The 118,298-nt window shown below is 35.1% G+C and overlaps 8 protein-coding genes across 13 annotated transcripts; 4 read left to right on the top strand and 4 right to left on the bottom strand.

The window, feature by feature from the left end:
• Nucleotides 1–1,550: 1,550 nt before the first annotated feature.
• Nucleotides 1,551–18,532, bottom strand: LOC109085667 (SAP30 binding protein). Its single transcript, XM_042729449.1, has 11 exons — nucleotides 18,376–18,532; nucleotides 17,696–17,814; nucleotides 16,887–16,931; nucleotides 14,805–14,847; nucleotides 10,552–10,640; nucleotides 4,037–4,128; nucleotides 3,862–3,922; nucleotides 3,709–3,760; nucleotides 3,546–3,604; nucleotides 3,292–3,373; nucleotides 1,551–2,510 (listed from the first exon to the last, which is right to left on the bottom strand). The coding sequence occupies exons 1-11, from the start codon at nucleotides 18,467–18,469 to the stop codon at nucleotides 2,332–2,334; spliced, it is 915 nt and encodes a 304-aa protein (XP_042585383.1). The 5' UTR covers nucleotides 18,470–18,532; the 3' UTR covers nucleotides 1,551–2,331.
• Nucleotides 18,533–19,236: 704 nt separating this feature from the next.
• spag17 (sperm associated antigen 17) lies at nucleotides 19,237–30,451 on the top strand. Its single transcript, XM_042730404.1, is given in 31 exon segments — nucleotides 19,237–19,273; nucleotides 19,412–19,497; nucleotides 19,623–19,682; nucleotides 19,905–20,036; nucleotides 20,188–20,320; nucleotides 20,431–20,625; nucleotides 20,782–20,972; nucleotides 21,136–21,297; nucleotides 21,759–21,818; nucleotides 22,081–22,197; nucleotides 22,452–22,577; nucleotides 22,684–22,836; nucleotides 23,436–23,534; nucleotides 23,720–24,055; nucleotides 24,186–24,300; nucleotides 24,497–24,630; nucleotides 24,754–24,883; nucleotides 25,153–25,355; nucleotides 25,426–25,558; nucleotides 25,637–25,764; nucleotides 25,850–26,020; nucleotides 26,510–26,602; nucleotides 27,232–27,246; nucleotides 27,327–27,438; nucleotides 27,562–27,712; nucleotides 27,898–28,081; nucleotides 28,939–29,052; nucleotides 29,182–29,236; nucleotides 29,742–29,832; nucleotides 30,037–30,090; nucleotides 30,174–30,451. Coding segments are annotated over 31 exon segments (3,894 nt in total). The 3' UTR covers nucleotides 30,298–30,451.
• A 1,153-nt stretch (nucleotides 30,452–31,604) lies between these two features.
• On the top strand, nucleotides 31,605–48,549 carry dennd2da (DENN/MADD domain containing 2Da). 3 transcript variants are annotated; one of them, XM_042729446.1, is made up of 16 exons: nucleotides 31,605–31,957; nucleotides 37,333–37,389; nucleotides 37,553–37,624; nucleotides 37,750–37,824; nucleotides 39,465–39,560; nucleotides 40,405–40,580; nucleotides 42,238–42,350; nucleotides 42,441–42,510; nucleotides 42,813–42,890; nucleotides 43,268–43,408; nucleotides 44,868–45,016; nucleotides 45,116–45,287; nucleotides 45,382–45,432; nucleotides 45,539–45,620; nucleotides 46,974–47,222; nucleotides 48,057–48,549. In XM_042729446.1, exons 2-16 carry the CDS (start codon nucleotides 37,341–37,343, stop codon nucleotides 48,119–48,121), a joined length of 1,638 nt encoding a protein of 545 aa, XP_042585380.1. In that variant the 5' UTR covers nucleotides 31,605–31,957; nucleotides 37,333–37,340; the 3' UTR covers nucleotides 48,122–48,549. The 3 variants fall into 3 exon arrangements, with proteins under 3 accessions (XP_042585380.1, XP_042585381.1, XP_042585382.1); XM_042729447.1 differs by lacking the exon at nucleotides 31,605–31,957 and adding an exon at nucleotides 37,125–37,222; XM_042729448.1 differs by lacking the exons at nucleotides 31,605–31,957; nucleotides 37,333–37,389; nucleotides 37,553–37,624; nucleotides 37,750–37,824 and adding an exon at nucleotides 38,713–38,919.
• Nucleotides 48,550–48,686: 137 nt separating this feature from the next.
• LOC109059028 (DNA damage-regulated autophagy modulator protein 2) lies at nucleotides 48,687–52,485 on the bottom strand. The gene is made up of 7 exons (XM_042729450.1): nucleotides 51,759–52,485; nucleotides 51,409–51,476; nucleotides 50,598–50,740; nucleotides 50,345–50,522; nucleotides 50,142–50,224; nucleotides 49,022–49,114; nucleotides 48,687–48,871 (listed from the first exon to the last, which is right to left on the bottom strand). Exons 1-7 carry the CDS (start codon nucleotides 51,887–51,889, stop codon nucleotides 48,749–48,751), a joined length of 819 nt encoding a protein of 272 aa, XP_042585384.1. The 5' UTR covers nucleotides 51,890–52,485; the 3' UTR covers nucleotides 48,687–48,748.
• A 1,371-nt stretch (nucleotides 52,486–53,856) lies between these two features.
• Nucleotides 53,857–63,716, bottom strand: cept1a (choline/ethanolamine phosphotransferase 1a). 2 transcript variants are annotated; one of them, XM_042729444.1, is made up of 10 exons: nucleotides 63,451–63,716; nucleotides 63,233–63,335; nucleotides 61,744–62,151; nucleotides 60,201–60,348; nucleotides 58,553–58,694; nucleotides 58,242–58,326; nucleotides 57,902–58,033; nucleotides 57,298–57,456; nucleotides 56,866–56,991; nucleotides 53,857–55,646 (listed from the first exon to the last, which is right to left on the bottom strand). In XM_042729444.1, the coding sequence occupies exons 3-10, from the start codon at nucleotides 62,092–62,094 to the stop codon at nucleotides 55,509–55,511; spliced, it is 1,281 nt and encodes a 426-aa protein (XP_042585378.1). In that variant the 5' UTR covers nucleotides 62,095–62,151; nucleotides 63,233–63,335; nucleotides 63,451–63,716; the 3' UTR covers nucleotides 53,857–55,508. The 2 variants fall into 2 exon arrangements, with proteins under 2 accessions (XP_042585378.1, XP_042585379.1); XM_042729445.1 differs by having other exon boundaries at nucleotides 61,744–62,100.
• Nucleotides 63,717–65,333: 1,617 nt separating this feature from the next.
• LOC109059015 (kinesin-like protein KIF2A) lies at nucleotides 65,334–81,538 on the bottom strand. 2 transcript variants are annotated; one of them, XM_042729442.1, is made up of 21 exons: nucleotides 81,311–81,538; nucleotides 79,503–79,597; nucleotides 79,133–79,255; nucleotides 78,991–79,045; nucleotides 77,477–77,605; nucleotides 75,427–75,527; nucleotides 75,206–75,301; nucleotides 74,821–74,875; nucleotides 74,574–74,736; nucleotides 74,390–74,480; nucleotides 74,195–74,258; nucleotides 74,020–74,111; nucleotides 73,782–73,924; nucleotides 72,772–72,976; nucleotides 72,547–72,657; nucleotides 72,382–72,449; nucleotides 72,092–72,175; nucleotides 67,603–67,753; nucleotides 66,166–66,267; nucleotides 65,848–65,983; nucleotides 65,334–65,760 (listed from the first exon to the last, which is right to left on the bottom strand). In XM_042729442.1, the coding sequence occupies exons 1-21, from the start codon at nucleotides 81,369–81,371 to the stop codon at nucleotides 65,675–65,677; spliced, it is 2,211 nt and encodes a 736-aa protein (XP_042585376.1). In that variant the 5' UTR covers nucleotides 81,372–81,538; the 3' UTR covers nucleotides 65,334–65,674. The 2 variants fall into 2 exon arrangements, with proteins under 2 accessions (XP_042585376.1, XP_042585377.1); XM_042729443.1 differs by lacking the exon at nucleotides 72,092–72,175 and having other exon boundaries at nucleotides 65,356–65,760.
• Nucleotides 81,539–82,281: 743 nt separating this feature from the next.
• slc2a6 (solute carrier family 2 member 6) lies at nucleotides 82,282–87,032 on the top strand. The gene is made up of 10 exons (XM_042729441.1): nucleotides 82,282–82,436; nucleotides 82,543–82,696; nucleotides 82,796–83,002; nucleotides 84,505–84,604; nucleotides 84,724–84,935; nucleotides 85,235–85,381; nucleotides 85,472–85,580; nucleotides 85,671–85,847; nucleotides 86,096–86,241; nucleotides 86,530–87,032. Exons 1-10 carry the CDS (start codon nucleotides 82,378–82,380, stop codon nucleotides 86,689–86,691), a joined length of 1,473 nt encoding a protein of 490 aa, XP_042585375.1. The 5' UTR covers nucleotides 82,282–82,377; the 3' UTR covers nucleotides 86,692–87,032.
• Nucleotides 87,033–88,362: 1,330 nt separating this feature from the next.
• On the top strand, nucleotides 88,363–92,378 carry LOC109107026. 2 transcript variants are annotated; one of them, XM_042729439.1, is made up of 6 exons: nucleotides 88,363–88,754; nucleotides 89,258–89,404; nucleotides 90,058–90,120; nucleotides 90,287–90,496; nucleotides 91,124–91,258; nucleotides 91,891–92,378. In XM_042729439.1, the coding sequence occupies exons 1-6, from the start codon at nucleotides 88,638–88,640 to the stop codon at nucleotides 92,104–92,106; spliced, it is 888 nt and encodes a 295-aa protein (XP_042585373.1). In that variant the 5' UTR covers nucleotides 88,363–88,637; the 3' UTR covers nucleotides 92,107–92,378. The 2 variants fall into 2 exon arrangements, with proteins under 2 accessions (XP_042585373.1, XP_042585374.1); XM_042729440.1 differs by lacking the exon at nucleotides 89,258–89,404.
• Nucleotides 92,379–118,298: the final 25,920 nt, after the last annotated feature.

Genomic DNA, 118,298 nt, shown 5'->3' with positions numbered 1-118,298 from the left:
GTGCCAAACAGGTTAAAAACTACTTTTTTCCAAAATTTAATGCCCTGCCCAGAGAAAAATTCCTCATAAAAAAAAACCTCATGAGGAAAAAACCTCAACAAAAAAAATCACAAAAAACAAAGACTCATTAAAAAAAAAAAAAAAAAAAAAAAAAAAAAAATGCTGTGGAACATCCAGGTAACAGCATTAGAATGGGGTCATTTTTATAAATGCAACTATTATTTTCTCTTGTGTACTATATGTAAATATCTTTTATGTGAAATATCTTATTCAAGTCCTAAATAAAGTCCTAAATAAAAAATAACATGCATTTTGTATGAGCCCTTTTATTTTGGTAATATAATTAACATTTTGCAGATACTGCAAAGTGTATGTAAAATTTTGACAATTGTAAATGTCTACAGACCAGATGGCACGAGGTAAAGCTGTATTTGATGTAACTTCAATCATGAATATATAAGATTGTTATTTAATGAACTGGAACAGCCTACTGACACCAGTTTTCTTCCTACAGAATCCCATTAGGTGCTCTTGTCACATCCTAAGAAGTTTACTAAATGTTTTTGAGTATTTTATGATTGTAAAAAACTTGCCATTGAATTAAAAATACGGTATATGAACTATTCTTGTACTATATATACACACAAATCCAATTTTAGAGTGCATTTTTTGTTTTTTAAAATGAAAAACATTAAATAGGTTGACTGTCCCTAAAAGGGTTGATTTTAACCCAGCATTTTTAGAGTGTATATATATTTAAATATTATATGTAAAAAAAATATATAATCATACATCATATTACAGGTGAGCTGAGCCATTTAAAGTGGTAAATTGGGGAAATTCAACATTCAGCACCCGAATGAACGAGTACAATTATATTAAAGAATAAATAGAATAATCAAATGTCAGAATAATAATAATTAGAAATAGTCATCTAAATTCGAGGTCATATTAAAATGGAGTCAGATTAGAATTGAACTTAAATTGAATACCTTTGCGTGCTGAAAAGACCGAACACACAAGAAACCTTCAGCCACAAATACCTACCTTGGGCCAAGTGCGTGGACCTTACATACCATTTCAAATACAAGCCGTTATTTTGAACTTTCTATTAAAGTTTTTTAATCCTGAAAAAATCCACAAAAATAACCAGTAGAACTGTTTTTAACTGATAATAATTATATTTAACTATAATAATTTTATTTTAAATTGTAATATTTCAAAATACTACTGTTATTAGTACTGTATTTTGATTAAATAAACAAGGCACTTAAGTTCAACAAAAGACGAAAATGCCTTTCTTAGCTTGAATGAAAGTTTGGATGGCTCAAGTTCAAAATTTAAAAAAAAAAGCAGTATCTGGTGAATATAAATATAAATCAGTGATCCATCTAGTAAACACACACCATCTTCCAAATTTAGAACCTGAAACACATTCCTCAACACTACCTGACATCATATTCTACTGCTTCTTCATCCTAGAGGTATATTCTTTCAGATTTAAATTAAACAAAGAAAGCAGAGTGATTAATGAAACAAACTTCAACAGATTTGCAATTTTACAAAAAAACATTTATTTTTACACTGCTGAGCTATTGAGATGCCAGAGTCATTTTAATATATACATGTCTAAAAAAATATACTTGCATCGCTAAAATGAAATAAAAAGATAGAAAGGACAGAAAAAAAAAACCCTGTAAAAATGACCTTGCACCAAAATATAAGACCCTTTGTGTCTTATAATAAATGCAATTATACAGTCAGCTATTGTTATAAGAAGATACTGAATGAATCCTCTGGTGATGTTTAATTGGTGTTCTGTGTGACATGACCTATCCAAAACATGAAAATGGAAACACAGAAAGTAGACTGACCAGACTGAGCATCTATCAAACATTGAATGATTATTAAAAGGAAAATCTAATTTACTGATAAGCAATAAATTATTGCAGGTTTCAGTTTTCATATGTTTGACATGAAGTTCAGATGACTTCACTGCAACAGACACGTATGATCGTTTTTACATACAAGAATCATGACTTCAATGGAAACCATCTGAGCAAAGACAACAAAGAAGTTTAAATCAAAAAATCAGCCATCACATGAATGTATTTGAAACAGCTAGTCAAAACCAAAAACAGGATGTCTAATACAAGCTATATCCAGAATTTTCCACTTTCTAAAAAAGAGAAAACACCATCTATTCCAGTTGCCAGACTGTTAAAACCAACTGTTGCTCAAGCAAAAACAGCAGAACTTATTACATTTACATGTGCAACGGCCATTAACTTCATCTGGCAAACTGAAGTGAAATCCCCCTGCCTTTTTGTGTCATTGCTTAGCTTTTTTGAGAATGGTTCCCACTGCAGAGATGACTGTGGTCTTGGTGCCGCTGGCTGTTGTGGTCACAGAGACGACTCCAGGGAGGGTGGCAGTGGTGGTGAGGAGGGCGGGTTGTGCCAGAGTCACTGGTACTGCTGAGTCCCACTTGCTCTTCCTCTTCTGAGCATCTGTTAGGTCATCAAACTCAAAATTAATTCAACTAGCACTAACAGTAAATTTGTTATTATAAGCATGCATAAATGTCACATCCTTCTGAATTTCCTGCCAAAAATTTCCTGAGACCTACATAAAAATAAGTCTACAGGATTTAAATTACAAACTGGGAAGTTGGGGAATGTCTTTTTTTTTTTAAGTTTCATTACTAGCTATTCACACATGGGCAATACAAAAGTGATTAATACATGAACATTTACAAATATAAAAATTACATATAGCCTCTTTAAGTTCTTTATAAAAGATCACTTTGTCAACCATATGAAATATAAATAAAGTAAGATTTAAACAAGAAAATGTGATAGATCTAATTTGGTCCAGTTTAGTACTTGATTTTGTAGATTTAGTTGATTTGATAGGTTGTCAGTATAATTTTTACTTACACCACTGCTTTTAGGGATTGGCACCATCTAAATATTGTCTTTCATATAATTACATTTCATATTTAATTATTTACTTCTAAAAGAGACTAAATAATTTGCATAGACAATTTACATACATTATTAAAATATATTTTACATTTTTTCATAATAATATTTATATATAATAATAATAATAATAATAATATTTAATAATTAAAACTACAATAATAGTAATAATAATAATAATTATTTTGTATTATTATTGAAGGCTATTATCATAAGAGAGTTATTTATCGTGTTATAATTTTCTTGTTTTAAAGCAGCATTAAACCCTCAAGTCCTCATTTATGCGTCAAACACACTTGTAGTGTACCTGTGGAAGAGGTAGTTGTGTTCGTGGCCAAAGCTGCTGCATTAGCAGTGGTACCTTTTTTGGTGCCCGTCACAAATTCAATCTAAAGACACATTGGTAAAAAAAAAAAAAAAAAAGAAAAAAAAGAAAGAAAGAAAAAAAGAACACACATTACCAATCAGTGATGATGTGGCCCAGACAGAACAAACAAATGTTAATACTTTTGTAATATTATTTTTATTTCTTTTTAATGTGGAGTGCCTCAGGGCTCTAACCTTGGTCTTTTCCTTTTTAGCTTTTTCCAGCTTGTCCATCTCCACTTTCTGAGCTTTGGCTGTGGAGAGGAGAGCACACAAATAGTTAACAGATGAAGTCAATTCATTCCATATTCTCAACCTTAGAGTTTAAATGTCAAACATAATTTAGAGCTAAACTTACCTAGTGCCTCATAATACGAATCCTCTGACCAGCCATGGGGATCAAACATGTCCTGTGGAGAAGTAAACACAAAAATATCATTTTTGGAACAAAATAATAAACAACATTTTATGTTATATTATGTAGTATTAACAGGTAAGCATTACCACCTACTTTTGGATAATTGGTTCCAAGTTCGTCAATACCACAGAACTGGATAAGCTTCTCATAAATACTATGAACATAAACACAAGGTAAGGTTGCAAACAAATAAAACAATATCAAAAGTTAATTTACTTCAGGTTATGTCTGGTGAATTGTGGGTCATAAACTCTTCTTATCTCCAGACCTTGGATTGCGAAACTCTTTCTTCTTTTGAATATGGCTGTTTGTATCAAAGTCTCCGTGAAGCTTCCGCTCGTAAAGTTTAAAGATCTTTTCCTACAAACAGAAAAGGGAATCATTATTTTTCTCTATCATTACATATATTAAATACATGTATGATATTGCTAAATGAACAAACTCAATGTTAAACCCACTTGGGTCCATTTTAAATGCAAAATGTGCAGTACAAAACAAGACAAAAACTGCCTCTTTGCTCCAAGTGTTGTGAGACACTAAGAATGAATAAAGTCTTTGTGCGAGTGTGAGTTTCTAGAACTAAAGGGTGATTTTTGACAACCAGACTCCAAGAAGCACTTGGAGATGTGCCATTTTCAGCTCCTCGATCTGTTTTCCTTCACATTCCAAGTAGTCAAATAAACTGAAAACTCCTATGTTGATGGTTAAGACACTGATATTAGTTAATTTGTACAAAATGTGCAACAAGAAAGTTAGCAAGACCAACTCAGATGTATAAGGGAATGTGGATCATGTCTGAGCAGTGATTACAGCATAGCCACAGGGACAGGATATTCATCATAACATGGAAAAAGAACCCAGCCCATCTATCAGTACTATGCTGTACTGTACTGGAGTGTGAAAACCACACCCGTGTTCACCTGTCCCAACAGCTCACGACTCACGAGAGAGAGAGAGCTACAACAGGAAGTGGTAGGATTATTTGGAATTTGATAAAATACATGAATAAATATTGCTGCAATTAAACAAACCAAATAATTATAACAAAAATACATTCATATATGACCTTGGCATCCACACGGTCTGACATCACTGAACTCAAAAGTTTGCACCTCTGGACATGTACTGACAACATGATGCAAGTTGGATGATTTAGGGCGAACTGCCAGTCCTTACCTCCGGGTGGGGCAAAACACCTGAAAGCCTGACACCTACAACCTTCCACCCCCTCAAGCCCTCCAGTGCCACACCCTGAGATAAAACATGCCAGCCAGGATCTGAACATGTGCTTTAAACAGCTTGCCAAGAACTGAAACAATGAACCCATAAGAAATCTCCTTTTATTACTGTTGACAAGGAGCAGCAGTCCAACCAAAACAAAGCAGCTGAGAGAATGTTTTTCGGCTGGCATATGGGGAAAAAAAACAGGAGGAAACTGATACTGTTGATAAAGACGTGTTTGCATTAAACTGTGCCAATTTTTAAAACAATAAAAACATAAAAATATCAATATTCTACTAAAAATTCAGATAAGGATATTCACCAACAATTCAACCATTGTTTTCCATTCACGTTTCTATTTACGTCTATTATCGTTTTCTTTTCTCTCTCGTTCTGTTTATTCTCTCTCTCACTCCATTTTTCACGAGTTCACCAAAATACAGTGGTAAGTCAGAATCATTCAACAAACACGGTGAGTAATGTCTTCTCCTGCTATTGTTATTTGCACTGCTTGCCACGTTTAGTTTATCTCTCTCTGTCGGTGACAAGAGATTCACGTGATAAATGCAGAGAAATAGTTAGACTGACAGAACATTTCAGAACTAGAGACATGCATCCAAACTTTAATTGAGAACAGTAAGAATGTGAGGGCTGTAGATATGGCTTTTGATGCGACTAGCTCAGGGAGTCCTGTACATTGTTCGGTTCTGGTTACAGAGTCTCCGCAGCATGGCAACTGGGTGACTGTGAGGCGGCATAGCCGCGGGTCAAAATACCGCACTTCCGTTCTGATCAAAACATCAAACACGTACACCCCACTCAGTGTGACGCACCCACTGAGAAACCTAATAAGGTGCTTTAGTTACTGGCGATTCTATTGTATGGAACGTGAAAATAGAGACACCAGCCACCATATTTCAATGTTTACTGGGAGCCAGAGCGCCTGACATCTTGGCACATTTAAAAGTTCTGGCTAATGCTAAATGTAAATTCAGTAAGATTGTTATCCATGCCGGCACTAATACCCCTATAATATTTGTACTGGCTACTGTATACAGGCCACCAGGGGACTATACAGACTTTATTTAAGAATTTGCTGATTTTCTATCTGAGTTGGCGCTGGCTGCAGATAAAGTTTTAACTGTTGGTGATTTTAATATCCATGTTGATATTGAAAAAGATGCATTGGGATCAGCATTCATAGACATTCTGCACTCTATTGGGGTTAGACAACACATGCCAGGACCTACTCATTGTCGAAATCATACTCTAGATTTAATACAGTCACATGGAATTGATGTTAATGGTGTTGAAATACTGCAGCAAAGCGATGATATCTCAGACCATTATCTAGTCTTGTGCAAACTCCACATAGCTAAAACTGTAAATTCTACCCCTTGTTACAAAAGACTGCTTTGTAAGTAATCTTCCTGATCTATCTCAATCCCTCACCATATCCAATAGCTCAGAACAACTTGATGGACTCTCTCTTTTCTAGCATTTTAGATCCAGTTGCTCCTTTATGCTTAAGGAAGATTAACAGTCTGACACAATGAGCACACTCGCACCCTAAAGAGAGCAGCCCGGAAAATGGAGCACAGCTGGAGGAAAACAAAACTAGAGGTATTTCGTACTGCATGGCGGTTAAGTACCCTATCCTACAGAAAAGCATTAAAAACTGCTAGATCTGATTACTTTTCGTCTCTTTTAGAAGAAAACAAACATAACCCCAGGTATTTATTCAATATAGTGGCTAAATTAACGAAAAATAAAGCATCAACAGGTGTTGACATTTCCCAACAGCACAGCAGTAATGACTTCATGAAATACTTTATTTCCAAGATCAATACTATTAGAGATAAAATTGTAACCATGCAGCCTTCAGCTACAGTATCGCATCAGATAATACGCAATAGATCCCCTGAGGAACAATTCCACTCATTCTTTACTAAAGGAGAGGAGGAATTGTATTAACTTGTTAAACCACCTAAATCAACAAAATGTATGTTAGACCCTATTCCATCTAAGCTCCTAAAAGAGGTGCTTCCAGAAGTCATTGATCCTCTTCTGACTATTATTAATTTGTCATTGTCATTAGGATGTGTTCCAAAATCCTTCAAACTGGCTGTTATTAAGCCTCTCATTAAAAAAAACACAACTTGACCACAAAGAACTAGTTTATTATAGACCAATCTCGAATATCCCTTTTCTGTCAAAAAAAACTAAGGCAGTATCATCACAATTACATTCCATCTTAGAGAAAAATGGTATCTGTGAGGATTTCCAGTCAGGATTTAGGCCATATCATAGTACTGATACTGCTCTCCTTAGAGTTACAAATAACCTGCTCTTCTCTCCAGATCATGGTTGTATCTCTTTATTAGTGATACTGGATCTTAGCACTGCGTTCAACACTATCGACCACAACATTCTTTTGAATAGACTAGAAAACTTTTTGGCATTACGGAAGTGCATTAGCATGGTTCAAATCTTACCTATCTGACTGCCATCAATTCGTAGCAGTGAATGAAGAGGTATCATATCGATCACAAGTGTAGTATGGAGCACCTAAAGGCTCAGTACTTGGGCCATTACTTTTCACACTTTACATGTTACCCCTTGGGAGATATCATTAGGAAACATGGTGTTAGCTTTCACTGTTATGCTGATGATACTCAGCTCCATATTCCTTTGCGGCCCGGCTAAACATACCAATTTGAACAGAATGCTTTAACTGGATAAGGAGTAATTTCTTACTGCTAAATTCTGAAAAGACAGAGGTGTTAATTATTGGACCTAAAACCTCTGCATGTAATCAGGGTGCGATTTGCCGGGGGGGATGGGGGGATTTCCCCCCCTCTGGTCTATGCATCCCTGCCTCTGCTGAATAACTTTTATCCCCGGTGGGGATAAAAACATCAGGCAAACCCGCTCTGACGTCCCGATCTGATTAAAATGATTCGCGATACACGCTCTGACGTCCCGATCTGAATCAAATGATTCGCGATACGCGATCCGATTGGAGCGCTTCGAAACAATGAATCATTTTGCAACGCAATGGTTTAACTGATTCGGAGTTTCAAAAAGCTCTGTTCTGTTCTTTGCTCGCTTTCTCTATATAATTTGTTGTTTGAATAACCGTGGACATTAAATCATTACAATTAATAGGCCTAACGTAGGCTTACAATGTTTTTAAGATCATTGTAAGATTTAGTGAGATCACACTAAATACAATTTCCGTTGTATTAAAAACATTTCATAAAAATTTTCAAAAGCATCCCCCCCTCTGTTTTTTTCACAAATCGCACCCTGCATGTAATGACCAAGAACACTAACACTTGATGGCTGCTCTGTCAATTCTTCGTCATCAGTTAGGAACCTAGGTGTGCTATTTGATAGCAATCTTTCCTTTGAAAGCCACATTTCTAGCATTTGTAAAACTGCATTTTTCCATCTAAAAAATATATCTAAATTACGACCTATACTCTCAATGTCAAAAGCAGAAATGTTAATTCATCAAACCTTTCCCATAACACCAGATGTACTTGTTACATTGATAGAAGAACGGCATCTATGCTAATATTAGTCTGTTTCTCAAACAAACAAAGATCAACATAGCCACCAGATCCAGTCTGTATCCAGATCAGATGGTCACAGCAGTCACCCGGATCCAGTACATATCCAGCCCAAATGGTGGATCAGGACCTAGAGATGACCTCAACAGCCCTGAATATTCAGCGGAGACCAGAACAACTAGATGAACCCAAGAAATAGATCCCCAGTGAAGACCTTGTCTCCTAGACAGCCATCGGGACAAGACCACAGGAACCAGATGAGTCCTCCGCACAATCTGACTTTGCTGGAACAACCTGCTGGTTCATCTTGCCAGAGGAGAACTGCCCCCCCCCAACTGAGCCTAGTTTCTCCCAAGGTTTTTTTCTTCACACCGATGGAGTTTTGGTTCCTTACCACTGTCACCTCTGGCTTGCTTAGTTGGGGACACTAATTTTAATTAATAACTGCCTTTATCTGAAAATTGAGTATTTACTATTGTCCTTTTGCATTATTGACCAACTTTTTTCCTATTTAATACTGTAAAGTTGCTTTGACACAATCTCTATTGTTTTTGTATTTATTAATTTTTGTTAATAAAAATAAAATTGTTCATGTCAGTTCACAGTAGAGCTGCATGATAAATTGCATGCGGTATTTAATGCACATCTTGTCAGTAAAGCTGTGATGGAGATTTACCGCTGATTACAGAACTGGCTTTAAAGACAAAATGCGCATTAAATATCGCATGCGATTTATTGTGCAGCTCTAGTTCACAGTGCATTAACTAATGTTAATGGACAACCTGTCATTTTAAATAAGTATTAATATGTTAAAATTAATATAACCTTAAATTAATAAATAGCTTATTGTTCGATCATATTGTTATCTAACAAATGTGAAATTATTTTAAATTGTGAGAAATAGACCAACCACTGTTTGTTTTTTTTACGTGATGTTTATGGGAAAATTTGAAATTTCATGGCAGTCTATTATCAAAGTCAATAACCACTCATTTAAATAATCATGCAATAGTTTAAACAAAAAGATGTAGTACTACAAACAATCAATCAAATTCAGTCCATCCAAAAACTACTGATTTAGATTTTTTTTAATAAATGTAAGTGTGCTTAAAATACATTTATTACCAAATGCCTAAAAAAAACATTATCTTTTTTTTATATAAATAACTAAATAATAATAATAATAAAATAAATAATAATAATAAAATACAAAAAATATAGAAAAACCTTTATATGTACTCATACATACATTTATATACACCTAAACCTACACAGTAATAATTAAAGATACCAATGTAAGTTGCTAGTGCTAATCATTAACTGTACAAAGTAAATATCAAACAATTGCTGCCCACTCCTCAGACATCAAAGCAAGTTATCTGCTGTTATCTGTTATGTTGGAGTGTCTCAGGGTGAACAGATCAAAAGCGGGGGGCTATCTGCCGCTGGCGGACCGGAACAGAAGGAATAGTACCTATATAACCATATAGTGGGACTCTACAAAGAGACTTCCTGAGCTGGCAGCTTATCTAGATAGTTAAGTAGTGGTCTCCACTGAGTATAGAACCTGCCAGTTGACCCCCTAAGTGAGAATTTGATTTTCTCCAGTTTCAAAAGACCCAAAAAATCACATATACAAAAACTTATAAAAAAACAATATCTAAAAAATAAAAAAAAAAACCACACAAAAAACCACCACCCCCCCTGCAGCAGTCTTTAACACCTTTGTGGGTACAAATGTGACTCCCTGGCATAGCACATCAGCCAACCAATCAGATTAGAAATGATTTTGGCCCACTCTTGTCATTTGTTTGTGCAATATGCACAATGCAGGCCTGTGAATGGTCAGCCGACAAGCTATTTGATAGCAGAGACTAGCATCTATCAGAAGACAAGCACAGTGAACAAGTGCCCTCAAGATCTCTCTCATTGGAGCCCATGGCAGCAAGTCAAGAACATCTCAAACAGAATACAGCAACCATCTCACCTGCAGATGACTGGCACAACGCCCGGAAGGTTCAGGAGGAATTCTGATCTCATCTGGAGACATATTCCGAACCTTCTCCGAAAACTGTGCTGTGAAGAAGGAAAAAAACAATACTCAAAGACAGCAAATACATGCAATTTACTTAAAACATAAAATGCTGCAGTGGAGTAATGACAGTGAGTCACGCAGCGTGCTCGTAAAACTAGATTTTTAGATTTTCTCAAGAAAACCTAGTAGTGCTCGCCCATGCAAACTTGCTATAGGTTTCTGAGTATTTTTCTCATGTTGTTAAAATGCAAGCTTATTTTAATAATAATAATAAAATATAAGCTTATTTGTTATTTTTTCCCATCAAAATATATAAATTACCTACATTTTATTTTTTAAACATAATATATATTGCAAGCTTATATGTTACATAAAATCATTATATAAATAAAAAAAAATTATATAATCCAATATCATTAAAAATCATTATATATATATTTACATTTATGTAAGCCAAGTGGTGCAGTTACATCAGTTTTCTCTGATATATACTTTTACATATTTCATACAGACAGAAATAAGCTAATATCAATTAAAAAAAAATAAGAAAAGAAATAAAAAAAGCACATGAAGCACATTTTATAAACAAATAAACAAAGAAATCAACCAGGAAAAAAAAAAAAAAAAATACTCCCATCAGTGGTATGAAGTTTCCAAACATTCTGGATTCTGTATGCAACTTTAACCTCAAGCTATATTTCTTTTTTTATTTTTTACTTCTTAAATTCCGTAAGCATTTGCAATAATTATTGTTTTTTTTATTCCCTCAAACTAGAAGCGTCCATCAGCAGTCTGCATCAGACGTCTCTGGAGCGAATTACCAAGAAATGGAATTTGTGGTTGCGTACACATGCAGCAGTGAACACTATTCAAACCATACTGGTTGGAACAGGCCACTGCCGACTTCTCTTTCACCTCACCTCCTCTCTTCTCGATCCCACACACCCTTCTACCCCCATCTGCCTCTCTCACACCCCCTGGCTGCTGTTCTGGGCAAGTCTGAGGCAGTGACTGTGAAGCCAAAACATGCCTCCTTTTGTCAAAACACATGCCAGACACACGCACGCACACAGAAGCAGGGAAGGGCTGGGTGGGGCCCTCTAGATGTGGCATGCTTCCCTAAGCAACGCAGAGTATCACACAGACATAAACATGTAAAAACAGGCCCTCTAGCGATGGAAACTTGCCGAGGTACTTCGGAAAGGTAAAAGCATTTTTCAGCCAGAGCAGGCTTACATAAACCGTACTTACGAGAAAAACCCTATGGCAAAACAGATCATGCACACTTGTACTGTACTTACGGTTAGAGATTTTATACTCTGTATTAAACTTTAACGTATATCTTGTCTATAAATGACACCTCAAATTGTGATTTTAAGTGATCAGAATTATTTTTCACCTGATGGATGTTATAGTTACACTGAAGGAGGAACCTGTGTCGTATAGAGTGCAACAGTCCCCATCCACTGTTTTAGTGGCCTTGGTTTTGGAAAGTATTTTTCCTATTAATTTTTTCCATAGGGATTTTCAAGTAGTCTTTGATAAAGCAATGAACCAAACCAACCAGCTACGAGGTGACTGACAACATACATTTCAGACAAAAAAAGTACATTTACATTTATTATTTTAGCAGACACTTTTATACGAAGCAACTTAAAATAAGGAATAAAACTGATTTATCATAAAGTGGCAAATAAACACAAGAAGCACTTTTAATACAAAGTTCAGAGTATTGAAAAATTTGCCAATAATAAGATTGTGTATTTAAGCTTTAATGAGGTTAAGAAATACAATCCCATGCATAACAATCAAAATAAAAAAGAGAAATATTAAACTACTGATTTAAAGATTTTATTTATATAGAAACAAACAAAAAAATATATATTTATTGCAAAATACAAACAAATATTTTCGTCTTTTGAGAACATATAAAACTGCATTCGAGTGGGCATTCAAGAGCTCTTTTGGCTCAATTAGCTTGTTTTGATTTTCTGATTGGTGGAGTATTTTTGCAGAATCATGGGTAATGTAGTTTTCACCCAGAATTCTACTGTTAAACAATTAGTAAAAAAATAAGCTGAAATAAAGGGGATTGATGACATCAATAAAAGCATACACCATCGATAGAAAACCTCATAGCTCACAGTAGGTCTATATTTAACAGTTTAAACTATCTTTCAAAATAAATTTCCCTCTGGATAAAATAAATGGGATTTTTACCTCCAAAAGTTGCCCACTGCATTGACCAGAACATTAAACAGAGTCATGTGGGCTCTTTTGACTGCAAGTGACCACCTAGAAACCACCCAGAACACCCTAGCAACAAAACCAGAACAACAAAGACAAACACAGCTCAAATGTTCTTAGAAAATATAAAAATCTTCAATATAAAACGGTCATTTTACGAGACTTAGGAGTGTGTAATTATATTTGTAGCTGTCAAGGATTCAGGTTCATGTAGTTGGTCTGAAAGCTGTGTTTTATTAAGCATTCAAGCATATCCTAATTATTACACTGTGATTAGAGTAAATGTGGTAGCAGCAGGCAGAAAGTGTGCACAGGAATGCTGGGAAGATGAGGGTCTTCTAAAAAAAAAAAAAAAAAATCTAACCCCCCCCCCCCCCGCTTTCAGATTTCTTATCCCTGACCTGATTTATACTGTGATCTTAGAACAGTAGATCTCTCTCCATCGGTTGGTTTTTGTCATTTCCTCTCCATCAGAGTAATCATGCACTGACTGTAAGTGACTCATTTCTCCGGCATCTTCAGAGTTCAGTGTCCACCCAATCAAGTGGCACAATCACACACAAAGCCCATACACCAACTCCCATCTCAGAAAGACTCCAAAAACCAGAAGGAGGGAAAATTAGAGACGAATCTAAAGAACTTCTGTCTTGCAACCACAAAGAAAATCTTTGAGTCTCCGACAAGACCTTCCTGTCTGTGTCTATTCTGATTTGCACATTTTAACGAGAAGAAAAACAAGACAAAGTGGAACGTTCAGTTACTCGCCCAAGTGTCTTGTTTACTGTAACTCCCTACAACCGTAAAAAAAAAAGAATATTCAGTCTCTGACTGCATCGGAAAGATATGTGGCGTTATAAATACCATTTTTACACATAAACACAAAGGGAAAGTTAAGGGCCCCACATCATAAACTTCTAGTGCAGCCTCCATGTGTTATGTTTGTTAATAATGTTGCATATCATAAAGTTTTTTTTCACTCTTTCTCTTTATCAGGCTGAAGTAACAATACCAAAAAGATATTAATGTTGACGTATAGTATATTAAAACAATTTCCTCTTTCAGCTTCATTTACAGAGACAAAGTAATTCATAAGCAAGACTGGTGTGAGACTACCTCTTTCATTCAGAGCTGCTAGTGGCACAGATACTTGCACATGACAGCTTTCAGTACAATACAATAACTTTGAAAAAATTTGAGTATCAAAAAAAAAAAAAGTAAAAAAATTATTGATAAAATAAATAAATAAAAATACAATCTTTGACTACTTTTTGAATTGGAAAGAAGGAGACCAATCACAAAGGCCTATTCACACCAAGGATGATAACTATAAAGTTTTAATAACTATTCTAAAGGTAAGAAAACAGTGAAGCCTACGGCACAATTATAACGATAATAACAGAGGAACAATATCAGGATTCCACCTGATTTTAAAGTGCTTGAGCATTTAAAGCAGCAGATTACAGAACTGCATGTTGAGCTTATTATAAACGGGACATTATGAAGCATTTTTGCATCCTTGAAATGCTGCCATTTTTGTTATTGTCAGGACTTGATTTATCTGCAAAATACTCAGCAGATTACATGATTACTAATATAATAACAGTCCTAAATCAGAAATCATTGTTGCCAGAATCAACCAGGATTATACTTATTAGGTTTAATAGAAAAGTGATGATCCTGAGGTCTCACTATTACGTAATCAAACTAATCACACAGAATTTCCATAGAACAGTATTGAAGCAATCCAACCTGAATTACTCATTTCCTGGGCACAGTCAATACACACACACACACACACACACACTTCAGCCACTTTCTGACAAATTGATTACACAATGTCACCTGGAGCACATATACACATCTGTGCTCTCTACCATATCAAAGCTAAAAAATGTAAAAAAAAAAAAAAAAATATTTGAAGATGATTTATGAGTATAGTTTATTAATTTTATATTTACCAACAAGCTCATTGGGGTCTTTAACCTCCACTTCTGTGACATCCTACAAAAGAAGAAAAGGACAAACATGCATAATTGAAAATCAATAACACATTCAGTGTTAGCAATGTACGTGTACATGAGATGAATTACGACAGACCAAGTAAAATATTGTTAGAAAGGATTCATATTTGGCCTTTTTGATATTATCAGCATGGGCTAATAACAATGTATGTTTGTTCATTTAACAAGTGTTAGTGCCCCCTTGTGCCAACTCCAAGTCCAACAACATTTCAATCAATCTACATTTTCAATATTTTTTTTATTATATTTTTTGTAAAGAAATAAATTTAAAAAAATAAAAAAGACCCTAATACACAACTAGCTATTCAGATGAGAAAAATAGGTTTAATCCTGTGCTGTAAAAACAACACTTTTAAAACACAAAATATCTCTCTTGGGAAAATTAAAACTGTGCATAAAAATACACTGGCCCTCTATTCAGTGTCCTCCTTTACACAATCTCACACATACAGTCACTCAGCAACAGGATGTGCAGATGGAAGAATGGTCTCGTAAAAGCGCCCAAGTAGAAAATCTGTCTAGGACAGCACAGAGAAAGACAGATATGACTCACTAAGGGATGAATCTCTTGTAGCCAAAAGCACAAATCCTAACAACAGTCCATTCACTTGAAAACCCTGTATGGCAAAACAATGTGAGACAAAAAAGGACCCATCTATCTCCACTGAGGTGGGGGGCCTACCCTAAAACAGGTCTTTTACATTTAGATGAGCCCAAAAATGGGACCACGGGGTTAATGGATCTACTTTTTGCCATTTCATTGGCATGCACCTGCATGCACTTTTACAACAGCAAAGACAAAAAAAAAGTCTGAATCATAAAATTATAAGACACTTACTAAGTGAAGATTACAGCCTGCATTTAAAGGAATAGTTACTTTCATGCCATTCCAAACCCACATGCTGTTGTTTTTATGCAATATGTGCATAAAGATTCTTCAGAATTCCCCCTTTTAGGTTACAATGAAATATTCAAAACACCATATCGACTTGTTTTAAACAACGAGAGAGTGAGTAAATGTGAATTGTAGTTTTTGGATGAATAACAGTCAAAAGGATAAAAATGAACTGAACCCACATAAGAACAAAAAGCACCATAACTCTTACATTTGGAAAAGTCATTATTAAGCAATCAATTTAATTAAATTATTTTATTACAAAACATGCTTTGATGCTCTTATTTAGTTAGCACGACGAACAGTGTTCTGTCTTTGGGGTGTGGCTTCTATTATCAAAAAGTAATGCTAGTGCATGAAATAACTTGCCACTGCAGTGCTTTGCACATCTGAAATCCTTTTAGATGGAATTTAGATTCTTGCTCTTGGAACTTATAATCAGAAAATGTATTCATAAAATAACAACATAAATGTGCTTCTCGACACTATCATGATAGTGCCATGTGAATTCCATATACACTACTGTTCAAACGATTGGGGTCAGTAAGTAATGACATAAATTAAATCTTTTATTCAGCAAGGATGTATTAAATTGATAAAAAGTGACAGTCAAGACTTTTGCATTGTTGTTCTTTTGATCTATTTCTCAAAGAATCCTGGAATAAAATGTTTGATTTTTACAAAATACTAAGCAGTACATATAAGAAATATTTCTTGAGAACCAAATCAATCAATCACTGGCTGCTGAATAATTTTTTATATAATTTTGACTGTAGTTTTGATCAAATAACTTTTAAAAACATCTAATACATTCAACTGTCCCCAACATTTTGAACACTTTTTGTTCATTTTAAATAAATGTATAACAAAAGTAACTGTGCATAACCCTAATTTTCAGTAAATATGCATGAAAACATTAAGGACATGCTGTATTACTCTCATATGACCCTTCTCTGCAAGTTCAAACACGCATGTTGTTCCTCAGTTGGAGAGATGCTGTGTGTTATGTTCTCTTGGTTTGAGACCAATCATAACACTGCGATAAGCTGAGGAAGGGTGTGTCTTGGGTTTGATACCCTGAACCCCACAGCAGTCAGATAGGGAATTTAGGTGGGGTCGCATACCTTCAGATCATCTTGGGTCTGCCCTGAGTCTGACTCCTCCTCTTCCTATGAAAACAAAAATGAACAAGGATCACCACAGCAACATTAAACCCAAAACCACACTCAAGAGCTCCCCCTTCAGGTGTACAAAGTTTCAACCATGGTGCTTCGGAGAATGACTGTGAATTGTGTTCTGAATGTGGCCTTTTTCTGATGAATCTAATAATAGTTGATATCATATCAGTTATATAGGTGATATCATATCAATTATAGCACATGCCATAAAACAGTCTTGACACAGACGGTGGGAAATGCAATCAATCAAAGTTGAAATAAAAAAAGAGGGGCAATTGTAATCTTTTAACATTTGATTTAAAAAGAATATTTGTACCAAATATCAGAACTACCAAATCAGAACCTTTATTCAACAAATCATCAAGATTTTTTACTTTTATATGGCACTAATCTTATTAGCGGTCAAGAATAATGTGCATTAAAAGCAGATGGAAATTTGTATATACTTTATAATTATGTGAAACTATTTAAATTCTTTTTATTTAAATGTTTCATTCGTTTTTCCTAATGACACTTAAAAATATATATATATATATATTTCAAATCAAGTGACATGATCACAATTATTTTTCACGTAATTGTTCGTTGTTGCAAAAAATGTAGTGTTACTTCCTTTTATAACAACTGGCTTTGATCTTCTCTAATTGATGGAGGGTCCATTAAAAATGTGAATTTTGTGAATTACGTTCCATGTGAATGTGATGGTCTGACACTTCTAGAATACCCCTAAACTGAAAGTTGTGGTTAAGACTGACCGAATTTCTAGTGCTGTCATCATCACTGTCCTCATTCTCCGAGGGCTTCTCATCTGCCTCCTCCACACGACTCACATCATCCTCTCCGTAACCAGCCCACACCAATCCACCATGAGATTCTGACAGACAAGCACAAAAAAAGGCTCTTTAAATTCCACTGAGGCCACAGTTACAACTCTATATACCATAGTTAACGTTAGTTACTAGTTATTGTTGCTACTGTAAATCCATAAAACACTAATATGAGATCTTTTGCTATAACAGTTGAGGCTAACTGTCGTGTCAATGAATGTTACAAGCATAAAGTTACATAAAGCAGAAGAAGAAAAGACATTAAAAAAAAACTTCAACATTAAGTAAATAAAGCAGGAGACAAACCAATTTTACATGCACTGCCCTTTACAAAACTCACTGGTCAACTATTCATCATAACAGCATCCGCAATACTACCCAGCAATTAATAAAATACCCGATTAAACCTATAACAGTAATATATTATATATATAAAAAAGTCATATTTTGTCTATTCCACAACATTGTGTCATTCTCTGTCATTTATAGCGACGCGTAACGTTACGTAAACTCCAAGTTAACGTTACCCCTACATCGACAACAAAGCCGCCAGTGTTGCAAAGTCCCAGTATTTACATGCTTAACCTAACACTAATTAGAGTTTATACCTTGATCATCTATGTCTGGATCTGAATCCTGCTCTGAATCATCTCCATAAGCCGCTAGTGAAGTGAGAATAGCATTCTTTTTACCGCTCGCCATGTTTAGCGCTGGCGCACAATAATGACGTAATGCTATAGTCAGTGTGCGGCTTTGCGCATGCTCGTTTTGAAACGCGCGTCACGTGGAATACGCAGAGCTGTTTGGTTGCCATAGGTTACCACGACGCGTTTGGAGACTTTGTTTAGACATTTAAACTTTTATTAGAGTTACCACTTTAAAGTAAAAGAACAACAACTAAAAAATAACTTCATGGTCGTATTTATTACAACCGACGTTATACTGACAGTGAAATTAGTGAGTTTAATGAAGTTAGAGTGAATGTGCCCCCCAAACGGAATAACAGTGCTAACGTTACTCCATCTGGGCCAGCTGCTGCTGCTAATAAAAACTGCGAAACAGCGCTTAATTCTGCTGTATTTGAAGAGGTAACATATAAATGATCCTCAGGAAACCGTTGTTTTGTTTCTTCCTCCTCCTCATCTTCTACTTCATGTTGTTAAACATTTTGACCGAATGTGCGACAGAATGTCAGTCTTAGTCACTATTCACTTTCACTGTGTGTGAATATATCAATATGCAATGAAAGTGAATTGTGACTAGATGACCAGTCCCCTAACATTCATCACTTTTTGTGTCCTGGATGAATTAAAGTCATACAGGTTTGGAACCACGTGAGTAAATGGTGCCTGATTATCATTTTGGGGTGAATTATGCTTTTAAATAAGGAAACACAAACGTTCATTGAGTTCATTGCAACCAGGAGTGTCATACTCTTTTAGTTCTAACCCTGCTCCAACACACCTAGCATGTTTTCAAATAAGTCTGAAGGACTAGCTGGATCAGGTGCATTTAATTAGGGTTAAATCTAAACACTTGCATGGCTGTGGCCCTCCAGGACATACGCCATACAGAATGTTTTTTTTTATTATTATTATTTAACAAAAAATTATGTTTTTTCTCCTCTGAATCAACTATGGCTAGATTTCATCAGCGCCCTCCTTCAGGCAGTCCAGCAGCCCCTGCGCAAACTCTTCTGTGTGCTGTCCTGGGAGGACACTCTGGAAAAGGTGTGAAATACGGTTTCTGTTCTGTGAGAATTCACATTAGATCATTAGGAAGTATTATTAATGAAATGTAGATGTGTGTGATGGAAAGGAATGGCATTTAATTGTGTTTATCTTCTGTGACACAGATCAATGAACTGGGAAACCCAAAGACCAGAAAGACCAAAGATGTTCCTATGTTTTGTGAGGTGGGAATTGTTATTCATCATAAAAAAAAAAAAAAAAAAAAAACAGAAATGTTAGTATAGTGTTACAGTTACAAAAATGTATTGATCAAGTTCCAGTCATCCTATGATGGGTGTATAGTTTTGGAGCAAAAAAACAGTAAGTTTGAAATTTAAAATTAATAAATAACCTAAATTATGTTGTCACTTCACGGTTTCAGTTAAATGTCTTTTATTCTTCTGTAGGTGACTGAAGTTGCAAAGTCTATAATGGAGGTTGGAGAGGAAATTACTGTGGATCTGATGGCAAAATTAATAAAGTTTCAGCTTCTGACCATCAAAAATAATGACATTGCAAGGAGGGCTGCTGAACAGAAGGTGTGGGCTTTTAACAAATAGCTCATGTCATGTCATAATTATTCTATTCAAGTTTACACTGTATATGTGACAAATTCTAATTAAATATACAATGCATACATTTTTTTAGCATGTCTCCGATGAACAGTAACACAGACTATGTGTATTAAAGGCTATAGAGGACAATGCCCATGCTAAAGGCTAAGGAGCAGCAAAGGGGAAGAAAGCTGCCGAGCTTCCAGTTCCAACCAAAGACACCAATCTCAAACGCAGAAGGGAAGAGGAAAATATAATCAAATACATAGGTGTCCATTTCTGTTTTGTTTCCTGTCAAATATCTGCATATATCAGAATACAACAGTAAAATGGGTTTGCGAACAGTGTTTTAATTTTCACTTTGAATATATGTGTTCAGATGATGAGCCTGATGACGGGCCGCAGCACTACATCCTGATTGTGGGGTTCTGCCAGCCTCATTTAATCTCTGCATTGGACGGTCTGGGTATCCACATGTCCAATATCATTAAACTGGGCTTAGACAGAGAAGAAGAATTAGAGGCTCCAGAGGAAACAGTGGCAGATGAGAATCACCACTCAACTGAAGATCAAGGCAAACTGCTAAGAATTTTATTATGTTTATACCTTTCAAATTATATTACACAGTGCATGCAGAATGTGCAGGCTAGCTCAAACTGACTATGATATATTTGTATGCATGCAAAATCAAAATGGAAAATCATCCAGTATTAACACGTATTGTGTTCAGAAGTAGAGACACTTAAACAAAAGAGGCAGTGGGAGCTAGATGTGTTCTGGAAGCAGCTGGATCAAGTCTTGAAGAGTGGGAATATGGGATCCAGGCTCAGTGATGTTGCCAGGTTGAACTATAAATTGAAGATTAATTTGCTGCCCCAGGACAAAGGCAACACTGAAGCAATGGTGAATGGAGAACAAGAAGTACATTTTCTTCTACCTGTGATTCAGTTTTTGTTTCTGTTTTTGTTTAATATGTGTTATGTGTTGATTGTCATAATATATCTTAAACCCTAGTAAAAAAAAAAAAAAAAAAAAAAAAAGGTTCTACATATTACATTACTTTATCTACCACTACTGTCTATAGCTGACATTTGGAGCTGCTATATTTGAGGGGGTGGCATGTCTTGTATATGACAGCGTGGACTGGAGGAGACAGTACAGCCATTATCTCAGCTGTATAAGGTTTATCCAGGTTCCAGAGGCCTGCAGATCCATCCAGCAGTCCCGACCGCAGAGCTCCACTGAGGTGCACGTCAGCCTTTATTAGTGTTGTTAATATGATGAGGCCTTTTCACAATTTATGGTCTTAAATTGATAAAGTCATGGCATTAAATGTTGCATGCATTGCAAAAAATGAATACCTTCATCAGTATTTTGTTATAAATATCTTAAATTAAGATACAGTACATTCAAAAAGTAATGGAGATTGGTTGGAAGTTGCTTTTAAACTTTGACATTTCACATACAACTCATTACTAGACCTTTACATTTTGAAAACATATTGTTCCCTTCAGTTTATTCCTTAAACTGTCTTGGTCTTAAAAATGTCTTAAATTTACAACCAAAAAAACAGCAGAAACCCTGAATGTAGCAAGTGCAGTTGTTTTCTCAAATGCAGTAGCTTTAAGTAGAGACTTCTTGTGGCAGGATGTACATGTTGTTGTTTTTTTTTTTTGGTGATGATATTTTTTGTGGTTTTTGTTTTAGGTTGTACAAACGCCAAGGAAGAAAGTAGCGTCAGAGGAAGACCCTGGTACAAGACATGATGCACTATTAATGAGCTTTGGTTTTATATTTAAAATAAGAGCACAATATAAAATATACATAGAAATTTAAGATTTAAGTTACACAATCTCCCTTGGACGTTCATGCAAAATGTAATCAACAACAATAACATTTATTAAAGTTGTAATTTAAATAATGTTGTGTAATTTAAAGTAAAAGCACAAAATCCTGTGCACCCTCACGCATAATTTTTGCATAGCGTCAAAATATCCCTAAATTGAACCTTTGGGTTTCCTCAGCAGAGCCAGTGTCTCCTGTTCTGAGCACAGAGGTGGATATGAGATTCTACTGTGACCTACTGGACAGGATTCCTACTGAAATCACATCTGTACCTTTTATACTGCATTGCATGCTAGAGCAGGTAAGGGCACTTTGTAGAATTCAATATATTCTTCAATTCGAAATTATAAAAGACTGTTGAACGTATCACTGTATGAGAATACAGACACAAATATAAAAATAATCAAAAATTTGCACCTTTTTTGATTAACATTTGCACACAGGTTTTACAATCAAATGGGTACACATGACCTACTGAACGAGGCACATCTGCTGCAAGATGTTTATTTCTTTGAAGATTTGGCTGCTAAATTTGACTTCCTGTGAGATTTTTAGGTGGTGGCTTCAGAACAGGAAGGATCTGTTGATTCCGAAGAGAGTTGTGATAAAACAGATCAAGATCTAATCAGTTACATGCTCTCATCTGTGCTGAGCCTGCCACAGGATGAAGAAGACGATAAGGTAAAATGTGGATCACACCAATGCTACAACAGCAAAAAGTCACTGGGTTTCAAAATCAAAATCTAACTATAGATTTTTTTAATTATCTCTGCTTGTGTAATGGCAGGATCTTGAGATGCAGAACAGCCCAAAGAATACTGATCAGAAACACCCGCTCCTGCTCAATCACCATGATGAGAGAGCGAGAAGACTCCATCAGCTTCCTGTGAGCATGTGAACATACATTCACAAGGCTCAAAATGAAAAAACACAAAAATGTTTGAAAGCACACACACAAATGTTTTATTCTGTGCATTAGCCCTCTTGGATACACTGATAATGCTTTAACCCTAAAGTCTACTGTATCATATTTAGGCTAATTTCTAAGGCCTCTAAAATTATAAACCAAAAGTCAGAGTCAATGAGCTGGTCTGAGCTACAGAGGCTTCTCCAGCTGTTTGTGTTTGAGAGCATGCCGCTGACTACAGTGGATGAGAACGGCTGTATTAAAGGATGTTGAATTCACCAAACACCTGTTCTTGAGCAGGACAACCCTGTTGAATTCACCAAACACCTGTTCTTGAGCAACAGAAGGATACCAGGTGTGATGAGAGCACAAGAGCAGCCATTACAATTTATTTCAAGTGATACAAATACATTTAAAATCCAAACAAATATTTTTAAAGCGATGTCTTTTGTTGTACACATCAAGTCTTTTATTTTTTAAGGATCAACAAAAAGCAGTGCTGGGACTGATGAACAAATGGCATGACTGAAGTTTTAGGGGAAAAAGCTAAAATTTAAGATTATATAATTTCATTAAACATATCATGAGTAAGTGATTGTTCTTCAATATAATGAAACATTTAATCAAAGCAGGGTCATGAAGCAACTGTACCAGATCTCCAGAAGTCATTGATTCGTCAGCTGGAACACTGGAACTATGAAGAGAAGCACAGTGCTTATTTTTTCCCACAGGTACCCACCTTCGAATCTCATGTTGTATCCTTATGTTTGATTTTTTTTTTTTTTTTGCAATATAATTTTGAAAATCTGTTAGAAATTGCAATAAAAGATGACAACAAATGAGGAATCTTTCTGCATATTCAGGTCCTCCAGTATGCGTCTGAGACTTATAAATGTGTGGACACATTTTACTGTAGCAGAGACAATGCAATATATGTCATCTGCCAAAATCCCATGAGCCCTCAGAGGAGTTGCAAAGAATTCTGGGACACATCACTCCACACAGATATAGGCTTCAGGTACTGTGTCTCATCGTCAAAATTTTACATAGTCTTCTCATTGTTTTGCCCAATCCAGCTGCTAATGGAGTCAAACCAGATTGTGAGACCGTGAAATTTGGCTCTTTTCATGCTGTACTGGCCAATGGCATTCAGCTCTCCTGCAGTCAGAGCAAACTGAATAAAACAAGAGGTCAAACTCTCCAACCCCCTGTGCCCAATGCCATCTGTACATACCAGCAACTACAGGAACAGGTAATTGGACAAAGTATAATAATGGAAAAATATGGGTTAGGTTTTAAATTAGTTATGCATTGTTTAGCTTGCCATTCAATCCATCATAACTAAATAGCCAATATCTGCTTCACAAATGTGTGTTTCTGAGGTGCCTGAGGTATATTGTGAGCCCAGAGATGATTCCTCTCTTTCACTGTTCCTCAATCTGTATGTATCTCTTCCCAATGGACTCATCCTGCACTTTGATTGTGAGGACTCAGCAGGTGAGATGCTTTTTTGTGTACATAAAATTCATGAACTGTAAGGTTTATTCATTTCTGCTCTGTATTAATCATGATAAAACATAAGTAAAAACACACTGAGCTGTCATGACTTTTACTGGGCTTGACATACTGCATAACTAGCATTTGATATTGAAGAATAGGCCTATCCTGTTATATTTATTCTCTCTTTTTCAAGACACAGAGAACATTTTTTATAATGCAGGGTCTAGATCAGATCTAACCCCAGACGTCAGCATACACACTGAAGTCTCCAGGGTCATCACCGGCAGAGGGACTGTCATCAAACATAAGAGAGATGGATCTACTGAGGTATTCACATATACATACGATTGCTTGTGCACTTTTTATGCCACATAATACAGCACAAAAAGCAAATTTCTAATGAAATAATGACCTAATGGAGGAAGTATACAATATATGTGTGTGTTTCAGGTCCTATTTGCAGATGGTACAGTCAGTACGAGTCCAGACTCTGGACCAGTGTGTGTGCTGGTTCCACACACACTCATAAAGGAGGAAGATCCTATTAAAGAGATGACAGTGGACACCAAAGACAAGAAAGGTAGCGAATACCACATCTGTGCAAACAAATTGAAAACCATTACTGAAAAAGTGTTAAGATTTATTTATTCACACACTATACACTGAAAAAAAAAACTGGTGTGGTAATCTTTCGTAACATTTGTGTTATATCAGTTTCATGCATCCGTGCTGAAATATATTTCTTTAAAATAAATTATACTGACCTCTCACTTTTGATGAATAAGTATATGAATGAGAGAGACTGTAATGTCCACTTTAAGTATATTCAACATTTTTTTTCTTTCATAGGCAAGGCTGATTCTAAGGTAAATACAGAGGATGAGCAACAAAAGTCCACAGAAAATGAAAAAACAAAATACTATCCCGAGATTAACGGGGGCTCTTGGACCACCACAACCCCGTTTGGCTTCAGAGTCGCCTCTGTGGCTAGAAAGGAAGTTAAAGTGCAGCCGATACTGGCCTATCATGCTACAGACCCCTTCAGTGGGACAGTAAGTGTCTTATGATTCATCTCATTTGTGTCAATAGTTGATTGTTGTAATACAAATGATACATGTTTAGGCTGTGGTCACAACAGAGGACAAAGTGCTGTCCGTGCTGAAGAAAGATGGAATGGTGTTAGTGGATCACGCTGATGGGACGCGTATTACCACCTTCTACCAGCAGGGGGAGCTGCAACGACATCTGAGCTCAGGTGCAAGAGTGTTTTAATGTAGTAACAATATGAAAGGTTCTTACAGTGTTGACAGAAAGTGATTAAATCTGATTTCAGGAGAGAAACTGGTTCGGGTGGAAAAAGCTGAATTTGCAACGGTGATAATGGACTATGAGGGAGGAGCATGTGATGTTAATTTTGTGGTTGGCACCTCTATCAGTGCAACTGCGCATAGATCATATAAAGTAAGAGGATGGATGGAAGAATATGTGAGATGTATGTGTCAACATCATGTGTAAACCCTCTCTCCTCTCTTCAAATTAATTGTAGATTAATCCTCATGGTGCAGGTGTTCTTCTTATTGATGAGGATGGTGGGGCGGTGTACACATCTAACCAGTCTCAAGAACGACATGAGAGGAACCCACTAGGCCAATATGTGATGAACCACAGAGCAGATGTCCTATGTCATGTGACAGACCCCGAGGGGAACCACTTACAAGTACTTTCCATGAAATGTCTATTGTAAATGCGTATTTTACTAGTTATGGTCACTTTTAAAATAAATGAGTATAACTGTTTTTGTAAGTGCAAACTTCAATTTAATTTAATATTTATTTTTTTAAACACAGGATTCTGTGTGGCTGTTGCAAAGTGACAGCAAGTATCATTATTTATTCATATTTGAATTATCTTCATATTTTTATTCGAATTTGCATTTTTAATTTTAAATTATAATTTTTTAATTATTTTATTATTTTTGTAATATTATTTCATGATGTTATTTACGTACTTGCCAGGGCAATATTTCAAATTTTTATTTAAGTTTAAGTTTTTCATTGAGTATTATATATAATTATATTTTATTTCAGCTTCATTTCAATTACTGGAAAAAATTCTTAGTTTTAGTTAACAATAACAACACTGAAGTGACAACAGACTCTTCTATCCAAGTCATCGTGAATGAAAATCCAGAACATATTGTATGCAGGTTAATGCAGATGGTCAGATCACTATCACGGCTAATGGAACAGAAACAGAGCTTCACCAGAATGCTGGCTTTAAAACACACCCACCCAGGTAAGTCCCTTCAGAATACACACCCAAGGTCACTTAAAGTAGATTTTTTTTTTTAGAGATTATGGAAAGTTTAATGGAAAGTTAAAAGACTACTAGACATGAAACTAGCATAGCTATGTAGGATATCAGGAACAGGGTCATTATAAAAAATATTGACTGCAGAAATGAGTATTACAAAGACGTGTAATCCATTTAGTTATTTTTATCTGCTATTGTTTTTAAGCAGTTATTTAATATAATGCTAGTGTTCCCACACACACGCCTGTTGTGCAGTCATTGGCCTTTCTCTCTGTGTCTAAATACAGTACTGTACAAATATATTCAAAGCAGTTAGATTTGTTTTGGAACATAATTAATACTTTTAATAAGCAAGTATGAAATAAGGTCAGCAGTGAGAGTAAAGACATTTATAATGTTACAAAAGATTTGTATTTCCATTAAATGCTGTTCTTTTGAACTTTCTCCTCATCAAAGAATCCTGAAAAAATAGATCACAGTATGCTTAAAAATATTAAGCAGCACAACTGTTTTCATCATTTCAACATAAGAAATGTTTCTTGAACAGCAAATCAGCATATTAGAATGACCTCTGAATGACATTGAAGATTGGAATAATGGCTGCTGAAAAATCAGTTTTGCATAACAGAAGTAAATTATATGTTAAAATAGAAAACAGTTGTTTTCCATTGTAATTATATTTCATAATTTTGTTTTACTGTGTGCATGAGGACTGTTCAGCTTTAGAGCTGCTGAGAGCTCAAGATGTGGAAGATCTCCTACAGAAGGCTTACAGTGACTCTTCTATTGCCATCCTCACTGACCCACTACCAGACTCACAGCGTCAGGACACTTTCCATTCATCCTGTGCATTATGTTACTGACCATCCTTTTGAAATGCAAGTCTGCATAAATGCAGCAAGTAAAATACTTCAAGTATTGTTCTCCTGATTGATTTCTCTTCAGAATCATTTGGCATAACTCTGCTAAGGCCCTGCCCAGACATCAACTCTCATTGGCTTTCATCCAAGCAAGAGGGTGACATCATGCCTACACACCTCAAATCCAGGAAATGGGAGTCATTCCCTGCATCTGAGGTAATTCATAATCATTGTAGGTTTAAACTTCCTTTTTTGTATTAACTTTAGACCTGCTGTGGCACAAAGAACTCATTTGCTTTATATTCTCAAAACAAACCCATATTAAATATCCAATCATGTTTGGAAATGTTTTAAGCATGCAGTTTAATTTGGATTATTACCTGTAATGCCCTCATGGTTTGTTTCCATGTCTGGTGCTAAGAAAGACCCCAGCCCCCTCTTTTGGGACTACCCTTGGTTGTAGTCTTGAGTTGAAGGAAAAACCGCCAAAGTCTAGTTCCATCCATCCGGTTTTGGAGTGCCCTGATGTGCTGCTGGTGCGTCAGATTACCCAGAATCCACCTGTTACTGAAGCACTGCGCAGAAACCTGCAAGACAAAGTCAAGGTGTTATTTAGGCTTTTTAGTGCCCTAATTCCTATAACACATACTAATTTAAAATAAGTTTTTTAGGTTAACTTTTTATATCTTTTCTGTGATAGTATAGTGTGACAGTAAAACCCACAATATTTTCACTTCCCTTAAACATACATCGTTTTGCAACTGACCAGCTACTGAATGTGATTTTGAAAAGGGTGTTTTTTTACCTAGTGGTTTGAATATACATATTTATATCTATGCATATTTATATATAATTATATTCCCATATGGTATTTTTTCATGGCCAGAATATATTTTAAATATATGTGAAATATATATTATAAACACCATGGCTTAATAAAAGCCAAAATATACTACAAAATATATTTCAAGGGGCAAGAAAATACATGTCCAATCTTAAAATACATTTTGTGTACATGCAAAATGTTTTTGATATATATTTTGGACAATATACATATATTTAGATTGACGATATATAAAATGGCCCAAAATATATGAGGAAATACAAGTAACTAAAAAGTATTAAAACATACGCTTTTATCCAAAGCGACTTACAAATGAGAATTCTATCCAAAGAATCCTACAAAAGAAAACAATATAAGCAATCAGACCAACGAGAGAACAACAACAGTATACAAGTGCCATGACAAGTCTCAGTTAGTCTAGTACAGAACACGTAGCCAGGTTTACATATATATATATATATATATATATATATATATATATATATATATATATATATATATATATATATATATATATATATATATATATATATGAGCAATATAATTTTTTGCATATTTTAAAATATACTAGAACTATACCTGAAATTATATTTTTGCTTCATGGGTTTTATCAAACAGGCGTATTTGGAGCAGCTGCTGCAGAGAGAGAATCAGTGGGAGAAGATGGAGCTGAAGGACCCACGTTTAGCAAAGGAGAAAGTTCATCAGAATGATCTACTGCAGCTTGTACTGGTCAGACAGTATCTAAAATCATTTTAATTTATTAATGATTCAGTATTCAGATGTCTATAGGTCATATTTATATATATAGTATATGCTGGCTTGGCTTTAAATACATTTAAAACTTAAGGTCTGTTTTAGTCCCTGCCTGATGCTGTAGATCCTCCAGTTGCAATGGAGATAAGGCTTCTGTCAGGTGAGAAAATTTAAGAAATTTAAGAAATATTAATAAATTATTTCTAAATATTTAATTGTAATAAATGACATTTATTTTAACTCTTAATTTATAGTTATTTAATCCTCTGATGTACAGATTAAAAAGGAAAAAAAGTGATAATTTTATTAAAAAACTAATAATCATCAAAATATAATCATCCTCAGTGTTGTTTAAATTATGAGAAACATGTTCACTGCAATATTAGATACACTCTCTGAAAAAAAGGTACAAAAGCTGTCACTGGAGTGGTACCCTTTCAAAAGGTTCTAATATGTACCTTTAAGGTACTAATAATTTAGGGGTAAATTAAGGTACAAAGACCCAGTGACAGCCTAGCTAGTGTAGTAAATAGCAGTACAAAAAAAAAAAAAGTAAGTAAGATTTTTAGTGATGGCATTTAACTACTAGATGATTTTTAGCTCTGTTAAACTCTGCCATTCGTAGTGAAGTTGTCACTGTTTGCCTGTTTTTGTTCTTGTCTCAGCTGATGTGGCGTCTCTCTATACTCAAGCAGTGCGAGCAGCTCAACATCCCCACAAGCTACAGGAAAATAGAGAAGAGAAAGTTACCAAGTGGTAATTTCCTGTCTTATATATAATATGTAAAATATACACCAGAATAACTCATTACTAATATGCTTATTGTGGATTAATTTGCTCAGCCAATGGACTGGTATTTGTAGATAAAAAAACAGACCACAGATTATGTTACAGAAGGTGTGAGAGAGCATAGTGACTAACTGCTCTTACATGGTTTGCTTCCAACTTCTGCTTTTGCAGTGTCAATAAAAAGAAGCAAAAGTCACTGTGGGAAAACAAGATTAACCAGCACAGGTAAACAGTTATTCTGTTCCAATGGTTTCGTTTTCAGAAAGAAAGAGGGCGATGCATAGATGTTTTGTTTGCCCTACCTTCAGGCTAGAACTCCAGGATCAGAGAAGACACAGAAAGGCACTCAGACACCATATCATTACTCCATACTTTCACTCTGAACTGAAGGAAATGTCACTCTTTACAGATGAGGCTAGTACAACCATCTGAGTATTTCTTAAGAGCTTAATAGCAACCAGTTTGTCTGCATTGTTTATTTATATCAAAGATTCCTAAATATTTTTATCAGTCAAACCCTAAAATATTTGCTTTAATATTTACCTTAATATTTCAAAAATGTACCACATTTGCATTTTCATGATTCTTTTATGTTGGTAAATGGTCACATGACATGCAGGTAAACAAATAAAATAAATATATTTTATTTAGGCTATTTTTATTTGTTTATTATTTATTTACTTTAATCTTACATTTAGTTATTAGCTGTTCATTAACTCACAAAACCCCTCTATACCAGAAACCCTTGTATATAAATGGCCATATTGACATCTATAACATTTATGTATCAGGGGGACTTGTTATATCACCATTCTTGTCTTCTGTTAGGATCTAGACTTGAGCTCACTCTCCCTGGATCTTCCACCCTTCCCCAGAGCGCAGCGCTTCTCCACGGACTCCTCATCAGGCAGAAGTAGTTCCTGTGAGGTTTAAAGAATAACAATGATATTTAAGTATTATTTTTAATGGAAAGTTTTCAGAATTAAACTCTGGGGTAACTTAGCCAATTCTACAAATATAGATGCATTAAAAAACTTGTGAAAGCTTTGCCAAGGCATCTGTTATTATTCAGCATTTTCTGGAAATGTCTCACTCCAAAAATAGTCTCACTCCATCAAAATGCCATATCAACTTTGTATAATATGTAGATATTTTTAAATATCACACCAATAGACAAATACCCCCCCCCCCAAATATGCAACTGCAATTGCTTAATGTCAAAGGCAACATAATAAACTACTACTAAAATTAGTTCACCAATATAATAGCTGTTCTCAGGCATTCACAGTATTTATTGCAATAATGGAAGCAGGTCTGCCAAGATTAGAATAATTACAGCATCTTAAAGAAAAACCCTAGGGGAGAATTAATAATGAAAGTAAAAACCTTCGCTTTGAAAAATTCTTGAGAGAGAAAAAAAAACATTAAATGGGTGTGAACGGAAATGCTTATTAAGCTACAAGTGTTAAGGAATGATTCAGCAGATGGAAAAAAAAAAAAAACTGCACTTGCTGTTCTTCGTTTACCAGTTTGTGTGCTCACAAAGATGTGCTGAATTTAAAAATGCAAATAAACCCACAAATTGTTTAAATCACCTTTCAGTGATGGTAATATTTTATTTTTTTATCATCTCAATGAGTAAACTTTGTATAGTACAGCTTTGTTTATTTCCGCAGATACACCTGTAAGGGAAGGCCTGACAGACACCAGAGTTTGAAATAAGGAAATCCCCTCACTGCTGTTTGACAGTTCACTTCGGTTCTTCAGCTATGAACACTTCCTCTAAATGAAAGCAGAAGCGGCAAAGTGATTCAAGACACCAAAGCAAACATACACACACCCACACACACAAGACACAAGTTGTATAGTGACAAAAGACCGTGAAAAGAATCACATGGTAGTGAGAGCTCGCCTAGTTCCAGGTGGGTGAGGAGAAAGTAAATAGACGAAACTGGTTCAGCAGGTAAACTGGCATGAAACGGCTGTTGTGGACTGCTAGCACGCTCGTGATGTGGTAAATATTTAATCAAACCCAAGATTTCCAACCTTCTCAAGCTACAAACCGGAGACACAAGAGAAAGTTTGCACTGTGATAAGTCACCTTGAACATGTTGTGTTTCTATACTACAAACCACGAGTGTGATGTCATTTCATGTCTATAATGCTGCTTGCTTTCATTCTGTTGAAACACCTGTTAGCTGTTGGTACACCGCCTGAAAGTTAATGTCAATTAACAAGGTGTGTTTATAACTGAAAAACAGGAAACATTACTTCTTAATGTTTATAAGAACAGGTGCACAGCAAGACTTTTGAAATGCCAACAAATGTAGAAGCAGAAATTGTGTTCACATTTACCTGAAACAACATATGTGCAACAATATGTGCATTTTTATATAAGAATAAACATTTATAGACAATGTTTTATATATATTAAATATATATATCCATAGGCTAAACATATAGAGAGAAAGACAAATTTGCACAAAAATTTTACATGCAAAATTAAATATTTGCCTATTTTACGAGTTGCTGTATTTATGGAGAAACAATCTGTTTAAAGACTCGAGTTTCTTGAGTTTCAGACCTGGTAAAGTCAAACTAGCTAAAATAACTGATGCAACGCATGATAAAAAAAAACAAAATACATATGATAAAAATAAATAAATTCCATTATTTATTTTCAAATTAAAAGTTTTAAGTTTTTAAAAAGTTTTACATATGGGTGACTCTCACTATGTGGCTTTTTTATTTCCTGTGGTGAGAACTGCGCAAATGTAACTTCCTCATTGGATAAAACCGGATAAAACGTATTAATGTTTAAGCTAAGCTCACTGTACACTGCTGTGGACTTGATAAAATAATTCATATAACATGCAGGATCTCAGAAGACATTTTCCATCAATATCCCTACTAGCTCCTTCATATATAAAAGCTTGTTACCTGACAAAACTCAAAATAATAAAAATAAAAGAACAATAAGAACATAAAGTAGCTTGAGTCATATGCTATACTGTGCTTTATTGCCCTCTAGAGGTCGGGGCAAGCTGATTCTGTGTTTCTTTAGTGTTTAGGGAAGAAGTCTAAATAAAAAAATAACTAATTTCAGCCCTCTTTCTAGACCTGTAAGGTAAGAGAGCTTATTGTAAAGGTATGTACTGGTCTAGCCGGTTTTTTTTTTTTTTTTTTTTTTTTGACTCCTGACGAAATGACACTGGGGTGAAATGCAAGAAAAATGTCCTATTACGAGCAGGATCTTTACATACAAGTGCATAAAACACTAACTAACGTTACACATATGACCTGCTTTAGTCTGTGCCGTGTTGAACAACAGCCCTCCTGTACAGAAAGGAGAAACTGTCATTAAATAATGACCCCTTTTTAAGGTTAGGGCGTGTACCGCGCACGTGTTGATGCTTGTCTGCTGGCTGTCGTTAACCGCTGCACTGCACTCAGTCCAGAGCAGATCTCAAACTCCAGTTTAGTTTGTCTCGGTTCTGTGACTGAGTACAAATCTGTGTGCATTTACCTGTACTTTAAAAGCTTAATGCCAGTCAGCAATGATTTAGTCAGACCTAAATCGTACCAGTACTGTTTTTATAAACATAACTAGATATTACGCTCGTAACTCAATTTCGTTGTGCGCATGCTCTCTGAAAGAGCCCGAGGTAACGTGTGACGTGGATTTAATTATTTAAATATTCGATAAAACATTTATACATAGACAAACTGATTTTTATTTTATTTATTTATTTATTTTGATTTATTTATTATTTATTATTATTTATTTATTTAAAAAAACTATTGTGAATGAAAATACATAATCTCATAATCACCTTGAAAAATTTGGGTAAGCAATCCCTTTAACTGCTAAATTTCAAACTAATCCTAAAAACAACTGGTTAAAGTGCTTCTAAATGAACATGTTGTTCCAGTAAATGTCTTTTTTAGGGTCAGAGTGTGTTTTTGTTGTATATGAGACATGCAGGAACATCTGTTTCCTAACCCTTCTTCAAAAGAGAATTGCACTCCTCTGAGGTATTCTTTCTTGAGTCAGCCTTACCTTTCACAAGACTGATCATGGGTCAGATCTAGTCATCAAATTTTCAGTCACTGATGCAGTGCAATCTGATTTGTATTTCGATAAGAGACAAACAACTGGTCAAAAAGGAATAAAAGTAGTTTGAGAACAATGTTGAGGAGCTGTTTAAAACAGCTGTGCAGTGCAAAAAGATGTCAGCTACTGTCCCACCACATTCATCACATGATGAATAGCCTTTAATTTTGAATAATGAGAGCGAAAGAGAGAGAGAGAGAGAGAGAGAGAGAGAGAGAGAGAGAGAGAGAGAGAGAATGAGTGGGTGAATGAATGGAAGAGTTAATGACTGATTGATGTGAAGGAGGAGTCAAGGAGGAGGATTTTCTCCTTTTCCCAGCAGCCGGCACAGCCTCTTGTCTGTTTATTCAGTTCTGAGCAATAAAGGACACCAGGAAAAAACAGGATTCCCGGACACCTTTATTTGTCGAATATTGTTATTTTTAAAGATTCAACAGAGTTCTGTTATGGTGGAAAACTCTATCCAACTTCTGATCTACACTGAAATTAAGGCTCTGAACAGCATTTATGTCACTATCTGCATCTGAAAGAACATAAATGAGCTCTTTAAGGCCCAAATCTACAATAGGTTGGAACAACCACTACATACAAAAGTCATGCAGTGCATCCTCATAATATTCCCACATAACTGCTGAGACAGAGTCACTGGGGCAACAGGAAGACCTAATGCTGACCTGAGGTCGTCCAGTGGGGAATACAGTCAGCTATAAAAAGACCCAGAGTATACTAACGACCACGTCTTTCACGAAAACATGGCAATAAACCTATGGGAGAGGATAGAGATTCTTGTTTGAAGGACTGAGAATAAACATGAGTTTTACCAGGACAGAATTCTTGACAAAGCAAAATTAACTGTATATTAATAGATGACACAACTTTGAATTATTATTAAATTATTTAAATAATTAATAACAATAATAGAGTGACAATGTTTCAGGTATTTTTGAAAATGTTTATTTTTATTGAACTATAGTTTATAGTAAATTACTAGTTGCATATAACAAGTCTCAGTTAGCTTAAAGGGTTAGTTCACCCGAAAATGAAAATTACCCCATGATTTAATTACCCTCAAACCATCCTAGATGTATATGACTTTCTTCTTTCAGACGAATACAATCAGAGTTTTATTAAATAATGTTCAGGCTAATCCATGCTTTATAATGGGAGTGGATGGTCGCCCAAAATGTAAAGTCTAAAAAATTGCACCCATCCATTATAAAAGAAGTCCACACGGCTCCGGGGGGTTAATGAAGGCCTTCCGAAGCGAAGTGATGCATTTGTGTAAGAAAAATATCCATATTTACATCTTTATATATCTTAATCTGCGGATGACGTGGCGTAGCGTAAACTACGATGAGAATATAGTCTCGCGAGAAACAAGTTTTGTTTACAACAAAGGAAAACCAGTGTCCTCTTGGCTTATATTGAAATCCCCTGATTTTTCTTTGCAAATCCTCATTTTGTACTATTAATTCATGGACAGTGTTTTGCTCTCTCCTCTGCGTTTCCATGTTCATCACTTCTGCGTTCGTCGCCGCGTTTGTCTACGTCCTACGTCAATCGCTGGATGCCACTCTCTCGTGAATGCATGTACGACAGTTAGCAGAAGCTAGAGATTAAGATTCATTAAGTTGTAAATATGGATATATTTCTTACACAAATGCATTGCATCACGTCGCTTCAGAAGGCCTTTATTAACTCCCTGGAGCCATGTGGACTTCTTTTATTATGGACTGCTTAAATTTTTTTGGACTTCAAATTTTGGGCTACCATCCACTGCCATTATAAAGCTTGGAAGAGCCAGGATGTTTTTTTAATAGAACTCCAATTGTATTAGTCTGAAAGAAGAATGCCATTAACACCTAGGATGGCTTGAGGGTGAGTACATCATAGGCTAATTCATTTTTGGGTGAACTATCCCTTTAACGCAGTACAAGTAGCAAGGTTTTTTTTTTAATTATATAATAAATAAAAAGAAAACAGATAGAATAGAAAAAGAAAAGAGCAAGCTAGTGTTAGAGGCCTTTTTTGCTTTTGTTAATTGTATTATAAATAAAAAGAAAACAAATAGAATACAGAAAGATTAGAAAAGTTAGTGTTAGTTCTTTTGTAAGAAAACAAGCAGTTAGTAAATGAATAGAGTGCAAGTCTAAAAGGGACAAGTTTTTTTTTTAAAAAAAAGAATAGAATTAGAATAGAGAGTGCTAGAGTAAGAGGGTCAAATTATTATTATTATTATTATCATCAATGTTGAAAACAGTTCTGCTGCTTAATATTTTTGTGGAAAGCCTGATACATTTACATAAATATGTTTACTTTAATTCCAAACTTTAGAATATTTATCAAAACTTTACTTAATAGTCACTTTTGATTAGTTTAATATGTCCTTCCTAAATAAAATCATTTGTTTCTTATAAAAAAAAAAAAAAATCTTTAATTCCAAACTTTAGAATATTTATCAAAACTTTACTTAATAGTTAATATTGTAATGTAATTATTGGAATTATTTTTACTGTTTTTTTTTACATTGAAAATTTTTACTGATGTATTTTTTTATTCTTTTTCCATTAAAATTATTACATTACTAGATTATAACTAGATTATTCACACACAAACACAGATAAAACTGCTATTTTATGCAGATTGTTTTAACAAGTACGTGTTGCTTCATGGCATTGTACTGTATATATCATGTTAAAGATGACCATGTGAATAGGACTTCTGGCATAGATTATTTGCGCAAATCTCATGTGATGCTACGGTTTGACCCCTCTACAACAAAACAACCGCAATTCTGATACTTCCTGTGGTAGTGTGGCTGTCACAGGAAGTATCTTTGAAAAGTGCAAGTGCTGCAGTTTGTATGAGGAAAAGCATTTTTGTTATTTCATTTCAATAATCCTTCTCCACAACAACTGCAAAAAAAATACTCATAAAAAATTATTTTTTAGAAGCACAAAATTATTTAGTTATAAGCTTTTCATAAAAATAAAATGTCTTAATGCGGGAGTAAATGCGTAAAAGTAGACTTGCTGTTTATTGGCGTGGGGAACAATGGAGTAGGTATGAGGTCTGTGATCTCTGGACACACATGCAGTCAAGGGAGTGTCAAAACATTTTCCATTAATGACAAGGAGACAGCAAGTTAATATTTACTTAAGGACCCAGAGGACTATAACCTTGGTCCTTGGGAAAAAACCTCGGAAGTTTCTCACATTTAAGGAGCAACGAATTTGACAAAAGGTTCTCTTTTGTTCCATTGCAATGAATGTCTTTCTAATTGTGACTGAGATTATAAAATATGGAAGAAACTTGTGAAACTCGATGATTAAGTGTGTATATGTTTTTTGTAGGTGACACAATGACATCACCGAGGAAAACCTGGGGGTTCTCCTCTATGCGTTCAAGGAGTAAGTAGTTTATGAATTTAAATTAATTGTAAAAAGAATATATGTATTCTTATTTTTTATTAATATATGTATGATTAAAACAGTAAAAGATGTTTAAAATCTCAACATATTTGCATTCTGGAAAGATTCCTGATCATTTTAATTGTATTTTTGGCTACTATAGCTAGACCGCCACTGGATGAAGGGGAAAATTATTTCAGAAGAAGATTGTTTTCTTCTTTTAGAAGTGATCGACGTGAGTCACTCACACACCTAGCCATCCATATTTGATCTGCTTTGTAAATACACTGCAAGTGTACAGACGATTTAACACTTCTAGGTAGTAGCACAAAGTTCACTTGTCTCTCTCTTGGCCTACAGAACGATCTCAAGGAGAGGAAGATGACGCAGATAAGAGAAGAACTTTCTCAGATACAGAGATTGAGACCAACAAAGGTAAGACTTCTTGAGCCTACCTAACTTTTCCACCAATGCATTTTTTTTTTTTAATCATTTGATATGTGCACTAAATACTGTTTTCAGTATGTTTGCACTGGCAGATCTGTGAGCCAGTTTATTCAGAAATAAAGCTCTTGTATTCAATACATTGGCTATAGAAAATGAGGCTGTAACTCTGAGAATTTACTTGTGGATTTCTACCAAAATGAAAGCCAGCAGATGCGTTATTAGCAAGTGTTATTCATTGAGATTAAAATCTCTTTTACAATAGTCACTTGGTAATGAAAGCATCAAAAGACAAACAAACGCGGACATGCAAAGTATACAGTGTCATATAAATTATGTCGTTTACTATATATATATATATATATATATATATATATATATAATATATATATATATATATATATATATATTATATATATATATATATATATATATAATATGTCACACCAGTGTCATCAAAGTACCTGCGGTTCAGATAAATTCTGGACTAGCTGCACTGAAGAGCCGAGAAAAGAAGGAACATTACAAAGACATTTTACATCGTTTGAAGTGTCTTCCGACCTGCTTTTCACTTTTTTTCACAGATTCGGTTTGTTCGGGCATTTTATTTCAATAAATCATATGGTTTTATTAACTGTACCCAAACGCCCCGCACTGTTTTCTTTTTTTTTTTTTTTTTGCAGTTAAATTTTTTTTTTTTTTTGCAGTGAAACGCGATTTGGCTGTATAATGCTATTTATCACTATATTTTCGATTTCGTTTTAGAAATTATGCTGTTCGACACTCCCTTACAGTCAATTGATTCATGAACGGTTTGCGACTCGGTTCGAATGAACTGCCGTTTTAAAAAGAACCATTGATTCGTGAATCGAAACATCAGCAGCGCGCGCACACATGTTGGGTCGCACACGCTCATTCGCGACAGAACAGAGATCTTGCGCGTCCATGGGAAAGATTTCTGTGAGATCACGACATAAATATCACTTTAACTGACAAACTTTACGCAAAGAGATTCGAACATGAACGGAATTACTCCCTCTAATGTCAAAAGAAGAGAAAAGAAGGCAAACTCACGTAAACACCGGAGTAAGTAAAAAAATAAATAAATAAAAAAACTGCTTTTGTGATTCTGTATAAATTGTTCATATATTAATATTCTTATTTAATGGAGCTGACATTGCCACTTTTCCCTATATATTTTTAATGTGCAATTACGTACAGTCTATCTATCTGCATGCATGTCTAAGACTTTAAGTTAACAGTTTTTTTAGTTCGATTTATCATGCTGTTGAACTTGTTAAATAGTTGCTGTCACAATATTGTATTGGGGATATTGATTCTTTACAGTTAACTGTCTGGCATGTGGCATTGAAATGACAAACAAAGCAGGTTAAGCAAGAGTCTTTGTGGTTTCTTGTAATGAATTCCTGAAAATATAGTCATGTGGGAAAGAATAAATTACATTAGTTGAATTCACAATTTACATTTCAGCTGTCAAAACTAACTTCTTTGGCTAAGGAAGTGAATAACCAAACATGAGTTAGCAATGGTAACATTTCTGAGCTTTCTTGAGCAATTCTGTTTTGTTGCATGTTGATTAATTGTTCTGTTTTGTGCATTTTATTGCTCAGGTGTCTTTCTTTCAAGTGAAGATCAACCAGAGGTGGGAGCCATGAAGAGGTTCAGTACCTTGTTTTCATCCTTCCGGGGAAAAATCAGCAAAGACAGTGAGAAACATTTTAAGTATTGCTTTATAAAACACATATCTAGCTACTTAAAGAATGTCTTCAGATCTGTTTTTAAGTTTTAAGTGACAAAAATGAATGCACAACAAAACTTGACTACGTAAAACGTTATCTTTAGCTGTGGTCACTGACTTTATATTGTATAGAAAGTAGTTAACCTTGTCAAAACATTTCAGCATGACTCATTCTCGTCCCGTAGTGTAAGATGGGCAAAATGCCTAAACGAATCAGTCTTTCAAACTGCAGTTTTGTTCTCAGATATTCCAATTCAAGATTTGTAATATGTTGTTTATTTAAAATTCATTTATGAAGTCACAAGGAGGTTCACAAAGTCAGTCAAAGCACACGATCTGCATCAGTCCTTTAGTGCACATCTTGTCTTTTCAGTTACAAGCAGCAGTTATTGTTCTGTCCAAAGGCACATTGAAGGTTGCCATGGTGAGGCAAGTCAAGCTAGAACAAGACTTTGTGACCTTGTGGACTCCTATGGTATTCCTGTCGGCTTTATTTGCTCTGTGTTGGGGGAGGCTGCCAAAAAGCAGGCTCAAAAGGAAATGTTAAGGAAATTCACAGAAGAGCTCTGTCTTTCTCATCTCTAATTTGTTTGTACTTGTTCGTGGTTCAGCATTCCCTGTTTGATCAGCATGGCTCTTTCTGAAGAGCAACATTTTTAGATAGTTCAGAAATCAAACATTTATAAACAGTTGGTTTGGTAGTATATCCTCTTCATTGGATTGAAAACAGCGTCAGAGCATTTGTGTTGATTTGTTTTTAAAAAGAGGTAAACATCACAGAAGCTAATGTGTGTGTGTGTGTGTTTTTGTAGGAACTGGTAAGGAACTAGATCTGCCTGCTAGCACAGAGCTCTCTTCCGTGGAAGAAAAGGCAAAGGAGCCGCGATATGCTAGCGGGCAGTTTTTCTTCGAATATCTGGTGGTGGTTCGGCCTAAAAAGACCAAAGATGGGATATATGAGCCACAGATCATCTATCAGTTCCCTAAGGTGACACATACAAACCCAGCTCTGCATGCAGCCACATGTAGCCTTCAGAATGTATTCAGTACTTCTTGTTGTAGCACTGTAGCATTATTTACATTCAGTAACAAATCAATACATTTTTTAATGCTTGCATTACATTTATTGAAGTAGTAAATGCTTAATTCACATTATTATGGCTTCATTAGAAAGTGTGATTGTGTCTTCAGTTGTTTCTTGAAGATTGTGTTTAAAGACGTTTAAGTTTGGAGTAAAATTTGGATCTTTGGGCAAACTTCATCAGAACTTTTGTAATATAAATCTTGCAAAAGTATTTATTTGTTTCTACATTTTTTGTTTGTTTTTAAAACAGACATGTGTATCTATTTTAACATGTTAAACTTTTTCAATTTTAACGTAAATTAAATTGATAGGTTCAGTCATGCATATATTATGTAAATATTATTTATTTACATAATTATTTAGTAAAAATGTATAAAGCAATACCCAAAACAATATAAGTAGAGGTTGCCATAAGTTAAATTGGAATATTGTACTTTTATATCAGAAAAATACCATATTTTTATTTGGTTAATTGCATCATGCATTATATCACATATAACTGCATTGTAGAAAATCCTTCAATTATTATTCATAATTGCATCCAAAATAAAAGTTTTTGTTTTCATAATATATGTGTTTGTACTGTGTATATTTATTATGTATATATACATACACTTACATACAGCATATATTTTGGAAATATTTACATGCATAAACATTTATATATTTATATTCTTATATTTTATATTATATATAAATATATTCAATATATAAACAACATATTTTTCTTAAATGCATGCATGTGTTTGTATATATATATATATATATATATATATACACATAATAAATATACACAGTACAGACGCATATTATGTAAACAAAAAACTTATTTTGGATGCGATTAATCATGATTAATCGTTTGAATAGCACTAGTATGTGTATATATATATATATATATATATATATATATATATATATATATATATATATTATATATATATATATACAGGGTGCGATTTTCCCGGGGGGGGGGGGGGGGGGGATGGATTTCCCCCCCTCTGGTCTATGCATCCCTGCCTCTGCTGAATAACTTTTATCCCCGGTGGGGATAAAAACATCATGCAAACCCGTTCTGACGTCCCGTACTGAATCAAATGATTCGCGATACGCGATCTGATTGGAGCGCTTCGAAACAGTGAATCATTTTGCGACGCAATGGTTTAACTGATTCGGAGTTTCAAAAAGCTCCGTTGTGTTCTTTGCTCGCTTTCTCTATGTAATTTGTTATTTGAATAACCGTGGACATTAAATCATTACAATTAATAGGCCTAACATAGGCTTACAATGTTTTTATTAAACTGAGATCACACTAAATACAATTTCCGTCGTATTAAAACATTTCATAAAAATTTTCAAAAACATCCCCCCCTCTGTTTTTTTCACAAATCGCACCTTGTATATATATATGTGTGAAAATAAAAAGTTTCTATAGCTTATTAATTGTCATTCTTATATTGATGAGATCTATATGAATGAAAAAGACCATTTGCATTTTCTGTTCCTGATGCATATAATGTAGTCTTATTCTCTATTTGTCTTTTTCTCTTTCTATTGAGAACAGAGGGATGGAATGGTGCGATTTCAGAAGGAGGAGGAAGAGAAGACATTAAAGGCGCTCACACTCTTTTGCTTTCCAGAGGGTGTAAACTGGGCACCCTTAACAGAATATCCCAGGTACTTTAACCACGCGCATCGTTTCTCCCAGCATGCCTTGTGGAGGCAGAAACTGTATTTTCATTGTCTCTCTTTTTCTCTATTTCACAGTGAAACATTCTCTTTCGTGCTTACAGATGTTGATGGAACGAGGAAGAATGGATACTGTAGGAGGCTACTGGTAAATGATGACTGGGCTCATTAGTGACACTTCCTGTTATTTATGCTCATACTCATCACTACCCATTACTCATTCCAATAAATCCCTATTCCTATGTGTTAATCTTACATACACAGCAATCACTAACAACACTCTAATAACAGGAAAAGTACCATTTACCTTTTCTTCAGAAAATTGAGTTATTTTGTAATGCATGAAAAGATAAGGTCAACTCTTTCCAAAGAACTCTCACTCATGCATTTAGAGTGTTTTTTAGTGTTTCTAAAGCTTGTGTTTCTTGTCATTGCTCTTTTCTTAATTAGCCTGATGGGAAGGGGGCTCGTCTGCCTGAGGCCTACTGTATCATCAGTAATTTAGCCTGTTTTGGACTCTTTTCCAAGGTAAAAATCATAATTTACTGCACAGTCATCTGTAACTGCCTTTGGGCTTTTATGATTCTCATTTGAGAGAATTGCCTTTTATTTTTCTGACTTTGTATTAATTCAGAGTATATTGACTGCTTATATGAAGTAATTTACTTGTCTGAAAAGGGTTGTCTAATGATTAATCTCTTTGTTGAGCTTTCTGTTTGCTGTCTGAGCTTAACGCTACAGTTATTGGACTATATTTTGTTTGTTTGAGCTGAACTTTGTTCAGGTAATCTTTTTTTTTTTTTTTTTAGGTGAATGTTGTCTCATGGCTGGAAATGAGTTTGTTTGTTCAGGACAAACATCAAAGACTAATGTGATTTGTTCAATCTGTCTGCTTGATGTTTTAGATCTTTGATGAGGTGGAGCAGCGCAGAAAAATCGCAATGGCAATGATTTACCCATTTATGCAGAGCCTGAGGGAATCAGCGTTTCCTGCCCCTGGACACACTGTTAATATCAAAAGTTTTATTCCAGATAGAGGCACTGAGGTAAGAACTAGTGATGAAACTACAATTTTTCTAAATCTTGAGGGTTGTCTGAATGGCTCGTCAGTCTGAAGGGGAAGCCCTTATATCTTTAAAATCATCCCCTTATTTATAATAAGGTTGAGATTAGGGTTAGAGGGACTCCATATTGTACATGCCACACTATTACTCCTGACATCGTTGTCTGAACAATGACTCACAACAATTTTGGTTATTGTAAGATATGACTTACAGATACAGTGTCGGGAAGGTCAGCAGCTGCTACACTTTCCATTGATTTCCACTGTATTTGCAGCAGTTGAGTCAACAGAAAAGAAAAAAAAAGTGATGTTAGCCCGTCATTTCATATTAAACACAAAAAAGAGGAAAAGGAAGTTGATTGAGCGTGTGAAATCATGGAAGAGAATAAAAGCTGGTTTTCCATGTATTTTTCCCAGTAATTTTAAACCATAGAGTGTTAATAACAGTACATTAAAGGAGGTATAAAGTAATACGTCTCTAATTCCAAACAAGCAGCAGAGCAGGCAGGCACAGACATGCTGTCCACAAACACACACCTCCTAAGCTCTAGCAGAAGAGCAGGAAATTGAAGTGAATGAAGTAATAGCTCAGGGAAAGGGTCAAAGATGAGCTGTTTCATGCAGGTATGTCCTCATGCTTTGTACCAACTTGACTGAGTTCTGCTTGAACTTCTCCTTCAGCACATTTTCTATGAAACATTCCAATCAAGTGATCTGAACATAACTCATTATTATAAAACCCATAATTCTGAGATTGATGTGTCTATCTATCTATCTATCTATCTATCTATCTATCTATCTATCTATCTATCTATCTATCTATCTATCTTAATTATGATTAAAAAAAAAAAAAAAGAAAAGTTAGTAGCTACATATGATTTATAAAAAAAAAAAAAAAAGAGGATCACAATTAGGCTGAAAACATCAAACATAAACATTTTACACTAAATAAAACTAATAAAACTAAGGAACAACCCCAATTTATATCACTGTATGGAAAAGATATGGACTAAAACATTATTTAGCAATGATTCAAATGAATCACTGAATCACTTTGAACTCTGAAATGTCAGAACACACAAAATTGCTAAAAATGAATTAAGGATTTTTTTTTTAAGGCTTATTGCCTTAAATTAGTATTTACTAATAAGAACAAACTCCTAAAGATAGGAAATCAGCCACTGATATGTCATCTTATGCAGTTGCATTTGTTTGTTTTTTATTGTATCATGATAAGTTGATATGTCTTGTCTTATGTTAATGTGTTTGTGCAATATACAGTACGCAACAACCACTGTGGAAACAAATTTCCTCCCCGAGGACAAATAAATTATGTGTCTGTCTGCTTCTAGTTAGTTATCCCCAAAGGTTTTTTTTTTTTTTTAAATAATAAAATATGTACAGTACCTATAATAAAGTATCTGTTGAATGTTTCTCTATAGATCATCAGTTTGACTCGTCCGACAGACTCCTGGCTGGAGCATGTAGATTTCCGCACATTGTTCAAATGCTTGTCAGATGACGAGGTGCTCCAGGTGTTTGCTGCTACTGTGCTAGAGCGGAGGATCATCTTCATCGCTGACGAGCTGGGGTACTAAAACAGACATGCACACACACAAGTGTTAGGTTTTGCTCTGATTTCTATCCATCTGTATAACCCATATTAATCAAAGCCATACTATCTCTGCAGGACGTTGTCTCAGGTGATCCACGCAGTGACTGTTCTCCTGTATCCATTCATCTGGCAGCACACGCTCATCTCCATTGTTCCTGAAATCCTAATCGACGTCGTCATGGCACCCACACCATACCTGCTGGGTGTCCAGAAAAGTCTTGCAGATCAGGCCACTGACCAGACCGAGGTGAGTGGCCAGACTCGTGACACTGTTGAAATATTGCAAGCGATTTACATTTCAAATGCTGCAAGCTGACATCTAAATTCATCTCCTCACCCAGCTGCTTGTTGTTGACTTGTCAGAAGGCAGGAAGCAGACATTTATTAAGAGTGTAAGTTCACGTTTAAATCATAGAGAGCATCTTTTAAATTGTTGCCTTGAAAAGTGACTGATGGATATAGTGTGGGTGACTGTGGTTGAAATGTTTCTTCAAACAGATGGGAGATGAGGACACAATATTACCTCACAAACTCAAAGATGAAATCAAGCAGGCCCTCAGTGCCAAAAATGAGAATTCAAGTAAGCAGCATTTTGACTACATATTTAGTGTTGTTTTAATCCATTTTCTCATTGCTCATAAGTAGTGTTAAGTATTTGAACAAACCCCAGATAAGGCCCAGATATACTTCATTTTCCAACTTCAGTTCTGTTTTGCGCACAGTTGACTGTAAGTGCGGATGGATGCAGCTGGAGAATGTACACTATCTAGTAGAGCTATCTTTTTAAGAACTCAATCACTCGCATTTGCAATGGAAAGATTGGATCATTTTACTGACTTCATCTTTCAATCTTGTTGAGCCAAATCAGGCTCAGTTTTTAATCAGGTCATTTTGTTCATTTGAGAGGAGTGTTATATTTTCAATAACCAAATTCTACATACACAATCTTGGACGATATTTTGTATTAGGAAATCATTGTAAAGCAGCCAAGGATACATGAGAACAACAACAAAAAAAATGTAATTATTTTCCCCAAATCTTTCATTCATTTGTTGACACGCAACGAACCAATCACTACTTCATTGATATTTACACTAAAAATCCAAAAAATCACCTTGTCACTAACCACTGCAAATAAATAAAATAATGATAAAATCTCCCCAAATATGTTACGGTCTAAAGAGTGTTGCCAGATTTCACTAGAAAACCCAGCGCCTGATTCTAACAAAATAGCTGAAAAATAAGCTCCTTGGCTCTAGCCAATGCAAATAAGCCTAAACTATCCAAAATGTGTAGCACAAAAATGCAATCAGCAATTGGTAATATTTACAAGATATATTATGAAAAATAATCCCAAAAAACGTATATTAAGCAGACATGGCAACACTGCACGCACTGCATCAATACCATAAACATAACACAGTGCCTCTGTTACTATTAGAAATTTCTGGACATGTGTCTTTATTTGTTAATATTACTTTTTGAAAATACATACTAATTAGGGATGCATGATAAATATCAGCAAGATATTTGTTCACTGACAAGCTGCACAAAACGTGCAAAACATGATCATGGTTTTGTGCAGCTTGTCAGTGAACAACGGCTCTGTGTAGTAAATGCTGCTCCACGTGAAAGCACACACGTGTAGAGATTTACTGCTGATTACAGAACCGGCTTTCCTGATAAGATGCACATTAAATATCGTGCAATATTGATCGTGCATCCCTACACTAATCTGTTGTCATTAATGTTTCACATTCATAGCTGCAAAACACCATGACATTGCTATGTAAATAATCGCAGTTGCACCCCAGAAACAGCATATAATTTTCTCAGAACAATTAACAGAAATTAAAAAATCTAGTTTATTCAGATCAAGTATTTAAAACTAATAATAACCCATATATTTTTATATTATTTATCATCCCTTCAGGTCTTGAGGAGTTGAACCGGGTGGTCCCAGAAGCTTTCCTGCCGTTCTTTATCAAGACTGTCGGTCACTTCTCAAAGTACATAGTGCGGAACGGCAAAGACCAGCCGGGCGAGTTCCAGCGAACAAATTTCTGTAAAGCAATAGAATCCAAAAGCACACGACGGTTTGTGAAGAAATTTGTACAGACGCAGATGTTCGATCTCTTCGTTCAGGAAATAGAACAGAGACCTGCCTCTCAGGACGGCACAGGTGAGACACACACTTTGAACTAACATTCAAATTTATACACATAAATAGATTTTCACATTGAAAAATATAAAATATGAAATAATTTGGCATCTTTTTATGATGGCAAGCATCAACAATACGGATATCTCTGTTAAATGGATTTGTTTTATTTAAGTGAACTTAAAACAATCTTCACATAAACCCGTTATAATAAATGTCACTGTAAGGTCCACGCACTTCAGTGCTGGCTGAAGGTTTCTTGCGTGTTCGGTCTTTTCAGTGCGCAAAGTTATTTAATTTTAAGTTTGATTCTAATCTGACTCCATTTTCATGCTATGGTCTCATTCTGGCTAAAGAATCCCCCCGACCCTTTTGCTGCAATCCTTTAAATGCAAAACCAAGATAAAACATTCCCCAAATAGAGGAATTTACAAACAATTAGAATTTGCATTAAGCCAGGTCCCAGACCTGGGTGGTTTACATCTCAATGGGAACAGAAGATAATTTACATGGAAGACCCCGGGAAAGGGCACTCCCATTACAGTAAGCAAAATAGAAGGAACTGATACATATGTGAGAGAGGCGTTTCCTTCATCTCCACTCTGTGGGGTGTCTCAAAGAAGCCTGTGTGTTTGTATTGTCTGTTTCTCAGGAGATCAATTGATCTAAGGTTCCTTCACCCTTATATTCACAATTAGAGGTTTCTTAAATAGTGTCATCTTAATGGCTTGAACTTTGATTCACTTTTGCATAAGAAGAGAATATAAAAATTTTCTTGAATAGTAATAGTAAATAATCTTGAATGGTAATAAAAAGTATCGTTAATATTGTCCCCCTTTTTTTCTCTTTTTCCAGGGTTTTTTGACAAAAAGATTGCTGAATACCACAAAAAGATGAGGGAGAAAGCCAAGAAACACTAGTGGAAGCACTCACCAAAGTAGCTGGTTGTAAATCTTGTGTGAAATAAATCAGTCAGTAGTAAATAATTTTAAGGAATGTAGATAGAATTAAATGTCAGATTGTTTTTTATTTATGCTGTTGTCATACTTTTACAGCTGTTTGTCATTTGTGTCAGGGTCTTGTTAGGGGTTATGATAAGCTGATAAGCTGCTGTATTTAATGCATGTAAGGCTCGTTTCAACTAGAAGTGTTTTGACCAGAAGGTTCGATATCACAGAAACTGAGCCAGTGGAAACATGCTGAATTCAAAAACAAAACCGATTCAGTGAATGAAATGGAATAGAATAAATCTCCATATTTCAAGAATAATTGTAAAAGCCCTGAAATGTGTCAAAATATTTAACATGATTCTTTTCAAATTAAAAGGAAAAAGTAGTGTGATACTGTATTGACTTGGCTTGTGTAAAAATGTTTGTACATTTAACTAGACTTTCTCTCAATATTCTCAGAATAAGGCATAAAGCTTACAGCATACAGAAGCTTCTCTTAAATGTGAAAAGTTTCTCTGGAAACATTCAAGTTTGTGAAGTAGAGTCCACTGAATATGACTGCAGTGCTGGATGTCAGACACACAGTGGCAGTGTCTCTTACATGGCACCAGCCAGCAGAGGTGAGCGTTCTCCATGCTGCATGTGCTCTCTGTCTTCATAGTGAGGATCGTCGTAGAGATGGTTACTCTGAAGAACAGGCTGAACCTGCAGAGAGATTTTCTGGAACAAAAGAGGTTTAGTTAAACACGTGGCAAACTGTTTGCAAATTGTATTTTATGCACATACTAGGAATAGATAAAAATAAGCAGAATTGTACATTATACGATAAATTGCGATTAATTCATGAACCACCATAGTAACAGATCATACCTGGAAATCACGTATGTACGTGAGGAAGAAGCAGATGAAGGAGAATGCCAGAGACCACTCAGCTGCAGCACTGACCTGGTGTGCTAGAAAACCCTAAAGTACAGTACAGTAATAATGCTGCAGAACTGTAGGTAGTTTTAGGCCAGTTTCAGAAACAGGAAGATGTGATGCTGAAGCAGGTAAAGGGGCCACATCACCTCTCATATAAATATGATTATTTTGCATTTTTGTATTCGATTTCTTGTCAATTGTAATTTCATTTAAATTTTAAATTATGTATTTTATAATTTAAATTTTTTTATTTTAACATTTATGTTACAAAAGATTCTATTTCAAACAAATGATCTGTTTCAAATATTAAATTAATTAAATCAAAGAATCATTGACAAAACTGTTTCCCCAAAATATTAAACAGCAAAATTAAGCCCCAAAAATAATTGGGCAGCATATCAGTATATAAGAATGATTTTTGAAGGATCATGTGCCACTGAAGACTGGATTGATGATGCTGAAAAATCAGCTTTGCATCACAGGAATAAATTACATCTTAAAATATATTAACATAAAAAAATAGTTATTTCGAATTGTAATAATATTTCACAATATTACAGTTTTTTGTGCATTTTATATCAAATAAATGCAGCCATGGTGAACATGAGACTTCTTTGAAAAAAATAAATAAATAAATATAGTGTTTCCATCAGAAATATTTTCCTCATACACAAACTTGCCTACATAACACTAACCTAATGTAATTTTTCCTAAAATCAAACTTTATTATTATTATATATTATTGCTATATTATATTAAACCAGTGTATTTTCATGAAAGCTGAACTTTCATTATATTGTGTTGACTTAATGTGATTTTTTTTACACTCACATACCTTCACAAATGCAGTTAAAGTACATATTACACCCCCCAAAAAGAAGTGCATTGGAACTGGAATTTACTATTCCAAAGAGCACCTTCTCTTGTACACTGCATACTTTGGCAACTATAGTAAGTCATTTGCATACAGAACATTTGCATACAGGTGCAGTATGTATGTAGGAACTATGGTTGAAATATTAAAAGACACTGAACAGTAACTTCAAATCAAGCGTATCATCTGTCTTACTCTCTCTCCGGGCTGCCAGTGTAACTTATTAGCTACATCCACGCCAGGCAGGTCATCATACATTAACACAGAGGATATGAAAACTGACAGATTCAGTCAAAGAAGCAGAACAGGTATAAGAGTACTGACACAACTGGACTATAAGGAATAGAGAGAATCATTACAAACGGAGATAATTGTGCATATATTGAGTTAAAGGATACGTGTAATGATGCTAATGAACGACCACATTCCCACAGCCATACGCGCCCACAGAATATCCCTGCCGTGGAAACGCGACTGCATGCGGTACGACATGCCAGTCTGGACCAGGATATACAACGTCCCAGGACCAAAGGTCAGGCCTGCTCCGAGAAGGTGGATGGATGTCATATCTGTTTTCTGGAGGAATATAAAAACAGTTTCAGAGAACTGATACTAAACGCTCAGATCAGAGAATTTAACTGTGGGTCTCACCTGAAAGTTGGCCACAACGCACATCCCAAAAGTGCTGGTGATTCCCATCAGGAGGCCTGTGTAGTTCAGCAGCTGTAAACCCGACTCGGAGGCCGAAATCAAAGCCTGAACTTGTTTATGTCGAACATACATGGTGCCCAACCCTGCAAACACACATACAGGAGAGCAGGGATGAATCAGTCTTCCCAAAATATCCACAGACGATTTAACATTTTCGCTAATTCATCAGTAATGGTCACATTTATCCTTTCCATTTCTCTTATGTGGAACACTTATCTTTCTAATTCCTTCCCAGGCCTGTTTCGAGTTACCCTGTTGTCATTTTTTGTTTATATAAGGCCTAATCCACTTTAATTTGCCTTTTCTCTTTGAATATCCCTTTTAGCTAAAATATCATGATAATAATAAGCTACCTTATTCTTATTTAATAGTTGTTTAAATGTCTTTAATACCCACGGCTTATTATTGGGAAATATTTTATGTTTTTGAGGGTATAACTGACACTATATATAACTTTTGAACTGTCACCATTAGCGTCTAATGCAACAAAGATTGCTCAAGTCAACAGATTTTACTAACAAACCTACCAATCTCTGTAAAAGTAATAGATGCTGCCATCTTTCTAAAGTCATTTTTATCCCTCTGAAATTTGGCTCCAAATCTCGGGTGAAAATTGTCATTTTGTCCCCCTTTACAAATTAGTGGATTTAAATCAATGTGAGGGAACTATGCACTAAAAAGCATTGACTTTTCAAATTCATTTTGAAACAGAATACAGAACTCAAAATGAAAAAATGCAGATTTACTGTACCTAGGAAAGCTGAGATTGACAGCATGAAGCCAAACACACAGCGTTCGGGAACCTCAGTGCCCGTGTCACTACAAACAAAATAATAAATGCACAGTTTGAAAGATGACAGAAATAAAACAAAGTATGATTTTGAAGCAGTTGACTAAAGCTGAAAGATTAAGATGGTATTTCACAGAATGTCCCTGATCTACAGCCATCAAAGTGATATTACATTAAAAAAAATGCATGATTTATTTTCACCTCGTACATTCCAAGTATTCAAGATCTCACATCATAAAATGTTTCTCCAAGCCTAAAAAGATGCATGACTTCTCATGGACATCTAGTACAAATGTAAATGAAAAACATACCTTATGTATGGAACGAGTAGGTCGGCATGGCCCAACACGACCGCTATGGCATAAGAGATGAGGAATGTAGCAGATGACCAGATAACCAGAGCCACCGGGAGAGCACAAAGCCCCCGCTGAAACCACCACATGCTGCCCTCACATACAGATATTCACTCACAGAGATCACCAACATCAGGAACAATCAGTAACACACACAACATCTGCTTAAAGGTCAAATCAACCCAACAGACAGGAGGATGCACATCAAAACTGAACAAACACAAGACTCAGAACCCCCTCATGCAAAAAGAAATAAGGGGACTTCTGGTCAGATGAGACTCAGCATCACCCAATCAAATGAACATCAACATCGTCTGATGAAGCCGAATTAATCACAGAAATGAATGTTCACAAACACAGACATATAAAGAGACAGATCAGAGGTGGTTAGAGTGGGTTAGTGCCTCTAAAATCTGAATAACAGCATGTGGTTTTTCTGATGCTCTCCCTAAAGTCCTGTGACCAAAGTCAGCTGACACTCATTCAGTGTGATTTCTTTTTCTGAGCTCACAAAATGTAAAAGTGTCCTCTGTCCTCTGCACACGGTGGCTAACATATTAGGATGAACTTCATGGAAATAAACAATAACGTACAAAAATATAAAGATAAAATTAAGATATTATATTTTGCACAAACAAAATGAAGGACCATAACATTCTTTTGCATGGTGGTGATATTTTCATGGCAATTTAACAAAAAACACATCAAAAATGTATAATGTAATTTTTTAGTATATATATATATTTTTTAATAAAAATTAAAAAAGGTTTCACAATGGACAGTTTTAAGCGGATTCTATACAATCTGAACAAAAGCATTTTGAAAGATATAAAATCAAATAGATGTATTAGGAGTGTTACCTATTCCGTTCAGAAATCTTGCACATTTCTTACAATTTAATTTATGCATAACTGACAAATATGCATTCGCATTAAGTGTATTTCTTCAAAACCTAAATATTGGCCATTTTGAGTGTGACATAAAAAATGTATGAAAATTTTTGTTTTTATTACTGTTTTACAAACATATATTTAATGCTGATCAGTGTTATTTATATATATGTATATATATATATGTATATATATATATATATAATATATTATATTATATATATATATATATATATAAATATATATAACTAAATATATCAACAAAAATTCATTGTCATGAAAAAAGAGAAAAAATAATTATATATATATAGTTATTTTTTTTCTCTTTTCATGTCAATGAATTTTGTTGATTTAGTAATTTTCATTAGTTTTATTCATTAGTCTGTATAGTCTATTAATTTCTTCATTTCAGTTAGTTTATTATTTATATGAGAATTTTTTTTGTCAACTCGCTGAAATAAAATTTAAGATTTATTTTTCTATTTTATTTGAAGTATTTTTTTTTTATCTTATAGTTAACTTTAATAACCCAGATGGTTTTAAATCAAAACTAATTTAAAAAAGCAGAAAACAAGATGTATTACAGAAGTGAGAATTATGTTAATAATAATTTTGTGAGAAAATATAAATAATGTCCTAATATGTATTATATGCATCTTGACACTTAAGATTTATAAGTTTCAGTTTTGTTTAAGGTGTTTAAATCAACAGTTTTACAGTAACTGTAGAGTAAGTGCATGGATTTGATGTGAATTAAAAGGCCCCATTTGGAAAGAGCCACTTTGGTCAGAAAGGCCACACCAAACACTGTTAGGCTGGTTAGAGTTTGGACGCGATAAGGCCCACATTAACTGCTGCACAATAGAGATGATTCATTTTTGAATACTGTATGACTGTAGCTGAAAGATACACACTGTTCATTTACAAAAAGCACAGCACTGGAGTTCTTATAAAATACTTAAGGGGTTATTAAAATACCAATGTGACTTAAAGAGAATATTCACTGATTATACAAGCATATATGTTGTTCCAAACTGTTCTTCACAGGAAAACTACTATGCAGTGTTATTTTAATATCATTGATTAAATAGTTATGGCATGTCCAAAACCATACATTTTTGCTAACATAACTACACTAAAACTAAACTGAGGCAGTGATCAAGAAATCTGTTAACATAAATATGACAATCTTTATTTTTATGGTCATTAGTCTATTACAAAGTAAAGTTTTTGCTGTAAATCAACAACAAAAATGATACATGTATTGTAGATGCCGTCACAGACAATTTTCTTCAACTATGTGTGTATTGCTGCTTTGGTTGACCTCAGAGCGGCCCGGGTGAACGGGTGACGTATTATAAAAAATAAAAATAAACAGGGAGAAACACAAATACACAGAAACCCATAACGTTCACAGCAGGATTAAAACAATTTCAATAAAAGTCTCAAACCGAGAGACTAAAATAACATGTACAAGCAACTGCTCAGAGGTAGATGCAAAACAATAACATATTTTGAGAAATTTACATGGAGTTTGGCCGCTCTGTTCATATTCTACACTTGGAAGCACCTCATACAGAACCGCAGAGTTAACGTCTATTGTTTTGCAATATAAATCTGTCAAAAAAAACAAAAAAAAAAACAGTTTTCTCTAAAACAAATTGGCATGAAGGTAAAAAATATATATAATGACTGATTTCAGAATGCTAATTTAATAACGCAACATGCAGGAATATGAAATTGCATCCTTGTTGAGTTTGATGCTTACAAACAAAATATGATTTACACAAGAGGTTAAAAAATATCAAAATCGCTGAGTCCAACTTTTTTCTGTGCATAGTGGAGTATACCAACAAGGCACAAAAATAAATTAGCACAAGTTCACATTAACTAAAGTATTTAGACCACAAACACTGCTTTTAAGGTTTTAATGTGTTATTAAGGGTTCATATTTGTACAGTGTAACTCACTTATAACCATTCTAGACGTCTATCGTGGCCCCAGTTATTATTAGGAAAATACAGCACTATCAAAATACTGTTTATAATACAGTTTTTATCATTTAGTGACATTGGCATACCTGAATAATAATAATAATAATAATAATAATCCCCTTCAAAACACTACAAACACAAGGTAACAAATGCATAGAAAGAAAAATGATACATACTGTATTAGATTAGTTTAATGAATGACATCAGATGAGAGGCTCTGAAACTCTTGCGCCTGTTTTTCTTGTCATAAGGTCTGATGTTATCTCTTACCTCTCTCTGAATGCTCTCTGCTCCTCTCAGACAACAGCACAGCTTTGTACTGGCAACAGTGACACTGGTGTTTAAGTTTAAATTTTGACATTTCATTTTCCAGTTAACGCCTATAGCATTCTGTAATTACGAAATCACATTCAGATGGATTGTTGCCTGTTAATGGAATGAATTCTATACTTCTGGGCAAAATACTTGGGTGCAAAACAAAACAAAATAAAACAAAAACACAAAATAAAAAAATAAAACATTTAAACTGTAAAATATATATTTTTTTAAACATTAAGAGTTGTGGCCTCTTTGGCAAATCTTCCAACTATGGCAAACAAAACTGGTCATGTAACAACAAAATACTGACAACTGAATGCCGTTCTTAACCGTAGGATGTATATTCTATTTAATATTCCCTTTCATCCTTCAAATATCCTCGCTCTTCATTATGAGAACAAAGTTCATAACTGCAGCCATTGGGGCTCGGTCTCTGTGAGCCGTGTTTTACATTCACTGAAAATGCGTGACCTACTGGAGGTGTTTGTGTGAGAGGGGACGCGAGGTTAGTGGTGATTTCTGCTGTCTGCCTGAACTCTGGATGGAGACGGAGGCTGGATGCTGAACACACGGATGTTTAAGTGTGTGGCGATCTGGTTACAGACACTCACGCAGTACCGCAGCAGATCAAGCGCTGACAGCACCTACAAACACAAAGGAAAAAGCTAAAGCATGGCAAATGCATTTTTGATAAGTCAAGTTAAAAAACTTAAAAGCTGTGAATTGCATGAGCTTTTTTTAAGAGGTACTGTATGCTTTTTTGGGTTAAATAAAGGTGAAGGTCAGGCACTGTGTACAGTTAAAAAGTTAAGATCTACACTTTTATACAGCATGTCCCCTTCTGATTACAATTTTAGTTAAGGTGTCTAGAAAAAAAAAGTCATCATTTATTTTTTCCACCCTCTCTCTGACCCTGATGCTACTGTAACTTTAAGACTTCTATACTGTGGATATGATTAACAAGTATCTTCACAAGTGATATGAGTAATAAGGAGATGAATACTAAATAGGTGAATGAAATGGTGAAATGTTAACGTCAATTTGAAACCCCATTCACAATCCATTTTACGTCAGACATATGTGAAACAGGATGTTCAGTAAAGAAAAAAAAAATTGGACATACATTTACCTATGGAGGTCTGTTTCCACCACTGAATAAAAAAATAATAAAGGCTGTTGTGACTTTACATCTTGTAATTATTTTTTTTTCACAGAATTGCATGATATAAACTCGTGATTGCGAGTTATGAAGTCAGAATTGTGGGTTACAAAGTTGCAATTGCATGTTTCAGACTTATTTATTAAGAGTTTAAATCAGGCAATTCTGACGTTTTTCTAGCAATTGCGAATTTATAACTCACAATTCTTAGTTTACATTTCATATTTCTGACTTTATAAATCACAATTGTGAATTTATATCACACAATTCAAAAAAAAAAAAGAAATGTGAAAAAAAAAAATCAGAATTGTGAGAAAAAGTTGCAATATTTTTTTCCATTCAATGGCGGAAATGGGCTTCCATACAAACCTCAATGTGTTTGTTTCAGAAGAAGAGCAGGTTATTATATTAAAGACTTCTTTTTAAATTTGAAATCACGTGCATCATTGTGTATAATATGACAAGGAAAGTTTATTATGAATGTAAATCATGGCAATTCTGATATCATGTTGACTTGAATGTGCTTGTAATTGTGACGTCACGACCATGAGGGTTTCTGAATGACCTTTGTTTCAATAACGACTCTCAGCAGACTGTAAGAAGCCATGCAATGTGAAAATCAAAGCAGATCCACATACTACACTGAGCTCTTTATTTCAGAAGAGCAAGGAAAATCCATGTTTTCAGACAGATGTTACACGTACCAGAGCAACCCAAAGAAGACAGTACTCATCGATGAAACTGTTGAAGTACTGGTTCAGGAACAGCAGCGCTGGTCCGGTGAAGGCCAGGTCGTTACGATGCATTTCACTCTTAGTCATATGAGCAACCTAGAAAACAAAGCAGATGTGATTGTAGTGACATTTACATTAACTGATGCTAATGCGGCTTGGGTGTGACAGATGTCTAACTACAGACAACGTTTAGTATTTATATCAAAATATGCATGAAATCTTACCAACAACATATTTATGCCATAATTCTTCCTACCAGCTAAAAAAACCAAACAAAGTCTAAATGTTCAGGTAAAGATATATCAATAATCTGTCAACAGTATTCATACAGAATGTCTTAAAAGCAGTTTATTTAGTGAAGCTGAAATAAATACAGTATATTGATGTCATTGAGGATCTTACCACCAGTCTGTTGGTGAGTTTGGCTGAGACACAACCAAACGCTAAGATGTAGAGACAGGGATGTTTCTCGAATAACTGCACTGATGACTTCTTATAGATCATTAGAGCAAGTGTGATTACCACTCCTATATGGAAGGATGGAGACAAAACGCTAGTTCCCTGATAAAAGAAGAAAAGCAGTTGTGTGATTAATTTAGAGAGACATATAGTAACAAGATTTTTTTTTTTTTATAATGTTATTTTTTTTTGATAATTAGTTCACATCATGTATCTTTAACAATGCATATGTCTGATCCATACATATTTCACAGCAGTCTTCAGTCACTCATTTCACAAACAAAGATATTTCATACTTAACATGCTTTTGGTGAAATTATATATATAAAAAAACATTTAGGTGGGTCCAGTTAACTTGAGTAAACTATGTTATTTCAATTAAAAAAGCAGTTTACTTTCAGAAAATACATTAAATAACACAAAATTATGAATTTTTACATCCAAGCACTGAACGACAGTGTTTGTCACTATGCATTTTTGTCATTTTGTTTCATTTTCATTTCTTTATAGTGGTGCAGAAACCACCCACACGTAAGTTTTAACTTACCGCAACAGTAGATCCGTTTTTGCCCATTCCGCCTGTAAATATAACCCGGAAATAGTTTGTGCAGGAGAAAATGGCACCCAGAAGAGTGCAAAGGGCCGGTATTATTTTAACCTGGATATTTATCACAGGGATCTGAAAGATTGAAAACAAATCTCTCATATCCTGTTCTTAGTCATCACATATGAGTGCTTTTCATTGGGATTCTGCATTTCACTGAACACATGAAGCATGCAAGAGAATCAGATTTCCTGACTGACCATGATATGCAGATTTAACATGTTGAACATATGGTCTAATCATATGACCAAAACATGAAAGAATTAAGATTGATTTAAATTACCACAGATTGCCAAAAAGCCGTTCCTCCAAAGGCAGCCAGTAAGTACATGATTATAATGTAGATTTGAACCTCAGTCACATCAATTCTGCACAAGCAAAAAAGTGATTAAAAGATTAAATAAAATGAGTTAATTATCAATCTCACTCAATTCTTGCTTTTCCTGTTCTTTCTGTAGCCCTTTGTCTACAGTACAACAGCTGTCTGAAAGCTGCTGGTTTCCCATGAGCAGAACTGAACATTCATAATATCTGTGTACTGAAGGTGAAGTAAAGGTGTCACTGATTATGATTAAGAGGAGAGTTTTTACTCACATGCCAAAGCGCAGCGTTCCAGAAACATACGTCTGCCAGTGAGCACAATAAAACATGAAGATGCCCACAAAACAAGAGAAAAACATCCAGTCAGGGTGAGTGCCCATCTGCACTGCTATACAGGTGCCCAGGACCACAAACACTGCATCAGAGAAAGACACAAAACAACAATATAGTGTTATATTCCATCTCTACTGTGTTATTCCTATGTATGTCTGCACTACCATGTATGTTGCACTATGTCTGTACTTTCTTCTGCACTGGAATTTCTTGTCATCAAGTCAAATTCCTTGTGTGTGTAAAAAAATTTGTAATAAAGCTCTTTCCGACTTCTGATATGTGTGTGTATATCTATATTTAGGGATGCACAGAAAAGCAGCCCAAAAATGAGACCAGAAACGGATATTTTAACATCCAATAAAATAATCTTTAAGATAATAAACAAGTACCTACATGTGAAATTGGATCTAATAAAACTGTAAAGTGAGATGGATGATACATTGCTGAACTAATGAACTATTTTTAAACAATATTTTTTTTTAAATAGAACACCAATCCACATTATTCTAGTAAGAAATACATTATAATATAAAAATAAATAACTGTAATATTATAATAGAATAGAATAGCTTTTTACAATAGACAAGTTTTTTTTATATATTTTTTTTGCTTTTAAGCCCAGTGTGTCTAGAATTTTAGGCTTCAGCCAATGTAATTTATCATCTGTTTATATTAACAGATAATATATTTTGATCTATACATCTCTACTCAAATGTACACTACCAGTCAAAAGTTTTTGAAAAGTAAGATTTTTTATGTTTTGTAAAGAATTCTCTTTTGCTCACCAAGCCTGCATTTATTTGATCCAAAATAAATTTTTTATTTTTTACTATTTAAAATAACTGCTTTCTATTTGAATATATTTTAAAATGTAATTTATCATTACTTCAGTCTCACGATCCTTCAGATGTCATTCTAATATGTTGATTTGCTGCTCAAGAAACAACATTTATTATTATTATTATTATTACCATAATCAATATTTAAAACAATTGAGTACATTTTGTTCAGGATACTTTGATAAATAGAAAGATCCAAAAATCCACATTTATCTGAAATAAAAAGCTTTTGTAACATTATATACACTATACCAGGGGTCTCCGACCCTGCTCCTGGAGGTCTACCGTCCTACAGATTTCATGCCGTTCTTCTGAATTTTCAAAGAAACCTGAAACCTTCTCGGCTGTTTTCAACATAATAATAAATGTTTTTTGAGCAGCAAATCAGAATATAAGAATGATTTCTGAAGGATCATGTGACTGGAGTAATGATGCTAAAAAAATCAGCTTTTAAATCACAGGAATAAATTACATTTTAAAATAGATAGCAGTTATTTTAAATAGTAAAAATATTTCACAACATCACCGCTTTTGCTGTATTTTTGTTCAAATAATGCACGCTTGCTGAGCAGAAGAGAACTCTTAAAAAAAAAAACATTAAAAATCTTACTGTTCAAAAACTTTTGACTGGTAGTGTATAGAGCTCAATCTTTTAAATGAATTGAATAATAAAGTAATAAAACATAGTGCCATGGACCTAAGTGTAATATAGTAGCTGTCTGTATTTGCATACACAAACGTGAGCAGACCTGTAGAGAGGGAGTCACAGCCATGGTCAAAGAGCTCTCCAAGTGGTGTGCTGCTGTTGGTCCGTCGTGCCTGCTTTCCATCTATGGCATCCAATGATTGATAGATGAACAGACCCAAAGCACAGGCTAAGTATGCCCACGTTGGTGCCTGAAAAAGATAAAACAGGCTTAAATTTCTGTCCACTTTGATGCTTTGAACTGCACGAGTGACTAAAATGCAACTTCATACTGCCACAAAGGCGGATATGAATGTGTTCTTTTATCTCTATAAGCCTTATTGTGGATACAAATGGTATGCAATAACGGGTGTCATATAGCAGACCTGAACAATGTAGATGCTTTCCATAACAGCAGGAATCATAAGACTGTCATAGCTGATAAACACAGGCTGTTACAGCTGACAGAACAAGCTGTGCCTGACAATACACAGCAATTATCTCCTCTGGAGAACTCAGAATATACTAAATTATAGCCTTCATAAACTATATGCAAGGCATTGTAAGAAGAACAGCCAAGAATTTACTGCAATTGCAACTAAATAATTATAGTTACACTTAGACCGATATTAAAATCAGCAAAAAAGACCACATTCTACGGCATAAGTTAAATGAAACTGATATTAAAGTTGACTAAAGATCATGTCCAACTGGTCACTGCTACAAGTGAACTAAATCTAAACCTGATGCTTACATCAACAAAAAAGACAGTGTTCTAATAGTGACCAATTTTAATAACTAAATAAAACTGATTTTAAGCATTTAAAAAGGTCATGTTCTAATGGTGACCACTGTAATAGCTACTAAACAATCATAAATAGATTGATCTTAAATCTGATTAATTTTAAGTAATCAACAACAACAAAAAAGTATAATACTGTAATAGATATTATATACTTAAAGTTTACTAAACTGATATTAAAACCAACAAAAAACAATGATGCTGACCACTGCAATAACTATTAAGACTAAAACTAAAACCGATATTAATATCAACAACAAAATGTCCTACTGGTGACCACTGCAACAGCTGTTAAATATTCATAATTTAAATATAACTGATTAAAATCAACCAAAAAGACCAGATAAGTGCTGTAAAAGCTACTTTGTATTCATAAATTGATTGAACTGATATTAAAAGCAACAACAACAAAAAGCGTCCTAATAGTGGTCACTGCAAAAGCTCCTAAATATTCGATTATAACTGTTAATATTATAATAAAATATCATGATAATGACCGTTGCAACCGCTGTTTAATTCTAAGTATTCATAATTACATTCAAACCGATATTAAAATCAGCAAAAATAACTGAGACCTAATGTAACTGACCAGTGTAACTGCTGCTAAATAATAACAACTACACTAAAACTGATATTAAAATAATCAATAATAATTAAAATAACTGCTACATATTTTTCTCATTGACATTAATTTGAATCTGTACTATACCACTGTTAGCAAGTGAAAACGAAATGAATGAGGGTTTGTAGCTGATCTGTTTAAACCAGTAATGGAATCTACTGAAGCAGTGGAAGTGCACAATACCTGTTCGGTGGCAGTAGGGCAGTAGTACACCAGTATCAGAGTACTGATAATATTAGTAGCGAGTCCCACTATGGTGATGAGGTTCGGTGCCATCCAGAGAGGCACTTTGCTCACTAGCCAGCACCAGAACACCTGCATGAAGGGCTCCAGGAGGGACCGTCCCGCACTGCTGTACTGATGCTCCTCCAGCCTTTTGAGCTGCTGCCGGGACAGACGGGCTAAGGGAAGCTCCATCAGCTTGGCCAGGAGACCGGGCCCCTCTTCCACACCTGGTGCGTTCAGGTCACGGGCCACTAAGAAATTGTTGTCTGAATCGGGCCGAGCCCGGACAGGTCTCTTGTGTGAGCTCATGCTTCTCTGTGTGGGCGTGGGGAGTGTTGAATCCACAATGAGATTATGGGATCAGATCTATGGGAGCAAATACAGTGGCATGCATAAATCATTTTTTAACAAATGGAAGCACTCTGACACTACTGAAAAACTGGAATTTATAATTAACAGAATATGTTTTTGTGGGGTGGTGTAATAGTTACTTAGTTAACTGCTATTAAGTAAATGATTTCTGTACGCTACAGTCAAGCTACACTACAGTCTGGAACAAACAACAAACTAAATGTATTGCTCAAGGACAACAGAGAATTTTAAGATCAAATGGTACGAGGACTGTTTTCTCCCACTAAAACAAAATTAGCCATATATTCCATTTGAATTCAATTTTAAATCAATAGTATTTTAAATTTTACATTAAAATTACAGGCTATGAATATTTCATTATAATGTAGGAGATATTCTACCAGCGCTTTTATATTTATATATATAGTTATATAATATATATATATATATATATAAATATATATATAATATATATATATATAAATATATAATATATATATATATATATATATAAATATATATATATATATATATATAAATATATATATATATAATAATATATATTATATATATAATATATATATATATATATATATATATATATATATATAACATATATATATAAAATATATATATATATATATATATATATATAAAATATATATATATATATATATATACTTTCATGTCTTTTAAAATACTTTGCTCTGTCTTCGACCTCAACTTAAAGATTTTGTGAGCTTTAATGAGTACAGAAGTATATAGTTGAGTTTTTTTTTTTTTGTAATTTAATAGGTTCTTCAGTCCCTATATCATTTTATATACATTTTTTGTTTTAGGCATAACAAAATATATATGTGATATTTATTTTTTGCAACTATAATTATATCAAACACATTTTAGAGGAGGTGTGATTAATGCAGTTCGGCTATGATTAACAGTACTTTTGTTTACCCACCACCCTAAAATACACCTGCCTGCACAGGAAGAGGGCAGTTACAGGACAGGAAGATAAGAGAACGATGCACTGGGATCTAATAAAACTAAACCCTTAAATTATGGCATTGATCTGCCGTATGTTTTATGACGTACTCACCCGTTAACTCTATTTATATGATTTATAACAGCCCTTTAAAATCTGGAGGATGACGTCAGCTTGATAACAATCCAAAGAGTGACGTCGTCAGCTTGACAGCGACCTGTGAAACGTGTCAGACAAGATGATAAATGTGATATAAGTATACAATTGTAATTATGTTAAACACGTTTTTAGATGCAGCGTGATTAATGAAGCTGGGATGTGATCAATAGTACCTTTGTTTACGTGGTGAAGATGTCTTTTCTCTCCGGAGCATTACACTGGAGATGTCCGCGTGACGCCAAAAGTTGAATTCTTGAATTAATTATAAATAAATAAAAATGCCGGGACGAAGAAACGTTCACGGTAAGGGAGAAAACGCTTAGGTGAAGGATGGTTAACCGGTTAACCGACAGCAGGGTAAACGGCGTGGATGAGATGCGGAGGCGCGAAAAGCGCTTCAACAACGCAACTACAACACCGACCTTCCGGAAGTACACATTTCAAAATAAAAGCACGCGATAATCAACACATCTGATTATTGTGTGTATATATATATATATATATATATAATATTATATATATATATATATATATATATATCTATATATATATATATATAAAAAGCAAGCGATAAAATACAGTCAATGTACTGTGGCTGCCGTGGCATCATCCAGGTAGATGCTATCTATCTATCTATCTATCTATCTATCTATCTATCTATTTATCTATCTATGCCTCATTCATTCGTTAGTACTGCAGTATAAAGCAGATGGTATGGTTTCTCATGAATGTGTACTAAATCTATAGATTTAAATTATATTATTACTAATAGGCTAATTTTATGGTACGTTTACAAGTTTTGTTTAGGGCTTTTAACTGCCGTAATTCTTTTATTTATTTATCCAACCCCCTTTTTTCTTCCTTAACGGGACCAAATTGTGAGTAAACTGCGCCCCCTACACCAATAACTTTGGCCTTGCATCGACTCAAACCGGTATTAAAATCGGCATACGACTTCAGTGCAGTTGCTTGAACAAGTTCTACTTTAAAAAAAATGTGTATCTACGTTATAAAATATCAGAGATGTATTTTTCTTCAGGTATGAAGAGTCACATGTTATTTTATTATCAATGAGATATTTATACTATATTTTTATTATGCTGAATTAGACATTTTCATACATTTTATGTAATAGTAATTGTTTTTACATGCAAAAAAATTTAACTTTAATTTCCTATGAATATACAAACTTTATTAATTTGTATTTCATTTTCGGTTTATGTTGGTACATGCAAAAAAAAGTTAACTGTAATGTCCTTGGAATGGTCAAACTTAATATAAACTTTTATACTTTCAGTCTTAACCTCTTGAATACAATCACCGCAATCTCTAAATAAAACTCTCCTCTATTTTTACAAACATAAGAAATCAATTTTGATACTCTTAAAACAGGGATAAAAAAATTTAAGTCAGGAAACATGATAAAAAGGCTGATTTTTGTTGAATCATTCTTTATTTAGCAACCATTGAATTGAGAGGTGCTAACACTGAAAACCTCAGTAGCAGATAAGTGGTATTCCCTATTTGTTATGAGAATCTTGCTGAAAGTTATAACATTTTACAAATATTAATAGGAGATGTGAGAATGTTGGGAAGTTTTTTAAAAGCAAAACAGTAAGTTGGTGGACTGTTAACTTCCTTTCCACAAGGAAACATGATATGGCACGAAAGCATTCTACAGATGAACAGATGAGAGAGACGGCAAAGAGTATATCATGTGGAAAAGTGACAGCGGTCATTGATAAACCAATAAAACTAATGGCTGACAATTCTCCCATTCATTTACATAACCTCAAGATTTTCTCCCAGTGCATTTTATGCTTCTTCGAGAACTTCTTTAACTTCATCTATTAAGCCTTCAAGAAATGGCAAAGTGAAACAGAGTAAAATGCTGTATCAGCCAATCAACAGAAACATACACTGTGCCAGTTACGGTTAACGGACCCCAAAAAACAAGGCTATTTAAAGTGCAGATGAACCAAGTCTGTCATGCTAGGAACGGAGTGATAAACTGTTGCTGAGTGTTCATGCATACAATTTATAAAAGCAACGAATTAAGTATTACAAAAAAAAAAAAAAAACAACCCAAAAAAACAACCCAAAGGGTAGAACGTGAGTATCAACTGATACAAGTCTGTACCCTTAACCTACAATGAAAAAGTAAATAAATAAAATCGCTACTAATAAAAAAATTCTAAAGCTTTCCTCAGAATCATTCAAGGGTTGTAATGATCAGAAAAATCCCCTTATTTTAACCTCTGCTGATTTGTAAGAGAATTACCTAACGCTTTTTTTCACATGTGAAAGTAGGAAAGGTTTCTTCAGAATACTTCTGAATACTATCAAGAAGCCTACAGGACTCTTGTGTTTGTCGTTTCTCCGTGAGCATGTTCCAGGCTACAGCGCACGGGGCCGCTTGGGGTTAATCTGCTTGCTGGCTTGTTCCTCCTCTTGGAGAGCAGAACGGAATGACCTCACTTTATCTGACAATACGAGCAGACACGCATCCATTAATAATCATTCCATCAGGGGAAAACTAAAAGGAAAGAACATTCTACAGGATGCTTTACCTCTGAGCTCAATAAGAATATCAATCTTCTGGTCAAGAATCTGCTCCAGCTGAGAAGAGTAGGAGTCCACGTCGTAGTCCACCTCCTCAGTCATCTCCAGGAGAACCTTCTCATCCTCAAGCCACCTGATAGACTCCTGTCAGCACATATAATGTGAACATCATCATTAGCAATTCCCTTTTTCAGTTTTGGGACTAAACCGTATCTGAGTACAAACGAAAGTAAAAAGTTCAGAACAAAGACGCACAACAAACCAAATGCTGACGTCAACTGGACTAAAAAGCTCTAGTGTGAAAGGGACCTCAGAGGAATAAACACCTGAAACACAGCCCTGTGGTCTTCCAGAACCTGCTCCTCCATCTCCACCAGCTGAGACACCGCCTCGTGGAACGTGAAGAGCTGAGGGGAGACTTCCTCTTCCTGTCAATATTCAAACATAAGCTTTTATCCTACCTACATTAAAAAGATTTAATTTGTTTGGTCCACAATATCTGAGACAATAAATCGATTGCCTGCCTAATTTTCCTGTTTATGGTTTCAGCCTTATGCTTATATATGATATGCAATATATAAAGCATGAATACACTGATAACAAAAAATAAAGCCTTTATAGGCACATACTAGTAGAGGCCAAAAGTTTACACCCCCCTTTCAGAATCTGCAAAATGCTTATTTTACCAAAATAAGAGGGATCATACAAAATGCACGTTATTGTCTACTGTCCTGTCTAATGTCTAGTACTGACCTGAATAAGATATTTCACATAAAAGATGTTTACATATAGTCCACAAAAGAGAAAAAAAAAGTTGAATTTATAAAAATGACACCGTTCAAAAGTTTACATGATTCTTATACTGTGTTGTTACCCGAATGATCCACAGCTGTTATTTTTTTGTTTAGTGATAGATGTTCATGAGTCCCTTGTTTGTCCTGAACAGTTCAACTGCCTGCCGTTCTTCAGAAAAATCCGTCAGGTCCCACAAATTCTTTGGTTGTGTATTTGAACCCTTTCCAACAATGACTGTATGATTTTGAGAACAATCTTTTCACACTGAGGACAACTGAGAGACTTGTATGCAACTATTACATAAGGTTCAAACGCTCACTGATGCTCCAGAAGGAAAAATCATGCATTAAGATTTTTGAATTTGAAGATCAGGGTAAGTTTAACTTATTTCGTCTTCTTGGAAACATGTAACTATATTCTGTAGTCTTTGAAGGGCAGTACTAAATGAAATATGATATTTAGGCAAAATATAAAAAATGTACACATCTCCATTCTGTTCAAAAGTTTTCACTTAATGCATAGTTTTTCCTTCTAGAGCACCGGTGAGCATTTGAACATCTTATATGTGAAATATATTATTCAGGTCAGTACTAAATAAACAATAACATGCATTTTGTATGATCCCTCTTATTTTGGTAAAATAACATTTTGCAGATTCTGAAAGGGGGGTAAACTTTTGACCTCAATTGTATAATATATGAATCTGCACAGAAAACAAAAAGGTATAATTAGTTGGAAAACTACAGGGCTAGGAGGGTTTTTCTTTCTTTCCTTTTCTTTTTTTTAAATTAATACTTAATATTTAGCAAGGATTAAATTTATCAAGTGACATTTATAATATAATTTATGTAAACAGTAATAGACACAAATTACACTTCTAAAATGTATCACTGGAGTAGGTGTCATTACTGTCTCCTCATGCATGCATTTTTAAGCAGAGGAAGTACTAGGAACAGATGTCTTTTTACATTCTGTTCACAGAGCAGTTTGAGGTCATCTCTCTGAGGGGAGTTTCCCAAATCCCATTCCTCATCCATGATGTTCAGCTGGTTGATGGCGTTGACATTGGGGCGGACTCCCTCGGTCACAGCATTGGGATCCACAGTTAGCTCCTTCACTCTAAAAGTACAGATTGACAGCATTTATGATGATGTTTTTAGAGCAATCATGCTGACTTAAATGACACCATGCACAGGTCACAGGACTCAACTGGGGGAGATGCTTGTTTTGGCTGCGACACTGCATACTCCTACCTTATTTTTAAAACAGAACCTTACATTATTTCAAAAACGTTTTATGACAAAATCAAGGGCAGTTTGTTTTTTAATACAACTAAAAAATAGACATCATCCCATAGGTGCAGTTGGGCATATAAATTGCAGCAATCTGTGCAGCTAACGCAACTGTTTATGGTGTCATCTCATTTTTATTAATTGAGTACAGTGTTTGTGTGTATTAATATTCATATAATGAAATATTTCTAAAGGAGAAGTAAGGATGACAGCACCACAGATATGCCAGACATTCCCAGGGTTAGAGAAATGAAATGACAGCAGATCAGAGGGGAAATGAAAAATGTTTACACCAAAAGCACAGCCATTAGTGTGAGAAGTGAGTGCAGCCAGTGTTTCTAATAAAATGAAACAGACTGTGGTTATATACACAGCAGTGAATGAGTATTTCCATGCATTGGTTGCAAGCCAATGCGGGATGTTGGTTGTCTACTGAGCAGTGCTGGGGAAGCTACTTTGAAACTGATTGCCAAGCTACAGTATAATGTAAAACATTGTTCCCTACACTACAAGTTACTAACAAGAAAAAAAAGAGTGAAGCTATATAAGATGGTAATATATTTATAATTATGTAACTTTAATAATAATAATACATTTATATTTGAAATCAGAGCATAACTAAAAACAATGAATTAAAAACAATGTTCATTGTTATTAAAACAATGAACATCTCAATTAAGGTCACAACAAGCACTTATATCTAATAAGACACCCAAATATAAACAACTCAACTGAAAACATGAATAAACAGCATTTAAAGGGGTCATATGATGCAATTTCAAGTTTTCCTTTCTCTTTGGAGTGTTACAAGCTGTTCATGCATAGATAAGATCCCTAAAGTTTCAAAGACTAAAGTCTCAAACCCAAAGAGATATTCTTTATAAAAGTTAAGACTTGTCCATGCCCTCCTAAAACACCCCATTTAAACACACCCCCACATGTCTACATCACTGTGTAGGAAGATTTGCATAACACCGCCCAAATGTTCACGCAAAGAAAGAAGGCATAACTTTGATTCTCGCTGTAGTATTGTTGCTGCCGCCGCCATGTCGTGGAGACGATGTGTGTTTCATTGTGAAAGCGAAACTACTTTGTTTGGCCTTCCAAAAGAAGACACAACTAGAAATCAGTGGATAAGTTGTATTTACAACACTGTTTCAGAACAGACCAAAACAAACATACATATGCGAGCTGTGCATTTTACGGAGGACTTTTTCCTGAACCTGGGAAGGCTGTGCACAAAGGTTGTTTCTATAAAGTGGGGCAATTCCAACTTAGCAAGGACAGTCTGGTGCTTCTGACTCACAGCCTGTAAGTATGTTTTCATATTTAAACAATTTGCCACTGATGATTCAAACACGAGTTTTGAGCAGTGTAGAGTAGCACTTGTTTGTCGTTTCTCCAAAAACAAAATCACACAAAATTTTTTTTTTACACGCCGCGATACACAAAACACAAAAAAAACACTATAAAACACAATAAAACCCAAAAATATCCCCACAACATGAAACAAAAAACTCCTCATTTGTAATGGGTTTTATTGGTTTTTATCTCATCGCACTGCGACACGGCATCACAGTATGGTAAGGGTGTAACATTTCTGTCACACGCTTGAGGTATCACAACGCACTAGATGGCTGGTCAATCAGCATACACCTCGCTTTTCAGAATGATGAGCTTTGTAAAAATTAATGCGTTTCAGAAAGGCGGGGCATAGAGGAGTAACAATAATGCACAGTATGTGGAAAATAATGTGTTTTTTTTTTACCTTAAACCGCATAAACGCATTGCACTACACCAAATACACAAAAACATGTTCTTTTTAGCAACGCCATATGACTCCTTTAACTAAACATATGGATAAACACAAGTTGAAAAATTTTATACAGAGATTACCAAGTAAATAAGTAAACCTTTTTTTTTTTTAAGTAGATCATTGAAAGTGATCCAAGGTTGTGATGACACACAACCTTAAAGTGGAAGTGAAGCAGTCAGTTAAGTTAACATTATTTAGTAAAGGGATTTCCACTTTGATTAAAAAAATATATAACAAACATGATTAATATAACCATTTTAAAGAAAAAGGGATGTTTTGTTAACGCTTTTGGAGCAAGGGTGCCGCCATCTTGCAGTACCACCGTGTGTGACGTCACGGGGTTGGTTCGCTCCAATGGCCAGTGCAGTAATATAAGCATTTCTTTATATTTTGAACACACAAATGTTATTTTAACACACAAATAATAACTTGGATGAATATTCAGCATAAAACGGTCTATATCTTAAGTTTTGATCGTGGTATCCCAAACATTGTTTTCATAATGCGAGGCCAACGTGATGTAAACAAACAATGCTTCATACATTATCATTCATGTCGCATTTTATTATGTCAGACCATTAAGACATATGTATTACATTCACTGGTTCACCAGTTGTATGTATCATATTTTATGTTCACATGCGAATACAATTAGCTTTCCTGCTGTTAACAGGACTTAACTAATCACCTATCTGAACAATCGGACCAGTGCTGCTTCCTCAAAGTTTATCATTCTCACGTGTTTTAAGTCGTGTCATTTAAATATTTAAGTGTTTTAAGCCATTCAAGTGTGAGACAGTACAGAATAGATTTCAATGCGGTACTTACACGCTGTGATAGACCTTTTCTGAAAGAGATTTTAATGTGGTACTCATGCGTTGTGAATGTGATAGGTCATTTCTGTTCGCACCGGCAGCGGCGGCACAACACACACACACACACACACACACACACACACAGAAAGCCACAGCTTGGCTCGGACAAATTGAGCTTTCCTTCGCGACTTCATCAGCAAATGCACACAAAGCACATCGGAATGACAGTCTTGAGGAGTATCCACGTAAACAAGTATTTTTTCCGACCCGCACTTTACCCCAAACCAGCAGGTTCACAACTTCTTCAACCCCTAATAGGTCCTACTGCTCGGCCCCATCGACGTATATGCTCTAATGCATAGGCAACTGCACTTATTATGGCCTTAACAGTGCTTTCAAGGTCATCTTTCTCCATTTCAAAACAAGCGTGTGTTCAAAATGTAAAGAAATGCTTATATTACTGCACTGGCCATCGGCGCGAACCAACCCCGTGACGTCACACGCTGTGGTACTGCAAGATGGCGACGTCCTTGCTCCAAAAGTTATAACAAAACAACCTTTTTTCTTTAAAACGGTTACATTAATCATGTTTGTCATATTTTTTATTAAAATGGAAGTTATTTTCCTGAATAATGCAAACTTGACTGACTGCTTTATTTCCACTTTAAGGTTCTTTGGTTTTCATGACAAAGTTTAGTAGTTAAGCGCAAATAAGTAAAATCTGACAATAGTCTATAAAATTTTTGAAGTAGTGATACTTATGACATCTCTTGTCAGAATAAAGTTTTTTTTCTAGCTGATGAAGGATAAAAACATTGACAGCCAATCAGAATCCATCCTGCTTAAAAGAGTTTGAACAGTCGCGTTCACAACAGACCCGGAAGAGAAGAAAAAGCGGAATAAAGTCGTAATTTTTGTTATTTTTGGAACAAAATGTATTTTTGATGCTTCAGTAAATTCTAACGGACCCTCTGATATCACATGGACTACTTTGATGATGTTTTTATTACCTTTCTGGACGTGGACAGTATACCGTACATACATTCTCAATGGAGGGACAGAAAGCTCTCGGACTAAATCTAAAATATCTTAAACTATGTTCCGAAGATGAACGGAGGTCTTACGGGTTTGGAACGACATGAGGGTGAGTCATTAATGACATAATTTTAATTTTTGGCTGAACTAACCCTTTAAAGATGTAGAAGACAGAACTGCAGTGCGTGCCTATAATATACAGATCATTATCATGCATTGTTGTGGATGCTTATATAGTTATCATTATTGTTATTGGTGTGAATGGGCCTCTCAACAGTGTAACAAAAAAATTATTTAGGGGTTTGAATTTTTTCACTTCTTGTGGAGAGGGAAAAGAATGCTTGTTCGTGAAAAAGCTAATGTTGAAAAGAGTTTGGTTACTATTTCGCTACTGAAAAATGTTAGTAACTTCTATTACTAGTCTTAGTTAGTCCCCAACACTGCTGCAGTGTATCTGACTAACAATAAGGTGGGAAGTTGCATAGACATGTGCGCATACTCATAGGTAGGAGAGGGTTCAGAGCGACTTCCTCCCCCCTGAGAGAAGGGGATGTCAGAGGGGCTAATCCCAAACTCCTTTACTCTGAAGACAGTCAAGACAGAACAGAGAAAAACAGCAAGACAGAGAGAAGAGCACAGCCAATCAGGAGAGATATGACAAGACTTTTTTCCAATTGGCACTAGCTTGTCACCTCACTGGTAAATACAACAACAGTTGCAAGTTACATTGGCTAGAGTTCTACTCAACTTCTGTTTTCATAAATGCACAACAGAGTGCCATGTCCTAACCTGTTGGCATATCTCAGAGTGTTCAACGTGTTCTCACAGGAAGCCATGCCAGGAGAAATGGTGGCGATCTAATCAGACAGAAATCTCAATTAGAACTGTGCAAACAGGCAAAAGTAAACTTAACCAAATCCCAGTGTTCAAGAAGGATAGCTTAATCAAACTTACCATGCATGTCCTGGAGTTCTCGCCAATGAATGAGTCTCTGAGGACCTGTGTGAGCTTGCTCGCTCTGAATGGGGTATGAGGCTTATTAAGGCCCAGAGCCCTGATACATTCCTAATACATGGGACATGCAAGATCACAGTGATTTACTAGGCAATTTCATAATGACACTTCATGACCAAATGGTTGCTGACCCCTGCTCTTGGGTGGTATTTTTAAGGTGCTGACCTTCAGAGCCAAAAGACTCTTGTTGATTTCGGCTCCCTCTAAACGAGTCTGCCGATCAGCGCTGGACGTGTCCGCTCCACGTTCGTTACCCGCCAGATCAATGAGTGAGAATTTGCCATGCATCTTGCCCTTCCTTCGTAGAATGATTTGGAAGACGGCATGGCTACGGGATGAGTGGGCATTGGCTGATGTCTGACCTGAGGTCCTAAAATGGAAGATAAGAAGGTGAAATTTAAGTCAGGAGTGTCTGACTTATGTACCAAGACACTGAGTGGACTAATTACAGATCATCAAAGATCATGCATTGTTAAAGGGTTAGTTCACCCAAAAATTCTGTCATTAATTAGTCACCCTTATGTCATTCCAAACACGTAAGACCTTCGTTCATCTTCGGAACACAAATTAAGATACTTTTTATATAATCTGAGAGCTGTCTGATTCTCCATCAACGCACTTTTTTGGTTTTCAAGGACTACAATCAGAGATCACAATATCGTTATTATCTTTCAAATTCTAATAAATAAACAAATAAAACAAAATGGTACAAATAACGAGCAGTACATGCAAAGCATGCAACGACTGTGGCAACTTTAACATTTGAAAGGATAGTATGGCAAAGTTATCAATTTCCTTATTCAAAGTGATGTTTTTTTCATGAATATATCATTAACCTGAAGATTAAAAGCTTCATCAAGCACAAATGATGCGCTATATCACGGTTCATGGACACTAGGGGTGTGACAAAACATTTAGCTCAGGAGATGAGACAAAATATAGATACTTGCTTCACTAGAACGAGACAATATTTTAATACTATTTTTAAGAAATTTTCAATGACAAAATATTTGTCTTTTAATCACAAAAGGCAAAAAGCTGTTTGGAACGACATAAGGGTGAGTAATTAATAATAGAATTTTCATTTTTGGGTGTACTAACCTTTTAAGGAATACAGCAGCAAACAACTAGAGCAATATTCAGTGAACATGGTTGTTTTACCCATCAAGTTTTACCTGCAACTGTTACCCATTTCAATGAGTTTGAGGACATCCTCAGTGCATCTGACCTCACGCTCCTGAAGCCCAACCACCTGGACCTGCTGCTTTCCATCTTCTAACACACGTAGCTTAGCCTTACGATTCAACAGATCAAATACCTAAAGAAAAAAAGACTTTGAAAGACTTGTCCTATTTTTAAAATGGGCTTTACTTTGTCACAACCATTAGTAATCAGTTTTGCCTTTCCACTTGCCTTTCCACTGTAAATTTCAAAGAATGTTGCGTAAACCTGAAGATCCAGCTTCTTATAGTTTGGTTTCTTCAGCATGAGAAAAACATCTCGAGCTGTTTGTGTAAAACATGTACATGAATGAGTAAACACAAAAAAAAAAGAAAAAGACAAAAAAAAAAAAAAAAACATCAATTACCAGCTAATGCATAGATTCCTTTTGAACAATCCTGGTTCTTTCCTGAAAAATCTCCACCCATGGTCTAAAACACAAACCATTTCTTATTACTCTGATATATGAAAAACAAAAAAATTAAGTTGTGGCCTTTTCAGTACAAAAACTAGTAAACTGTACAAACTGTAATAAAAAAATTAAAAAAAAAATCTCAATTACATGAGTTTTTCCACTTCCTGTTTGGCCATAAGCAAAACATGTGGCCATTCCTCTATCAAAGATGGTTTCCACAAGGGGTCTTGCAGTAAACCTGAGAAGAAAACAGTTAAAAGATTTTTTTTCCTGACATAATTTTTAGTTAAAGATTCATGTATAATGAACAATGAAGGGAATCATCCTCTACCTGTAAACCATTTCATTTGTTGTGCTGTCATCAAAGGCATAATCAAAGCGGAATGTTTGGTTCTCTAGGTATCGAGTCAGGTCCACCTTCTGTTTTGGTTCATGGACCATGACAACATCTTTACTTGGAATAGTGATCACATCTAGGTCCTTTACAGTCAATTCTACAACACAAATGAGAAATAAATGACAACATATGAAGGACAATCAAAAACCAAAAAAAAAAGTACAAATGTCTGAGGCATTACCTTTTTTATTAAGGGGTCGTTTCCTAACACAAACACATATTCTGTGCTCCTCAATCTGTCGAAAAAATGAATGAAGTTTTACTTCTCCTAAAAAAAAAGTTTTACTTAACATCCAAAAATTAAGTACTTTTTTCTTACTAATAATATATTAAATATATTATATATATGAACATTTTTTGTATTACTATTATTATCATCATTAAAAGGTGGATCTCAAATGTATTAACGTGAACATGTCTGGGTCACATCCCAGTAATAATATAAATATTGGGGAAAATGATGATACATGATGGCTGTGTTTGTCTAATTGAATTTCATTAATTCATTAATTCTTATATTTATTATATTTTAAATATGACCCAGACATTAATTCATCAATACCTACCAAATCTGTCGTGGTTAGCGGTCGATAGTCCAAACTTGCTCTGAAGTCTCGGATCATCTGCAGTATTTCATAGTTTGGAATCGTTGTATCAATTTCCTTTAAAACAAACCAAGCACATTCACAATAGGAACACCACCAGGTGTCAATCCTGACAAATACATCACAATTAAAAGCTGAGAGACGAGGCAGAGAGATATGAGAGATATAATGAGAAGTCTTACCTGTGCTCGCTTTTCTCTCAGTTCTTGTTGCTGTAGCCTGCGTCTCTCCCTCTTCTCCTGCAATTTTTCCACTTCCTTCACACAGTTCGACTTCCTCCTTGCTGTAAGAGAGCAGAACAACACACAATTCCATTTTAACAAAGGCAACAACCATTTCCTCTCTTTCAGCCCGCCTCCTCCCACTCTGTATCTCTCTGTGTGTATGTGTGCAGACAGAGTGGCTATAGAGGCAAGCCAGAGCCTCTGGCAGCTGGCACATGGTAGCGCCAACAGTCCTCTCCATCTTAAAGAGCTTTATTCTCTGAGCAGACCTTTTCCAAAATCATTTATCTATTCACTCTTGCTGTCTGCAACACACCCTGCTACTATTACTTTACTACTTGCTACATTACTACTATTACTTGCAAACAATAGTATCATCAGAACATAAATTAAAAGACAGGTTTCATAATAAAGCCATTAATATTCATCTGATTGATTAATTTAATCTACCCAAAACAGTGTGCAGTTTGAACACTGACTCATCTCCACCAAACACCAAACTGGGTTGGGAATCTTTAAACTAGATTTAAATAGAAAGAATAGTTAACCCCAAAATTTAAAATTTACCCTCAGGCCATCCATTAAGTAGATGAGTTTGTTTCTTCATGGGAACAGATTTGGAGAAATTTAGCATTAAATAATTTGCTCACTAATGGATTCTCTGCAGTGAATGAAAAAATTAAAAGGCCAAACAGCTGATAAAAACATCACAACAATTCACAAATAATCCACATGACTCCAGTTCATCAATTAACATCTTGTAAAGCAAAAAGCTGCGTGTTTGTAAGAAACAATTCATTAATATGTTTTTAACGTCAAATGAGTCCTATAACCATAATATTGCATATTTCCAGTGAAAAAGTCTAAATTAGGAGATAAATATGAACAGATCTGCACAGAAGTGAAAACAGTCCAAAACAGTTCTAAACAAATGTGTTGCTGGATTTTGATGCGAGAGGACAACAGGGAATGGAGTTTTTCACTGGAGGAAGTGTTAATGTGTTATTATGGACTCGTATTTTGAATAGATGTGACAGTTTAAAGTTAAGACATATTAATGATGGATTTGTTTATTACAAACATGCAGCTTTTCACTTTACGAGATGTTAATTGATGGACTGGAGTCGTGTGGATTATTGTGTTTTTATCAGCAGTTTGGACTCTCATTCTGATGGCACCCATTCACTGCAGAGGATCCACTGGTGAGTAAGTGATGTTATGCTACATCAGTGGTTCTCAACTCCAGTCCTCGGGACCCACTGCTCTGCACATTTTGTTTGTCTCCCTTATTTATTGCACCTGATTCAGATCATCAGGCTCATTAGGAGAGAGATCCATGAACTGAACTGAGTGTGTCAGATTCAGAAACATTCAAAATGTGCAGAGCAGTGGGTCCCGAGGCCTGGAGTTGAGAACCACTGTGCTACATTATTCCAAATCTGTTCTGATAAAGAAATAAACTCATCTTCATCTTGGATGGGCTGAGGGTAAGTAAATTTTAAGCAGATTTTCATTCTTGGGTGAACTGCAATTCAGAGAAAGAATATCCACATATATGTGAATCAATTTTGCCCCAAACCCGCACTAAACAAGCAAATTAAACTGAACAATTGTTATTCCACCCAAAGGATGGGCAGCATCATGTTGCACATAGAAAACAGACTCCAGATTAATTCAGCAGACAGACTCTTGTAAGCTTCAAAAATTCAAAGCAAGAGGATTAATCAGGAAGGTTCAGAGTCAGGACAAGCCTGCCCGGTCACAAACAGTCACTGACATTCAGAGGGGCGGCTGGGGGTAGCCAAACCACACCCCACAGATTTGAGCCAAGATACCGACAGATGAGCAAGGGTTAGGTTTGCTGCAAAATTCAGAGTCTAAAAGGTTGCTTTCTCTTTATGCATCATACGCATCCTGTGCAGGAGGCCTCGGTCCTTTCAGCGTTTTTCTGTGGGGAAAAGGGGGTTGACAGGAACAGACTGAAAAGCACTGAGGAGTGTCATCTTACCGTTTTGTTGTTGCTGAGCTATCTGACTTTGGGTCAGGCTCTGTATGGGCTGAGAGGGCTGTTGTACTGGTGGAGGGGGTGCTGATTCTGGCTGTTGCTGCTGGGCCAGCCGTCCCCGAGTCGAGCCAACTTTAAAACAGAACACATAAAAGTCAGCAAATCACACTCAGACAAACAGAAGGCATAACAGGAGCACTCAAACATGCCTATGATGGACAAAAATGCTGCTTAGATAAGGCTCACCAAGTTTTCAAAAACAGCCATCTTAGTATCCTGATATAACTATAAGTCATGTGTAGTAAAACAGTCACTATAAGTTAAACACTCTTGCACATTTTAAGAGTGGAGGACTTGGTTCAATCCATCAGTTGTTAACAGCACAGAAGCAGATCTGAATGCAATACTTTAATCAACTGCAAGAAAGCAGCGGGGTTTATGTGGTCTAAATGACTGAAGAAGTCCGGCATATGTTATCAGAGAGAGAATGTTTTGCACTGGAAGACTAACATTTTTGTTAAAAATTGTCAAAAATGTCAATAAAAATCAAATGTGAGCATAAATATATCTTTCACAATAAGATCAATAAAATGCATTTAGAAAACAGATGAAGGGATGAGGGAGTTTCCATTTCATGTTGACTTTAACATCTGTTATTCTTTAGTAACCAAACAAATTAATCCTAATTATTACTAATTGTATTGAAAATGATAATTTTGTTGTACAGTAGTCATGTATCTGTTGTAATCTTTCATTTGTCTCAATTTTAACAGATTTTAGTGTACGTTTTTATATGCACCTTCTTCCAGCTCTGCTGAACTTACCCCCTTTGTTTACAAAACCCTGTTGTTATTATTTATATGTATCATTTAACACCATATCAACATCAAAGGCCAAATTCATGGCAAACTCAAGAGTAATAAATTAATAATAGTGATAATAAAAATAAGACTTCAATTAGTTATATAAAATAATGTTACAAAATTACAAAAACAAATCAACAATAACAACAATAAAAGTTACATAAAATCTATATCAAATTTGATTTTTGTTACAAAAAAAATCTAACATTTTCCAAGGAGAAGCTTTTTTTTAATGTCCATTAATGTAATTTCTTTATAACAACACTGCCTAATTATTATTTACAGTATTTTAAATAAAATATGCTTTACAGTCAAGGAAGACTTCACATTAAGCCAATTAGTTTTATTACAGTACATTAGATTTGCATAGTAACATTAAGCACTAAAAATGTTTAGAACAGGGCAAACGAGGAAAAAAGTTGTTCCCAGTGCATGTTATAACAAATTCAGAGTACCCTGTTAAAATCTGAAAACACTGCATCATGAGCCTGACATGTACATGTGCCGTACCTTCATTCTGAAGCACCCAGCACGTGCACACTACATTTTTTACACTTTTACAGATTAATAATTGCACATGGCCATACTGCATTTCATAACTTATTTTGATTTATTGTGCAGCCCTATTCCTGAGTCATATAACATCAAATATACCTCTGTTGTCTCTGGATGGGATTTCACTCCTTCCCGGTGCAATAGTTCTACGATTCTGCACACAAACAAGTGTACAAAAAGGTCCAAAAGTTGCAAACAATTAGAATGCAAGTTCAACATTTAACTCTGGCTTCGTACAAACCTTAGGGATTTTGTTGACCTTCACAGAGCTGGGTATAGGAGGCGGTGGTGTAACAGGGCTCAAGGAAATCTCCTCCTCTGGACCAACATCTGGATTTAGTGAGAATATGCACTCCAAATCAATCTGTTACAAAAAAATTAACAAGCTGTTAAGATTGCAAGAAATCTGACCTTTTTTTTCCAACACATGCAGTATATCCTAAAGAGAAAAATGGTACAGGGTACATGACAACATAATTCATATTTGTAAGAAACAGAGCATGTGTCCACATAATATTTCATACTGAGTTTCATAGTGTACCCTAACAACACCTGAATGTTATTCTATATATTATAAATAACACAGGCAGCTGAGAGGCTGCTAGACTTACCTCTTTTCCTTTAGTGTCTCCATTTTCTATCCATTCCACAGTAACACTTTCGTTATCTTCATTTAAAGAGGTCACCATGGCCTGGTGTATTCGCCCTGTAAGAAACCCAACACCTCTAAGTGTGAAAGGCAAATTGAAAACATTAATGTACCCATTTTGAAATTTTACACATCTAATGGGAACTTGAAAAGAGTTTATGTTGAAGGACAATTCAGAAGTTGTGCTAATAGCTACTGAAAAGTATCAGAGCATCACTGAAAACAAACAGCCACGGTTCCGTATCTATTATTCAGAGCTATTCCTACTCACACGTTGACATCCCTGCAATTATTCAACAGAAGCATCAGCAAGAAAAAGCACATATTATCCTGACATAAAACAAGCTATTTAAAACCCCTGCATGCAACATCTGGCCAAAAGAAAAGTTAATGCCAAGTTTGAAGTACAGCCACATCTTTATGACGTTAGAGACCTCCTCTGTTTAAAGATGTCACAAACACTGTTCATCTTCAGAGAGCATGTCAAGAGTCATCTCTATTATGCAACACATGAAAATTCCCAAAGAGACAGGAGTAGTTTGTCTAACACGTCAATAGACCTGGGCTCACTTGTTTCTTTGCTACAAGCTGAAGTTAAATATAACACAGCCTTCTCAAAGAGATAAAATCATAACCTCTTCTGACAGTCTTGCAAATTGTTTTGATGCCAGTACCAATGAGAAGCCACTGAATGCTCACGAGAATCCAACACTAGATTTACGAACTCTGTACTCAGACATCATTAGCAAAAATTGATACTTTGGTACTAAATTACAATTAATCGACAAATAAATAAAACCTAATATTCAGTGAATGCTGTACTATTATTAATGATAATAAAAACAACAATGATGATTAGTACAAGTAATATTAGTATAATTACTACTGCTGTTATTTAAATTGGTTGTGAGCTTTCTAAATGGAAAGTTGTTTTCATCTTTGTCATCTATCAATTATAACCCTTCCTAACCTTCTATTTTTCTATTTCTTCTATTTTTGAGAGACTGAAGTGTGAATATTGGTAATATATTTCTACATCTGATAATAATAATGCAACTAATCCCAAGCAGTCAATATTTCCTTTGGCCATTAGGATGGAGTTTAATCTATGAACACAAAGACTGACACATCACATAACTAACATCACATAACTACAATTATTAGGGCTAAAGAAACTCTCTAACGTCATTATAATTTCAAATGAGTAACTAATGTGAAGTCAGTGGCATCCAAACTTATGTTGAGTTTAAGACTCCAAGCTAAACAAGCCAGCTGGTTTGCATGAAACCAGCAACTTCCCTCTGTCCACACTTATTTACAACCAATCTGTAAAACAAAACATTGATTTGCAAGTGACTTAAGATGGCTAACCCACATAAATCCAGAATCTACAGTACTTACATGATTATACTCCCTACCAACACAATACATAAATAATTCCCCACTAATCTACATTAAGTAAGCCAATTTACTGGGCTGAAATCAAATATCATAGCACACATTATGAATCTAAACAATCTCCACCCGGATTTAGCAGGTGGCTAACGTAAAACCGACAGTTGCACTGTTGATTGACACAAGATCGTTAACTACCCCGGCAACCAGCACCAACAGACAAAACTTAACGACATATATCGATTTATACCAGGCCCGACCACCCAAAACTATCTTTTCTGTCAGGTTTTTTTGAGTGGTAACGTTAGCATCCGTTAGCCGAACCGGGGAAACGACTTTAACTGACGGTTACAAGCGACCCAAATATGAACTCACCATCGCTGCGCTTTATCTCCACATAAATCCCCACGACGATCTTGCCGAAGTTCACCGCCATGGCTCATTCATGGGACAAAGGGAATACTCAAATAGACTGGCGCGTGGGAACTAGAAACAGTGTTTGTGTTTGAATTTTTCACATTTGTTGTTCCGTGTTGCTCAAAAACCGGGAGGCGGCCACAGCGCCAGACATAAAAGAGGGGAGAGTACAGGGCGCGTGCGCGGGGGAAGCTCGACTTGCGTGTTTTTTTTCCCTCCACAAGCCCCGCCTCCTGCGTCAGGATTGGCTAGAAGCAGCTGGAGGTCTGAGCTCGGACAGTTGAGGTAACCATAGCAACCTTAATAAGCGGAGGAAGCCCGGGAGCTCATTGCTGGATGGCAAAAATTAAAACATGTTGATGGGCTGTGCTCTTTTTGTTGATATTAGGCACACTGAACTTAGTTTGGAGAAATCTGCCAAATGAACCAACATACAAAACTACCAAATTTCCTTACATTACTATAAGTTTGAATTCAGTGCTGAATTTAATACTCAGTATTTCATATAAAATCACTTTATAGATAGATATATTTATAATCTTAATGGAATTTCTTAGTAGATATGTAGTGGTAGACATTTTAATAAAGTATAAGACTCATTTCGTTCATGAATGACTCGTTTTTAATGAATCATTTTAGCGAGTGATTCACTGAATCACTTTTAACACTAAAGTACTGCACCGAGGGGCCACCAAATGAATCTTATATATATATATATATAAACTGATTAAAAAGATTCGAATAACTGGGATGATTCAAAGGTCACACCAATCACGCGAAAGTGTGTCAAAAACGGGTCGTATTGTCTTTCTGAATGGCTTTGTGGCTGCTGACTGGAAATTTCTGGTTGCTTAACACATCACTGTAACCTGAGTTGAGGAAGTTCTGACGTTTGCTTCCTTAATTTTTTTGTCCCTATCTTGAAATCCCAGGATTGCAAAAATGGGCATTTACTTTCACTTGCTTTCAGTTAAACCCGTTCGCGCATTAAAGCGGTTCAGTCTGCAGGGTGAAGCGGAGCAGAGATGGGAGACAGTCCGGATGAAACCACCGCATTAATTAAAAACAAACCAGCTCGACTCAGGTGACTCCAGCGTTCATTTGTCCTGCTTTGCTTTCGATTTATGCTGTCTCAAACCAACTTTATTTTATGGGTTTCGTGCATTTATTCGATTGTTTATATTTTCTAGACATGGAAAGCTCTTCCTTGCGGTGTTTTCAGCTGTTCTGGGCAATTTCAATTTTGGGTTTGCCTTAGTGTTCCCCTCCCCTGTCATCCCCCAGCTTCAAAAGGGTAATGACCCTCGGCTGCAAATGGACATCCATCAGATATCATGGTTTGGTGTAAGATCATTAATGTGTCTAAAGATATGGAAGATGTTTTCAGGTATAAACATACAGTAAAAATACATATTTGTAACGAGTTTCTCTTTTGTTTATTAGTCAATTTTCACCCTTGGAGCAGCCTTAGGGGGTGTTAGTGCCATGGTGCTGAATGACAGAGTTGGGAGAAAAATAAGCATCATGTTGTCAGGAGTACCATCTGTTGTAGGTCTCCTTGTGATGGGGGCCGCACAAAACTTTTGGATGTTATTATGGGGCCGATTTCTGACTGGCATCGCAGGTGGAATCACTGCTGGATCTATTCCTGTAAGTTTTCTGTTAGTCCATCTTGTTTATAGAGATAGCAATATTAATTCTACAGTGCCACTGCAAACATTTTTTTTTTGTTGTTGTTGTTTTTTAGTGAGTTTGCAGTCTGATTTAAATCTTATTAGATAAAATGCTGGATGGCATGTAATAATGATAATTTATATTGTCAATAAGCATGTCTGTTGGTTGCATGCAAAAACAAAAACAGTGTAACTATTAATTTTACGAACAAATGAGAACTGAATGAATCAGGTGACTCCCAGAGACTTAAATTTGTTAGTTATTTCTGCAGGTTTTAAAAAGGTCTTAAATCAGAGCAGAAAGTCTTAAATTGATAAAATCATGGCATTAAATGTTGCCTGCATTGCTTAAAATTAATCTCTTCCTGCAGTATTTTTCTTTTGCTTTCCAATATAAATATCTAAACATCCTTAAATGAAGTTATATTGACTTGAGATTCAAAATGAAGAAATTAAGTTTTGTTTTCTTAAAAAAATATAGTTTGTTTAACACGCAAATATCTGGTACAGTAAAAGTTATTTTCATGTTCTAGTGTTTGGGAGCAGATGTATTCAAGCCTTAAGTTATTTTTTATCATGGAGATCAGTAGGAAGTTGTATCAAACTTTGAAGTGTTGCTGAAGCAACTCATTGTAGGCTCCCTAGACATTTACATTCCTTATTATATTTAAAGAAAACATTGACATAAAAAGAAAATTTCAAATTTACCTTCATAATCCTGCATAAACCCTGTATTAGTTTGAATCCGAGATATTTCTTGATTTATATATCTCAATTTTAAGTCGCTTTGGATAAAAGCGTCTGCTAAATGAATAAATGTAAATGTAATTAGCTGAATCCATGAGATCTGATTCGCTTACTGCCTGCTTGTTTGTGTGACGTGTTGTTAGATATAGCCTACAAATAAGAATTTCATTGTAACATATGAGATTTTAATTAAAGGGTTACTCCACCGCAAAATGAAAGTTTTGTCATTAATCACTTATCCCCATGTCGTTCCAAACCCGTAAAAGCTTTAAAATTTAAGATATTTTGGATGAAAACCTGGAGGCTTGAAACGGTCCCATAGACTGCCAAATAAATAACAGTGTCAGGGTCCATAAAAGGTATGAAAGTCATCGTCACAATACTCCATCTGCCATCAGATGTGCAAACTGGGTTATATGAAGCGACAGAAAAACATTTTTGTAAGCGAAGAAAACAAAAATAACGACTTTATTCAATAATTCCTTTGTCAACGGTCTCCTCTGTGTCTCTCCATATCACTGTATGCTGTGTATGCTCTTCTGTGTTATCCGCGTCACAAGGATGCGCTGTTTTATTTCAAAACAAAGCTAAATACACGTAGAAACCTTGAAAGCCATCCTTGTGGCACGGATGAAATGGAGTATCCCTATAAAGAAACGTCATAATACATTAGTGGTTGCAGTTTTGTGCCTAATGGATCTCATTAACATCAGCTGATATCTTTTCACACAGGTGTATGTGTCAGAGATTTCACACCCGTCTGTGAGGGGTGCGCTGGGTTCGTGTCCCCAGATCACAGCTGTCTTTGGAAGTCTAGCACTTTACGCTTTTGGTGAGAGAGCTCATATTTCTCGGGTTGTTTTGGGTGTATGATGAAACACACTTTCTCCAACACAGATACATTATCCTATATGTCCTTTAAAATTATGCTATTTTATCTTCTCTCTCCAGGCTTAGTTTTGCCGTGGAGGTGGCTGGCTGTGGCTGGGGAGATCCCTGTCATTATCATGATGATTTTGCTTTGCTTCATGCCTACCTCCCCACGTTACCATATCATGAAAGGAAACAGAGCAAGAGCAGTTAAATCGCTAGAATGGCTCAGAGGCCCCAATTCTGATTACTTGACCGAGTTCAATAAGATTGAGCGCAGTATCAATTCTCAGGTAAAATGCACATTGCGGTGGATTACATCATGCTATCAGGGTGGTTTGCCATAGCATTATAAGGTCATGCAGATAGAATTCAATACGAAAAAATAGGATCAATTGTATTTCACTGATTTTTTTAATCAGATTTTTTGTTGCATATTAACAAAGCATGTCTTACAATCTATTTCAAAGATGTTGGTCGTTTGCTGCAGTATTGCAGGGGGCTGCCAATTAAAGCTTGGAATAAAACAAAAATTTAAATATGCATTATATAAAAATAGAATATTAAATGACTTGCATGTTCTCTCCAACAGGGCGTTCAATGGAGTGACCTTAAAACACGGTCATACTATAAACCAATTCTTATCTCAGTCGTCATGAGATTCCTACAGCAGATGACTGGTATAACCCCAATTCTGGTATATCTGGAGCCCATCTTCCACATGACAGCTATATCACTGGTAAGTTTCAAAGATTCATTCACTCACAATGTGAAATACCTGAAAGCGCATTTATCCATCTAAAAAATGTGATGTTTCATTGCCATTCAGGAACCGAAATATGATGCAGCATTAGTGGGAGCTGTAAGATTGATGTCTGTTGCCATTGCAGCCAGTTTGATGGACAAAGCAGGTCGAAAAGCTCTTCTGTTCACCTCAGGTTTGTGTAGAATTAACAAAAGTATTAAATTTGGTAAATATAATTCATTGGAAGAAATACCTAAAACACATTCATCTTTTATCCTTTCAGGATTTTTGATGTATATAGCCATGCTTTCAATGACTATGTACACTCACAAAACACAGTGCAACCATGGCAATCTTACTGTAACTGAGGGCTTGAAGAGCACTTATGGGGGCTTAACAGGCCCTGCGTTCGATCCAATAACTCTAATTCCTCTAATAAGCGCTATGGTCATCATATTTGGTAAGTTTCACTTTGACTTACTGTAGAAGCTTTTTGTGGATCTCATAAATGACAAATAAGGAAACGGTTGATTATTACGACACTTCAGTTAAAGTCACACATTAAAAATTGGAAATGGCTTTTTTTGTTTGTTTAAATAGAGAAACAATCATTTTGGCAACACGACTGGATTACATCACTTTTAGAAATAGTTCTAGTTTTATTTCCTCATGTAAAATAAAATAACGTCACTGAAATCTCCCATACAGGTTATGCTATGGGTTGGGGACCAATCACATGGCTGCTAATGTCAGAGATTCTACCTTTGGGTGCCCGTGGTGTAGCATCTGGTTTGTGCGTTGGTGTTAGCTGGATCACAGCCTTTGTTCTGACACAACTCTTCATGCATGTGGTGGTGAGCTAATGCTCTTTTTTACACACATAGAAACAGGAATTGGAAAAACACCTATTTTTAACTTACCTAATAGCACATACAACAACATGATCCTTGTTCAAGATCATTAAAAGATAATTCAAGCTTCTGTTGAGAATACTCATGTTATACATGATTATATTTCTTCTGATTTTTTTTTATTTTTTTGATTGTTTCAATTTCTGTTATTTTTCATATACATAGTTGTGTGAGCTTTTCATAAGTATAGCTATAAAACGCAAACTTGACAACATATATCTTTTCATATAGGAGGCCTATGGACTCTTTGCACCTTTCCTGTTCTTCAGTGTCGTCTCTGTAGTGAATATAATTTTCACTGCTAAATGTGTGCCAGAAACTAAAGGCCGGACTCTGGAGGAGATAGAGAACTTTTTCAGGACTGGCCGAACCTTCACAATTCTTGATTCTTGAAATGTCCATTTTTGACTTAGGCAGCAATGCTGTGGCACTATTTAATCTACAGAGCCACAACAAAAGAAATTATGTTTTACTCAAGTTGTGAGTCTGCTGTCTGAGTTGAATGTGATGAGATAAAACGACTGGGTGGTGCCAAATAATACACATTTATATATTGCACTGTCTTTATGTATATTTAGATATATGAGCGACGTAATGGCTTTATGAATGTTACTCTGATGTAAATACATTAATATGTAAAATCTGTCCAATGTACATTTATTATAAGGATGTACTGTATATGAGCGCACACTCATGTGAAGTATATCAATAAATGTGTGTATGTATATACTGAATATATATGGTCTTTGTCATTCTCTCAGTTATATGAACATGTGACTGGGCACTTCACTTCTCTTTCATTGTTCCGTAATTGTTTTCATCAGTGTGACCATGACCAAACTAAACCTTTATTGCACAAAATGTGTTTGTCCAGGAACACAAGTACAATGATATGGAGAAGTTCCTATGGGTGTGGACCACAAATAGAATTGAGCAAGACTTCAGTTAAATAAATTCTGGCTTTTGTCATGTGCTGATACATACATAAAGATTTTTGATCATTAATTGTTTATCACTGTACTTGATGTTATAGCTATGCACTAAAATAATTATCTCGTATTTATATTTAGTGTTATTTATTTTTATTTTTTTTCAAACAACTAAATTATTCTCCAACATCCTTACCAATTAATTGCATATGCTTTCTTATCAGTAATCATATTTTTCAAACAAAACTTTGCCGTTTGAAAGAGAACAGGTTTGATAAGATCCTCTTTCTGCTTTCATATTGTATGATGCCACGGTGCTTCCTGTACATGTGTTACATATTTGTACATGGTGAAAATTTGTCAAAACACCTAGTTGGTATGCAGTGCATTATTTATCTAACAGACAAATATACATTATTTTTATTTGCCACTTCTCAGACACTGAACTAATTTTCTTACACCAATGAATTGGAGATTTAGGTATAGCCAATATACTGTTATTAATATATTGTTACTTTTAAATTAAATTTAATTACAATAATAATAAAAAAAGAAATATAGGTTATTAACTATTTTTATTGTGAAAGAATTAAAAGGTCAACTGAGTTCATTTGACCTCAATATCTCATCATGTAACCCAATTCTCAATGGCTCTTATATCTGAGTTAAGTTGCTTATGTGCACAAAAAGCCTTTAAGGAAAAATCATGTGATAAATGTTTGGCTTAAGCTGATTTATTGGTTTCCATTTAGTGAAGGGTTCCCAAAAATGTTAATATATAACTACGTGCACAAGACTGACATTATATAGCATATGCTTTATATAGGCTAAGGATGTTATTTCTTACATTACACACTCGGGAAGACCAAATATTTCATAAATATGTATATTAACAGGGTTGTATATAATTTATTTATTCATGAGTGAATGTGTTAATGTTTTATTTATAAATAAAACGGTTGTTTCTCCATACAATGTGAGGAAACATTTTAATTAATTGTGAAACTTACGTTGTGAATATTAATAAAATAAACGTTGATTTAAAATAAATGATGATTTAACAGTCAAACAATATATTTTAAAAGCACTAGCCTAGACGTTTAAAACCTTATAAAAATCACTATTCCAGTGTCCTGGCTTCACGAACTCACCGGATTGCATTGAACGTTTTAATTCCCGTTGATTTTTACGTAACACTCTGTAAAGTGGCTGCAGCCAGAAGAACAAGAAGTCGCCATCAGCACCGGGTTACTCAAGAGAACTGAGGAACCCCCTCCAGTGAGTTTCATAATTAGGTTGTGTAAGGGGCACGTTACGTATGAGGGCTTTAGAAGCCAGCGGGCTACAAATGCACTTCCTTGCCGCACTGAAAACATTGATTTAACCGCCAACTCGAACTGTGAACCAACCATGAAAACGAAGAGGGAGAAAGTAATTGGAAGTCAAGTCATTTCAGCCGAACTTGTGGCTGGACTACTACTCAGCGTGGCGTATAGAATGTGTTCCAGTTTGGCCTTTTCCTCAGAGGTGGGTCTTTACGTGTGTAAAATCATGGGATTGTATAACGTGTTGTTTGTAAATGTTAATAAGCGAAAGGCAAAAAAAAAAACAAAGTTTTGTGTTAAAATGAATGCTAAATGACAAACAATGTTTCCTTTACAAAAAATACCAGGGTACTACTATAGTTTAGTATCCGATAAAATACAATACTACAGCTTTTAAACTGGAAGAAATTAACAGTGAAAGTCATTTGGGGAAGTTAACAATTTCTCGTACTACTTGGGGTCTGAATGGAACAGAACGCTTGGGTCTCGAGAGACGCGTTACTTAACACGCGTTATAAAAACGCGACGCGTTCCGTCTTAATGAGACGGAGCTGCTAAGAATTTTTTCATAATGGTTATATTATAATGTTTATTATATATATTTTTTGTAGTTGCCATAACCGTAGTAATTATTGGGCATCTTGGCGGAAATTATTGTTACTGTGATAATACTTTTGTAACGCGTTATACGCTCTTGTGTTGCAGGGTGAAAGCGTCAGTGACGCAAGCGCGCAGTTTGAATTAACGCGCTCACTCGTATGTGTGTGGGTCGCCAGTAATATTAAGTTCATTTTCTTCAAAAGCAACAACCATCCACTTTCACTGTCTGCTCATTCCGTCTCAAGGCTTGTTGTAAGTGCAATGCAAATACACACATATGCCTGCATATATTCTCTTGAAACTTTAGGAGAAATATTTTCTAGGTAATCGAGAGTTTATCCCGTTTGTCAGGTGATCTAAAATGTACTTCACATGGTAAATAAACTGGTTTTATTCGAATTAAAATATTATTTAATATGGCTAAATTAACCACTATATTAGGCTAGATTAGACCAACAAATGTTATTTTAAAGTTGGTAAGTTACTCCTTACAGTTACTCAATACGTCTGGGGTTAGTAAGGTGTAATTTTAATGAATACTTTTATTTATCAAGGATGCATTAAATGAATCAAAAGTGATTTCTGAAGGATCATGTGACACTGAAGAGTAACAGAGTATATGACTGGTGAAAATTCAGCTTTGCATGACAGGAATAAATTACATTTTGAAATATATTATAACAGTAAACAGTTATTTTAAATGCAATAATATTGCTGATCAAATAAATGCAGCCTTCGTGAGCATAGGAGACTTTTTTGAATACATTACAAAACTGACCCCCAACCTTTTGAAGTGTTCATATTTAAGTGTTGCATTATTGCATCAATTTAATATTTACTGTGACCTTGTATCAACATTTTGAAATATGAATTAAATGAACTGTTTTAAATGTCTTTCTATACAGGCCTTCCTTTCACTGTTGGGAGTCTGCAGAGAGGCACACATTCAAGGAACAGACTGCAGACATGTGTGTACTGTAACATGATGTGTGCATTTTAATATATTAAGTCACTTTGGTATAGTAATCATCTAAACATAAATGTAAAATGCAGTGCTCTCTGTTTTAATGCCATAAAACATCAAATGTTAGTTACATGCCGGTTAAATCCATAAATCTTGACTTTTCTCTCCAGCTTCCCATGGTGGATATGGCGGTGTTCTTGTTCTTTCTTCTAAGCAGTTTGATTCTTTTGATCTTGGATCACAATCAGTTGAAAGGCTCTTTGAAACGATCTGAACTGCTCACTAAGCCCCAGAGGTTTTTCCTTCAAATGGATTTTTTTGCCAACTGCATTTGTGGCCTCATGTGGTTGGTTTTTCCAGGATGGCTTCTTGGGTCACAGGTAAAAATGTTTTTGTGCTCTGCATTTAACCCATCCAAAGTGCACACACTGTGAATACACACTAGGAGCAGTGGGCAGCCATTTATGCTGCGGCACCCGGGGAGCAGTTGGGGGTTTGGTGCCTTGCTCAAGGGCACCTTAGTCGTGGTATTGTCGGCCTGAGACTCGAACCCACAACCTTATGGTTGAAAAAGTGAAAGTCGTGACATTTGCCAAGTATAGTAGCCCATACTCGGAATTGGTGCTCTGCATTTAACCCATCCAAGTGCACACACACAGCAGTGAGAAATATACACACCGTGAACACACACCTGGAGCAGTGGGCAGCTATATATCCAGCGCCCGGGGAGCAACTGGGGGTTCAGTGCCTTGCTCAAGGGCAATTCAGCCATGGGTATTGAGGGTGGAAGAGAGCGCTGTTCATTCACTCCCCACCCACCTACATACAACTCCTGCCAGCACCGAGACTTAAACCTGCAACCTTCTGGTTACAAGTCCAATTCTCTAACCAACAGGCCTCAGCTGCCCCATATAATATATCAAGGATAGCAAAAGTTGTCATGTTGTCAGCTAAAATGCTTCTAGGTGGCATTGTCCATTAATGCATTGTGTATTCATCCATTGTAGATTAATGGATCTGAGGATCATCTTTATCTCACTCGGGCATTTGGAGCCATGATGGTTGGAGACAGTTTTGTTTCTTTTACCACACAGAAACAAATGGGAACCAATGAGGTATCTGTCTTCAGCAGCCGGGCTGTGGTATGTCATATCATCAGAACATATTACAACTTTTTAACATTGATTTTGCTCCAGCATGATTACATATTTAACAATCCTTTTGTGTTCAGAAACTGGGTACAACTTCTGTGTTGGGGGTCAAAATGACTTACATTGGTTTCCATTCAATTACCAAAAATCAGCAGTGTGAAAAATATTAAAGAGTCATCTAAAAACACAACCCTCTATTGTTGCTTGTCAGAGCAATATAATATATAAAAAATATAAAATATGCGAGAAATGTAATAAGTATCTTCTATATACAACAGTCTAGTAATTGAGATCCCAAATAACTAACCAAAAGCAACCACTGACATTTTTTTTTTTTGACCATGAATCTCAAATAGATACACACAATTATAATTGATTTTTGGCAAATTGCATGAAACCAATGGGGCTCAAAAGTTGTAACAATTGTACAGCCTTTCTAAAACACTTACATCTGTTAAAACTTTGCATGCACGTTCATGACCCTAAATGAAAATTATTCACAAAATTTCAAGAGGAAATGAATAGTTTAATAAATATTTCAAGCATTTTGAAAATCGAGTGTGGGACAAATGAACCTCAACACAACAGGAGGGTTAAGCATGTATGAATCTGTACTCATTTAGGGAACTTCCGCGGTTGTCATCTTCATGATCCACACCCAGCTCACCACATCGGCATGGAAAACCCCACATCTCTGTTTGGGTCTAGTAGGGGTCAGTCTCTGGGCTGGAAACTCCATCCTTGGCTACCTGAGCTCCAAAGACACGAAGACACAGTCAGTGAATGATATATACTGGCGTGCTGTACAGAGAAAAGACAGAAGACTTAATGTGCAATAGATATTTTGTCATATGCATATATATTATGACATCATTGTGTGCATTTCAATGCTTTATGATGTTTTTGACAACCTATACTGTAAATATAATTGTTTAATGAATATTAAATAGATGTATTCTTTTGTAAATAATGGTTCTTTTTAATTTATACTCATAAATATTGTAAACATTGAAAATATCACTTTCAATATGCAATGTAGATATGAACCGCCTCTTTTCACACATTCAGGTGTTGAGTCATTCTCCTGCAATAAAAACTGAAAAAATATGAATTGTGCATCAGAATCTTCTTTTATCTCTATTTTTTTATTTAACATCCTGTAGTTATTTAAACTTATTTTTTTGTTATTGTTTAGAATTATTCTAAATGTGTTCCTCAAAATGTTCTATCAAAATTGCCAGAGTTCATACACTGTGTTCTTTCTTTCTTTCTTTCTTTCTTTCCTCTGGCCAAGTGGCTCCATCTTCTATGGTCTCATTCTTTAGTTGATTGTCACTGGCAGCTTTATAAGTGTTTGGCAGTTGTTTGGTCTCTTTGGCAAGACCTGTGCGAGCAGTAACATTGACCTTAATTGAACTTTATTCCTCCTGCAATGGCCATGATGTTGTCCAACTTAACAAGACCGTGCAAAACCAAATAAATAGCTTTACCGTGCAGCTGAGATCTATTGACACCTCTAACAAACTGTGCCCAGTGCCTTCCACAAGAAATCTGCTTCAAGAGCACAATGTGTTTTAAATATGGCCACTTGATGGTGCTGTATACACGGAGATTAAAGCCTCTGGTTTTCCTAAAAACCATCAAGATGACAGTGCTGGTAAATTTACCATGAACTGCTGTTATTAAAATGCCATTTCTAAATTACATTTGGATAATCAGAACCAAAACTACTTTTGCTGTAGCATAATTATCCTTATAAGTTCTTTATCTTAGAAAATTAAGCAGTAAGATGGTTTTAAAGGCTTGGTTCAAGATGGCTGTTAATACAGTCCCTCTCTTTCTCATACATACTCGTAAAAGATTAGTTCACCAAAAAAATGAAAATTCTATCATCACTTACTCTCGTTTTGTTCCATTTTTTTTTATTGTAGAACAAAAAAGGAAAAAAATTCTAAAGAATTGAACTGGTTGCTCTTTTCCATGCGATTACAATTAATGACGTTTGAAGATTTCAAGCTTCAAAGTGCACAAAAAACATTAAAAGTACCATAAAATTAGCCCATACAAGTCTTCTGAAGTTCATATAGAAAATGAACCAAAATTAATGGATGGAAAGTAGACATAATTTATTATCGATTTTACATGGGGAAACATAATATATTCAGACATTGTAAAAAACCCTGAACTCCAAATGTAATAATATTGCATTTTTTGTGTATTTTTAAATAATATTTAATATATTTTTTTGTATTGATATTTACACACACACACACACACACACACATATATATATATATATGATATATATATATATATATATATATATATATATATATATTATATGTATTTATATAATATATATATACCTTATTTATTGATAATAAATTAATATTTGATCATATATGCTGTATTCATGATCCATACAGATAAATAAACCTGCGATTTTTCCCCCCACAAAAACAAGCCCCTTTAAGATTATTGGCATTAACTAATCTCATGCCTCATATTTGCTCCAAAGGACAGCAGGTTCCCACAAATCTATCTTTGTACCCACCCAGTTTTCCACTTGCAAAGGATGTTGTAAAGAATTACAACACATTTACTGTTTTACTATTTAGTCTATTTTATTGTTATTGACTTTTAACAAGACCTATAAGAAATCATTCGGGCACCCTGCATCTCATCTCCACTGTTACATGCAGCTAGATCGCTATTTGGTCTTGATTTAAACAGCTTTTCAGGCCTGCCTCCAGATATAGCATGTTAAAGGGGTGGACCTGACAATTGAGGGGTGTGTCATGACTGAATTGCCGGGGGACCTGTGATACAAATAATGCTAGAGAAATACCAGCACTTTTAGAGCACTGAGTGACACTTCTGTCTCAATGGGATAATTCAGCTTAATTCACCTACGCAAACCAAAATTCCTTCAAGGATGTGATCCTTCCAGTGTGCCATCACATTTCACAAATTTTTAGCACCAGAGAAGCTGCATATTTTATATATGGGTCTCACCTACAGCTATACATTTTTTGCTTGAAAAACTACCATACAGGATACAGTTCTTAGAAATTTTCAGGTCACGACCCCAACGTTGTGATGCCTGAAGTATCTCCGTTTGATTTGACTCATGGTTTCTTGGATAATCTTCAATAAATCTGTAATGTTTTGTTATGTCAATACAGGATGGAAACAGGCAGTCAAGCACAAGCTGTCTGTTTGGAAAGTGTGGCCACAGACCCAGTGCACAGCCATAGCTAAACCTCTCCATGAGAACAGCAAAATGACTTTGGCTGGAGAGTCCAGTCTCTATCAGATTAAAGTCTTCACTGTAACTGCTGAGCTCAGAAAGGGAAAGATTCATAAATCCAGCCAAAGCTGACGTCAACAAGAAAGAGAAACAGTAGGCTACAATGTGTTTATTTCAAAGTGGCTTTAACTGTCTTTTTATGTTTTATTTAAAATAATTTATCCACAAACTTCTGTATAAGTCCAAATACATTTTTTTGGTGACTTCTTGAAAATAGACTTCCAAGTAAAGAATAAATAAATGAATGAATTAAATAAATAATAAAAATCTAACTAGTTAGTTTGTGTTAGTTTTGGCGTTGGCAGTTGAATATGGATTAAAGTGAACAACCATAACAAGAATAATTTTATAAAGACATTGTTATCAGTTTTTATATACGCAACTAACATTTGAAATGCAATTGGCTGCTTTTTGTTGTTTTACATGGTGACAGAGAAAGTGCTCAATGGAAGTTCAATAGCGCCTAGAGTTTTTCAGTGTCTTTCGCCATGGGACATTTTTTCAGTGTCAAGTTAAGAATATTTAAAAACCCTCCCGAGACTCGTGTGTTTGTTGCATTCTATCACGCTCCATTTAATAGCTGTTGTTGAATCAAAAACGTTTTCGTATGTGTTCTCCGATAAAAAAATTCAAGGTCTCGGTTGTGAATATTTGCATACCGGGTTTTGTAATCTTTTTCTAAATTTAACTAGTTAATATTTATGTTTTAATAAATATTTGTTCATGTACCACACCCTTACAATATTAGCAACTCTTCCTTTTAAGCCTATAAATTGGGCGAACCTTGCGTCACTTAATTAATATTCATGAGCAAATCCTTGTAAATGCCAGGTAGTGTGGTCTTTATAAGCTTTATATATATATATATATATATATATATATATATATATATATATATATTATATATATATATATATATATATATATATATATATATATATATACATGTTTCTGTGTTTCAAGACTTGAGTGTTTTGTCACACATTTGAATTTGGTGTATGATTTTTTGTTTATTCTCACAATTCACAATTCACAATGCTATTTCAGCTTTTCCCAAACAGTTTTTCAGCATGTTATTTCTGTTTATCCGCTGGTCATTTTCTGACTCAGGAGGTAGGAAAATGATTCAAAATTAGACCATAATTTTTCATGGAATTGCTTTTTAAGATGGCAACCTTCATGGTTCTATGACACTGTGCGACCTGACAAAATGAATGAAAATTAAATGTCAATGTGCAAACAAATTCGTTGCTCACAACAAGGTGGATATTTATATGACAGCGAGCAGCTTCTAACTGATCTCTGGTGATATGCACTCTGGTCATCCATTTATGTCCTTTCAATTGGATGGATTTGTGCACACCATTACATCACAGCTGTGGATGTCCGGTGACACATGAATCCGATTCAGCAATATTCTTGTAAAATTGCAGGTAGCGGTGGTAAAGCGCTTCAATTAGAAATGCACAGTTGGCCTATTAGTTGTTCGCTGACCTTGTGTCAGTACAGCTTTTGACTGTAAGAGTGGGAAATGTTTTTCAGTAGACTATTCACCCTCAATGGTTGACTTCTTATTTCATAATTAATAAGCTCTGTTTCCCAAACCTAGTGAGCTGCCACTGTAGCAGCATTTCAAGGAGTCTTAGAACTAAAACCTGTTCTAAAATGGCAGATCATTAAAGGAATATTTCACCTAAAAATAAAAATTGGCTGAAAACTTCCTCACCCTCAGGCCGTCTAAGATTTTGGTGAGTTTATTTCTTCATCAGAACAGATTTAGAGAAATTTAGCATTATATCACTTGCTCACCAACGTATTCTCTGCAGTGAATGGGCACCGTCAGAATGAGAGTCCAAACTGCTGATGAAAACATCACAGTAACCCATAAATATTCCACAGACTCCAGTCCATCAGTTATGTCTTGTAAGTTCCTTTAGTGAAAATAAATCAATCCCCTGTTGTCCTTTTACATCAAAATACAATGACATATTTGTTTAGGACTGTTTTTGCTTGTGCTTGATCTGTGCATATTTCTCGCCTGATTCAGACAAGATGACTTTTTTACTGGAGGAAGCAATACTATGGGTAGAGGACTTGTATTATGGTCGAAGGCAACAGTTTAAAGAAAAACAACATGTTACTTGTGGATTATTGTGATGTTTTCATCAGCTGTTTGGACTCTCATTCTGATGGCACCCATTCACTACAGAGGATCCACTGGTGAGCAAGTGATGAAATGCAAAATTTCTCCAGGTTCTTTTTGATAAACAATCATAAAACAAATTAAAATTTTTAGGTGAAGTATTGTTACATAAATATGTCATCACGCATTGCAGATCACAGCACATTCTACAGTACAAGCTTATTAAAAAAAAAGTGATACCTGTCATGAGTCATGAGTATTTGTTGTCAATCTGTGCCAGAGCCAGACCCCTTCTTTCTTTGGCTCCACATAAAATAAACTTCCTTTGAAGCTTATTGACTGATCATTCTCACCAAGGAGCACATTTCCTGTAAAGCTGCTTCTTTCAGGGCTACGTTTATGTCCTTCTTTGCAAGTATAGCCACCCCCCCCAAAAAAAATCCAACTGTGGGTTTTTTTTCTACATGGGAAAGGAAGTGAATTGGTGACAGTTTTACAAGAGATAAGAAATTAGTTATCTTTTTTTTTGGTCTGTGAAAGAAGGCTCCCTGAGTCAAGATGTGCTTTTCTTGAAAACATCCGTTATAGTGTTCGCCTCACGTATCTCCAGATGTCATCCAACAATGACGATCTTAGATAATTGGTATATAAAATCGTGGTCAAATCACAAAACAAAATTCAGCTCATGTTCCACTTCATGAAACATGAGCAGTATAAATTTCAACACTGAAAAATTCATGATTAGATTGAGTAAATAACAAAATCTATTACAATTTATTTTATGTAAAATCAACAGACCCAATTGCCTTCTTCCAAGCATGCACTGGGGCATGGATAATTACTTTTGCAGTGTTTGACCATTTGCCGGTTTTATTTCCAGTTGTTGGTTTTATTGTCATGTTTGTTAATGTGTATACTTTTGATATCAGGATGAGCCTGTTTCTCTACTTAAAGGGATAGTTCACCCAAAAATGAAAATTCTATCATGAATTACTCAACCTCATGTCGTTCCAAACCCCTAAGACCTTCGTTCATCTTCAGAACACAAACTAAGATATTTTAAGCTTTTTGACCCTGCATAGAGAGCATTGCAATTACGTTCAAGGTCCAGATGAACACATTTTGTGCACAAAGAAAAAACAAAGGTCTTACGGGTTTGGAATAACATGAGGGTGAGTAATTCATGATAGAATTTTCATTTTTTGGGTGAACTAGCCCTTTATCCCTTTGAAAATAAGTCAGTTCCCACTCTTTAGTGCTGAGGTCTTTGTGTGGCATTTTAAGAGTGCTTTTGTCTTATAAGAGGTGTGATGTTTTTAGTAACTTAATGGGATAGTAAACCAAAAAAATTAAATTCTGTCATTACTCATTCATGTCATTCCAGACCTGTATGACTTTCTTTCTTTTGCAGAACAACTCTATTTTATTGGTAGCTAAACAGTTTTGGCATGGACACCTGGACAATGTCTCACTGAAGAAAGAAAGGGGTAGGCTACAGCATTGAAGTGACATCAGTTTTAGTAGATGTTGACAGAATTTTAATTTGTGGGTGAACCCATGAGCAAATTTTCATGTATGCTCTCCATGCCGTATATTCTTAATAAAGTAAATAAGATAATGGGGGAAAAAAAGTTAGCATAGAGATGTTTAAAACATTCTTAAAATAAATAATTTTAGATAATATAGTAATTTTAGCTAATATAGTTTGCGATGGCAATTTCTCGTTTTAAGTTCAGTTATAACATTGACTACCAGAATATCAGTTAGTTTAGTTAAACCTATACAGACTATATATCTTTTTAAGTTCTACGCAAACGTCACTTTTTTAAGTTTGCTAGTTTCTCAATCAAAAATTGTTCTTATGTAAATTGTTGCATTTAATTCAATGTGACAATGTGAAGAATGCATTTAAAAATGTAAATTTACTCTCCTCGTGTTTCATGAATGTGGTCCTCAAATTTTATATCAAAACAAATGTATTTGCTTCATTTGCATACAACTGAGCAAAATATAGGATTGCTTTTCCAGAGAGTTTTTCGATAAGAAGCAATACAACAAGCAAGCTGCTTATATTAAAATGCCATTTGCGAAGGCAGCACAACCAATAGCCACAATCACTGGCCGTGTCCAAAACAATGCCCACAGATTAGCCTTTAATAGTCATTAGGCTTTGTTGGCTCTTGAAAGCCCCAGTGTGCTATGGGATTTCATGAGGCTGCCGGGAGTTTTCCCAGTGTCAGCAGAAGGGGGGCACTTTTTTGTAAGCTGAACAACAGTAAACAGATTATATGGCAGACAAACAACAGAAAGTGTTCCTAACTGATCACCTCATTACAGAGGAATAACAAGGCCAGCTAAGATTAGCAGCGGGGGAATGAGAACTTGATTGTGGTGGTATTACAGAGGTTCCTTAAACCGTACTGCTTATTAGCCGCAGGTTGAAACGCTCCTGTGTGGGTTTTAAATGGAGTCGGGCTCCTCCTGTAGGCAGGCTGTAGACGTTCCCTCAGTGGGATCACATTAACTCTTGCTGTGAGCAGCATGGCTGCCCTACAGAGCTCTGGAAGTAGGACTGCTAATTTAGCTTATTATAATTCAAAGACGTATTTCACTGGTTGCTTGGTTACCGAGAGAGCTCACTGCATGACCAAGACCTTGTTTTATTTAAATCAACATTTGCACACTTTGGGCCATTTATTTCAGGCACCACAAAAGAAAGGATATTGACTTTTTTTATGCAATAAGTGTTTAATGTTATTGATGTCGCTGAATGGGTCATTTAGGCTCATTAGCCTGTGTCTGCATCAGTAACTATTTTAAAATGATTGAAGTTGCATTGCATACAGAAAACCTGCATGTGAAAAACACATCTGTTGCACTGCTTTGGCCCAGATGCACTAATTTATATCGTCCTGTGCAGATGGTGTTGCCTCTTGCAATCGATGCCTTTATACTATGTTGTGGCTAATCTTTAAACAGAATCACAATTAATAGAATCCCACTAAAACATGTCCAGGTGATATTTCATCCTAAAAAACGACAAAACGGAAACAAAAGAAATTAAACTTTTCATCATGAAAAGGTAGCATTTTTTTAGGACCATTGCTAGCTATTTGTTTATTCATTTATTTATTTCATTTATTAATTTTTTTATGTGCTTATTTATGTACTTATTTAATGTTTATTTGTTTGCTTTATTTGCATTATTAGCATACACATTCTCATTACCGTAATAGATTAAATAAAACCATAATAAACTGTAATTTTTTTTGCTCTAATATAATCTTATTCTCAGAACTGTAATGTGTACAGATTATTTTTTCTATTTTAAATAGATTTTTGGTAATTCCTAATGTTCTCATTAGCTTCTCTGTAATAAAGTATTGTATTCATTTATTTATTTTAAATCAGCAAAAATTATAGGTACTACAACAAATACTAACATGATATACATTTAATTAAAATAATATTGTTTTTTTATATTACAGTATTGACAATTTAGATTTTTATTTTGCCAATTTGTTCGACAATTGTGGGTGACAGTTTTATTTTATTTTTTATTTTATTTTATAAATAGTCTTAACTCTCTTTCAGAAAAAAATACATATGTTTTTAATATATTTTGAAATTATCTTTTGATATTTTGTAGTGAAATATTGGCAACTTCTTGGTAAGTTTTTAACCCCCCCCCCCCCCCACCAAAAAAAAAAAAAACAATATATATAAGCCACACTCATTATCTGACGATTTCTCTGTTTTTTCCCCCAGAATTTTCTAATCCACTGCTTAATATAAAATCCATCCAAGACAGTGAGTAACAAATGTTTTCACCCACACTTAATTCTCTCCTTGACCACTCACCGAGACAGATAACCTTTGATTTGGAAACATGACAGAAACCAGGGTCGAACAGATTTCCTGAGGAATCTGTCACAGTAGAGGTCTGTATTAATCACTCGCTCACCAGGTGTGTAGGTTACTAATGCGTCTCTGCCGCTCTTCTGGACAGCAGCCACTTCCAGTTGTCTATATGTCTGGTGCAGTTCAAAGGCTTGCCACAAGAGATGTTTCTAACCGTCTTAGCAAATTGCACGATCGTCTAAAGAAGTGCCAAGAAAATAAGGGATGGTATAAACCATGACAGTTTTCCCGTTTCCATTTTTTATATCTTAGCAGGCTGCACAGTCATAGATGTCCAACCAGCAACATATTTCCAGCTCTTGCCATGCAAACTCAATCAAATATTGAATCCAGAATGCAGACCGCATCTGTGTCATGCTAAAATGCATGCCGGTCCTCTGCACCCAGGGATTAGTCAAAGAATATTAAGTATGGATGCAATTCCCATTACAAACCTCATGAAATATGCATAACCAATATGAATTATAAAGAGAAAGTCTTCCGAATGTATCACAGAGCAGGACTGGAGGTCATTATGTGGTCTGTTAACGTTTCATATCGCCGCTTAAAGTTGTATTTGAACTTTGAGTGGCTTGGCCCCCCCACCACAGCCCTGCCAGTGTGTTTGGCAGGCGTCGCTTAGCCTGCACAGCTGTCTGCAGTCAAGCCTCTGTTAGCGGTTTGCATATGGACATCAGTAATGGCTGAAGAAAAATGGAATGTAACATTTACATTTTCAACATGACTTCCAGTTGAAAGGGCACGCTGGCGTGTTTGGCTGCTGCTCCTCTCTCCCGTTTATTTTAAGTAGTTTCTTTGGCTATGAGCCAGTGAAGACTATCTATGTCTTTTTATTCTACCTTGATGTGGAATCATGCTTCGCATGCTGGATTACTGCTTTTATCTCTGAGTGCTGTTTACTGGAATTTACACTTCTGTTGCCTGGCCCAGGACGTACACCGCTTACACCTCTGTGACGCTGCTGTGTGGACCCTCCCCGAATGGCTCTCAGGTACACTGCTCGCCAGTTGTTGTTGCCATGGGTATTGAGGGTGGAAGAGAGTGCTGTTCATTCACTTCCCCCCTGCGTCTGCTGAAATCAGCACTGTTTAACGCGCGCTCTGTCAACAACAAAGCTGTTATTTTATCTGACATTATTTTAGAACAAAAGCTGGACCTTGTCTGTTTAACTGAAGCATGGCACAAAGAATCTGAGGGTCTTATTTTAAATGAACTGACTCCTGCTGGCTATGGATTATTTGATCTCCCATGTTCCTATGGCAGAGGTGGGGGTATCATTGTGTCCTGTGGCTGTCCCCAAATCTGACTCATTTGAATGTCTTGTTTTGAGTGTTTCTGCGCCCCTCTCTACTGCAGTGGCTACAGTCTACAGGCCTCCTAAGACAAATAAAGACTTTTATCTGAATTATCAGTTATGTTGTCTTTTCTCTGCCTCAGATTTGAAAGAATTCTTCTCCTGGGGGATTTCAACATCCATATGGATATAAAAGACTTCACAATTACAAAATACTTTTTGTCCATATTGGAGTGCTTAGAATTAAACCAACTTGTGGACTGTCCTACACATTACAAAGGCCACACTTTAGACCTTTCCAATGGTTTATTTGTGTCTCAGTTGTCAACCTCTGATTTAGGTCTGTCTGATCACCGGGCTGTCTTTTTTAACATGGAGTTACCTGACATGAACACTACCACTTCTCGCATCATTAATTATCGCAAGTGGAGATCTATTGAGCCCACGGATTTTTCAGATTTTATTGACTCTTTTTTTAAGTTGTGATTCTCTATCTGATGATCTGGTTGATAACGTTTCTGTGTTGAATTCTGTTCTCTTGTCTGGCCTGGACATGCTGGCTCCCTTGAAATCACGATCTGTTTCTTTTGCATGCTCCGCTCCTTGGTACAATGATGATCTGCTTGCTATGAAGGCTTTGTGTCATAAAATGGAGTGTAGATGGCGCATATCAGGTTTAACTGTTCATCACCAGGCCTGGAAAGACAGCTTACTTGAATATAAGGCTAAAATTATGTCAGCTAGATCTGTTTATTTTTCTCAGATAATTGTCAGCAATCAGAGAAACACTAAACAACTGTTTCACTCAATCAACAAGCTGCTTAAAAATCACAGCCTCTTTATTGTTCCTGTGTAGGACAGTCCACGAGTTCAAAGCACTCCAATATGGACAAAAAGTATTTTGTAATTGTGAAGTCTTTTATATCCATATGGATGTTGAAATCCCCCAGGAGAAGAATTCTTTCAAATCTGAGGCAGAGAAAAGACAACATATCTGATAATTCAGATAAAAGTCTTTATTTGTCTTAGGAGGCCTGTAGACTGTAGCCACTGCAGTAGAGAGGGGCGCAGAAACACTCAAAACAAGACATTCAAATAAGTCAGATTTGGGGACAGCCACAGGACACAAGTTGAACTGTTGATTGTGCAACACAATGATACCCCCACCTCTGCCATAGGAACATGGGAGATCAAATAATCCATAGCCAGCAGGAGTCAGTTCATTTAAAATAAGACCCTCAGATTCTTTGTGCCATGCTTCAGTTAAACAGACAAGGTCCAGCTTTTGTTCTAAAATAATGTCAGATAAAATAACAGCTTTGTTGTTGACAGAGCGCGCGTTAAACAGTGCTGATTTCAGCAGACGCAGGGGAGCAGATGAATCCGATGCAACCTCCACACTCTTGAGTGCTGATAAGTTATTAAAATTAACCCCTGTAGGTCTAAACAGCAGTCTATAGGGTTTGCGCAGAAATGTCAGATAAGCGACAGGTTTAGATGTTGAGCATAAAAAACTATGCCTTGAAGAGCAATCATTTATGCAAGTTTTTCCAAATTCAATCCTTGATTCAAATTTCTCATAAGCTTTATTGATTTGGTCTAAAGAGAGAAGAATTCATGACTATTTTTGTTTGAAAACTACATATAAAATAGCTACCAAAATAAATGTTGGTAACTGCAGTTTGACTAAAATACTGAATAAAAGTAATGACTAAAAGTTGACAAAAATGCAATGACTTTTCGTCGTCTAAAACTAGACTAAAACTATGAAAGACTTAAATGACTAAAATGTGACTAAGTCTAAGCATTTTCGTCTCAAGATAAAGACTGACTAAATCAAAAATGCCTTACAAAATTAACACTGTAACACAAAAAGCAAATGATGCTCCCTTCGAACTGGTTGTCTTTAAAATACAAATCTCGTGTAATCCCAGGCTATCTGTAATCAGAAGCACATTCAAAACTGGAATATAATTTAATTTCATTCACATGTGTTTCACAAACACATAGTCCTTTCTGGATTACAATCCGCCATCAAAATTATACATTTAATTTTTCTAGCTGCTGTGAGAAAAGGCTATAAACTATCCACCACCTGCAGGATCCTCACATGCGATAGCTTAGTGGCCAGGACAACTTCTTTATGTTTACAGTTGTGATGTAATGACGCAGCAGCATGCTCGAATTTCCAGCGAAAATAAGTACCACTCAAAGAAAACATTATTATAAGCTAACCGTTGTGAATCGGGCTAAAGTAAGGCGATAGTTTTGAACACTGGCTGGTCATGTACTTGCTCAAATATTGATTTTTGGATAATTTTTAACCAAAAAAAGTTACAGACTGCAGCTTTAATATAAGATTATTAATTACAATTATTACAATTTACATTGAATGATGTTTGGAATAGCGTTATACCATTGTTTGAAACTGCATGCCATATTTTTAAATGAAAATAGACAAGCTGAAAACACTTCCTCAAAAATACTTTTCTATAGCATTAAGCCTCAATTTTGAACTATACATTGGTTTGGTTTCTTATTTTTTTTAAAAAAGAGTAAAAATATGCATGGTTTTATGTTGGTACTATGTTATACTAAAGCTAAAATTAAAACAATGGGGGAAAAACTCTTAAGACAACCCGTAGAAAGAAAATAACCCACCTTTGAACGATTATGGAATTGTGGTATTTGTAATTGTAATCGCAATAAAAAAATGTATTAATTGTGCAGCCCTATTTTGCACTGAAATCATTGTTTTGCTTAGGCTTAATGCTGCATTAAAATATTAAATACTCCATACACTTTTCTTGCATTGATTCTTCATCATCATCTTCATTATATATTTTAATTTACTGTACATCTAATTCACAGACCATGATCTGCTACTGGCTGTAGTCAAACACATGTTATATATAAAATATATTAAAATTATATGAAAAAAAATATACACACCTGAAAAAAATAACACACACCCTTGTTAATTTTCCTGTTAATGATAAATGTGTGTGTGTATATATGCTAAAAATTCATTTTGTGATCTCTGAGTTTGCTATTAATATAAAAGAACTGAACGCCACAAAACTTATGATTTAATGGGGGCTTTTAATGTTTCTGTCAAGTGATGTGTGATAGACATCAGACATGTTTGATCCCTGATACCACCCTCGCCGTGATAAGCAACACTGGGTCGCTGTGAATTTCCACAAGGCGATTTTAATTTTTTTTTTCAGCAGCAAAAGAGACAGCAAGTCAAAGGAAGCAAGATGGAGAGATAAAAATACAAAAATAGGGAAATGGAAAGAGAGGCGTTTGCGTGTCTGTGACCTGCAGAGCTGCTCACAGAATTTGCACTCATCTCTTTCCTAGGTCCTCTGGATTTGGTGAAGGTGACGTGTCAGTCACTCGTGGTGATGTGATGTGACGTGTCATCGCCGCAGGTGCCGGTGCACTTGTCACAGCCTCAGCTGGCTCGCTCCATTAGTGTCTGCCAGATCTCGACGCCGCCGCCACACACCACCTTTTCAGACCAGTCGTGCCTCGTTTTTCCAACTTAAGCCTGAGGCAGAGCACTGCCTGTATGCGCCTCATATATGATGGACACCAAAGCTGTCTTCTGTAGTAGTCGCCATTTACAGAACAGCGCACAAGGGCACAGTGTCGTCTGAGGAGGTGGGCTGAAGAAAGACAATAAGGATAAGCCTGACCTCAAGCTTTTTCCACATTTATCCTTTTCCCCCTGTGTGGCCTTTACAATATTCCAAAATTCATTTTTCTCAGGGCACATATTCTCCAACGTGAGTGTATGCACCGAAAAACAAATAGTTTTGTTGCTTGTTCAGTTTGATTTAAAATGAGCCAGTACAATGCAATTCTTGAACTTTTTATACAACCTAATTTCATTGTTTTCAATACTCTTACATTTGTAAAATGTCACTTTTGTTGAACTAAGTTGAAACTGGTAATTCCCAGCATGCTTTTCATGGGAGTTTTGGGGAAGGGTAAATGTGTAAGTGAGCAAATTAAGTGTTGTTGTTTTTTTTAGGCAAATGAGAAAAGAGGAAGCATTGTATGTATTTAATGTACAGTTATGGTAGAATGAAAAACATTTTTTGTGTTATGTTATATTACCTTTATGGTGAAGCGTGGAATTTTTCTTTAAATTGTAATAATATTTCAGAATATTAAATTTTTTCTGTATTATTGATCAAATAAATTTGATGAGCATAAGTGATTAAAAACATTTAAAAATCAGTCATTCACCTAACACAATCACTTAAGAAATATTGAACTACACTGAGGGGGAAAATTGTTTGTGTAACCTAATTGGTTATCGTGGAATTGATGTATATAAATAGTATTACTGATGATAAGATCAGAATGATTCACTGTTTTGAAATTCCTGAAACTGCACGCTGAGGATATCTGCTGGTTTAAGCTGTGTAGATGCAATGAAAACACCACAAAATTTTCAATGACATGTTGATGTGCAATGACAAAGTTTTTCCGTTCATTTGTAATCTATAATATCAGTGAATACAGAGATGGGCCTGGGAAAGAACCACTAGCCACATGACTCGAACTTGGGTTGCTGCCCACTATGTTTAGTCTTACGTAGCACTTTTTTTTATAGGTGGTTCAAATTAATGCAAGTTTTAGGTGCTACACCCCCACCACACTCCCCAAAATATAAGATTCGTAAAAGTTTTTTGAAGCAGTGTTTTAAATGTGACCATAACTAATTATTTAATAGGCCCAATGTAAATTCAAAACTTTTTTAACACATTTTGGAAGGCTGTAGCATGGTTTCTGCTGAAGGCATTTACATGCCAACAAGATGGTGCTCTTGTGTTCTTACTGTGTGTTACATTATTTCTATGTAAAAAGACTTAGAACAGATGCTGTTAGGGAGTTGTATGTTAAGTGGGAGAAACTCAGTGGCCTGAATGTAATTTTGCCTTGGCCACTACCCTATAGTGCAGAGAAGTCATTATGTAAACTTCATCTGACAGCATTCTAGAAGCGGAAAAAACGTGCCTTTTTTAGGGATTGCTTTGTGGCTCCGCACTGAAGCTTGTTACGTACTGTACATGCTGCCAAAAATTCCTCCTACAGAGGGCCGGAGGCGGCATCTCTGAGGCAATTCTCAGAGATCATTGCAGACGGCAGTTGAGATCAAGACCATTTATTGGTCCCCTTGGTATGCCTAGATCTTCTGTAATGCATTTTTTTTTATATCTCATATGGTGGTAATTTACTCAACTCCCAGACCCCAGCGTCCCCTGCCAGTTAAGTGTTAATGTTACACCCGACTGTGTAAAAACAAAACCACCTCTGGATATTAACAGATGAAGAACAATTTGCTAAATGAGTAAATCATTAAAAAAGCGACTGAATAAACATACACATGAGCTCTGTTCAGAAATCTAGTAAGCTGCCTCATTGCCTACATAGGCAGCTCCCTAATAAGGCAGCAACCAAAAGTCACGGAAACTCAGTCGAGCAAGTTTCCACTTTAGCAGCATTATAAAAATGCTAATACTTGACTCTATTAGTTTCAGTATTTATTTTTAAAATTTTAGTTTTCCTTAAATATTCCACATTTAATAAATTTGTTACTTACTGTTTCTTTGTTTTTTTTTTTGTGAAATTTAAATTGTTTGTGAAATTACTATATAATAGTAGCATTTCTATAACCCTTTTTTATACTGTATATGCAATTTTATTTATAATCAACATGTTTCAGAGAACTTGTTGCATTGTATTCTGACATTTCATCTGCCAAGGATATTTGCAACACTGCTGTAAAACTTGGCCAAAATGAGGCATAATTAAGATGCCTACCTTCGGGAACAGCTTCTGTGCCTGTGATGCCTTGAGATGCTGCCTCTGTAGGGAGCTCAGCAGGTTTTGGAACAGAGCAGTGATCTTCCAAGTGTAGCTGGCTGAGTGTTAAGATTTGTTTGGAAAGCTTTAAGGAAACAGTAATGACAAATGTGGCTTGTGGTAAATTCAGCTATGTGTAGTATGTTCTCTGTCTGTTCTTCTAATGCAGTCAGTTTGGAGGAAAAGTGATTCATATTTTTTAACAGCATTGTTTTTACAGTCACTGAGTTTTAAAGGGTAAACTAAACATCTTAAGAGTTTTGTGTCTATTTTGAAGGACCCCCCCCCCCCCCCCACCTTGAATACAACTTCATAAACCGCTCTTATAATATCTGACATCTTATTGTAAAGGGGAAAACAATCTTAAATGCACATAAAATGCAACTAATCACATTATAGGGATAAATGTTATTTTTTTATTTTTTTTATTTTTTTTTTATTAGCTTATATTATATATTGAATTGTGCATGTTTATTTACCCATGTTTTTTCATTTGCATTATCCTTTGCATTCACCTAATACTCATTTAAAGTTAATTTTTAATAATAAGAATTTTATAAAAATGGACCGCAGTCTGTTATGACACATGGTGTTTTTCTTTTATTTTTGGAGCAAATGGGAATGCAAAAAAAAAAAATTATAAAAAAAAAAATTATATATATATATATATATATATATATATATATATATATATATATATATATATATATATATATATATATATTAGGGCTGTCAAATGATTAAACACGATTAATCACATCCAAAATAAAAGTTTTGTTTACATACATACATGTGTACAGGGTATATTTATTATGTATATATAAATACACACACATAAATTATATATTTAGAAAATATTTACATGTATATACATTTATATATTTATTTTGTTATATTTTATATTATATATTAATATATTTAATATATAAATATATAAACATAATAAATACATAATAAATATACACAGTATACACACATATATTATGTAAACAAAACTTTTATTTCGGATGTGATTAATCGTGATTAATCATTTGACAGCCCTAATATATATATATATATATATATATATATATATATATATAGATATATATATAATATATATATAAATTTCATAAAATAGTCACATAGATCCCCTTGAAGCAAACCCAGTTGAAGAACTTTAGTAATTATGATAAACTTTATAAAAAGTTTTCTCTTAAGTGTTGAGTTTGAGTTGGTCAACTATAATTAATTAGCTTTATATAAAAACAAAAGAAGTGTATGCTGTGCCCTCAATTAGATTATGTCTTAGATAAACGTGTGTGTGCTCATTTGCTTCGGCTTCCTCCTGTGGAAAATGAATGAAAAGATGTTTTTAATGTAAAATAGCTTTATGAGGCAGCCAAACTCATTTTACCAGGTGTTGTGATGTTATAAATGGTCTCTGCCAAGACACACTTAAGATACATGCAGTTGCTGGAGCGCTAATGGGGTAGAAATCCATTTTGCTGATAAGGAGGTATTGTAATTACCTGATAACTGATTTAAAAAGTCCCATAAATTAGCAAAGGAGCGGGGCAATTACTCAGCGTATCTGTCTAACTGAGAGCCAGTTGCCTGCAGTGCTGCGTCGAGAAAATGACAAGCAAGATACTGCGAAATAAACTGTGATTTTCCAGGTTTCATCTGCATTTTAAATCAGTCTTTTATTAGCTATATTATGTATGCATGAGCATAACCCGGGAGCAGAACCTAAGCATGTGTTGTCATACCTATTTAATTTGGTAAGCGAGTCACAAGGTTTTGTTTATTGGACATTTCTGTTCAAGAAACAAACGCTTGTCTATATCTACTTTTAATTACTTCAAGAAAGATGTCTGGGAAACATCTCTTACTGTTTTGAGAGATGAACTTTGGCGAAAATTAATACTCTACTGATTAACATTCAAGATAATTATTATTTTCATGTTATTAATTTGTATATAATACAAAGATTAAAATGGTTTATGAAACAATTTTAATAAAAAAAGCCAAATTGGAGAAGTTTATTTTACTGCTGAAGTTTATTTTACATTTTAATGCTAATATTTTATATGGATGTATTTTAAGCTTGCTATTTATATTTTAATATGATATCATTTATAATCAATGTTGCATTACATTAAAATAGAAGCAGTGTGGTCATGGACCAATGTATCTGTTATATCTGTGCAGTAATTATGCAAGCAATCCTAGCAAGAATGTGTTTGTAGCATTTGTTTGGTCTTAAACTACAGGCACTCATCTTTTGCACTTGAAATAACATCTTATTAATTCTGAAGGTGACAAAGTGGTAGGCGATGAGAGGAACAGGACGTTTTTAAATGGGCAGTATTTGGCATTGATTAGAACTGGCACTTGTAATTTCCCAGCCTGCAAATGTTATTGAAAGACATGCTTCACTTGCGCTGCCAGAACTACAAAAACAATTTGAGCTCTGAAAAAGAATTAGTTTACCAAGAAGTCTTCAGGCAAATGAATTGGGCATGAAAGACTGGCATCATGATATGATAATATATGCAAATCAGCAAATAATGTGTGAAAAGATTTGCATGTGGTCGACTTGTACCCTGTACAGATGAATGTGATTAAAAATAAATGCTGATATTTACATTTCATGTTTCTTGTGAACAACATGTGGAATAGTTTTATATATTTACATACTTTTTTTATTTAAATCGAGCCATAAGTCAGTAAGCTAATGCATTATTAAACTTTTTTTTTAATTACTTAAAAAAATATGCATAATAGTACATCATATTTGTTACTACTAACAGATTATTAGTCACCTTTATGGACCATTAATCATCAGATCCTGAGAAAACACTGAAGGTGTCTTGATATCACAGATGTGGAGGTGCAACTTTAATTTACCTTTGCTGAAAGGTTGTTAAAAACAATTTGTTTCTTATAAGTTCATTTTGAAATTGGTGAGTGGGTGACTTCTCTTCTTTGTAATTATTCTGTCCGTTTTCATCATTTGTAACTAGACATGTCTCATATTTGGTAATACCATATATATCACGAAAATAAACATGCACAACATTGTTATTGTGGGCACTCAAAATACAGTGAATAATTATTTTATTACAAATTATTCAGATTTTTTGAATATTAAAAATACTTTTCCCAAAAACTGGTTAAAATGCAAAGACGCATGCGAACCGTTTTGTTCTTTTTCTCATTTGGTTTTTGTCTCTTTGGGGGTAAATTGGCCTTGGTGAAGATTTTGAGAGAGATTTTTCTGTTCACTTCAGACGTGTTTGATGTAGCATCATGTATCTTGTATTATTTTAAAACAACAGTACATGTTGCCATTGTTTGAACAGTTTGTACTGCGATTCCCTTGTCTTTTTTTCGTCTGACCCAAGCCGTACAAAACACTTCTCTGATGGTTTATTCAAACATATGGAGGCTGCTTCTGCCAAGTGGAGATATGTTTGGGCTTTTTCAGTCAGCGTGGCATCAGCGAAAAGTACTTGTGATCTTTTTTTTATGTTTATTGTCTATCTAGACCTTGGCACAGATACAACACAACAGGCCTGCCAATGCCACGAGGCAGATAGGCAGACATCTCACAGTAAAAAAAGCTGTATTTTATAAAAAATAAAACATTTTCATAAGTCCAGTGTTGAGCTTCAAGAGTAGCGAGGATGTTGCATTTTCTTAGTGTAACAAGATACATCAACCGTCTTGTTTTCAGAGATACTTTTTGGTGAATTTGACTCCACAAACATTTCATTACCATCAGGCTGAGTGTGTCAACCATTCTGAAAGTGACCCTCAAGTGACAATCTAAAAGACTTACATCGATCAATGATGAAGGATGAATTCACTAAACAATTGTGCCACATTTACATGCAGCATTTCAGTGCTTTACACACAAAACAATGTTCTGTTGATCACAGCAGCAGTTCTTCATGGAGAAGAATGTTATAATGTGCATATATTAAGTTGCTGATTGTGTTGTTACCTGATTTGCATAATTCTTTTGGTCAATCAAGGTGCTAAAACCAAATCAACTATATAAACGATTAATCAGTGCATGGGCAAAATTCAGACCTCCCACCCTGCATGTTCTAATTTAAAGTTGATGCAAAATCATAACTGACTCTATTTGCTTACTTACATATTGGTCTTATTGTGAACCATTCATCAGTGCACATTATTCCAAATGAAATAAAATGCTTGTCTCTGTAATTTATCAGTGTTATCATATTATTAAAGTGAAATTGGTTGCAAACTGCATGTCATGTTGGATTTAGGTGTATAAAGCATACTGAGATCAAGTAATATAATTATAATAGATGCATAAATTCAAAGCAGGCCCTGCTCATTAATGTGAAAATGTGAATGTTTTGAGGTCAGCAAACAAGTGTAACTTTTATTTCCATAATTGTATTACTTTCTCTTCCACCAGTAGGCCTAGTACTTCAATATGGTAAGTATCAATATGGCTGCCACTATTATACTGCAATTAAAAATAATATTTAAAGGTTTTTCTTTCTAGACCACATAGCAGCAGTAATGAACTTAAGTGGAATTTAAATCACCAAATTTAACATGCTAATTAATTAAAAAGAGAATGGATTTGTCTCTCTCTACCAGATTGCTTGCTTGGAGCTCTCTCATGCATTTTGAATACAGACTATGGTTTTGCATTCAAACTGTCCCCCTGTTACTTTATTCTGTTTGTGAGGGCTGCAGCTTTGTGGTAAAACCAATGCAGTAAATGGTAATTGAACAGAACACGTTTTTATGTATTTATCTCTTTATTTAGGATATTTTGAATATGTATATGTGGCACAGTTTTAAATATCAAATGTATTCACTCAAATTCTGAGATAATTTTACTCACCTTTATATTGTTTCAAACCTTTATGACTTTCTTTATTTTGTGGAGCACAAAAAAAAAGTTATAAAAGTTAAATAACCCTAGTAGTAGACTATTATTAACAGTAAATGTCACCATCATACAAACATCAAATATTGAACATACAGTAGTTCTTTACAGGTGTTTGCATTCCACTGCACTGCTCTTCCATTGTTTTTTCCTATGTAAACATGCTCTTAACATGTTTGACCATTGCATTCGAAGTTCAACTTGTGTCTCATAACCTTGTGTATTTTCCTTTTCCATTGCTGCAATATCATAATAACCCACCATAGTATCTATCAAATTTCATTCGCACATACTCCAAATTGCTGCATCATGATTGGTTACGAGATAGCTGCTGTTGAGGGAAAGGTGTTTTTTTTTTTGTCTTATTTGTCATTTTGGGAGATCAACAGCTTTAAAAAGCAATTAATCAGGATTGTTTCCTCTATAAAAGCTGCTTGATCATGTAGAAGTTGTTTGATTTCTGTTATGACCTCCGGGGGAACACTTTATCCCTGTTGAGGTCTCAATCAAGAGGACCCAGTGAAAACAGAAAACAAGATATATCCCTCTTATTTCTCTGTATCCGTCTTGAAGAAGTGTCCTTCCTCAGAGATCCAGGAGTTACGAGCTGTCCGTCAGCACTAGCTCAGGACTGGTCTGTTGGAAGCCAAGCAGCACAGGGTGTCAGATAGCTTGAGGTAATGTATCGATCTGAGCTTTCATTCCCTCATTAAAGGAGCAGAACAGATAATCACAGCTCCCAAATCTCAGGGAGGAATAAACAGCCTCTACTTTCTTCTGGACAGGGAAAATATGTGCTGAAATTGCAAAATCTGCTATACTATTCAGCTAAAATCTATCTATATGTCTGTCTATATATATATATATATATATATATATATATATATATATATATATAGAGAGAGAGAGAGAGAGAGAAAGAAAGAGAGAGAGAGAGAGAGAGAGAGAGAGAGAGAGAGAGACATATACATTTCTATTCAATAGATATAGACAGAGTTGGGTAGATTACTTACATATTGTGATCTGTTACTGATTACAGATGACATGACAAAAATTGCAGTTAGTAATGTGATCCATTACATTGCACATTTTAGGTAACCTAACTTGCTCATCACATTAAATAGAATAATCTTGTACCATATTGATATAAAAGTGCAAAGAGTAAGAAAATACATTCCATTTGTTGTTATCAACAACATGAAGTGCATTAAACATTGTATTACATCAATGTTTCCTTAAATGGGTTTGTGAGCTTAATGAAAGGCTAATAATTAATTAAATCATAAAAATCAACAAAAAAAAAAAAAAATTAAAAAACATCCAAAATAAAACACTTACTGAAAAAAATGAAATATTTCATTTGTTTACCTGCATGTCATGTGACCATAACCAACTGCAGAGAACCAGGTGATACTTCATTATTATTATTATTATTATTATTATTATTATTATTATTATTATTATTATAAAGCTCGGGGTATTTCAAATGTGTTAGATAATGTTAAATATGTTAGATAATCAGTACTTATTATTTTTAGCAATTCTGATTCAATTTTTTTTTGCAGATGAGACTGCGTAGCAATTATTTTCTTTTTTTACATGACTGTCTATTATTGTTGTTTCAAATAAACCTTGACCTAAATGGCACATAAATGAAGGCAAACTGTGGTTGCTAATTTCACATGCTGGACTTTATCAAGAATAAGTTGAAGAGTCAGGCCACACTCAGAACATACATTTGCATGAGGGGGTAAATAAATCAAATCCCAAAGGAGCTTCAACAAACCTCAGCTATTTCAAAGCTGAGTCAAGGTTTGACTTTAATAAACCAATCAAAAGCTCTTTTTGACACGTTTTTCATGTTTTCAGATTCCTGTCTGAATCAACACATTGTCACTTTGGTACACCCCTTCTCCAAACACAAGCTGAAACCTGGTATCATTTCTGTAATGTTCATCTGACAGCTTCTTGTTTTTTATCTTTCCTCTCTGCCACTGTTTGCATTACCTGACTCAGAGGATCAACAGGAAGAAAGAACACAGACAGAAGAATATTAGGTACAAAGCTAATGTCGCTTGATAGCATGAAATGAACCATCTATTATAGCCTGGTTATGAGAGTGAATTATGGTTTTAGATTGCAATCCATTTCAGTGCTGAGGCTGTATTTGAATAGGAATGTCTGCCTCAGGACATAGTGTTGCACTCATGCTAAGGAATGGGTTATTTTTAAACTTGCATTGTTCTTGTAAATAATTAGTAGGTTTTGCTTAAGGTGTTTGCTGCACCCAAGCCCAGAACCACAAAGTCTGTGACTTTGGTGAGAGGCTTACTCATGATGAACATTTGTAAAGCTTACACTGAAGATAGCTGTCATATTACTGTTTCAGTGTGTTCATGTAGGTATTGCTGTTTCAACAAGTGAATCTTTTGCTTTGAAGCTTTATCCTATATGTTACTTTCCTGTTGGCCTTTAGGGGACACACTTTGTGAACAAGCGCAACTGTGCATTAGGGGAAGTGCCTCACGCTAATAAAGATAAACAAGCTCTGATGCAAACAAGTCCTTCACAAACTGCTCCCAGCCACATACTGCTTTGATATCTCTGACCTCTTAGTTCTACTGACTAGGCATTTGGCCCGTTTCATCTCAGCGAGACTCTGAGTTCTACATGGCATCCGCTTGCTTTCCTTTGGGGCTTTTTGAGTGGGGTTCTCTCAGCGCGTAATTGTAGCCTCTGGCTTTCGAGGATGAACTCGCTTTTTATTCCACGCTAGTTCTTGCTGTCTGTTAAAGCAACACATCCGGTCATCTCTGACAGGCGTTTTTGAGTCGACGCAGAATAGCTTTCTCTCGAGTTGAATCCAACTTACACAATTATTGTCAGAGGGTCATAGTGTGTTTCTACGAAGAGAAACAAAAAGTCCTAAAAATGTCAGTTTCCATCTATATCAAAGTCACAGCTGACATTAGTATTTGCTGAGGAGTGCAGTACAAAAGCGTACAGGATGGTACTAGCTTGATGACCAAAATGCTTTTCACAAGTTGTTGTTAATTCAGTGTTTGAATATACCAAAGGTCACTGCTAAAAGGCATCTGTTAATGTTAAATCTGTCATTTAACCTTATCTATCTCTCTATCTATCTATAGTATATATATCTATCTATAGTATATATATATATATATATATATATATATATATATATATATATATATATATATATATATATATATAGTAAATATACTGTGTAAAATACAGTAGTAAAATAATATAAAAAACACAAAATATCTCATCCCTTGACTCATCCCTAATGTGTTGCAAATGAATTATAGGCATTCATCATAGTTGCCACTTAATATATATGTATAACAACAAGTATTTATTTCAATGTTTCAAATACAAATGTAGAAGTGAAAATGTAACATACAGCATTTTCCATTTACATAATGTCTGGTTGGTTAATCTTCATCATTATTGAAAGTGTAGTTAGTCACAGAATTATTAAGCCTGATTATTACTATTATTATTTTCAAAATAGAGTTGAAGTCACTGAAATACGGCTTCTACAAAGGCATATTTGCAGTGAAAGTGAATGAAGCCTTGGGTTGCTAAGGTTAAAAAGAATCAAAAGCACCGTAAAAGTATCAAAAAATACTACTCCTTATAATTTGTGCAATATGTTCCAAGTCTTCTAATGCCATATTATAGCTTTGCGTGAGGTACAGTCTAAAATTGAAGTTTAAATTTAAGTTTTACAGCTGAGGTCACAAATCATTTTCATTGTATGGAAAAGAGAGGCTTGGATTTTACTATACAGTAAATAGCTCCTTTTGTGTTTCACAGAAAAGTAACACAGGTTTCGAATTTGCATGAGGGTAAGTAAATGATGATAAGATTTCATTTTTGGGTGAACTATCCCTTTAACAGTTCAACAAATGACCCGCCTCTTCATTTAAATTCCCAGGCACTTCAATACGAATTGATGCCTGATTGCACAGCAAATCTGATGGCTGTTAAATAAATGCATAGGGCTCTCAAAGAGACACAGAGAGAGATACACTGAAGGATGTTTGATGTCCTTAGCAAGCATAGCCCATCCTTGCCCCAGTGACCTCGCTACATTATAAATGCCCTGAATTTATAAGCAGAGAACATACACTGGCCAAGGCTACAAGAGTCTTTTGGTACCGACACAGAACTGCCAGATGAGGGACTGCTGAGTGCTCATTGGTATTTTCAATGGAATTGACCTTTGACCTGCGGGATGTAAGTGCTATGCCAAGTGCCATGATCATTTTTTTATTTATTTAATAAAAGCTGGAAGTGCTGCCTTCACACAAACGGTTTTTAATAAATGCAGTGTGATATTTAAATATATATTTTCGAGTTGTTGATTGCAATATTTCTGAACTGTCCTGCTGAAATCCTGCTAGAAGCTGTCACCTTCAATGGCGTTACTTCAGTGAAAATAGATCATTATGTGGAATTTTGGTCTAAGCAAACAGATAATTAAGTGTGATGATAAAGTATTTGGTGGATGTTGTATTCAATGGTGTCCAAAATGAAGGGTTGATAATTATCACTGGTGGTATTAAGGTTGAAACAGATGTGTTAAAGGTTCTGTACACCTATGAGTCTGTCATCATTTACTCACTCTAATATTAGTTTGAATCTGTATGGAAGATACAGTTTGTACATCTTGTTTCATATATTCAGTAAGCTATGTTACGAATTCACATGATAACTTTATTTCTGTCATGTCAACTCTCGGAGTGATTTGCATGGTAATATGACAATGTTAATGTATTTGGTCTTGGCGGAATAGATCTGCTATGCTGCTGCTATACTGCCAGTACATCCACAACATGCTACTGTGAGCATGTAAGGAATATTGCTGCTGCATATATAACATACATGAAATAACCCCATGTAGCATACATGATCAACCCGTAGCAGATCTATACAGGTGGAGCTGGGGAAGGTGAAGGGTTTCTGAAGCAGGTTGCTACTGCTACAGTACTGTAAGTCATATATATGAATGTTGAGAAGCAAGCTCATTGGCTACCGATACAGGGGAGAACCAGGCAGCTGTGCCGTGTAATAATGATGCTATTATGTCAGATTGAATTAGACCTATTGGACTGTGCCATCTAGAGTTTCATTCCAGAATGTTGTATTTGTCATATAGACTGAAAGTTGTCAAACACGGATCATCAGTAAGTTGAACTCATGAATGCATCAGTCAGATACATAAACTGGACCAATTGATTAATTGAAAAGAACTGACTCAACATAATTATTTGCTCACTGTTCTGGTTCTCAGAATCAACTCATTTACAACTCATTTGCAGCGTTTCTATGACTTTTGAGAATTGTTTGGTGAATGCAAATGTTTTGGAAAAACTCTCACTGAATGTGTATATGACAAATCTCAAATATCTTTATTAAAAAAAAAATATTTTATTTTGATAAGTAGAGCATTCAATAATTTTGGGCCAAAAAGCATTCACAGTTTATTTTTCATTTCCTCCCATATCCAATTTCTACACCATTTTGGAA

This window comes from Cyprinus carpio, chromosome B8, assembly GCF_018340385.1.
Source record: "Cyprinus carpio isolate SPL01 chromosome B8, ASM1834038v1, whole genome shotgun sequence".
NCBI classification, from domain to species: domain Eukaryota; kingdom Metazoa; phylum Chordata; class Actinopteri; order Cypriniformes; family Cyprinidae; genus Cyprinus; species Cyprinus carpio.
This window is presented reverse-complemented; position numbering and strand designations above follow the sequence as displayed.

Excerpts from the sequence above, each read along its gene's own strand:
- LOC109085667 (XM_042729449.1), bottom strand. The coding sequence starts at position 18,469 with ATGGCGAGCGGTAAAAAGAATGCTATTCTCACTTCACTAGCGGCTTAT. Across the intron at positions 17,815-18,375 it reads TCCAGACATAGATGATCAAG|AATCTCATGGTGGATTGGTG; the intron begins GTATAAACTCTA and ends CTTGTCTGTCAG. Across the intron at positions 16,932-17,695 it reads ATGACAGCACTAGAAATTCG|GAAGAGGAGGAGTCAGACTC; the intron begins GTCAGTCTTAAC and ends TTGTTTTCATAG.
- dennd2da (XM_042729446.1), top strand. The coding sequence starts at position 37,341 with ATGACATCACCGAGGAAAACCTGGGGGTTCTCCTCTATGCGTTCAAGG. Across the intron at positions 42,351-42,440 it reads CCCTTAACAGAATATCCCAG|TGAAACATTCTCTTTCGTGC; the intron begins GTACTTTAACCA and ends TCTATTTCACAG. Across the intron at positions 45,017-45,115 it reads TTCATCGCTGACGAGCTGGG|GACGTTGTCTCAGGTGATCC; the intron begins GTACTAAAACAG and ends CTATCTCTGCAG.
- LOC109059028 (XM_042729450.1), bottom strand. The coding sequence starts at position 51,889 with ATGTGGTGGTTTCAGCGGGGGCTTTGTGCTCTCCCGGTGGCTCTGGTT. Across the intron at positions 50,523-50,597 it reads GCGTTGTGGCCAACTTTCAG|AAAACAGATATGACATCCAT; the intron begins GTGAGACCCACA and ends ATATTCCTCCAG. Across the intron at positions 49,115-50,141 it reads ACTGGCAGCCCGGAGAGAGA|GGTTTTCTAGCACACCAGGT; the intron begins GTAAGACAGATG and ends ACTGTACTTTAG.
- cept1a (XM_042729444.1), bottom strand. The coding sequence starts at position 62,094 with ATGAGCTCACACAAGAGACCTGTCCGGGCTCGGCCCGATTCAGACAAC. Across the intron at positions 60,349-61,743 it reads GCCCTACTGCCACCGAACAG|GCACCAACGTGGGCATACTT; the intron begins GTATTGTGCACT and ends TATCTTTTTCAG. Across the intron at positions 55,647-56,865 it reads GTCTTCTTTGGGTTGCTCTG|GTGCTGTCAGCGCTTGATCT; the intron begins GTACGTGTAACA and ends TTGTGTTTGTAG.
- LOC109059015 (XM_042729442.1), bottom strand. The coding sequence starts at position 81,371 with ATGGCGGTGAACTTCGGCAAGATCGTCGTGGGGATTTATGTGGAGATA. Across the intron at positions 72,658-72,771 it reads AGAGTCTTTTGGCTCTGAAG|GAATGTATCAGGGCTCTGGG; the intron begins GTCAGCACCTTA and ends CCCATGTATTAG. Across the intron at positions 67,754-72,091 it reads GAACCCTCTCCTACCTATGA|AGTGAAGGAGCTAACTGTGG; the intron begins GTATGCGCACAT and ends CTGTACTTTTAG.
- slc2a6 (XM_042729441.1), top strand. The coding sequence starts at position 82,378 with ATGGGAGACAGTCCGGATGAAACCACCGCATTAATTAAAAACAAACCA. Across the intron at positions 82,437-82,542 it reads AACAAACCAGCTCGACTCAG|ACATGGAAAGCTCTTCCTTG; the intron begins GTGACTCCAGCG and ends TATATTTTCTAG. Across the intron at positions 84,605-84,723 it reads TCTAGCACTTTACGCTTTTG|GCTTAGTTTTGCCGTGGAGG; the intron begins GTGAGAGAGCTC and ends TTCTCTCTCCAG.
- LOC109107026 (XM_042729439.1), top strand. The coding sequence starts at position 88,638 with ATGAAAACGAAGAGGGAGAAAGTAATTGGAAGTCAAGTCATTTCAGCC. Across the intron at positions 88,755-89,257 it reads GTTTGGCCTTTTCCTCAGAG|GGTGAAAGCGTCAGTGACGC; the intron begins GTGGGTCTTTAC and ends CTTGTGTTGCAG. Across the intron at positions 90,497-91,123 it reads GATGGCTTCTTGGGTCACAG|ATTAATGGATCTGAGGATCA; the intron begins GTAAAAATGTTT and ends CATCCATTGTAG.